This window comes from Schistocerca americana, chromosome 1 (assembly GCF_021461395.2).
Source record: "Schistocerca americana isolate TAMUIC-IGC-003095 chromosome 1, iqSchAmer2.1, whole genome shotgun sequence".
In the NCBI taxonomy this organism is placed as follows: Eukaryota; Metazoa; Arthropoda; class Insecta; order Orthoptera; family Acrididae; genus Schistocerca; species Schistocerca americana.
Genome location: NC_060119.1, coordinates 1,089,998,557 through 1,090,104,234, shown reverse-complemented (window position 1 = coordinate 1,090,104,234; position 105,678 = coordinate 1,089,998,557). Strand labels below are relative to the sequence as shown.

Here is a 105,678-nt window from a genome sequence, read left to right as displayed (position 1 = left end):
TCTCTCTCTCTCTCTCTCTCTCTCTCTCTCTCTCACACACACACACACACACACACACACACACCATCGGTGGGTATGTAAATGTTCAGAGCTGCGATTGTCTGTGAAAAGTGGAATGCCCATCAGAGTGCATTAGTGTTGTTTATGTTAAGTATTGTTACAAGTTTTTGTAGACCACGTAACGGGCGTGAATTGCATTAGATGTTGAGTGATTATTGTGAGGGGACATGGTGATGCCATATACTCATGTGATAAAGCATTATCAGCACCAGACAGAGTTTGAAAAGTGCGTCATTGTGCATCTTTATTTGGCCAGCTGGTCGAATCATGCAATTTCTTCATTTGCAGAGCGTTGGGATGTGACAGCTTCCCGATGTTGGCCTGCATGGAAACGCGATGGCAGGTGCACTCGTTAACAAGGTTCCACACCTGGTCACCGCAAATGAGGATCGCCGTATTGTGTACCAAGCACGTTGTGCCCACTTTAGATCTGTGCCTTCCATCTGAGAATCAATAATGAACTCCCTACCAACATGCTGTGTCATACTCCGCCACTGGTAGGAGACAAATAGCCGCTGGACTAGTGAGTTACCATCCCATGCATAGACTGCCTGCCATTAACATTACAACAAAAATGGCTGCCTTTGAAGTGCCATTACTGAAAAGTATGGCCTGGCGCTGTTCAGTGGTGAATCACTGTTCTGTACTGCCCTGGATGCCCGTTGTCAGCGAGGATGGTAGCACCAGGGAAGATCTTCCATTCTTCCAAAATTTGGTAGAGGCTCTGCGGTGTTAATTCTGGCATCATGGTGTGGACAACAATTGGGTTACTTCAAATCATGGCTGGTAATGATTAATGGATGGGTATTACATCAAATCATGGCTGGTAATATTAATGGGTGGACATCATGCAGCATAATGTGTTACTTCTTAAGGTATAGTATTGTGGTGCCTTTTTCAACAGGACAGTGCTTGTCCATATATGGAATGCGTCTCTGTGAAAGTGTCTGCATGATCCTGAGGTACTCCTGTAGCCAGCAAAATCCCCAGATCTGTCCTTCATACAACATGTGTAGAAACAGTTCGGATGTCAATTTCGTCTTAGTATCAGTATCCATGATATCAAGGACCGTTTGTGGGTCAGCTTGCCTCAGAAGAGGATACAATAGCTTGCTGACACCCTTCTCACCAAAATCAGTACGTATAGTCAGGCCATAGTGGGATGCAATGCCATACCGATAAATGGACTCACACTGCCAAATTCCTTGTAAATTTGAGTCGATTTTGAAATCACTGAAATAACACCACATACCCCCTTAAACCATGACTTTTCATTTCGTTTCTTCCTCTACTTCTGGGAGCTTCACTTTTTTTCAGACATTGTAGCTTAATAATGTGATAGGCTCCGAATGTTTCCACATACTGCTCCAGCAGACAAACTTTCCATGTCTCCTCGAGTGCCTGGAACATCTTATACAGTCCTGTGTCACCTGCAACACGATTCCAAACTCTCCACTGTACCCCAAATCTTTGAGAACCCTAACCGACTGTCGCACTTCTATTACCATGTGTCACCTTATGACATCTCCACAAACTCAGTGTCCTTTCCCAGGACAATTTCAAAGATTATCCTCTACCAGATCTTGAAATCATTCCTAAAATCTACTCAGCATATAAAGTACGAGGGCGTGCTGAAAAATAATGACTCAGGATTTTTTATTCTGTCCTCAATATCAGCTGAGGTATTACATCTACTTTCCCACTTCGCTGACGCAAGTTGCAACCCTCTGCTCCTAGACTGCTCTGAACTGTAGTGCGTAACATGTCGGTATGTTAAGTAACTATGTAAGTGCTTGAGAGACACTCAGAAAACTAAAAGCATGACTTCGAAGAGATCGTTCGCAAACGGAGCACTCTCTCCTTCAGCATAACAATACCAACCACACATGAGCACTGTGACATCTGCAACAATCCGACGTTTTGGCTCCACATTCATCGCTCACCCTCCATAGAGTCCAAACTTGCTCCCATCCGATTTTCATTTGTTTCCAAAATTTAAAGAACTATGATGGTGGTGAAGCAGTGTAAGTAGAACAGAGGTTGTGGCTTCGTCAAAAAAGCGTAACATTCTATACTGATGGTATCAACAAATTCTTCTCTTGCTGAGAGAAATGTGTTCGTCACCAGGGTGACTATGTCGGGAAATAAATGTGTAGAGACGAAGAATAAAGATGTAGAATGTTAATAAAGCTTGTCAGAGCTTTAAGAGTCGTCACATAAAAAATTCGGAGACATTACTTTTCACCAGACACTTGTGCAAGCTATCCTATCATTTCATCCTTCCCAATACTCATTCTACATCCTTTTATCATATCACTTCTTCTGAAATCGTGTACGAAATTCATATTCCTTAGCTAGAAAATAGTCAGATGCCCACAGCAGCATCATCTTCACGGGATTCAAAACTATATGCATCACCAATATCCCATCAAGCTTCGGATCATGGTTTTTACCTTAATAAAACTATTTTAAGTATTACTATTTTTTTCCAGAATGTAATTTTCACTCTGCAGCGGAGTGTGCGCTGATATGAAACTTCCTGGCATATTAAAACTGAGTGCCGCACCGAGACTCGAAATCGGGACATTTACTTTTCGCGTGTAAGTGCTCTACCAACTGAGGTACCCAAGCACGACTCACGACGCGTCCTCACAGTTTCAGTTCTGCCAGAGGCTCGTCTCCTACCTTCCAAATTTCACAGAAGCTCTCCTGCGAACTCTGCAGAACTTCTCCCAGGAGTGCTAGTTCTGCAAGTTTCGCAGGAGAGCTTCTGCGAGGCTTGGAAGGTAGGAGACGAGGCACTGGCTGAAGTAGAGCTGTGAGAACGTCGTAAATCTTACTAATTCTTTATTTAGGAGCTTAAGAACGAAAATATAGTCGCTGTTAGTCCCCCCACCCCACTGAGTGTGTGAATTGCTAAGGGACCAAACTGCGGAGGTCATCGGTCCCTAGACTTACACACTACTTAAACTAACTTATGTTAAGAACAACACACACATCCATGCCAGAGGGAGGACTCGAACCTCGAGCGGGCGGGGTCCCGCAATCCGTGACATGGTGCCTCAAACCGCACGGCCAGTCCACGCGGCCCCCCACCCCACTGGGCGAATATCAGTTTACTTGCTTATTTAGCCTGGAAAAATACGGTCATCTAATCAAGCATTATAAATATTTTATTTAAGATATTTTGTCATAAGCATGTTGTAAGCTACACCTAGTATAGAATAAAATATTTAGAAATTATTATAGTGAAGACAAAACAACACAGCATACACTCGTCCATAAGGAAAATAACAACAAATACACGAAGGTAGATTTTTAAACTATCAGTGGTAGCAGTGCTGGACTTGCGAGACAGGACTGAAGTGAGAGAGAAAAACGAACGTGGTAAAACAGTATTAATGGGCATAGGGGAAAATAAGCCGATATGATTGACTGCGAAATGAAAAGAGAATGAACTGTTAGTGGGAAAGAGTGGAGATTTGCTTTACTGTTTATCAGCGAGAAAATTGGCTATATACGTTAGGTTTCGGGGGAAAGTTATGGGAGTGACGCGAAGAAAGTGTTTCTTCTTCTTAAAAGCAACAGGGCACTGAATTGTGCGCAGAGTGCAGCGTAGATTCTTGCCGAGGCAAACAGCACCAACAGAAGGGTTTGCGAATGTTTCTGTTTTATGGACGACCAGAGCTAGGATACTATAAGCGGTGATCAAAAAGTTACCTTTTGGGGGCGTTGCTGCAGTTTATATGCAATATAGTGCGACTCGAATGCGGGTATATAAGCACCGATATGTACACAAGCGGCTAATGTGGCATTCGTGTCTTTCCGATATGCGTGCGGTAAATGCGAAAGTTTGAACTATGACGACGCTATTACCAAATGCATTTAGACAGAATCACAATCTGTTCTTCTCCCTGCTATCATTCTTTTCTTGGTTGCCGAAGAACAAACACCAGCAGACATCCATAGGAGAATGAAGAATGTGTATGGGGTAGCAAGTCAGTTGAAAACCACCGTTGTGGAACGATGCTCCATGGGCTGCTGCCACTACATGATAACAATCGTCCCCATATCGCAAATGTCGTAAAGCAGAAGTTACCCGAACTCAAGTAGGAGACTGTCGAGCACACGCCCTCAGTACTGATCTCTTCTCATGCGATGATCATGCCTTCGGTTCCTTCAAAAGAAGCCTTGAATGGTCGAAGATTCCAATCGGACGAGGATGTGCAGCAGGCAGTTACCGGTTTCTTCACGCAGCAGGACACAAGTGTTTTACCAAATGGGTATCTTCAACCTGGTGGATCGGTAGGATGATTTTCTCAGTGCTTGCGGCGATTTTACCTAATTGGATAGCGATTCTGGGGTGTACAGTCTTCGTACATAGACTTTTTGATTGCCCCTTATAGAATCTGAGCCCTCGTGTTTCGATTATGATGAGAGGACAAAAGCGTAATGTTCGACATTAGGAGCTGGGTTTCATGTGCACCGAGGACCCGATGAAGAATATCAGGGTATGGAAGTCACTTAACTTGTCTAGCCGCCACGAACCAAGCTGGGCCTACGATGACAGATGCTGCAAATATAAGGCGCACTGGCATTCATGGTTAGTTCTAACGATGTAGGTGTTCTCATTATTCGTGCCGTATTGGATTAAATCGCTGTAGTGTCGGCTCAATAGCACGAATGACTGCACAGGTTTTCGTTTCATATCATATGGAAATATGTTCCGAAAATTTTGAAGACATACAGGCAAGCAGAAGTCTTCCTCCAAGTTGCGACAGTATTTTCTGCCCAGCTGAGATGCTCATCTAAGGCTACACCAAAATCTGCACTGTCTTCAGACGTGATGTTGAAATACCGTCGAGATGAATAGGAGACAAATCCACAAAATAAATTCCATAAGTATACCACTAACTTTTTAGTCTGATACTGTCAAATACTTTTGTTGTGGGAATATCTTGCATTTATCCACATTAAAATAGAAGTGCTTGGCTGTACACTAGGTGGAAGTACTAATTCATTCTGTGTGTTTCGATGATGAGTCAGAGACGATAATTTTCCATAGAGAACAACATCCTCAGCAAACAATCAGAATACTGCTGACCCTGACCTTTAATGAGGACATTAAGAATGGCAGTTGCAGAGGTACTATTCGACGGAAATTGGTTATGTGTAGCCAACGAGTTTTAATCAATCACTTGTGTCCAACTCCATAACCAATTACAAAAAACAAACGCAATACTGCGTTGTACAATCACTCATTATGGTCTCTAACGCAACTTTTCAATTCAAGAACAACCGGCGCTAGCACGGACGCTATAACTCACCAGATGATAAAAGTACGGATTTCATGAAACTAGTGAATGAAACAACGGTCGCAACAAAACCCTATTCATAGCAAGTCCTTTTAGACCTCAGACTGAAGACAGATGCCCTAAGACAGGGAACCGTAACGTCCATTAAGTATTAACATAGGTTACGATGGGATTAAAGTATAAATACCTTGGCAAATATCCGATAGTCAGTATGAAGTGAATACGATAAAGTCAACACAATATTCGCGGAAAAAAATGGAAATGAGCGTTTAGCGTCATGGGCCGGGAGGCCCCTCGCGGGGCAGGTCCTGCCGCCTTGGTGCAGGTCTTACTATAGTCAACGCCACATTGGGCGACCTGGGCGACGGATGGGGATGAAATGATGATAAAAACAACACAACACCCAGTCCCTGAACTGAGAAAATCTCCGATCCAGCCGGGAATCGAATCCGGGCCCGTAGGACGGCAATCCGTCACTCTAACCACTTTTTTTTAAATTCTTTGTTGATCTCATTTTGTTCTATTTTGTTCGTTGTATATATGATCGGGGCGGACGTCTCACGACAACCGTTCAGGTTGTTCGTTGAACAGTTCACTCAGTTTTTTTATTACAGAGGCTAGCTAAACCCTCTGACCGAACACGCTGAGCTACCGTGCCGGCTACCACTCAGCTATCGGGGCGGACAATGTTTGCGGAAATAACCTGTATCACAGAAGTCGCGCAGTGACTGACGAATGTTAATCAGAGAGGAGAGAAAGGACTACTGAAATAGTCATGCATCCACCCACTATCTTCATTGAGCACATGTTAAGCTCACTATTGCTAATAAATGTAATTTAATTAAAAATGTGGTAGTCCTAACGTCAATCTGAAATCTTTGCATACATGCTACAGCTCACTTTACTGATCGTACATAGCATTACCGTTGCCCACGAGTGGCTGCTGCGGTGGCAGCCAAGTTCTAAGTCATCTGGCCTGCACGGAAGGTTACTTCCCCACAGAGCCCGGAATCGAAGATCCTCTTTCGGCTTCTCGGATGGAAGTGAGTGCTACCGAGTGCTCCCAGGAAGGAGATGAATTTTTACTCTGTCTTACTGATTCTGAGCATTGTGCTTGATCTTGATCACCACTGGCGGTCATTCTTCCGAGTGCCAACCAGTCCGTCCTAATAACGCAGTCTCCCGCCCACACTCAATTTTCATGTAATTAAGTAACCGCGGGGGTTTTCAGTGCTGGAGGTAAGAAACAGACAACCTCTGTCTTCCGCTACCTGTCCTATTTCGCGGTTCAGTCAATGCGGTCCTCTCCACGGATATACAATTGAGTTGTGTTCCCACTTCACAATATATTTATACAAACTGATTCAAATAATCGTTTACAAACTGACATGGCACATCGGGCATACAATAAGGATCAGTAATCATGTACGAACCGGGGTTCGCAAACGCCACAAAAGGACGCTACGGGCACGTGTGGGCCGGTATCGTCAGAGAGTGTTTAATTGGGCCGTACATTCTCCTGGACCGACTTGATGGTCGCACGTATCTCGTATTCCTGTGAGAGGTTCTGCTGGACACGCTGATTCCCGGGTTCGATTCCCGGCGGGGTCAGGGATTTTCTCTGCCTCGTGACGGCTGGGTGTTGTGTGCTGTCCTTAGATTAGTTACGTTTAAGTAGTTCTAAGTTCTAGGGGACTGATGACCATAGATGTTAAGTCCCATAGTGCTCAGAGCCATTTGGACACGCTGAGTGACGTTCCCATGGCTATTCGTCGTCGCATTCGATTTCAGCACGACGGAGCCGCCTCGCATTCTAGCAGACAAGTGAGTGCACATCTGCAGGCAACCTTTTCCGGCCGCGGGATTGGTCGCGGAGGACCATCGCATGACTATGATCACCCGGTCTGTATCCAATCTACTTTTCTTGTGGGTGTATCTGAAGGGCTTTGTGTATGAAACACATGTTACATCGCCTGAGAACGTAGTAGGAAGGATTGTTGCGGCGGTAGGTTGCCTTCGAGATATGCCAGGTATCTTTTAGAGGGTGCGCTGTTCAATGCAGTGTCGATGTCAGGCGTGCATTTGGACAAAACTCTGCGCGTCTTCTGTAGTGGGCGTCCATGTGTAGCATGTGGCTAATAACTGCAACGCCATTTAGTAGCCTCAGATGGCCTATGCGAACCCCGCTTCCTATGTAGTTGCTGATGCTTGCTGGATGCCCGATTTGCAATGTCAGTTTTTAATCGTTTCTTAATCACCATGTATTATCCAATGGTAGCTGCCCTTATTCTTTCTTAGCAGAGTCAACAAGAATTCAGTTAACATGGCGCCAGGCTGACAGGTGTGGGTGCCGTGCTCTTATGCACAAAAGAGTTGGATGGCGTCTCCTCTCACCCCACTGTACAGATCTCATCTTTGAACCGTCCTGGGCCCAGTGTTTCCCAGAATACCGGCTTCCTGCAGGGCACAGACCATTATGATATTGCACGATCCGCCCCTGTTGGCTTGTGACACTTCTCCTTGGAGCTGGTGAACACGTCACGTTGAAAACTAACACACAGCAGCTTTCCTTCATTTAGGACGAAAGCGAAGCTGGAGCCTCTCTGGCGGAGCTTAGGCTACATGTAATACACTGGGCCCACCTACCACCTGCTTGTTCTCCTCCCCTCGTTGTGGCGGTGCCAAACTTTTGAAGCGGACTGCGGCCTCCCTAATGGCCCTACATCGTCTCGCTCACACCTCTTGCACTGACCTCTGTTCAACGTGTATTCAGTAGGATTCCCAACTACGTTATTAAACAGTGCTCCAGAATAAGAAATTAATGCGGAATTTTATTTGTTAGGTATGGCAATCAAGCCAACGGCCTTGCCGCAGTGGCAATACCGGTTCCCGCCAGATCACCGAAGTTAAGCGCTTTTGGTCTTGGCTAGCTCTTGGATGGGTCACGCCTGGTTCTGCCGAGCACTCTTGGCAAGCGGGATCCACTTAGCCCTTGAGAGGCCAATTGAGGAGTTACTTGAGTGATAAGTAGCGGCTCTGGTCAGTGGGGCGCTTATGTGCGCGGTCATCAGCGTCTGTACAAAGTCCCAATTTTTACACAGTCAAATTTTTTTTACCCATTCCAATCCAGCCACTGTCACGAATGACAATGATGATGAAGAAATGATGAGAACAACACAAACACCCAGTCCGCTGGCGGAGAAAATCCCCAAACCGGCCGGGAATCGAACTCGGGACCCGGTGATCCAGAGGCAGCAACACTCGCCGCTAGACCACGAGCTGCGGACACTGGTCATTTTGAACACAATCTGTGATGGTCAGTTGTCTTGTTACTGGTCAAAATCCACATAACTAGCAGATGCACTTGTGTTGTTCTTTAATGTGTGCTACCACAACCATTGTACAAATGTCGGTGTGGGAACTTTTCAAAACGCAATATCTCGTTAACGAATAGCACTAGAATCCTGAAACAAGCACCATTGACATTCCAGTTTACCCAACTTTTAGTCTGTTAATGTCAAGAGGCATTGTTCTATTTAAAAGACGTGTATGTTTGCACAAAAAATACGCTTTTTAAGTATTACTACGATCTGTTTATTAGGTAACACTACGTGCCCCGTCTACCAATCCATTCTGTGAAAATCGCACATCGATAGGACTTCCCATTTCCGCAATATTTGCGGAAATTGAAATCGCATGTATTTGCGGTACAAGTTTTACGTGATTCACTCTGCGTAGTGAAGTACGAATACCGATAATTCACCGCACCAACAGCTTGTACACCTTGTCAGCTTGAAACTGTTTGTATATCAACTACTGGCACAAATTGTACATCTATCTGCACATTTTATAGCATTAACCAATGTATTACTCCAACCTTTAGGCAGCTAATATATGTAACATGTAATCTTAAGACCCCTTGCCATGTAAATGTTTGCTCTCATATAATCACTCTTTCCACCCTCTCTCTCTCTCTCTCTCTCTCTCTCTCTTCCTCTCCTTCTGCCTCCAGCCTCTCACATCTATCTAATAATCCCAATCAAATAGTGTCATCTATGTATGATTTTACTGCTGTAGCCAATATGATTGTTGTACTTCAAGTCTGTAACATTTCAAAATGGCTCTGAACACTATGGGACTTAAATTCTGAGGTCATCAGTCCCCTAGAACTTTGAACTACTTAAACCTAACGAACCTAAGGACATTACACACATCCATGCCCGAGGCAGGATTCGAACCTGCGACCGTAGCAGTCGCGCGGTTCCAGACTGAAGCGCCTAGAACCGCTCGGCCACACCGGCCGGCTGTAACATTTCACCTGATTGTTATTAACAAGTATGAGGTTTAAGCCATTTTAACATTTCACCTGATTGTATAAACGAGTACGAATGTTAAGCTGTTTTAATTTGTCAAATGTGATTTATATGCCACCTGCAGTACACACGTATACATTCGACACCTCAAAACAAACATCTCCAAATTGTTTACACAATTATTCTGTAATAATGTTGGTATGATGTATATTCTTTGCACTTTGCGATTATGTCTTCTCTTCTGCTATACGAACCTTGCACTCAGCAGATTCCAGACGCCATATTTGTTTACAAATGTGACAGTATACATCTGATGTGTTACGTCGGCGAAAGGAACCTGTGACCACTGGAGGTACTCTAGTTTACTTATTTTATGTTTACCATTAGATATCAGTTGAAATTTTTTGTCAGTAGAAATCCAAAATCATGTTCTGAAATAGTGTCTTGTTTCTCCACTAGGCAGTGCCACAAATTTCGCCAAAAAATCGTAAAACAACACACACACACAAATGTCATACTAACTAATGTAAATACACCTGATGATGGAGGTTTAAACCTTTGAAACGCGTCGTGGAAATAAATAAAACGGTGACTGATAACAGTAAACTTGTTGTTTCACTTAATGTCAATAACAGTCACGGTAAAGCCTAACCTAAAAATGTTCGTATTTAAAGTTAAACTGGTCCGCAGCTCGTGGTCGTGCGGTAGCGTTCTCGCTTCCCGCGCCCGGGTTCCCGGGTTCGATTCCCGGCGGGGTCAGGGATTTTCTCAGCCTCGTGGTGACTGGGTGTTGTGTGCTGTCCTTAGCTTAGTTAGGTTTAAGTAGTTATAAGTTCTAGGGGACTGATGACCATGGATGTTAAGTCCCATAGTGCTCAGAGCCATTAGAACCAAAGTTAAACTGGAAGTGGGGTTATCATATTTGTGGTGTGTGTACTGTAAGACCTTCGGTACACACAGCATCAGATTATTTGACTTGTCGCTCTAACGAAGTAGGCGAGTGTCAGCAATATGTCTCGTGGTCTTATCGTGGCGTGTTTATCTTCTGCCGTTAGGTCAGACGATAGAAATGCTACTTGCACGCTTAGAGTAGCAGATTGACGGTGACCAACTTTAAACAGAACTTGATTAATTTTCACACACATTTATTAAAATAATAAAAAGCATAGACATTACGTAACTTGATTCTGGATGCTGTTTACAATGGACAATCTGAAGTTCATTTGGTCTTGGCACGTTAATCTTGTTCTCACATATCTCTGATACTTGACAAAGTGTCTATACATTTATCTTCATGGCTATGCACAGGAATATGGTAATCTTATTAGGTGCAGACTGAAACTTGACTATAGACTGGTACAGACTAATGCAGACTGGTACAGACTGGTGCACACAAATGCAGACTGACTAATCGGAGGTCTGTACACACGTTATAATACCTCGCGCGTTCATGTATCACTGCGCGAGTGTGATCCGCGAGGAGAAAAGGTTCTACGTTAGCAGCAACCTCATTGGCTGCGTTACATATTAATACGCGGATCGGCGGAAGCAGAATTTGGTCTGTCTCTAAGGCAGCGCCATCTCGTAGTGCGGAGACGGACGAGCGCTGCGCCTGCGCTGTTGTGCTTAGCGGGGTGCGCTTTAGTGGGAAAGTTGTGTACGCGCTGACTACGCGGAACTATGTACACAACAATATTTTAGTCTGCTAATAATGGGATCCAGTTTTGCGGATACTAACTTTCTTCGAGCGTTACAGAACCAGCTGGAAAATATTTTGCGATCAAATTTGTTGTACGAGAAACTTCCCCCGTCACGAATTCGTTTGTCACACACATCTCCCGCCCAAGTGCGTCAGGGGACAGGAATCCAGTTTATCAGACAGGCAATCCGGTGGCCTGTCTCCGCTGATTAGGCGGCGGGGAGGGTGTGCGCCGAGGGTCTGTGTCGCATGACGTCACGTGTCGGGCCACATGCGTCCCGGCGCCCACTCATGACCGGCGTGGTCGCCACGTTCTCGCCCGAAATGAACGCCGTTGTGCTGCCGACTTATTAACTTTGCAAGCGTGCTGCTCCACAGCGCCACACAGGCTCGTTAATGAGACTGTCCATCATCTGCAGCGTCGCTCCCCTACCAGCGTGTAATTGATCCGCCTTCTCATGCTATTGGGGGCTTTCACTTCTCATTACTGCCCAGATGGTGATGTCGTTAGCTGTGCCGCTAATAAACGCCGGTGATCACGCATCACACGTTCTTTAACTTCAACGTGAGATCTACATAGGATTGTCGCCCGCTTTTCAGATAATAACTTGTACAAGCATCCGTTTATATAAATAAGTAGCTCATCGAATCCATAACATTGATGTCCTTAGAATACTAACATTTTGCTGTTCAGCATCTTGTATCGTCTAGAGGTGCAGGTCCTCTAGTTCTTTTCATGTCTGTGTCTTGTTTCCTTGTACATCCAACTATTTAAAAAAAATGACAAATATTAGTCATCCTCTTAAAAGAACGTTCTGGTCGCTTTTGAGCGCTGCAAGTTGCGTACAACTGATACGAGGGCGTGCTGAAGAGGAATGCTCCCGAATTTTTCATGTGAAAATTCGTAAGTCTTTTTAAATAAAAAACTTTCAAAAGCTTTTATTCTTCATGTCTACATATTTGCAGCCTTTGTCGCTAGAAGCCTCCAAATTGCAGCGTGTAGCATGGCGATGTGTAACGAACTATACTACCGGAAAGAAGTTAGTAGACCTTATGAATTAATTGTATTGTATGACTTACGCGTCAGTAATTTTGTGTCCAATGGGCCCGCAGCTCGATATAAGCCGTGTAAGACTTATCGGGCTGCGGGCCCATTGGAAACAAAATTCCTGATGTTTACGTCACACAATATAATGGGTTAATTCATAATGTCTCCACACGACTTATATCGAGCTGTGGGCCCATTGTAAACAAAAAAGTTAGTATACCGTTTTACAAACTTTCAATTCAAACAGTATTTATTGTTGCAACAGTGCGTATGGAGTTCATGAAATTATTACATTTACAGATCTATGGCTTAGGTGGTTCTGAGGCACGAGGCATCGACCCATGCTGAAACACTCATAGTAGTACGTGTGTGTAGCCTCCATGGGAGGCAATGCAAACGCTGGCTCTATCATCCAGTCAATCGTACAGATGGCGAACATTGTCCTGAGATACGTTATGCCACGCGTGTTCGACCTGTTCATGTACTTCGGTAAGAGTTGCTGGTTGACGAGTCACTTCTCGTCCCATCATACAACACACGTGCTCGATTGGGGACAAGGACAGAGATGGTGCTGGCCAGGATAATTGCCGCACATTTTGTGGAAGACGTCGAGTTTTATGGGCAGTGTGTGGGCGAGCGTTATCCTGTTAGAAAAACACATATCTTTCCTGTTTTCAAAAATGGTAGAAGAACAGGTCTGACAACATTCTGCACCGACCGAGCACTCGTTAGCGCCCCCTCCAGAAACACCAAAGGAGAACGGGAATTGCAAAAAATGGCTCTGAGCACTATGGGACTTAACTGCTGTGGTCATCAGTCCCCTAAAAATTAGAACTACTTAAACCTAACTAACCTAAGGACGTCACACACATCCATGCCCGAGGCAGGATTCGAACCTGCGACCGTAGCGGTCGCACGGTTCCAGACTGTTGCGCCTAGAACCGCTCGACCGCCCCGGCCGGCCGAGAATTGCAGCTTATCGCACACCAGACCATAAGCCCCGGGTCGGGGCCAGTGTGTCTTGGACGAATGCACTCTACGAGACAGCTATCAACACGACCTGTGCACGTCGATGCTGTGGCGTAAATAGAAGATGGGCTAGAGGTGTGTGTGCCCGTAGTCCCACTGATAATAACTGGTTCACAACAGTTCGTGTTGACACGCCTGGGCTCACAGGCTGTTCGATCTACCACTGGTGCCCTTACAATTGACGATCCTGGCGGTGAGCCTGGCTGTGAGCATTCCCCATAAAAGGATAGACACTGATGATGCTATGGTAGGTATGCCATTACGCCATCCGTTGGCGGACGACGTTGAAACCATTGTCAGTACAACTACAATCGCCCAGATAGCATATGCCGTCATCAAATCAAAATCGTCGTCATCTTTCCAAGTGTACTATTTTTTTCCAGCAATGTACGTCAATGCGTGGTAACATGATGCTACAATCGAGTTCCGAATCCAAAGAGTTTATCCACAGATTGAGAACCCTCTCTTGCAGCACGACAATACCAGACAATACACGATCACTGCGACATCTGCAACAATCCGACCCCTTGGATTCACTGTCATCGATCATCCTCCATGCAGTCCTGACTTGGCCCCATCAGATTTTCGTCTGTTTCCAAAACACCTTCGAGGATTTCACTTTCATTGTGATGAAGCGGTGCAAGCAGAGGTGAGGGTGTGGATCCGTCAACAATGTCAGATATTATACAGGACGGTATCAGCAAACTGACCTCTCGTTGGGGGAAATGTGATCGTCTCCAGGCTGACTATGTTGAGAAATAGATATGTACACATCAAGAACAAACGTGTAGAATGTTAATAACTTTGTTTTTATTGAAAAAGCTTTAAGAGTTTTCTCACAAAAAATTCGGAGGCATTACTTTTCATCAGGTTCTCGTACAACGCAGTGGTGTAACGCTTCACAGCTGATGTAAGTCATGGCACTAAAGTTCTGTGTATGCGCGGGTCGCGTGTATAGAATCAGCGCTGTAAGAAAGGGTGACGTGAGGACGTGACGCAATGGCGGAAACGAGCTATCGTGAGTGAACGTACTCATGACTGTACAGTGAATGAACGTGCACGATTTGCTGGTGTATCAACGTTAAGGGTCCATTGTTTCTGCAAGGAATGGTGTTCCACTCACAGCCACGTGAAACGGTGTAAGAAGACTGGAGACGAGTCTTGCGCCTTGTCAATGATGGTGGGTCTCAAACCCGACGGGAATTGCTGTTGATAGTGAATGCAGGCCCATCTTATCCAGTTTCCGAGCGAACATTGCGAAAGGAACTGTATGCAATGGACTTTTAGAGCCATTTGTTCATACCAGCAGATAAAGTTGCACGTCTTCAATGGCCCAAACATTACAGGTACGTGACAGCAAGTTAACGTCGTCCGACAAGATGCGATTTTACCAGTTTCCAAATGGAACAAGACCCCGAGAGCACTGACGGCCCAATAAAGCGTATAACCTGCAGCGCGTGTGTGTGGAGCATGTGGTTCAGGCCACAGGTGGTTCTCTGATGTTTTGGGGGCGTTTCTCGTACCATGACTTGGGCCCCAACACTCACGTTACCCTGAACATGAACCAAGACGTTTATTTCAACATTCTCGGTGATCTAGCGTGCCCATTCTTCTATATCTTCATGATAAATTTGCTGTGCTCACGTGCATCTTCCAAGTTGACAACAGCCACTTTCATAGGGCTGGACATACACCTCCTTGTTTGATCAGCACTCAGGCTCTCTACTGCACCTTGAGCATTTCTCTAAATCACCCAGTCTTAATCTCAAATATGCGCCAGGACCATTTGCAAGGGCAGGCGTAACATAGCAATCAGCATCTCCGTTATTTGGTAGCTTTACGAAATCCCTAATAATCTTAGCGTCGACGGGACATTGAAATCCGTATTTTCTTTCCTTCATGTCGAAAACCAATTCTCCCACCTACGTATTTTCATTTCTCTAATTCTTCAGTCGATTAAGCGTTATTTATTTATTGGCTTCGTATCAATCGAATTTTGCACTGTACAAACACTGAAGAAAACCCATTTGACTTTATTACTCTGTATGAAAAGAGACACCCAAATATTATATATTGTGTTATACTAGAGCTGTTCTGAGCATTGTCACTGAAATGGCTCTTGACGCTGATATAACCACCAGTATGCGACTCAACCATGTCGACTGATCTATCGTTGAAAGGGCGTGTGTGTAAATTTTCGTAGGAATTTTTCTTGTTTAGGATGTCTGGTATCATACCCGTAAGATTTGAAGTGTTTAGACATGCGCGCGCTGCCTCGGTAGAGAAACTGCGCTGCGTAAAGATGATTTGGAGGTGATCTCCGCTCTGTGAAGACGCGCTGGAGTTATCTGTTGATCGTGAGGAGAGAAGAGGAGGCAGAAAGTCGAGCTTCGGTGTTAGACCTGAACAGTCGAGATTTCATTCGGTAGCAGTAAGTAGCAAACAATGGAGATTTTTGGGAATTTTGTTACGGGCTAATGGAAAATTTATTGTGGAGAGAAAAAGAATTGATTTTTACGTTGGTACGATTATATTCTTTGTGAATATTGGATTACGGTAAAGATTAAGTTTGTTTTATTTGCTGCAGCGGTTTGTTGATTCAGCTTTCTATGTTTGTCAGGTATACCCACATCAGGAATCTTATTGCCTTTCTTTACGAAGGAAATGGATTAAATAAGTAGATTTTGGAATTTTGGTGAAGGTAAGTTTATAAATATGAAGTTTAATTTTTGTAATTCTTGGATTATAATTCCACAATTCAAGAGAAAGCGTAACCATTATTGAAGTTTCATTAAGTCAAGTGATACAAGATTTCTATTGAGTTGATTTAACCCAGTCATTGTCTGCATCCCAAGCGTCAATTAATTTTCAATTTATTTAAAAACATTATGAAAAATTATGAACCGAGAATGATAGCAATTTTTAGAGAACGCATTGCGCGTTTGTGTTCCTCAGTTCAGTAGTTAGATTTTACACCCTGTTATCGAGACGCGTTGTAGCTACGAGAGCAGTTTGCAAGGCGTTATCCAGTGCGACCCAGGTAACTCAAATAGCGTAGAAAACAAATTCATTAATTATATTTCAACGGGGACCAATTTTAATTTCAAAACAAATCAGGTTTTTATCAAAGTTCGTAGTCTGATTTTGTGATTACAATAAGTTTCAGATAGGGCATGATTTTCTCAGGATTCTCGTAGTTAGATTTTTCTATGCATTCTCCTTGTTGAATTTTGCCACTAAGAGGTAGCGTTAGGCAAGCTATCAGCCTTAAGGTCTGGTATGCGTACACTGCAGAACAAGAAGGCCAAAGTTTAGCATCTGACATACAATTTAACATTACAAACACAATCAGCACTACAGATTCACTTTCACTAAAATAAATTGAAACAGGTAACTTTCACCGTCAAACTAGCGGAGGGCGTGGGTCTATCATTAATCTAAAGTATATGGAAACAAAATAACAAAATCATCAGTAGCACTGCAAAAGATAGAGCACTTGAACGAAAGCTGGTAACTTCGTCATAAGAATTTACTACACGTAAACCACAGTCATTGCTTGTGTATGCCTGTTCACTGCATGACACAGGACACAGAGATTAGCATGGGAGCAGTAGAAACACCGTCTCTAGGGGGCTCGAAGCGTGGTAAAAGGTCTCCTGGCCTGATGTGTCACGGCACACGATGGAACACGCCGATAGCAGCGTGCGTGCTGCTTGCTAGCAGAACACTACTCGTGCAGATGGGGAAGATATTATCATCACGACAATGCTTACATGGGATGAAATAGGGCATCTGATAAATCTGCTACCGTTTCACACCAGTGAACACTATACGAACCTTCTGTCCGTAATATACACTTCCACTAACAGACATGGGAAGTGTTAGACCGTAAACACCGTCTAATATTTATTGAACTATATGAAGATGTTCATCACATAACACGTATTAACTTACTAAACTTTCTTTCCGTTCGGAACTGATGGCCATTATCAACATCATTATGAGATGGCACGCCCACGGACACGAATACAATTTTGTATTTGTAGTGGCATGGAAGCAAACAGCCTCTGAATCTCACCTTGAGGGATTTCTTGCCGTGCCTGACACTCTAAGTTAGTCCATGAAGAATGCCTGCTGGAGGCTGGTACGAGAGTATCCATCTTCCCCTAACATCCCATACATACTCTATAGGTGAAGAATCAGGGGACTGGGCCAGCTATTCGAGGATTCGTACATGTTCTAAGGCGTTCGTAGTGTGAAGTGTAGGGTCTTGCATTATCCTCCTGGAATATGCCATTTGTTGTCGTGCTCGTGAAGGGTGTAACAAGTGGATGTATCTGCTGTTACAATGCTCGTGAAGGGTATGACAAAGGGATGTATCTGTTGTTTCTGGTATGGAGTCGGCAGTGAACAACGTATTTCAACCTAACTTCCAATTATCTGCGCCCTCTACATGTAACCTCTTTCCGGACTTCAGTTGTCGTAATTTGTCTACTTGTCAGAACCAGCCTAACAATTCTACCACCTTCTTGTGGTGTAGTCCTTCTGATAGGACCTCCACCTACACTTGGTTCCACCTACAATTGGTTCCACAATGTTGCTCCGAGTCCATCCTGCCACCACTCGTTCTGCAGTCATTGCAACGCAGCAAACTGTCTGTATAATCTGTTTGTTATGATGCTCCCATATTCCTCAAGCCAGTGATTCGCCTTTCCCAAACTCTGAAAGATGGCAAAAGATACACGTGCATATCTTGTAAGCTCGCTGTGTCATCAAACGTAAAAATTTAAATACAGCCAGTACCCACATATACTTACACCATCCTTCATCTATAGGAATGGCTTTCTTGTGTACTGAAAATAAGCTCGCACAGGGCTCAAATGTAAGTCAACATACCCACGGGAATGTCAATAATAAAGTATCACACATGTTCAGTAATTGCACCTACAAAAAGATGATGTTCCAATGCACAGCTCCAATATTAAAGGCGTGAAAACGTCTGTTCGCTCGCCGCTCGAACTTTCGGGTGTGACTAAGTGACTTAAATCGCTAATATCTATGAGACTGATAACGTATAAACAATGTCTGGGTTTGCAACGGATAGATCATGTATGTACGTGTTCGTCCCTCAGTATGTGTTTGGCCTATGACATAACAGTACCAGCTTAGGTGCATGTGCGAGACGATTACGAATTAGCTTTGTGATAAGCTATAAACTGGTGTAGCATGGAAGCGCGTTTAGCTAGGACACTGATTCGGTTGTCGTTGTAAAGGTCTCGTGGAGCCCTACGTAGATCCAAAGCGAGACAGTGAAAATAATCACAGGAATGCAGTTGAAAACCGGTTTAAAACTGAAAATTACGAAGTAATGAAACATGAGATCGCACATGATTGGTACATTAATACACTCGGAATTATAGAAAACGCAAATAAGAGTAAAGTTCTCGTCGAAGGGAATCCAAAAGCCTAAAGAGTCCATTTCGTCCGAACGCGAGAGCTACGGTAGCGTCGAATAGGGAATGAAAAATCTGCGCAAAGAAATTTACGCGTAGCTGGCCTATCGGACATGCAGCGGCCAGCTACAGTCAAAATTTGTGATTTATCTTCTCTGTGGCCATTATACTATTCTGTTTAACCATTCGAATAAAGAGATTGGCAAAAAATTACATGTTAATACGAGGCACTTCTTATGATTTTATTCCGACGTTTCGCAAAGAGTCTACGGCGAATTGCACACACAGAAATTTTTTTGATCTTGTTGACGAACTGTCTATAAATACGAAGGCGCTTGTGTAGCATCCATGTCATCTGACATCGCTCTTAGTAAGTACAAATCTCGTGGAACGCAGACCGACCAATTTCATAACGCCGTGGGTGACGGCTGAACAATGATGTATTAGGTAGCCCCCTACTTATAATGTCTTGTGGAATGTAGTTAGTTAGTTAGTGCTCCATTGATCAATCCCACGGTGACCGTTATGATGTGGAACGTGTCAAGCGCAAAAGAAATACTCACATGAATTAAGGTTTTTTTAAATTTTTTTAAAAAGAGTTGCCAGGGAGATATGGTTCAATTTATTTTTGAAACTATTACTGCTGTCTGTCAGACATTGTGTTTCATCCCGTAACTTATCGAAAAGTTTTACAGCAGCATATTTGACCCCTTTCTGGGCCAAAGATAGGTTAAGCACAGGACAGTGTAAGTCTTCCTTCCTTCTGGTCTTATAATCATGAGTGGCACTGTCGTTTTTAAACTGGTCCATGTCGTTGAGAGCAAATTTTCTTTACTGAGTAAATGTACTGTGAGGCTGTTGTGAGAATTCCCAACCTTCTAAACAGATGACTACAAGATGTGCGACTATGAGCCCCCACATTATTCTAACCACTTTCTTTTGAGCAGTGAATACTTTCTGCCTAAGCGTTGAGTTACCCCAAAATATTATTCCGTATGACATTAGTGAGTGAAAGTATGCAAAGTATGTTAGCTTACTAATTTCTACATCCTCAAAATTGGCAATTATTCTGACTGCAAAAGTTGCTGAACGTAGTCGCTTTAGGAGATGCAAAATACGAATTTTCCAATTAAGATTCTCATCTACATGCACATGCAAAAACTAGTATGCTCTACCCTGTCTACTGACGTCTGTTGGTGTGTTATATTTATTGAAGAAACTGTACTCGTTGTAGTACAAAATTGAATGTACTGTGTTTTTTTCAAAGTTCAGAGCAAGTCCATTCGCAGAAAACCAATCAATAACGTTTCCAAAGACATAATTTGTATCATTTTCTATTCGAGTTTCTTTTACTGGATTAATAATAATGCTTGCATCGTGACCAAACAGTGTCAGTTTTTCTTGTTTCAGATAAGAAGGGAGCTCATTCACATATATCAAGAACAGAAGGAGACCCATGACTGAACACTATGGAACACCTAACGTAATTTCACTCTAGTTTCATAAGGTGGGAAACTTCCTTAAATCATTTAAACCATATAAAGAAACTTTTTCCTTCCTCTTCTGTAGATATGACTTAAATCACTCACATGCTGTTCCATTTATACCATAGAAATGAACACTATGTCACAATGAACAGTCACCATTATCATTGCAAAAGTGGAAGCTGTATCTCAACTGCACATTAACTGTATGTACCTGTGCCCTGTAATGTGTAAAATTTACCTTGGGAACTGTAGCTCAAGAACATTCATTATAAATGTTCCTTTCCTTCTTTGTAAGTCTATATGCTGCTATTGATAACACACTTATTTTGTAATTTCCGTAAAAGTACTGATCAGGAATAGCCTGATACTGTGTACTGCGTGAACTATTGAGCTTTGAAATTTAGTTTAGCGATGACTTGGCTTCTAATGTGAGCCGACCGGAAATTTGAATGGATGTTATCTTTGTTGATCTATTTGCTCATGAATTACACACTGAAGGTGGACGAATATGATACCGTCTTACTTGATCTATTGCGCATAAATAAATATTAATATTCAGATACCTTCCAACGCCTTTACATTGTGGGTTGGATACTATTTAATATCTATTTGAAAATTATATATTATGTAATCACATTATCAGAACTGCTACTTTTCTTGCGGTTCAGTATACAATAACTGTTCACCTAATGTAGTGACATCTCGCCCTATCCTGTCAGAATAAAGCTGTGCAATAAAAAAACAGTTTTACAACTTATAGTTCTTAACACTTAAACGTGAATAAGTGAGAAGATACTAAGTAAAATCTGCTTAGAAAGAACAGGATAACCTGTGTATCTGAGTTACAAATAAATTTCGTACAGTAACGTCTTGTACCATTGTTACATCTATCAAAGCTTTCATTATAGTGTCATGTCTGAATATCATTTGCAACTTCTGAAATTTGTCATCAAAATTGACAGCGGAATCGCATGCTATAAGCCTGTATTAAATGGTTGCAATATTGTGATGTAAACTGTTCAGTGAAAGAAATGTCCCTCAGTAGAGAAGATGAACAAGTGCTCATGGCTCTTACGGCACGCACTTCAGAGCCCATATTTACCGCACTTTTTTTTTTCCTCTTGGTCTATACTAGTACCTTCAGAATAGAGAAGCAAAGGACTTCATTAGCACACATGTGTCACACATGTCAAGATCAACAATTTTGTCATCCCTCGCAAGGTATGCATTTTATAGTGCATGTTTACTAAATTTTTTTTCCAGCTTTTAGTCCACATTACCACTTATGAAAAGTATGTCGATGGAGTGCTGCTTCACCCTTCTATATGATTGTTTTTAAAGCACTATTATCCTCCATTCGGATGGAGAGCCACTGTGTCGGCTAGAATGAAAATGGTCCTCCAGAGGATATGTGAGTTGCTGATACCTGCAAGAGCTGAAGACGACGACATACTCTATTTCCTACTTTTACACACAGTTACATGTACATCCTATTTCCATCGTACTAGCGCTGCCTTTTGTCTGTCACGCCTGTTACGTCAGCTGCCACTTAAATTCAAATGCCTAAAGCCCCCGCAAAGCAACTTGAAGGCGAGTCTAGGAACACCCCATTGTTTGGATCTTTCAATCCCTGTTCTGACTCCTTTTTGTCTTTCACATATGACGTAAGTAATGAACGGCATAAAATTAGCGTATCTGGTAAACACTTCTCTTAAATACACGGAAGAGTCAGAGAAACTGGTATATTTGCCTAATATCGTGTAAGGCCTACGTGAGCATGCAGAAGTGCTGCAGCCCAATGTGGCATGGACTCGACTAATGTCTGAAGTAGGGCTGGAGGGAATTGACAGCATCAATCCCGCAAGGCTGTCCATAAATCCGTAAGAGTATGAGAGGGGAGGGTGGGATGGAGATCTTTTCTGAACAACACGTTGTAAGGCATCCCCTCATATACGCTCAATAATGTTCGTGTCTGGGTAGTTTGGTGGCCAGCGGAAATGTTTAAACTCAGAAGAGTGTTCTTGGAACCACTCTGTAGCAATTCTGGACGTGTGGGGTGTTGCATTGTCCTGCTGGAATTGCCCAAGTCCGTCAGAATGCACAATGGACTTGAATGGATGCAGGTGATCAGACAGGATGCTTACGAACGGGTCACCTATCAGAATCGTATCTAGGCGTATCAGGGGTCCCGTGTCACTCCAACTACACGCGCCCCACACTATTACAAAGCCTCTGCAGCTTGAACAGTCCCCTGCTGACATGCAGAGTCATGGATTCATGAGGTTGTCTCCATAACCGTACACTCCATCTGCTCAATACGAAAATTTGAAATGAGACTCGTCCGACAAGGCAACATGATTCCAGTCATCAACAGTCCAATGCCGGTGTTAACAGGTCCAGGCGAGACGTGAAGATTCGTGTCGTCCAGTCATAAAGGGTACACGAGTGTGTCTTGAGCTCCGAAAGCCCAGATCGATAATGATTCGCACGCGGACACTTGTTGATGACCCAGCATTGAAACCTGCCGCAAACTGCGGAAGGGCTGCACTTCTGTCACACTGAACGATTCTCTTCAGTCGTCGTTGGTCCCGTTCTTGCAGGATCTTTTTCCGGTTGCAGCGGTATCGGAGATTTGCTGTTTTAGCGGATTTCTTATATTCACGATACAATCGTGAAATGGTCGTACGTGAAAACCCCACTTCATCGCTACCTCGGAGAAGCTGTGTCTCATGCGCCGACTGTAACACAACTTTCAAAAACTCACTTAAATCGTCCTGGTTCTGGAGAGTAAGGGCATGAGGCGTCAAACCTCGACCACCAGTTCGGACCAGCAGCTATTCGTGACCGCACGGCGACCGCATCACAGATTAAGATTAGTGTTGCGTCCTGAATGTCAGCCTGGACTGTCAATCTATTGCATGCTGGACCACAAGCAAAGGTGTCTCTCGTATCCACTTTAATAGTGCAATAAAAGATGCGACTTAATATACAGGTGGCATAAAGTAGTGGTCAGTGGTGAGAGCACATTCTGCCTTGACGTCGGTGATAGCCAGCTGTGAGTCTGGTGTTGGCCAGAGGAGCAGAACTGCTAGAGTGTACAGAGCCGAAACCAAACTTCTTTGTGTGGATAACCACAACCTGCACTGACGTAGGATTTGAGTGGGACATTGAAAAGAGCAGGATATGCCCACCTACGACTTAAGAGGGTATACGTTGACAGGCCACATCCTGAGCCCTCAATGAATGGTTAATTTTATAATGGAGGAATGTGTGGGGAACAACAATTACAGAGCGAGGCCAAGGCTTGAAAACAGATAACAGGTTCAGATGGACGCAGGCTGTAGTTCTAAGGAAAAACTTGTACAGTAAACAAGCCTTCGGACAGAGGTCTATAACACACCCAGAACACCAAGCAGCCTATTTTGGCTTTCAAAGTAAAAATTATCCAATTTTAAAAAAACCCCAAAGTAATTTTTACTTCATGTAAAGCTAGTCCTCGTTCAAATTTGTTGTTTTAGTTGACTGTCGAAGATACCGACACCGAAATGGAAAATGATGTACCAATAGAGTGTATCCTAGAATGTTCTCCAAAATCCTCGAGATGTTGTAGAGGATGTATGATGGAAAAATTTGGAGGAGAAATCTATTAAGCGACGATGCAAAGTTTCGAAAATTCAAAAATATGCTGGACGCCGTATCAACAGTGCTTATGTGCATCTTCGCCACTTAACACTGAAGCAATATATTGAGGGTGGGAGTGAGACACGTACGTTGTTCTTAAGAAATTCCTACGTCAGTTATGCAGTTTTTCATATAGTGCTGTTTGTTTATTGAGTTTAATGTTCGTTTATTAAATAACTGAGGCCATTATTACGGAATTTAGATGGACACACGTGAGTGAGTTTCTATAAGTGACAACACAGTAGCAGTCACTGACTAGGGCGACAATTTTAGGAAAGACCAATCTCATTTCAGTGTTCAGTCGATATCGAAATCTTGGCAGATGGGATATCAGCTCAGTGGAAAAGCATGGGGAAATAAACTCAGTGTCGCCTTGTTGAAGGAACAGTCGAGGCGTTCACCTGGAACAAATTTAGGTAAATCATGGAAAATCTAAATAATAATTACCATGCGGTGTTTTAACCTTGCTCGTACCCAATGCATCACCTAGTACGAATGGAGGCAATTCGTTCCGGGAAAGGCTCACTTCTCTATCTTACAAACTGGTACTATATTCGTTGTACTTATGTGCAGGTCTTTCGTGACAAAAACAGCATTTATTTTTGCTTATTTAGCCTGAATAGATTAAGCATTAAGGCCCTCTCTTACATCTATCCAGAAGCAACATACAAAAGACACTACAAAACTTCCCATTAATAATAACAATAAAATGAAACTACACGCGTCCAGAGACCTTTCAAGTTTCAAAAGATCTGTGATATATATATATATATATATATATATATATATATATATATATATATATATATATATATATATATATATATATATATATATACGAGGGCCGTTCAGAAAGTAACCTCCGGTTGATTTAAAAAAATACACCAAGTTAAATAAAAATATTTTAATATATACATCTTACAACTACATCTTTGCACTATTTTTCTACATAGTCTCCCTAGCGATTGAGGCACTTATCGTATCTCTTCACAAGCTTTGAAATTCCTTCTGCATAAAAATCACCCGCTTGTGCCTGGAGCCAGCCTGTGACCGCATCTTTGAGCTCTTCGTCGTCATCAAACCGCTGTGACCCGAACCATTTCTTCAAATGCATCAAGAGGTGATAATCACTTGGCGCCAGGTCTGGGCTGTAAGGTGGATGGTTGATAACGTCCCACTTGAAGGACTCAAGAAGGGCCGTAGTTCTGCGAGCAGAGTGAGGACGGGCGTTATCGTGCAAAAAAACGATACCGGAAGTCAGCATACCACGGCGTTTGTTCTGTATAGCCCGTCGTAACTTTTTTATTGTTTCACAGTACACGTCTTGATTAATGGTTGTACCACGTTCCATGAATTCAACCAACAACACCCCTTTGGCATCCCAAAACACCGTTGCCATCAGTTTTCTGGCAGAAAAATCTTGCGAGGCTTTTCTTGGTTTGGTAGGCGAATTTGAATGTGCCCACATCTTTGATTGTTCTTTTGTCTCAGGGTTCACATACTTAATCCAGGTTTCGTCACCGGTCACGATTCTGTTTAACAATGGTTCTCTTTCGTCCTCATAATGTGACAGAAAGTCTAATGCAGAGGCCATTCTTTGAGTTTTGTGGTGGTCGGTAAGAATTTTGGGCACCCATTGTGCACAGAACTTACAGTAACACTGTAAAAGAAAGTGAGGATCTGTCTTGCTTTTGAAGACTCGTGATTTAAAAATGTTTTCGTCATACATAGTACATGAGAACTTCCTAGTTTTTATTGATTAGGAATATGTAGCGATAAAATATTCAGACCATAGTGTTCAACATATTGCCGAAGGAGAATTTAACCTTTTCCCAGCGTGTTGTATGTGTATATTTCGACACGTAAATACCTGTCATTTTGAAGGCACATATTGGAAATTACCTTAAAATGAAAGGGAAGTTTACCTGTCGAGATATTGGTGGCTTTCGACCTGATCGGTTAGCATCCCGTCGAGTTATTGACAAAAAATGGTTAATTATTAGCTTGTTCAATGGATCATAAATGAGTTCTCCGCCTGTAATGTCGAAAGAATTGGTTTAAGTTCATAATTCCTGTTCATACAGGAAAATATGATAACATACTGACAGTTTTGACGGTAGTCTTTTGCTGTAGTCTTTGCTACCAGTAATTCTTTTTTATACACAGCGATTTACAATGAACTGCAGTGAAACAAACGCACATATGCGAATTATACACACTTAAAAAATTATATGGAGTAGCTGCAGTTGTCAAAGAAATATAATGATTTCGGTTTGGGTTTGTAGTTTATTTTGTTGAGTATTACATTTTTACACATAATACAGTCCATATCGCGGTGAACGACAATTATTACAACCATTTCCGATGATCTTGTCGTTAGACACCGGTCGTTTTGAGAAAAATTTTACTTAAAATTTTCACAAAGCTGTGTCAGCTGTTCTTGCATTATGACATCACACAGGCAACTGCTGTGGAACAGTGGACACAAGCTCAAGACGTGAAGTAAGATTTCTCTCATATAAACGACCGCTCTAAATCAGTTTTAAAATGTATTATTTCCTCATAGATTTGAACGTATTATACAATGTATTGAAAGCAGGTGAACCTGATTGTTGTCTGCAGCAACACGGTTCAGCAACATGGACTTCTCCCACCCTCCACTGCCATGCATGTGAAAAACTCATCCCTTCCACGCTCACCTATCGCTCCACATCTATGGGCAGAAGTTCCGTCCTACATGACACGGCCTATGGATACACAATTTTTCAGTTTGAAAATTCTCACTTAATATTCTGTATTGAGAATTCCATTTTAAATTTTTCTTGCTGTACATGGCTATGTAGAGAATTGTGTCTTTTGGTACCTTATTGGTAAATGTACCCACCAATTTCATCGTTGACTTTTGACTTGTAACTATAATTTTTCTGCATGTCATGTTAAGCACAGTATACGATAATTTGTCACGAAATTGTAGGGCTTTGTATCAACACCTTCTTTCAGTTGACTAACTCGTTTTAAATCGAGAAAAGCATTATAAGCTTTCAGATAATTATCAACTGGTTCTAAACTCCATACTTCTTGAGGAAATGTTTTGTTTCATCTGTTTTTCAAATATGGATTACATAGCTTTATGTGATGATATAGTGATGAATCAGCCAGTTGGTTATTTTTTCGATTACTTTGAAACACAATAAAAACAAAATAAAGAAAATCAAATTCTATTGAGTCATACCAGTTCATGAGATCTAGCTCAAGGCTTTTCTTCCCACTTAATCCTGCTATCTCAACTGTTGACAGTTCATAGAAAGATGTTGGTATTTTAGTATTTTTCAGTATGTTTTGTAATTGTGCAAACTCATAATTGGGTTCATATTTAACAATAAATCATGAATTTCCATAGATTTTTCTACAATTTTACATTCTTTTGGAAGTGTACCTTTTAGTTCAACTCCAGTTTCACTGTAGTCAGCCCATCTAAGAAGAGCATCTCCAGCACTCGAACTCGAAACAAAAATTACAGCAAGATCCAGTTGACATAAAATTTGTTTACAGTCCCTAAAGAAACAACCAAGCATATTCAGTGGATAAAGTACTTCATTTTACTCACTCTTTACTTTACCATTATTAACTAAATGTCCTATGATACTTATTTTGTCATTAAGAGATGAAGTCAAATACAACAAACCTGATGCTGAAATAAAAGGATACACTGTTCTGGACATAAAATTATTCCCTTTCTTAAGGGTTATAAAATCAAATGGCTTTGCCACATAATTATCAATTAATTTTTTGTTAGATTTTCCATCATAAATTGGATAATCTGTACTATCACGACCAGTAATACTGAAGCTCATGTAAAACAGAGAATGATTAGGATGAAGCAATCTGTCTCCTATACTTATGTTAATTTCTGTAACCTTGTTAGGAATATTTAGATTTAAAAAAAATCTCAATCACAGGGACTGTGCAGAATTAATAGCTCTCCATTTTTTCATTATTTAATAAAGATAAGCATTTATTAAGACATTCCAAAAAAACTGTTATAATAGCACCATTGAATTCAATAAAATTATCATTTTCATCAGTTAGAAAATATGTCTAATTCCTGCACAGTATCAAAAATTGAAATATTTAGAGGATAATGTGGTTCATGAGTTACTGGTCCACCAAGTTTAGCATAGGCTTGATGAAGCAATAACACTAGTTTCTGGATGACAGTGATCAATATATTCATGAACATTCCATCAGGTAGATTAAAATTTCATAGATTAATTCAAAGAGAATAAATTTTAGGAGCATCGTTAGCTACTGTTTGTTATCAGCTCTAATAATTTGTTTCCTAATTCGAAGCCCACATCCAATAATATACTTTACAACCATACATAATTTAACATCATTCTATTAAAAATTTCATATGCTTTAATGTGAATATTAAGAATAAACTTTTCCAAGCTTTTAAAACTATATTGGCCAACAGGAATTTCTATCATTTCTATAATTTTTTGTGTAATACTAGGAATTAGAAATTCTGTATAAAACCAACTAGTGCAACATTATTAAAACTTTCTTGTATAGTTAAAGTCAATCTATTTTTGAGAGCAGATGACTTACCACTCAATTGAAATAGGTGAATCATCATATTTATAAAATTTTATTTAATTAAATGCCAACAGATTGGTAATAAAAAATAAGAATTCCAGAAAAGCAATCAAAAAATAAACATATTATGCCTTTACATAAATCTATTTGATGTGATATAATAGGTCCAACTGGTTATGGAAAGACAACATTAATTATTGGTAATTATATTCTAGCTACATCATGTTTAAATTGGAAAAGATAATTCACTTTTATGTTTATTCAAAACACTTAGATCAATTGAAATATTAATAATTTATAAAACTGTGTAAAAAAGTTGAAAATAAAGAGAAGAATACTATATTTACCGAAAGAAATGATGAAATTAAACCACCAGACCAACGCCAAGACTGTTCTGGACATTAAATTATTCCCTTTCTTAAGGGTTATAAAATCAAATGGCTTTGCCACATAATTATCAATTAATTTTTTGTTAGATTTTCCATCATAAATTGGATAATCTGTACTATCACGACCAGTAATACTGAAGCTCATGTAAAACAGAGAATTTGTAGTATTTGATGATCCCATTCTTCAAAATCAATATGTAGAGTTTTCTAGAGGAAGACTTAAAGGAACAGATTTTTCAAATTCAGCTCAGATGTTTACAGAAATACCAAATAAAGTAGTAAGGGTGATCTAAATTTTTAAATATTTTTGGGCAAGATGAGACCAATGTAAACCACATTTATCATGAGTTAGATGGTGGTGATAAAATTTGATGAATAGAAAGAAATGTGTGGTAAATATTTGAATGACCAGTTCGAATTTTTTACGATAGACATGGCTACCTAATGAAGGGAAATACAGACATCATATGTAGGATTTGCTTCTTAAATAAGGTCTTTAAAAGATGATATTGCTTGTCTATTAGACCATGATGGTGGTATTTGACTTGAACACATAAAGAAGCTCTTCACTAATAAAATATGAAAAATTGGAAAAAAATTGATCAACGTCATATTAATTGTTCATGAACTAGTAAAGAAGCTAAATTTGGGCCAGATAGATATGGTTGCTACTTTTTTTTGATAAGTGTAAAAGCAGAATACATTATCATATTAATTTTTATAAATCAGTACATGAAAATAGATATCATGTTTTTCTATACTTAGTAAATGTTTAAGTAATATTACCTAGAGATTGTTAAAAAACCAAAGCAAATAATTAAAGAATTGAAACAAGGATTCAAGTTTTAGAAAAAACAAGATAAAAATATAAAAATAAGAAAAACATGGTATTGATGCAATAGAAAAAGTTAAAGTAGGAATCAAAAGCTTAGATGATAATATACTGAAAGCTATTGAAGACAATAGAGAGGTTGAAAAACAAATGGTTCCATATTGAGATAGACATTCAGAAGAATTTGGGGAGGTACCAAGTAATTCAAATCTGAAGTAGTAATAGTCTGATGATCATCCTACTAAGTATGACCATTCTTTAAGTGAATCAGAAATCCAGAATGTGTTGAGTCAATATGATGAAGACATTAAAAACAGAAAGAAGGTAGCTCAAGCTGAAGATGAAAGCAGAAAAATAAATGTAAGTGAAATAATGTTAAACTATATTAATCACAGTGAAGATAGAGTTTTTGATTTGCAACATGTTAGTATGCTAAAATATGTTGGTAATTTACCAGTAAAATTTCACAGAGATATATTGACTATTAGTGGAAAAGAATATGAAGACACAAATGGCTTAATGAATTTGTTAACTAAAACACGGATTACTATGGATTGATGCTGTTGATTTATCAAATTATACAGATATATTATTCAACTCAGGAGCATTATATTCTGATAATATGTCAAATAAAATATAACCAAAGAAGGTTAATAAATCTAAATATTTGGTTAAAGAAATGGTCGATGTTTCTTTTTCAAAAAAATTGCCAGTAAATTGTAATTCAAGGGAAGATGGAAAAAATGATGAGGGCTCAATTAAAAGATATACTGAAAAATCAATTGAATATATTAGAATGAATGAGATTTAATCCATAGAATAGCAGGTACTAGTGAAGAGGAATTAGGTGGAAATGAAAATAATCATTATGAAAAAGTGGGAATATACAAATATTAACAAATAAATTTAGTGAATTCACTATCAACAGTCCGTAAGGAGTCCCATATCTGAATAAAATTTTGGATAACTTGCCACACACGATTTGAAAAAATGAAAAGTATGGAAAAGGATTAGTTAACCCATTAATTTATAAATTAATATAATGCTAACCATCAGGGTACTGGTTTAGTAGTCCAGGAACCAAATTAGCTGAAGATTAGCTATAGGAGATCAAGAAATAAATGCACTGGATGAAGCTTGCAAAAAAGAATGGTACCGCATATAGAGATACTAAAGAATTATGAAAAAGACCCATAGCACATAAAGAACTTCAACTAGATGCAAAAGAAAGAATGTTTGATTCTGATGCTCCAATTGAAGCTAAATTAGCAGCAACTGCAGTTAGAGAAATAAAGTACGGAAAGAGAAAATTAGGTATGAGCCTGCATCTTGATGATAATGGGTGGGGACTATAAGAATATTAATCCTTATGAAAGTTTCTATCTAAATAAATGAATAACTTCAGCATTGATTATAATTTACTACCTAGTGGCAGAGCCAAAGCAAAATTAATTAAAATTAAACTCCATAAAGATAAGTTAAAACTGTACTGATAACTTTTAACTGATGCACAAAAAAGAAAGAGAGATAAAAAACTGGTTGTAATTTGCTCATAACATTAGGTATACCTGTTGTCAAAAAAATATTAACGAATACCTAACAAAAAAGAAAGAAGGTTCATGCCTAACAAAACATGGAGGGGGATTTCTTCCTTTATAATTGGTAGCAATTCCATATCACTAGTGGTTCACTAGCAGGTGGAGCAGCTGGTACTGAAAAAGCAGTAATGGATGAAAAAGTAATACAGAATTAGGAGAACAAAAGAGAGATAGTTTAGCAATGGAGAAGAAACGTGGTCCACAATAAAAAAACTGCATAAAGTAATTCATATGTATCCTAATGCATTTAGTTATTTTCATACACAAGAACATCCTAAACAATTAGAAATCAAATACTTTCATGGTGTTTTTATGACTGATGAATAACCTATTCATCCGAGAGAATATGAATCTGGAATAGTTAATTTAGTTACATCTAATCATGCTCACTCACATTGCACCTGTTCTTATAAGAAAAAAACAAAAAATTGATTAGATAAATAATTTGATTCATTTGATAGAAATAGTGGTTAAATATCTTGGCTCAAATGAGATGTACTATAACAGACAACAAATACAAATTTTAATGAAATAACTTGTGGCCATTTGTGTATATATTTTTTAAAATTGTTGTTAGATAATTATAAGTTTATGATATTTTGAATCTAATAAAAAGACATATTTGGAGCTCAAGTGCTGTCTAAAGGCTAAAATCAATGAGCAAACAAACTTAGAAAAAATAAAAAAAGGACTGGAATCAAAAACTGAATTTTTTCAATCAAACATTAAAAAAGAAATAAATTCAAAAACAAAAAATTAATCAAACACTTCAAGAACAATCTGTGTGTTGTTTATAATATGTATGCAGAATTAAAATCATCAGTAGATGTATAAATAGACTGTAATTAAACTGTTTTATAATGAATTAAGAATCTTTTTAAAACATCTAAAAGTCATATTGATTTTAAAGATGGAAGCTGGTAGATATAAAGGATCCTGTAATGGTTATGATGGAGTTATTAAACGATATTTGGAAAATCAGTCTGCAACAGCTAAAGCAGACTTTGCATCTGCTTCCACTGCCTAATCAGCAGCTTATTCTGTGACTAAAGAATTTTGGTATAAAAGCGTAATACAAAATTATTCTAACACAATTCAATATAAGAAATACAATTTATGATAGTGGTATAAAAGATACTCATAAAAGATGAAAACAGCAATAAAACTCTTAATTATTATTTATGTAGGTGTTGTGTACTGGAAAGAAAGGTATATGATTAACAAACAATTGAATTCACTTTCATGACTGCTGGAGAACAAAAAACACATCATTTTGAGTATGTGTTTATCCTTAAAGTTGTTGTTATTGGTAAAAAACATAAAAAACTTTTATCATTTAATGATTTTGAAAATTCATGAAGTCTATTCGATAATCTCTATCAAATATTACTGCTATCCAGTCAATAAAAGTATTTCAAAAATCAAATTTTATACATGTAAAATTGAAAGATAAATTTAAAACTGTTCCAGGTAATGTAAAAATAATTTTATTCCGCGAAATTTAATCTTATATAAATGAATAACCTTTCAGATAATCATATTTTGTTACTAAAATGTAAAAAATTTGCTGAGACATCGTCGAAATAGAACAACAACAAAAAATGGAAGACAAAGAATTGAAGGAATTTGTGCAATGTATAAAACTAAAAGGAGCAATTCGTTAAAACATTTTGTGGATGAATGTGTGGGTAATTCACCCAGACCATAAATTAGTAATGAATTACTTGAATCAGTGACAAAAAATTGTGAAGAAGAAATGTAATCTCTCTAAGTACAAATGATTTATGAATAACAGACCTAGTAGAAATGGATTCTGGTAAATTGAGTGGAATTTTAAAAATAAATAAAAGATATAAATATTTACTAACTGTAACTGATTTTTTTCAGAATATGCTTGATCTTTTCCTGCTAAAAATAAAAGTAGTGAAAATGTTGAAGATTGTTTTGAAAAGATTTAAAACCAAGGATGCAGTCTGCAGACTACTTTAGCTGTTGCAAGATGTCCACGAAATTTACAAATAGATAAAGGTAAAGAATACTATGACAAAGATTTTCAAGAACTTATGAAAAAATATAATATTTATCACTATTCAACTTTTATTGAATTACAATCATGTGTTGGAGCAAGATTAAATAGAACACTTAAGGAAATTATGTTAGAAAAATTGGCTCTTCAAGGTCATTATAAATGGATTGAATGAGTTGAAAAATTGGTTGCTGAAAAGAATAATACAAAAACATTGAAGAATAAAAATGAATCCAACTGAAGTTCATGAAAAAAAATATAGCCAGTTATCTTTATAACGAATGATAAACTTATATACAAATTTGGTGATGAAATAAGATTTAGTAAACTTAAAGGAATTTTCTGATAAGGTTATATAGCCCATTAGCCAACAGAAATTTTCGAAATTGAAGATGTTATTCATTCTAATCGAATCTCATATAAGTTAAAGGCACTGGATGGAGAAAAAATAAAAAGAAGGTTTTATGATTATGAACTACAGAAGACAAGACATTATGGTGGTTATCGTCTTGAGAAGGTATCAAGACAGAAAGGAAGGAACGTATATCTTAAATGGTTGGTATTTGATAATTCTTATAAAAGGTGAGTTAGTAAAGATAATGCTATTTTATGTGTAAATGATTTGGTTTTGAGGCCAAATATTATATTACGAGGTGAACTATTCATTCACCCAGATATCACTCTATATTGTAGGGTGTATTTTTATTATAAAGTTCCCCAGCCAAATTTAGGGTCTCAATATATTTTAATTACACCTTAGAGGTGGTCACTCCTTAGCCATTCTTCTTCACTAGTTTTAAAATATTGTTACATATCTGAAGGACGACGATTCGGCCCTCTTGACGAATCTCACAGTTAAAAAAGTAGTTGTTCAATATGTCCATTATGTGAAAAAATTATTGTTAAACATTTTATAAAAAATTATTACATCTTGTAAATGCTGTTGCTCAATATACCCAAAGTCTCGTGTAAAGTAATTTCTGTAAAAATTAAGATTCTGATTCAGTTCTTCTTTCATTTTATCATACAAGTTGATTTAATGAGGATTATATACAATTATTATTATTTCTTCACAATCTGGATGTCTACCTCAAGTACACATAATCAAGTTTATAGCTTTCTTCTTTGGTATCTAATCGCATAGTAAGCATACTCAGATTCATTATCAAATAATGGTAGAATAACAAGCATCTTTCTCAAATGAGTATTTTCGGTTGGTACAATGACATGTGGCAGCATTTCGATCATTTGTTCTGCAAGAAATGCTTTTTGTCTTTTCAAGTTTTGAATTTCTTCTCTTCTACTCTTCACCAGACAAACAGCCATTTCTATATCAATTTCTAAATCGTCAATTTGTTCTTGTGAGTGTTCAATTGCTGATTGATGCTAAAACTTTGTATGTAACCCAATTTTTTAAAAATTTCACTTCCTCTTTTTGTCATTCAAAAATTAATGTATTCAAACTTGGTTCATTAATAAATATAGTTCTTGTTTCGTTTATGCTAGACCTGCCTCAGTGGCAGGTCCAAAAATTTTTCCCTAGTTTGTTTTATCTTCTTCATCAACATTATTTCTTATTGTTTTATCTATATCTGTATAGTCTACTATTTCAGTGACATCCTTTCCTTTAGACAAAGGGTTATTCTCTTTATCAATTTCAAAAGGATTTCTTTACTGTTATAAACAATTCTGTTGTTTTTCTGGAATATATTCATTAATGGTGTGACAGTTGAAACAGGTGTGCTTGGATTTGGTTCCTTTTAAACGAAATAACTTTTACTAAAATTTTTACTCTTAGTAATAAAAATGTTTATGTATAAATGTGTACGCTGAGAATGAGAAATTTAACACTTTCATATTTTCGAACTATATGGTATCCTGATGATAAATGTAATGTCTCCACAGTCATAAATAAATTAGCTAAAGAGAACATGAATTATTTCTACACACTAAATGGATAAGAAGTTTGTATTGCTTTTCAATAGCTTAAAAAAAGGTAAGGTTCATCAATCGTTCACTTGTAGTTTTTCTTGACTGTTACATTTTGCAGAGGGAGGCCTTCCCACTCTGAATTAACAACATAAAATATCATTTAGGAATCCAATATCTTTTAATTTTTCAGTGGGGAAATTATTCCCCTCTGGAAGTCCGTAAAATATCATTCTGTTTTATAGGCCATTTTGTATTTTTCTAATAAAGAATATTTCTTATAAATGAATACCCTAAAAGTAGGCAAATTAAAAAGCTAGAGCAAAACGATCAGTAATGAGAGATTATCGTGAACTTAGAAAACAACAACTTATTGATCTTAATAACATCAGTATCAACAACAACAATAAACATAATAATAATAATGAGGTAAATGAACTAAAAGGTGAAGAACAACAACTTACTCAAATGACTCATTTTATGTGAATGACTGACTCAATTAAAAAAATTATTAGAAATATATATTTTTAATTTTATATCTTAAGCCTGTATAAGTGAACGAATTTCTACAATTGTTGTTTGTGAAATTAGTAGTTTCGGATGAAAAGAGTAAAGCAATGAAATAGTTCAGTGATTATGGTTACTTAGATATTCAGGATGATACAAAACATACACAATGAGTAATGTTGTACTTACAGAAGCATTAATGATATTTCAAGACACACACAGTCTTGAAATAACGATGAACTGAATGAAGAAACTTTAAGTATTATGAATAAAGCTAGATGTGGTGAAAAAAATATAAATACTGACTATAGAACTACCATGTATAGATGTATAGATTATAGATTCAATAGTTACATTTATACGCATTCATCTTCAACAACGATCAGTCTTCAATTCGCTGCAAATAGCTATAGCTTACTGGTGTCACAACCCTATTATCGATAGGTGCTGACATCTAAATATGTATTCCGCAAATCACTGAGTGTGGACTATGTCAAAGCAGTATTATCGATTTCTTCATTCCTTTTCCAGTCACATGCGCAATGATCGAGAAATATGAATGTCTGTATGCCTCTGTATACACATAATCTCCTCTATGATCGCTTCACAAGATATGGGTTTTCAGTGGCCAAGGACACCTTACTGCTGGAGCTTACTATATGAGGACTACACAGAGAAAATCTGATCCATTTGCAGTTCATCAATGTCACATATAAATATGTCCCTGTAAATGTAATCTTTTTCAACGTAGTCCAGTGATCGCTATGCTAGATATGCAGTGGGATAATGCTATTTTCGTTGGCGGCATAACGTTTCATGAGAAATACATCACCAGTTTTCCAATTGGAATGTTCCTCCACAATGCAATTCTAACAAAATCACAGAACTTCTGATATGCAAACTACCCACTGAATTATTTACATTGGTGCAACAGCCTCACAGCTTTATGCAAACTTTACAGCCTCTGCAAGAGTAGGAAAAGTTTCTGGGTGTAACAATAGCACAGTTCATTTTTCCCCATGCGCTCTTTGGGAGTGGACCTATGATGATACCATATTCTATCTACAACAGAGTATACCCACACTGTAGAATTCACATGCGTGTAGTTATTTATTCAGAAGCAAACCCAGTACCTACACACTTATCTGACTGTTGTACATTGAGTATCAATCAGCGAACAAGTATAAAATGGTTCAAATGGCTCTGAGCACTATGGGATTTACATCTGAGGTCATCAGTCCCCTAGAACTTAGAACTACTTAAACCTAACAACCTAAGGACATTACACATAGCCATGCCCAAGGCAGAATTCGAACCTGCGACCATAGCAGCAGCGCGGTTCCGGACTGAAGCGCCTAGAACTGTTCGCCCACTACGGCCGGCTGAACACGTATAAGCTGTGCCAGATTAACGTCGATGTTTCCTCCAGCAATAGCAGTCATCTTATTGTCTCTTACACCTTGATCTGAATTGTAATGCCACAGTCTACAAGTAGAGATGCCACACGAATTGCGGCCACTCGCCTCCTGTACTGCTACTTCTTGGTGGGTGGATTACACCATCTTAAAAATCTAGTAAATAATTGTTTATATACTTCTATACATATCTCAATCCACCCTTATGATTCCGAGAAAAATAGGTCATCTTCCCCCAATATCTTTTTTTCGTTACATATTAGAATAGCTTATGCTAACTTGTATGATCCCAGCAACGTCCAAATGATGTTTTTGCTTCACAGATAACCCACATAACACAAACTGATGTGGGCTCACATGGTTGGTAGATAGTGACCATGTAGTGTTGAGCTGTCAAATCGAGTTACTATTCACAGTACGTATTATTTGACCACAAATGGGTCTATGCATTTTAAAGTTGCGATAGCAGTTGACAGTGATATCAGAGTAATAATGTAAGTTGTGAATGTATGGTGAGGTATGAAGGTGAAGTTCGTTCAAATACGAAAGTGGGAAAAGCTGTGCAGTAAAGTGACCTTGTACATCACAGAATAGTTGACGGTTAAGTACAACACATTCTGTCTTGGCATTTCCGAGTTGACAGCAACAGTGTTAGTGCATCATCACTCATTGTGCTTTGTGTTGCTATGTTCGAATTAAAAGTACGAGAGGCGTCGCAGAATGAATTCCTTAAGTATCAAAGTGTCATACACATACGTGGTCTGCAGGAAGAAGCATGTGCTGCAGTGGAGCGAGAGAAGATCTGTGGTATTGTATTGCTTAAAACAATGGGAGCATTGAGATGGAGCAGGGCTATTTGTGATTTAGGTCACTCAGTCATTCTAAGATAAACTACAGGTTTATGGTATGCCCACACCAACAGGTTTTGCATGCAATACATCTAGGGTACAAAAATATTTATTTGGGAAATACCGTAGCATAGTCTCCAAACATAAGTCAGTACTATTTAAGTACAGCGACGCTGTGTGTGGACTCCCACCATCAACAAATGTTCCATCAATACTATAGTCTTATGAACTATATACGTGCGGAATGCTCCTGATTCGAAATGTAGCTCGCTTAGGAAGAAAAGATTTCCCAGTAATCCAGTGGCGCAATGGGATGAGATGCATGTAACATAGGCCCCAAACCACTGTCAGGCTATTTAAGGAGAGTGATGTTGTGTGTGGTACTCCCTTCCATAATCAACAAATGTTCCATTAAAACTACTGTCTTCTATGCCATATACATAGCATACTGATTTTTAAAATATACTTCCATATTGCTAGCATTTGGACAGCATAAAATTCGAACAGTCTATTTCCATAGTTATTAACCAGAACTTAAAAACCAAGAGTGTAGAAAGATGTAAAAATATCTGCCAAACATTATGTAGTCGAACATATCCTCTCTGTTTATCCGAAACCATAAGCAAGTAGTTATCTATAGAAGTCCATTGCAATATTACAGTTTGATGTTCCATTTCAACATCGACCATTTTTGCTTTAGATGGATACTTTTATATTCCCGCTGCATCCATACCAATTGCTCCTAATATACACCATGATCCTCACTATGGAAGCGGAAAAACATCGCTAGAGTGCATAGGGTTCCTCCTATCACAGTACAGTGCAACCTTTCTTAACGAGCACCCTCCTAACGCAAATTTGCATAACGAGCAAAACAAATTGTAAAAAAAAAGTGATTCGCTTAACGAGCGACGTTTCGCACAACGAGTGACGGCGATTTAGTGTCACCAGTCGCTCGTGAGCGTTGGGGGAAACGTTCAACAATCTGAACATATTTCATTGACGGCAGTGGCATACAAAAAATGGCTTGAGTACGTATTGCAGTCAGGGTTTAGCAGTCTTCCTACTACCATCTTAGTGCAACTTGTGAGGATATATTTCTCTAAAATTGTGTTCACAGAGTGTGTTTTTATGTGCAAATTGAAATTACCTTCGTAGAGATATCCCCAAAGATAAAGCCTCAAGAAGAGGAAGAAAATGACCTTAGAAATGAATAGTAAAATCACTGAAAATCGCGAATGTGGTGTGAGCGTTACTGGTACATACAATCGGTCTACATCTGCACCATCCTCAAGAACAAGGACAAGATTAAGGGGTTGAATGCTTCAAAGGGAGTGACAAGAGTATCTCAACAAGGATTTCGTATTCTGGACGATGTCGGAAAGTTGCTCCTTAAATGGATAAATGAGAAGCAGTTGCAAGGCGACACTATTAACGAGAACATCATTTGTGAGAAGGCGAGAACGATTTTCGCCGACCTAGTCAGGAAGACGACAGGATCATCAGCGGCCGAAGAAGCCGTGGGCGGTTCGGGAAGTTGAATGAGAAGAATGGGCATCCACAGCACAGCACAGCACAACGAAGCAGCCAGTTCAGACACAAAGACAACTTCATCAGCAACTTCAAGATGCTCTTAGATTCTGAGGGTTATCTGCTGCAACAGTTTTTTAATTGTGATGAAATGGATCTATTCTGGAAAAAGATGACGAAGCGTATCTTTGTCATTCTGTGCCAGTGCAAGCGGCGATTTGAAAATCAAACCGCTGCTGTTCACCATTCAGAAACTCCACGAGCCTTCGAGTAGGATAACGTCCAGAAGAGCATGTGCAGTGTGATGTGGAGGTCAAACAACCAGACTTGGGTGACACATGATCTTTTTTGTGATTGTATCAATGAAATGTTTGGTCTTTCGGTGAAAAAATATTTGTTTGAGATGAATCTGCTGCTCCATGTCTTGCTAAAGTATACATTTTAAAAGATCATACATAATAAAGGAATACATTTTATACATAAAGATATCCCACGTAACTAAAGTGTGCATTTTAAAGAATGTGCACAATAAAAGAATACATTTCATACATAAGGATTTCTCCACATGTTTAACAGTTAAATGTGGAACTACAGAGACAAAAAAAGCTTAGGAAGAGGTACAAACAGAGTTGCAAGTTGTTTCGTATGTCAGGTCTATTTTTGAAGAGTTTTCAAATTCTTAAACACTGTAAAAAGCTTTCTCTTTCAGCCATTTTTAGTCTTGCTTTTAAATATATTAAGAGAGACACAATGTGCCTGCACAGGTAATGGGTTGAAAAGCCTTTTCCCATGTATTCATAACTGTCTTGTGTTTTCTTGAGTCGAGTTGTTGGTATGTCTATCTTAAATGTTTGATGAGTGTTATGATTATGAACGGACTGCCTAAGGTTGTAACTGTTAAAGTTTTCTTTTATGTACAAAAGGTAGCTGTATGTAAAAAGTGATGGGACTGTCATTATATGTAATTCTTTGAAGTATGACCTACATGATATGTTATTTTTGGTAATCCCAGAGATGCTCCTGATGGCTTTCTTTTATTTAGCAGAAGAAAGCCATCAGGAGCATCTCTTGGATTGTGTCTCTCTTAATATATTTAAAAGTAAGACTAAAAAATGGCTGAAAAAGAAAGCTTTTTACAGCGTTAAAGAATTTGAAAACTCTTCAAAAATAGACTTGATGTACGAAACAACTTGCAACTCTGTTTGTACCTCTTCCTAAGCTTTTTTGTCTCTGTAGTTCCACATTTAACTGTCAAACATGTGGAGAAATCCTTATGTATGAAATGTATTCTTTTATTGTGCACATTCTTTAAAATGCACACTCTAGTTATGTGGGATATCTTTATGTATAAAATGTATTCCTCTATTATGTATGTTCTTTTAAAATGTGTACTTTAGCTTTGTGTGATACCTCACAATAGTTATATTTCTTAATATGTAAATTGTACATTACTCATGACGACATCGATTGCATTTAAATGCTTAAAGATGGATAAATAAATAAATAAATAAAATAAATAAAAAGATTTCTTACTCCATATTTCGTGTGTTCGTCTGCGATAACGTCGACCAAAGAAAACAAACTCATTTGAATTCCCCCGATTGTCGTCTGAAGTCTTTACGTTCAGGAGATAGGATCGGCTATAGTGTGACCGCTGTACTGATTTGAAAAGATCGGCCGTCTCTGGTCGATGTCGGTCGTTGGCGAAATCCACCGACATGAGAGTCACTGTGACCGCATCCTAACCGGCGATTTTTGGCAAGTTAGCGAACTTCACCAGGGAATAAATTTTCAAGATGGCAGGAATAGTGACAGACGCAGTTGCAGACGGCAATTACGAGATTTTGTGCGAACTGTTTATGAGAATGAGGAAGGAAAACAAAGTGAGACCACGCCGATTGGGAATTTATATCCTGATTTCACTTATGAAGCCGTGCTTCATCTTTTTGGTCTCGTACGTGAGAAACTGTTGCATATGACGGTCAGGTGAGACTATTCTCTGTTTTCTAAAATAATACTGTTTATTTGTAGTAGTATGCATTTGATTTCAGTACTGTTTGGATTCCATTGTGCTATTTATGTAAATCAGGCTCATTAAAATGATGATTCACACCAAAATATTCTTATTTATCTGGTGCATCTTATAAACGTTGCAGTAGTGGAAAGGACTGTTTTGTTTTATGTAGCACCTCTTTAATAGACTAAACCGAAGTGAAGAATCACACCAGTTATGGGCACTATTTGTATTAACAGCTGTTTCAGTTTTACGCAAAAACATTGATTTTCCATGTAGCAAAACGTTTTGATAAAACAGTAACCTTCCTGTTTCAGTCACCCACATTACCCCAAAAGCAAAAAAAAAAAAAAAAAAAAAAAGAGGTTCCACTCATTTTTCTATTAAGAATGACCCTTTTAGTAAACATCACAGCAGTAGCTGAACGACTACCACCTTTTAGTCAAAATATTAGGAATACAGGCCCATTAATGCTTCAGAGCAACAACATTGTCTCCTACCTATGATTATTCACTGAAGCCTGTGAACTATATGTGCTTACTCAAGCTAAGTTTAACACAGTAAGATTAACAGGAAAGTTAGTATTTGAAAAAAAAAATGCTGGTGCCTGCTCAGCTACAGTATTATCCACATAAGCCCATCAATATTTATCACAAAATAATAGTTATATATGTATGTTATAGGAACAGAACAGGGATCAAGTTAAGGATTCTATATAGTTCTAGCACGTGGAAGGATTGCCTGGGTGCTATGTTTTTATATTTTCTTGAATATCGTGTTATTTTCAGTGTTCTCCTTTATTTCAGATTGTAGCTAACTGAAGGTAACTTAAACTGAAATATCTTATATTACACTTCTTTGAAGTACCATTTTACTGCAATTGATGGCTTACTATGCCTATTTAATGTAACAAAAATTTTGATAGTATACTAATGTCCAGAGTTCACTCAGCCACATATATAGCAGAAAATATTGTTCGCTCTTATCTCCCACTGGGCCAACAATTTTCCACATTTTAGTGTATTCTTCAGAACAAAAAGAAAATTATACTCCACATAAAATTATTCCTATAAACATATAAATTATTTATGCCTACTCAGGCTACATTTAACACAGCAGTTAACAGGAATGTCAGTCTTTTTAAGAAACTTATAGGATATGGCTGTTATGTTTCTCAGTCATTAGTATTATCAAAATAGCTGCATACATATTTATCATAAAGTAATTTTTATCTGTGTGTCATAAGAATATAGGTACCTGTCATTCAGCTAACAGGCGATCTTTAGTTATTAATCTCCATAATGATAACAGTGGAAGGAGTGTCTAGCAAGTTATGTTTTTAAATTTATCTTGAATTGGTAAACAAATTGTCTCATGCAATGCTTTCTCTTTCTTTCAGAGATGACTCTGCTCCACCAATGAATTGGCACTCAAATATTTTGCCTCTGGTGATTTTTTTCTGTCCATTAGAGACTTCATTGGTATTGACAAAGGGAAAGGCAGTAGGATTATTAAAGGAATGTGTATAACACTGGACAACATATACAAAAGACACATCTGTTAATTATTTCAGTTCTTTGATGTAATTAAGTGATAATAAAATAAACACATGTATATGGAATAATATACTTTTATTCTGAACCCCTTTGTTTAATTTGTATTTTCTGATCCTAATTTTGAACTTTACACTCTTTTTTTTTCTTTCTAACCAATACAGTTCTTCCTCTCTGCTCTGGTTCTTGTCATGCTACTTTTGAAGCAGAGCCATCTCCAACTCTGCTAGTTCTTCCACATTTGAGAACAGGTATTTTTAATCTGAAAAGAAAACTGATGGTCTTAAGCTGACATTAAAAAAGGAACATGGTGAAAGTGTCATGCCTCCAGTTATTTCCCCTTCCCCCTAGGTTACATACAGCTGCTGAAGATGATTGCAAAAGCAAAAATTATGTATGTTCCTCAAACATGACAGTGAAATATATCAGCTTCCAGTTTGGATATGTGCCATAGGTACATTTCTACCCCAGGATTATAAAAAAGGTTATGGTTGTTTATTGAAATGTTGACATCTTATTCTTCATTTATACACTTGATATAATTATTAATAATCAGATCTTAGAAACAGCATTTATATAAGACCAGTCACTGCAAAAGTGGGTGAACAGTGGTCTGTAATCCAGCAAAGTTATTTTCTGTAGACAACCCTTGCTGCTGTAATGAATTAATTATTCTAAGACATAAATACAACAGTAATTTAGCCAGTAAGACCCCTCAGAATTGTCAGTCATACCAGTCTCAATGATGTCTGTGTTGTCACAGTAGGAGACTTGGAAAAGACCAACTGTTTCACAAAGCAGACCCCATTTCACAATTTCTTTAATGCTACATCCCTACTTGGACTGTGGCATGCTTCCCTTGACAACTTTATCAAATCGTAATTTAATTGTACACAACTTCCAACTGGCATTCCACCTATGGGGTGCCGCTACCACATTTTCTAGACACATTTGCGCGTTTCTTTCTTGGAGAAAAAAATCTTTGCATGTTGAATGTGCTCTGTCGATCTGTGTGAAGATGTTTGTGAATGGAAACTGTTGTATGTTTTTTCTCGTACTTTATTTGGAAATCTAGAAAGATGCCTTACTGCTCAAACAACAAATACCTGACCCTTAACTAATTTTACTATAGATCGTCGTACTGTTATACATCCAACTATTCTACAACTTAGTCAAATATTTTGAACTAATGCTTTCACTGAATGAAACCACAGAAGTTTTCGTGTTTTCTACTACTCTCTTGACATCGTCTACATATCTATCAGCCTCAAAATAACCTCAAACGCACAATTTTACCTTTTTGCGTGCTTATTGCTCACTTTAGAAGCGCTACTTCTGCAGATGACTCCTACAGTAATATGAATAAAAATATAAATAAAAATAATAAATATGAAATAACGTACATGAAAATACTCAGTGTGCTCTTCAGTTGTTGCCAGCTTACTTCGACGGGAATGCTATTCCGGGAATAACTAACCGGGGAATAAAGTGGTGTCAACAACGCACGCTCCAAGTTAGCTAGTGTTCAGCCTTTTCCACGGTTAGCTATTCCTGGATTTAACCAGAGATTGTGCAACTGACCATTTTCTTGTAAAAACGCGTTGTAGACTAACAATTTTTGTCAATGTTATTGAGAGTGAGATGTCGCTTCAATATATCGAAGGTTTAACAAACTAGTATTGGCAATAAATATCTGAACGTGTGCAGGCCCCTTTTGAAAGGGTGTGTTGGATGCCAAAGAGATTAGAATTTTAAACTTCTTGTGGGATGCAGTGAGCTCAATACTGAAGTACCAAACATCTTCCTATAGCATTGTCATTGGTCCAAGGAGCTTAGGTGCGTAACTTCTTTGCGTCAACAAACAAAACAGAAGAACTAAGAGATCTGTGGCAAAGTACCTGGAAATGGCGTGGGTTACGACGAGAATTATTTTTAGTCCAAGTGAGTTGGTAAATGGTGTAGTATGAAAAGTCTTTTTCATGACTGAAATCGAGAAACACAGACAAATCGTGCTGTGTGTGTAACAACACACAAAATCCAACAATCACAACACAATTTTAGGTTATGTTCGTGGATATATACCGTTTAAATTAAGTAACTACGAAATATTTATGTAGTAAAGAGAGGTGTGGGACATGCACTTAATTGAGTATACCAGGGCAGTCCCATTCTTCATTTGTTTCTCCGAAATCATGTTTGGCTACAGTGGCTCTGCCGGTGTCTATACAATGCAAAATATCTTAAACGGTTCTGGTCATTGACTTGTTATATATTGATTCAATAAACACGGGAACAGTATTACTTCATATTTCGTCGTTAGATATTTGATCAGTATGACGGACAGTATCAAATTTCAAATTCGTTTTTATGTTCCACTAATCTATTTTTCTTATCAAGTGGAATGAAGATATTGGATACCGGTAACAGTTACATCATGGACCCTCTTTGCAATTTTCGAAGATTATGTACGAAATTTGTACATAAAATCCATCGAAATACTCGTCGGAGACCTGCCCATTATGTAACATAGTTTTCCTGAATTTATCTTAATGTATCACTTGCACGAAGTTTGGTGCGACCATAGACGTCAGTTTACGCCGCAGGTCAGTTAGTTTGAACAGCAAAGAGGAATGTGTCCACCATTACACACAATATACAGATGTCGATTTCCTTTAGTTGAATGAAGCGTATACTGTGTGTCATTTAGTATTGTGCTGCCGTGTCAGTATTCAAAATTTATAATAGTAAAAATTTTCAGAAATTCCTGCTTGACTACCGCATTAGTAATACATCCTGCTAATGGTGCAAGGGTAGAATGTATTCTTTCATGATTGTTGATTAATTTTATGGAATAAACACCACATCATTTCTCAGTTGTGGGTGCATTAGGAATAGAAAAACATCAGTTCATTTAGTTATGCTCAGAGGTATAATACATCAACAAACCACAATCCTGGTCACTACTTTGTGCACTGGTATTGACGAGTAATACGCCAGAACAACTCACTAAATTGCTGACTGCATGTTATTGGACATAGTAATGTATACTGTCCCACACGTATTGCACACACTTGATATACAAATAATGGTCATATCAGCAGATGTAGTAAACATTGTGGTGACAGTGATTAAGACACTGGACTGCTCCATACCAACAAGGAAATGAATCTCAGAGCAACATACTGATGTTTCTGTGTGGTTTCTTAAGTTAGACAGATGTTTGGATAATTTTTACATGGCTGTGACTGATTTCATAACATGTGAAATAGTTCACTTTCTCAGATGACTTTGTCTGTGAGTCAGACTGGTCTTCCCCCCGCCCCCCTCCTTATGCAAAAAAGTAAAATCTGCCTTTGATACATAGTGTAAGTTGCCACACTTTCATGTGTAGTCTAAAGATTGACTAGTTAAAGTTTTTCAACTTTTGGTTAGAGACTTCATTTACAACATGATCAGATTTCCTTTTTAACTTTTTTGTTGCCTTTGAAAGTGCAAATTGTATCTCTTAATTTTTTTTATAAATAGCTATGTGATTGTACTATATTTAATATTTTACTATTTTATGATTTCAGTTCTACGACAGACAGTCAAGAAAGTTCTATTTGCAGCAGAAGCACGTCAGTTGGTATGTGAATTTTATAAACCACGATTAGTATGACTCAACTGTATCTGTAATGTATTGTTATATATACCTTATTTTCATTGTGAAAGATTCAGTAGCCTATTGAGTACCACGAGTTTGTATCCATTTATGTGGCAGTTTTAAGCTGAAAGTTATCTGAGTTACGTGAGGGCATTACAGGCAAATAATTATTCAGCCAGAGTGGGAGGAAGGAATGTAAATATAATTGTGACTCACACTGTATAAAGTGGTTATTTTTGGTCTTCAGTGCAAATACTGGTTTAATCAGTTTGGCCATGCTAGTCCATGATATGCTGTGTTGTTAATATCTGCATAACTACTGAAACATATCCATTTGGATCTGCTTACTGTTGTTAGGTTGCTGTCTCTCTCGACAATTTTTTGCACCCCTCCCTCTGCACTTCCTTTTATTACCAAGTTAACTAATCCCTGATATGCCATATCAACCCCTCTTCCTTTAGTCAGGTTGTAACATAGAACTCTTTTCTCCTCAATCTGATTCTATACCTGTTCATTAGATACTTGATTTATAGACCTATATCTAATATGCATTTTCCTGTAGCGCCATGTGAAAAATCTTCCCTTTTCCTGTTGTGTCTGCTGTTTATAATCAATAATTCACTTCCATATCAGACTGCACTCTGTCAAATACTTTCAGCAAAGACACCTTAAGCCTTAACTGTAGTCTATGTTTGATATTAACACATGTCTGCCTGTTGCTATAATTATTCTTTTTACTGCCAGTCTTTGTTTAATATACTTTGTTTCTGCCACTGACAGCTATTTTTCTCCCTAAATAACAACTCATTCAATTTGATTTGTGTGTGTGTGTGTGTGTGTTCGTTCGTTCGTTCGTTTGTTCTAAGAAATATTAAAAATAAAAACTCCTTTTAATATTTATACAGTTGCAAATTGTTGAAGCTTTGTTGGTCATTACTTGACATTTGTCTTGGGATCTTCAGTTGATGTTTGATGATTCTTCTGGTATTTTGTCAGGATGAGCAGTAGGTTCAATATCCTCAGCTGGCGGTGAACTGTAGTTAAGCCTGCGGCCAGAGATGATGTGTACTTCTGCCAATTTTTTTAGGACCTTGCCTGGTCATTACTGCTGTGGTTCCCCCCCCAATCTCCCTGTCCCCTATTACTTTCAGTGGTTGCTTACTGCAGCACAGCAATTTAGTACCCTTTAACCTTGAGACTTTCTTCTTTATTATTTAATCTTTTATATTTATTATTTAGTCTTTTATAAATTTGTTAATTTCTATGGCTTCTTTAATAAGTTGGCTCGGTAGCTCTTCACCACAGCGAAAACTGTCATGTTGGTAAGTTGTATAATATGGTCAGTCTCCCACAGCACGTACTCTGTCAATGGCAATTTCTCAACCTGGAAGGCCATTTATGTTTGATGATCTTGGTCTTGATGGACTGTCCAGTCATTCCAACATAGATCTTTCTACATGTATTAAGGTATGCAGTATATTCCGGACATTGCGATTGGCTCCTTTCTGCACTTTCAAAGTCTGCGACACAGTTTGATCCCCCCCCCGTATACAGCCAATCCTGTCTGTCACCCTGGAGATGTACAGCAGGAAGGCTGTATCCAACATTTCTTCATCCCACATGTCACTTCACCACGTGTTGTGTGTGTGTGTTTTTTTTTCCGGAAGTGGTGGAGTGCACATGCTCCTGAAATCACGATACAGGTGTTCCATCTTGCAACCAAGATACTACTGTTGACATATTTCTCTTTCATGCATTACAAGCATATTAATTCTCCAACCGCAGGTAATTTTCATTCAATAATTAAAATAGGTATAAAGATTGTATGGAAGGAATGTAGCAAGAAAATTAAAATCTGAATTTAGAACTGATTTTTAATTGACATTTAACAACATATATAATGTGGGAAATGTGCAAATTTTGTTAATCATCATAAGCACAAGAGAAACTTGCTGATAGTTTCTCTGAGTGTGGTATATCTTGAAGCAAAATACACAAGTTCATGTTTCATCCTTGCACCAGGTTTTCGTTTCTTTCTGCATTTTTTTCGCATCAGCATTTTTTCTGCAACAGCACACATTATATGAGGTTCCTTTTTTATTGGATCCAGAGGTATTAGGGATATTAACGTGTTTTTCTATCAGTCTTGTTGCACTTGTATCTCCTTGTACATGTTAAGATAATGCATGTACGTATTTCTCGAAAATCACTTCAGTTACTTCCTTTATAAATTCCGAAAATATTTTCTTTATGTTTGAATTTTTTTTATTATAATAAATGTGTTGAACAGAAATTAATCAATAAGATGTTGAAATAATATACTTTCTTGTGATATTTCTTCTGCTGTTTCCACATGGTCTCATAGTAAGAAAGTTCTCAATCCGCTTTGTCAGTGCTACCCACTGTATTGTTATAGTCACATATCATCCTAATTTCATTATTTGTCACTTCTTTTTGCTTTGTCTTTGTCTGATTGTCCATCACTACCACGGAAGATTTTCTCAGAATGTTACTCTCTCTTTCCAAACTTATAGAATCTTCAGTGGCTTCTCTATATTCAGTATTGTCAGTCTCATCACCAGAATCTATTGCACGTTTTGACATATTGAGAATATAGGCTCACTGTCAACACCGATGCTGCACTGTTGAAAATAAATTATTCTTTTCCATTGTTGAGATTATGCAGCTGTTGAGTGATAATTGAAGGAACATGTGAACACAGTTGCATTAATTTGTCATTTGCAGTTTGTCGACTACATTCATTTTCAAGTGACATCCAGTAGATGAAAATAACATCATTAGTTATACAGCAAGTGAAGTAATTTGATGCAATGTGCATGCAAATACGCTCTTACTAATGAGATGACTGACCGTGGTTTAGTGAGAAATCGTGTTCAGACTTTTCTTGCTGCTTTGCTGTAAATTTCATATTGTTAGCAACAGTTTGTTGCTTAAAACTGCGTGGTGCCTGGTATATATACTACAATGTGATCAGACATATCATAAATTGTCCATTTCCATCGGCCGTGAATCCTGAGAATGTTAAAATGCAACTCCTGATGCTCCAGAACAACAGAACAATATTCGATGGATTATAGTTACTTCTGACATTCAGATATCCCAGAAATTGTACCTGACATAACAGCATGCCACACAGATTCATGCAGAAAGAGTTGAATGCACATTGCATGCTGCTCATAGGTGAAGGTTTAATCATGCCCATTTCCTGGCTTAGGTAATGATTCAGGAGTTTGTAAAGATATGGCTCCATATGTGTCGGATTTTGATAAATGCTGTGGCCCAGATTCTCACAATTCCTGGTAATGAGCACATGTAGAAAAGGGTATTTGTTAATTCTTTTCTACCCCCATAATAATCTTGATTGTTGGCATGGAGGCTGTTCAGCTGTCTTAGGAAGTCTCCAACCATCAAAGCTGACAATGATTTCATCAATCCAAGTTTTAGATTCTCCAGCTTCTCGAGTCTAGAGTCTTTTGTGGATATGACGATCTTTCTCTTGTGTGGCTGAAACGAACTGACCAAGTTTGTCATCATCAACACTTCTCGCTCTCTTATGTATAAATTGGCAAGATACTTCACCACTCCTTTTCAGCCATACGTTAATTTAATGTACGGTACTGGTACAGTGAAATCACTTTGGTCATGGGAAAAACTCAGTGACTCCCTAAGGCATTTGAACAGTCTCTACGCCGACAGCAGACTTTCTATGGCACTAAGAATGGATCAACAGCTACCCCTTCTAAATGAACACATCGTGTATCGAAAACTAACACACATCGACCAATGTCTGCACAAATTCTCAAATTGCTCCTGGCGCCAGAAAAGAGGAATGATTAATATTCCCAAAACCCGTGGAAGACAAATGTATTAGCTGCAGCATCTCAAAAGCGAGATGCAGCATCTGGGCCGTGTTCTGAGGACCAGCGGGTACTACATCAGTGCTACAAAGCCTACAGAGTGACACATATGAAGACTACATGTTGGTTACAGGCGCTCTGCCTTACATCCCTAGGGTGATATACAAAATCAGTGGTATGTTCAGCAAACATGGCATAAAGACTATTTACAAATGGACCAAAACAATCAAAATGTGTCTCAGGCTGGCAAAGGACAAAAGGGCCCACTGGCAGTGTTTGAAATATACTGCATACCTGAGTACATGTAGAAAGCTGTGTTGAAATGACTGGACAGTCTATCGACACCAGGACCATTGAACATAAGCCGCATTGCAGGTTGGGACAGGTGGAAAAATCTGCCATGCTAGAGCACCCTCTGTGTGAGACTAACCACATAACACAATTTCTCAGCCATTTGTACAGGGAAGCCATAGAAATTGACAAACATGACAACAGTTTCAACAAGAAAGAAGAAATCTCAACCTAAATAATCATGGATTTCTCGTGCTACAATAAATGAGCATTTTATGTAACAAGTAACAGTATCAAACGTATGGAAAAGCTCTTGGAGATAGGTAAGACAGGTTCATTTCATCTTTGGCTGCACAGTGGACTAGTCTGTCACCTGCAATGGAGGTAGAATCTTCAGTTAACCATTCATGTTGGCACAACACAGGAAAAATTATTAAACAATTTGGCCAAAGTTCCCGAGACAAAAGTCAACAGGTGTGTGTGTGTGTGTGTGTGTGTGTGTGTGTGTGTGTGAGAGAGAGAGAGAGAGAGAGAGAGAGAGAGAGAGAGAGAGAGAGATGCTGAACAAAGAGCATCAGGAAAGTTGTCAGTAAGACTACTGCACAAATCTTACTTCTAAAGTGTTACATTATTTCAAAATCTGAATCAGTGTTTTTATTTTTCAGCATTGCCAAGTCAGTGTCAAGAAACTTTTCTTACCATCAGCACAGTTTACTAGGTCATATGCTGAGAAGAAAGTATTTACACGTGACAAACCACATTGTAATGTGGGAACTATTGGACATGTTGATCATGGAAAAACTACACTAACAGCAGCTATTACAAAAGGTTAATGTGGATCTTGAAATTTTCGATTTACTTCAGTACAAATATTGTTATATACTCATGTGATATTATTGCTCTCTCTTCTAGTCCTCGCTGACAAGAAATTGGCTCAAGCGAAAGGTTATGCAGAAATTGATAATGCCCCAGAAGAACGTGCGCGTGGTATCACCATCAATGTTGCTCATATTGAATACCAGACCGACAGTCGCCATTACAGTCATACAGATTGTCCTGGTCATGCTGACTATATCAAGGTATAGTGATAATAGTTGGATTACTCACCTCACAGATATTATTAACAAGCAGAAGACACTGGACATGCCCAACTGATTTGGTACGTGGGTAAACGTTACATAGTTTACACCCATCGCATTTTTCATATATTATGCATGATATTTATACATAATATGCATCAAAATATTTGTCTAAGACTTCTCTATTACCTAATGTAGATGTCCTGACTTTACCTGCAGTTTCAACTTTCATTTTGAAAAGAATGTTAAATATGGTATTGGTGTAGACTATACGCTATGCTACAGATTAATCTTTATCACTACCTTTATTTTGCACACATTTTCAATTCCAAATTAAGCTAGACCATGGTTGGTAAGTTCCTTTTGTACTACCTACACTGAAATTCTGTCATGATGTTCAATCAACTCAAAATTAACCGGACAGATAGATAAATGAAAACATTTACACCATCATGTATATGCGGTGTGCAAACCCATATTTCTAAGAAATCGAGAAAAGAGTCTTACAACTGTCCCTTAATATTCATAAGATTAGTGCTCCAGTCATAGATGCGTTCTGCAGTTCTTCCTTCATATTGACATAGATGAGAATAAGAGGGATAATAAGTTAAACAAATCAACAAGTAATACTAACGAGGTAGGCAAATAAATTCTGTAAACAAACAAGAAAAATCCAGGATGGAATAATGACAGTGTTAGGAAAGGGATAGACAGCTACTCGCCATATAGAGGAGATGAGTCGCAGACAAGCATAACAAAAGACTGCTAAACATGCTAGCTTTTGGCCAAAACGCCTTCTTGTAAAATAGACAAAACACACACTCACACAAGCACAACTCTCATGCACATGACCACTGTGTCTGGCTGCTGAAGCCAGACTGCAAGCAGCTGCACATGATGGGAGAAGTAACCTGGGTGCTGGGAGTAAGGTGGAGGCTGAAGCAGGAAAGGTTAGGAGTGGGGGTCAGTAAATTGCTGCATGTAGGTGTATGCACGGAAATATTGCAGGGAGAATTCCCATCTGCACAATTCAGAAAAGCTGGTGTTCATATTATGAAGGATCGACAGGGTGCAGGCTGTGAAGCAGTCATTGAAGTGAAGAACATTGTGATGGGCAGTATGTTGAGCAACAGGGTGGTCCAGCTGTCTCTTGGACACAATTTGTCGGTGGCCATCCATGCATACAGGCAGCTTGTTGGCTGTCATGCCAACATAGAATGCAGCACAGCGGCTGCAGCTCAGTTTGTAGATCACATGACTGTTTTCACAGGTATCCCTACCTTTGGTGCGATAAGTGATGCTTGTGACCAAACTAGAGTAAGTGGTGGTGGGAGGCTGTATGGGACATGGGTATGAGTCTTGAGGCAAGGGGTTTGGGACATGGGTATGAGTCTTGAGGCAAGGGGTTTGGGAGTAGGGATGGACGAGGATATTGCTTGGATTTTGGTGGGCGGCAGGATATAGAGTGATAGTGAGTAGTATATTCCTCATTTCAAGGTACAACGAGATGTAGTTCAAACCCTGGTGGAGAATGTGATTCAGTTGCTCCAGTCCTGGGTGGAACTGAATCACTAGGGGAATGCTCCTTTGTGACCATACAGAGGGACTCTGGGAAGTGGTGGGTGACTTGAAGGATACAGTACAGGACACTTGCTTTTTACAAGGTTGGGAGGATTATTTCAGTGAGGTTCTGGAGGAATGTGGATAGGGTGACCTCATCTTCAATCCAGATCACAAAGATGTCATCAATGAACCTAAACCAGGTGAGGAGTTCTTGATTCTGGGTGGTTAGGAAAGATCCCTCGAGATGGCCCATGAATAGGTTGGTGTAGGATGGTGCCATACGGATGCTCATTGGCAAACCATGGATTTGGTGCCTTGAAGACATCACTTACAAACAAGGGCTACTTTTGAAAGCAGTCAAGTGAATTACAAACGAAGCTGCAACCACTGTGCTGCATTCTATGTGGGAATGACAACCAACAAGCTGTCTGTCCGCATGAGTGGCCACCAACAAACTGTAGCCAAGAAACAGCTGGATCAACCAGTTTCTGAGCATGTTGCACAACACAATGCTCTGCATAGCCTGTGCCATGTGGATCCTTACTACTAACACCAGCCTTTTTGAATTGCACTGGGAACTCCCCCTGCAATATGTCCTACATTCCTGTACCACTCTCCCCCTGTGTCAATGTTCCTTAATTCCTGTCCTTCCCCTTCCCTGCCCCCATTCCAGCACTACACATTTTGCCAACTCGCCCACAACCTTTTTTCCCTCCTCTAGTTCTCTTCTGGTCCCTTTTGCCCCTCTCCTCGAACCTCGTGACTGCACCTAGCTGTCTTATCCCAGCCCCACCGCATCCCTACATCCTCCCGTAAGCAGCACTTTACTGTCCCTCCAACCCTACCCTTCTTGTCCCTCCCCTTCTCCAGTCCAGCCTTTCCCCTCACATGCAGTTGCTCATAGTCTGGCCTCAGTGGCCAGAGACAGTGGTCATGTATGTGTGAGCTGTGCTTGCATGAATGTGTGTCAGAGTTACCTACTTTAGAACAAGACAATTGGGTTGAAAGCTTACATGTTTAGCTCTCTTTTTTGTTGTGCCTGTTGTGGCCGAGTGGTTCTAGGCGCTTCAGTCCGGAACCGCGCTGCTGCTACGATCACAGGTTCGAGTCCTGCCGTAGAGGCATGGATGTGTGTGTGTGAAGTCCTTAGGTTAGTTAGGTTTAAGTAGTTCAAAGTCTAGGGGACTGATGACCTCTGATGTTAAGTCCCATAGTGCTTAGAGCCCTTTGAACCTTTGTTGAGACTCAACTTTTCTATATGATGAGTAGGAATCTATCCTTTTCATAATATGAATTCATGAATCGACTTGGATTAGTGGAGAAAATTATAATTTTAGTCCTGCTTGTTTACACTTGCTCTTTTACTCTGTTACACATCCTTACATTTCTTTGTGTGACTAGCTGGATGACACTTACCGTATAAACACTTGAAGCAAATACAGGGTGCCCATAGTTAAATTTACAGTTTCAAATCACTTTAGAAAGAGAACCACTGTTCAAAATGACATCAAGTTTGAACAGATGGACACAAAGCAGAATGTTTCTTAGGATTTTATGCCGATGCAGAGGGAAACGTCTTTGGGGGGGGTGGGGGGGGGGGTGCAACAAGAATTTGATGAATAGATGGGGCTGTATGTGTCGGAATATGAACACCAACAGTGTGTCTGAGATGCCCAACATGGCTTGTCTCCATGAAGAATCATGCACTACTAGTAAAGCTTCTTTACGAGAAGGATAACTGTGTGCCAGTAGCCCTGCACAAGTTTTGGACACAGGAGGGCATGAAAAAAGGCATTGGTCCAGAATCTGCAAAGAATCTGGAGAAAATTATTACAACATTCGAAAAGACAGGTTCTTTTGAAGTGCAGTGTGCCTAGGAAGGAAAGCAATTGATCCGTCTGTAGATGATGTGGCCGCAGTATAGCAGGAGGGGTCAAGTTATTGTGTACAAAAAAGCACTGCGAGCATGGTGCATAAAATCCTAAGAAACATTCTGCTTTGTGTCCATACAAGATCACATATGTTCAGGAATTGCTTCCTTTTATCTGTCAGCAACACAAACATTCCCACTTCAATTCCTTGTTCACTTGGAAGTGGGCAACGAATGGCCATGGAACATTCTGTGGGCAGACAAAGCCCATTTCCATCTCTAAGAACATGTTAATATACAGAAGTGCAGAATGTGGACAACAGAAAATCCACATGCACGTCTGCTGGTACCACTTCATTTTCTGAATGTGAATGTGTGGTTCAGGTTGATGGCATAGTTTATTGTAGGGCTGTAGTTTTTTGAGGAGATGAGTCATGCAGTTCCTGTTACCTGTACCATCACTGGTAAATATGATGAGTGTCTTGTGTGCACCACCATCATCCCAACCCTTCAGCAGTGTGGATGTGTGGGATCATTTGTATGCAAAATGGCACTCTTCCACACATTGCACAGCCAGTGAAGCAGCTGCCATAGAGCCATTTTGGAAACGCTAGAATTGTCAGCCGTCATTTCCCTACAGCCTCGTTGTCCCGATCACATGATCTTAATCCGTGTGACTTCTATCTGTGGGTGTATCTGAAAGATGTGTTCAGTGCTCCAGTTAAGAATATAGCTGAACTGAAGGCATGCATTGCATTATATCTTCTGAATCTGACCACCCAGACACTTCGATCTGTAGTGGGACAAGCTGTTTCCCAGTTTAAACATGTGGCAGAAAACTGTGGGCAGCGTATAGGCAGCGTATTTAATGTGCCTTGCACCAATCTCATGACAACTAGAAGCCAATGTCATTTTGCTTTTTATGCAAGTTTTGACCCCAGGACAATTAAAAACAAATTTTTCCCATCCCAATATGTTATGACCTTGCCATAAATGTTGGTTGCTGAACTTGTGCAGTCATGCACATTTAACAGTACAGATGGTGTAACGTGCAACTCAAACCATAACTGCTGTCTTGTGATTCATCTGTTTATTTGTAATGCCACACTGTTTAGGTTAAGACACTTACAGTGCCATCTTTTGGTAAAATTTTTGTTAAATATTTTTGTTATGTGACATTTCCTCCTGTGTCAACAATATGCTTTTCATATTTGACGTCATTCTGAGCAGTGGTTCATTTCCTACAGCAGTTTTGAAACGGGAACTTTAATTACGGACACCCTGTATATTTGTGACACTCAGAACATGCAGTGATATTGTTTCTACCTAGGTTTCAGCCAAAAGCAAACTTGCTTTACATTTTGAAACAAAATCTCCTTCAGTAACAAATTTTGATGCATAACATATGTACAGAAACATCCCTGAAAACACTGGTTCTGAAAGTTAATCATGAATGATGCTGTGGACCATTATTGTGTCCATGTTGTTGTGCAATACCGGCTGCATTCCAAAAGCAAATTGCAGTTATGAAACCCTCCTTTTCCCAGCAGTTTCAGTATGGAGAAAAGTACAGGGTGTGTCACGAAAGACGCCCAGAAGGGGTCCACGAGTTGCGCAGCATGTTTGTCAGCTGTTGCCACTGCGTCTGCCAATGGCCACTATGCATGGTTTTGGGACACCAATACTTTGCGTGTGTCCCCTACACTGTGCCACATAGTGGACCAGTATTTTCTTTTGAGTTTTTTGTCAAGTTTAATCGCTTCAAATATTGTTGCTAGACATTATTATTGCAACTGCGCCAATTCCGGAGCTTCCCTGCAAGTATGTCACTGGGTCCAGTCCTCAGACACAAATATCATGCGTGTTTTGTCTGTACTTTGTGACTGAGTGTTTAGGTGTTAAAACAAGAGTTTCCTGTAAAGTTTGCATTCAGTATGTTGTACAAAAATGGAGAATTTCTTGTATTGAACTATGCAAAAACAGAATCATATGTGGAATATCAGCTTGAGTTCATATAAAAATTTCCCAGTGTGCATGTTCCCAATTACTTGATGATACACAGATTAGTGAAGAAATTTCAAGAGACTGGATCTGTTAAACAAAGGCCCAGAGAACGTACTGTCATAACCGACAATAAATTAGACAGAATAGGGAGGCATTGGAGAGAAGTCTGAGAAAATCTCTGCGCCATTTGGCACTTAAGACTGGTGTTGAGCATCTGCTCATAGAGCTGTGCACAATTTAAAATTGAAACCATAAAAAGTAATGGTGGTGCATCAACTGAGGAATTCAGGTACTGTTGCTCAACATCATTATTGCAACTGGCTGTTACAGTCTGCTCAATGGGGAAGTTCGTAGAACAATAGGTGCTCTGAAAATCGTCATGAATTACATTGACAACCTCTGCATGATGTGAAAACAGGTGTATGGTGTGCAATGAGTGCAAGATGAATTATTGGACCAATGTTTATCCACAAAACAATGTTTCTTTATCCCCAAAGCAATACATTACAACAGGTATGTAAACAATATACTGAATCCCCCCCCCCCTTTTTCCTTTTCTTTCTTTGCAATGCGAGACCAAACATCAACAATGCTTTTGTGATAGCAATATGAAATGTTTTTGGTGATGGGATAGATGTATGGGCTCCTCCTCCTCCTCCTGGTCTAAAACCGTGTGATTTTTATATTTGGAGAATGTTAAAAAAGCAAGGTGCACACAACCAATCCCCCCGCATGCTTGAAGAGTTGGAAGACAGGTTTGGCTTGTCATTTCCCAGATTTTGGCAGCCGAAATTCGTCAAGTGCTCGCTAATGTGTTCAGGAGATGTCAGGCTGCTCATGCTGTAGAGGGACATCATTTTGAGCACCTACTGTAAATATAAGTGAGCTTAAGTTAATCATATGGCAACGTTGTTAATGCTTGACTCTGGGGGGAGGGTGGGTAAGCGCGCTTGCAGCCGACTACCGCCAGGTTAGTGTCGGAGAATAGAGTGCAGCAGCGACCGGTGGATGCAGTGGAAGGTAGAATCATCATCATCATCATCATCATTTAAGACTGATTATGCCTTTCAGCGTTCAGTCTGGAGCATAGCCCCCCTTATACAGTTCCTCCATGATCCCCTATTCAGTGCTAACATTGGTGCCTCTTCTGATGTTAAACCTATTACTTCAAAATCATTCTTAACCAAATCCAGGTACCTTCTCCTTGGTCTGCCCCGACTCCTCCTACCCTCTAGTGCTGAACCCATGAGTCTCTTGGGTACCCTTGCTTCACCCCTGCGTGTAACATGACCCCACCATCGAAGCCTGTTCGCCCTGACTGCTACATCTATAGAGTTCATTCCCAGTTTTTCTTTGATTTCCTCATTGTGGACACCATCCTGCCATTGTTCCCATCTACTAGTACCTGCAATCACCCTAGTTACTTTCATATCCGTAACCTCAACCTTGTTGATAAGGTAACCTGAATCCACCCAGCTTTCGCTCCCATACAACAAAGTTGGTCGAAAGATTGAACGGTGCACAGATAACTTAGTCTTGGTACTGACTTCCTTCTTGCAGAAGAGAGTAGATTGTAGCTGAGCGCTCACTGCATTAGCTTTGCTACACCTCGCTTCCAGTTCTTTCCCTATGTTGCCATCCTGTGAGAATATGCATCCTAAGTACTTGAAACCATCCACCTGTTCTAACTTTGTTCCTCCTATTTGGCACTCAATCCGTTTATGTTTCTTTCCCACTGACATTACTTTCATTTTGGAGATGCTAATCTTCATACCATAGTCCCTACATTTCTGATCTAGCTCTGAAATATTACTTTGCAAACTTTCAATCGAATCTGCCATCACAACTAAGTCATCCGCATATGCAAGACTGCTTATTTTGTGTTCACATATCTTAATCTCACCCCGCCAGTCTATTGTTTTCAACATATGATCCATAAATAATATGAACAACAGTGGAGACAGGTTGCAGCCTTGTCTTACCCCTGAAACTACTCTGAACCATGAACTCAATTTACCGTCAACTCTAACTGCTGCCTGACTATCCATGTAAAGACCTTTAATTGCTTGCAAAAGTTTGCCTCCTATTCCATAATCTCATAGAACAGACAATAACTTCCTCCCAGGAACCCGGTCATATGCCTTTTCTAAATCTATAAAGCATAGATACGGTTCCCTGTTCCACTCATAACACTTCTCCATTATTTGCCGTAAGCTAAAGATCTGGCCCTGACAACCTCTAAGAGGCCTAAACCCACACTGATTTTCATCCAATTGGTCCTCAACTAATACTCGCACTTTCCTTTCAACAATACCTGAGAAGATTTTACCCACAACGCTGATTAAAGAGATACCTCTGTAGTTGTTACAATCTTTTCTGTTTCCATGTTTAAAGATTGGTTTGATTACTGCTTTTGTCCAGTCTGATGGAACCTGTCCCGACTCCCAGGCCATTTCAATTATCCTGTGTAGCCATTTAAGACCTGACATTCCACTGTATTTGATGAGTTTCGACTTAATTTCATCCACCCCAGCTGCTTTATTGCACTGCAATCTATTGACCATTTTCTCCACTTCCTCAAATGTGATCCTATTTCCATCATCATTCCTATCCCATTCTACCTCGAAATCTGAAACATTACTGATCGTATTTTCACCTACATTGAGCAACTCTTCAAAATATTCCCTCCATCTGCCCAAGGCATCCACAGGATTCACCAGCAGTTTTCCTGACCTGTCCAAAATACTTGTCATTTCCTTCTTACCTCCCTTTTGAAGACTGCTAATTACACTCCAGAATGGTTTTCCAGCAGCTTGACACATAGTCTCCAACCTGTTTCCAAAGTCTTCCCAAGATTTCTTCTTGGATGCTGCAATTATCTGTTTGGCTTTGTTTCTTTCTTCAACATAACTTTCTCTGTCTACCTGAGTTCTAGTATGTAGCCATTTTTGATAAGCCTTCTTTTTCCTTTTACAGGCTGCCTTGACTGTCATTCCACCAAGCTGTTTGCTTCATCCTACTTTTACACACTACTGTTCCAAGACGTTCTTTAGCCACTTCTAGTATTGCGTCCCTGTACCTTGTCCATTCCTTTTCCAATGACTATAATTGACTACATTCAACTAACTGGTAACCTTCTGAGATCGCTGTTATGTACTTGTGCCTGATTTCCTTATCCTGAAGTTTCTCCACTCTTATCCTCCTACATATGGACCTGACCTCCTGCACTTTCGGCCTCACAATCCCAATTTCACTGCAGATTAAATAATGATCAGTGTCATCAAAGAATCCCCTGAATACACGTGTGTCCCTCACAGCATTCCTGAATTCCTGATCTGTTATTATATAGTCAACGACAGATCTGGTTCCCCTGCCTTCCCAAGTATACCGGTGAATGTTCTTACGTTTAAAAAAGGAGTTTGTGATTACTAAGCCCATACTGCCACAGAAATCCAAGAGTTGTTTCCCATTCCTGTTAGCCTCCATATCCTCTCCAAATTTACCCATAACCTTTTCATACCTTTCTGTTCGATTTCCAATCCTGGCGTTAAAATCACCCGTGAGCAGAACACTGTCCTTGTCCTTTACTCTAACAACTACATCACTGAGTGCCTCATAAAAACTATCCATCTTATCTTGATCTGTCCCTTCACAATGTGAATATACTGACACAATCCTAATTTTCTTGCTAGACACTGTCAAATCTATCCACATCAGTCATTCATTTACATACCCTATTGCAACTACGTTGGGTTCAATTTCTTTCCTGATGTAAAGCCCTACACCCCATTGTGCTATTCCTGCTTTGACTCCTGACAGGTAGACCTTGTATTCTCCCACTTCCTCCTCTTTCTCACCCCTTACCCGAATGTCACTAACAGCTAAAATGTCCAGCCCCATCTTACTTGCAGCCTCTGCCAGCTCTACCTTCTTCCCAGAGTAGCCCCCATTGATACTAATAGCTCCCCATTTCATTACCATTTGTTTGCCAAGTCATATCTTAGGAGTCCCTGGTTTGTCAGTTAGAGGAGGGACTCCGTCACCTCCAAAGGTCCGAGCCATTTTGCCCTGATTGTTGACAGCATCATATTTAAAGTACCAGGGAAGCACGTTGCCAGCCTTACTTGCCCCGAGTCCCATTGGGTTTTACCCCTAACGGTTGAGGTACTAACCGGTGGATTTGGTAGTCTTTGCTGTATGAGCATAAAGGTGACCACGACTCAGAATATGTCCGAGATGCCCAGCCTTATTCCAAAGTAACTGGTATCCCAACTGTCGGGACCACTTACTTGGCCACTCATACGTTGCCCGTGGCTCATGAACTAGGACATGACTACAGGAACCCACACCATGAAGGTAGAATACATGTAAAAAGGTCTTTCGCTCTCCAACCAGGTGATTCCGTCAAAGAGCCAGCACTGCTTTCAGTGTAAAGGATTAATCTTATGCGTATGTAAGTGGCAGTTGTATAATTTTTTTTCTATAATTCTCAAATAATATGTTGGAGGACTCTCTGTATGGCCATTAAAAATGCTTAATTTTCAATTATCTATCATCCCACTAACTTTTGAGCTGATTGCGTGTCATGAACATTAGAGGTGGTTTCCTTGAAATAAGGGGTGGTGGGCCAAAATATCCCGGAGAACTTCACTTAGTCACCTGCCAAACACAAATTGAATCAGCTGGCTGCTTCTAAGGCCTTCCTCTTGTAATAATTATGCTAATGTATTTACTATGCCAACATATTTATGAATGACCTCTTTTGATAACTGTTGTTACACAGGTCTAAACATGTTACAAAATGCATGTGTTATGTTGAAGTACTAAATGGAACAGAATGAAAATTTAAAATGTATGTACAGTGATTGGCACAAAAAATGCAGCACCCAATAAGGATGTGTAATTATCTATTTAGTCAATGTGAAGCACTTATCAACTTTTTGAGGTGGGGTTATTGGCGTTGCTTTGCGATCAAACAACGAAGTGTTGATTGTTTATTGCACTAGCTTCACTTAGTTTCCCATGCAACCTGGAAAACACATCGCTGAATGTGAGCAAATAACCTTTTTTTTCCCACTCTTGTAGAGCTTATTCTTATAGTGTGAATTGTTCCTCTTTCAATCAAACATGTTTGTAAGATCTTTCTGTAATTGTTGTAATCAGCTCTTTGGAGGAAACATGCCATTAAGCTGAACAAGCTGTGAAAGCTGTTGCTTTGGTGGAAGATGGTTGCAGCATGCATTACATTGCAGAAGTGTTGAGGACTATACCTTCCAAGATTTCCAGAATCATATGAAGGTACACAGAAACTGGAGGCTTTGCAAGTAGACCAGGAACAGGTCAGAGAAGAGCAACATTGGAGAGAGATGACTGCTTCTTACGACTTCAAGTTCTTTGCAACTGTCACCCCACCGAACTGTCACCCCAACGCTGCTGAAGCACGAAACAAACTCCACCAGGTTAGAGGGGTGAATGTTAGCGAGAAAACCATTCAACAAAAGCTGGAATAAGATAATATTTAGTCCAGGAAACATTCTACAGGTTTGGAACTCATCAGAGAGCATTGCACAACTCGACTACATTTCATGAGGGAACATCTTGGCTGCACAGTAAAACAGTGGGATCAAGTGGTGTTCACCGATGAGTCACAATTTGGCCTCCTGTCACCAGACGGAAGAGAGAGGAGCTGGAGAAGGCCAGGCAAAAGGTATTCCACCTTGCACATTCTCATCAGGGCCCTTTTCAGGGTGGTTCTTTGATGGTGTGGGCAGGAATCAGTGCAGGTGCGTGGATGGATTTGGTCTTCGTGGATTGTAGGTATGTGGAGGAAATCCTTCTGTAGCATGTTGTACCTTTTTGTTTCATTTATTGGTGGTGATTTTATACTATTGCATGACAATTGATCCCAACATGTTGTGAGAATTGTGCAAGGATTCTAGGATGAAACAGGGATTCATACTAGGGGTTGGCCTGCTCGAAGCCATGATTTGAATCCTATTAAGCATGTTTGGGGCTGGCTGGGTAGAAGATCCCATCAGCACTATTCATAGACCATACAGGACCTACAGAATGTCTGCCTGGAAGATGGGATATGATTCATCAACAGGACATGACTGCATTAATCAGGATCATGCCTGAAGGTTGAATGCTGTCATTGGTGCAAGAGGTGGCAATACCAGCTTTTGAAGATGCGAACAGAGGTCTCAGAGATCGTCTCAAAGGTTTGTGAAGTAAAGTGTGAAGTGTATAGTGCCAAAATAGACAGACATTACCTTCATGAGCATAGTCATAATTTCCTAGAAGTGTGTGTCATGGGCGTAATTTGCTACATTTGTATATAATCGCCTTTCTTTTTTCATTTTTTGGACACTTCAGTGGGACCATACCACAATATTCTGTCATAAGATAGTGGATTAGTGCCTTAAGAATGTTATAGATTTAAAATAAATTTCAGTTTCTGTAAGAAATTGAAGTGTTGCATCTTTTGTGTGGAAAGCTTTGCAAATACTGTTCTTTGAGCTTCAAGGACTAATTGTTTCTTTCTCCCTACATTGATTCACAGAGTTGGGCACCCATTTTAGATCAAACAGAAAATACTGCACACTAAATATGAGAGAATGCAAACAGAATGTTCCAGCTCATTTTCTGTTCTCGTCCTTACTTTCTTTAGACCGTATCATGCCAGCCTTATACCTTGCGTATTACTTTACATATTTTACTTCTAGGCCAGTATTCTTTTCTCATCTTTACCTCCCCATATGTAGTTTCATTCTGACTCTTGGTTTATCTTAGCTAGTATTTGTATATCCTCAAACCATGTGAACAGAAAGGAGAAAGGGTGCATTGTCAAGTCATTCAGTTTACAAGGTAAGTTTAGTTAATCTGGCAGCTGAAAAAATCTATTGAGCCCCTTCAACATTTTCTTTCCACTATGTAGAATTCCGTATGCCATGTAAATCTTTTGTCAATAATGGCCTTTCTCAATCAGGATTTCATTTAGAAGTAATTTCTGTTGGCCACAATATTGATTGATTGCAGCCAGTTCAGATTAATCAGAATTGTGTGGAAGAGGCCTAAAGTTGTACATTATTTAGCTTCAGATGCTTACTGCATCTTTGCATCACAGAAGTCATTAGGTCCTGATACATGTATTATGCTCAAGACCAAATATTTTTCAGGGTAAATTAAATATTTTTCAGGGTAAATTATTATGGAATAATTTTATTGTCAGTCATTTTGCTCTTTTTAAAAAACCCCTTTGCTCAGACCTGATGTTGAATATGTAGTCAGGTAAGTAGTGTGTGTACCTTATTTTTGATTAAATTCAGTTGTCTCCTAAGATAGGCCACAACATTTTTAATGGTTGAATCATTCTATGAAAGAAATTATGCTGGTTTTAAGATGAGCTTTTGAAGATTTGCACCATTTTATACAGGACATGACTATCTGCTGGAACCAGTGTGTGACTAATACATAACTGGTGGGCCTTGAATCAGGAGAGTGATATCTTCTGAGAGGCAAGTTTTGCACACGCAAACATGGGAAATTGTTGGGACTGAAGTAATACTTACACGTAGCCCCTCCCAGTCCCTCCAAGACTAGAATTACATAAAGGAAGGACTGAGTCCTTACCTCAGCACCCAACACTCTCCCCTGATATAAAGTTCTTAATTTTTGTTTCTGTTTGAATACTCCATATGTGGATCAGTCCATGTCAGCTCACCTAGGCCTCCCTGCTGGACCATTACGGATTTGGATGAAATTTTATGTGAACATTCATCCATGTCCCCAGTGAACACTGGTAAAGTTTAAAATTTGTTGAAGCAATACTGGCAGAGATATAGCCAATTACATGACTGCGTGACTTCGCACAGGGTGATGTGGATTTCTGGAAACTTTGAGCTGTTATATCTCGGGCAATACTTCGTTGAAAGGAATTAAATGTGCTCATCTTGTACAACTTTATGCATTCTCTAAAGAATAACGAGAAGAGTTTTACAGGCTATCACCAAAAAAAAAAATCGACATCTAAAAAATGTTCAGTGTTTGGCTTCTCATATTTGGGGGACTGAAAATATGAGTAACGGTGGAACTTGATATGTAGTAGATTAACAACACAAGGCTCTCAAATATAAATTTTCATTTATTTACTGCTTTCAGATACTGTGTAAATGAAATGCAAAGTTGAAGTTTTTGTAAAAAGATAAAAAAAAGTGGTATTTTTGACCTGATATTACAAAAAAACTGTTGTATAAAATCAAATTCTATTCAATTGGCATGTTAGATCGCCAGAGTCCCAATGTGGTTGGAAGGCCCTGCACATAATGCTCCAATCATATGTAATTGGTACATTCCCCAGAATTTCTGAATGCTTGAAAACATGCTCTTTCCAACTGTAATAGATTTGATATCAATTATGGAAACCAGATTTTCTAAAAGTAAGTTGAATGTGATGTAGTTTTGCCATTTTTACAGAAAAATCAAGTTTGAACTGATTTTGTAAAAATTTAGAAAGCAATAAGGGAATGATACTTTATATTGTAAAACCTTATGTTGCTAATTTGTTGTTGTCCAAAGATTTTAAGTTTATTGTGCCTTTAATCAATGAGATGTAAGAAACAACGGTCAAAACTTTATTCACAGTGAGATTTGTCCCAATGATTTGCTTAAATTTATGTAGTATTGTTTGCTCATGTTGGAAATTACACGTACTGTTTGGGGGGGTGGGTTGGGGTGGGGGGAGGACCTTAAAACAAGTTTTAAATTAGTCTGTTTTTGAAGGTTTTGCTTATAAAAGAAGTGTCGAATAATTTGTATTTTCATCTTTTCACAAAAATCTTCATCTTTTGATGAATTGGTAGATTACTGGAAAATAGTTGGTGAATGAAATTTTGTATTCTACAACCTAGTGCTATTGACCTGTTGCATAGTTAGTTTCATGTTCAGTATGCATTTACTCTGTGATATATAAGAATCCAAAGTTTACATTTTTTCAGGCTGCTGCTTTCGTGCTTAACATTTTCAAATTATCTAATCTTGTTATAGCCTGTGTTTGATGGTCAAATACCTCTTTTTAGTGGTTAAAGCCATGGTATTCCTAATGAGTGCAGTTTGGAAAGTTTTCTAGAACATAGTTTTTTGCAAAATCAGGGCAAAAGTACCGCATTTATCTTCTTAGAATATCTTCAATTTTGCACTTCATTTTTTTTTTTTTTGCATGGGAAAGTGCTATATAAATGGTTAATTTGTTTGTCATACCTTTGCTCCCCAAGATATAGGAAGCCAAATTTTGAAATTTTTTTGGGCGCCAATTTGTTTGTGCAATTCCGTCTAAAAGTTTCTGGGTGAATATAGCTTGTAAAATTCTTTTCGTTGTTATTCTTAAGGAAACACACAAAGTTGTACAAGATGGCCAAATTTTATTTCTTTCAGCAACCTGTTGCCTGAGGTACAATAGCTCAAACTCACCAGAAATTTATGCTCTTTGTGCAAAGTCGCATGTTGAGTAAAACAAGTCACTACATCGAGCCATTATTTCTTGGTGAACTTTAAACTTTACCAATGTTCATCAGGGACATGGACAAATGTTCACATAAAATTTCATCGAAATCCATGATGGTAGAGCAAGGATGTGTTCCGAAATTAGGCGATTTGACAGGGAATGACCCATGTGTTACCTACCTCTGGCTTTTCTAAGATTACAGTTACTTTCTTTGTGAAGTGTGCTGTAGCCCATGTTAATTTCTACTGCTTCTTTTACTTACATTATCCCTATACACTGGATTGTGGAATAGGACCTTCTTATCTTCAAAACTCATCTTAAAAACCTTACTGGTGCAAAATTTTTCCACATCTCATCTTGTATTCTGTCAAATCATGTGCACATGCCACTGAATGCACCATTTTCATTTTCTGAAGAGTTGGAGCACTGATCTAATGTATTGTTTGCCTAGTTTATGTGCTGTTTTGCTTGAGGTAGAGTCACGGGGTGGAAGGAGAGCTGTAGATCTCTTTTCTTTAGCTGAATGGGTCTACACTTTGATTTACCAGTAAACAGATGTCTAATACAATTATCAATTATATTTGTATCTGTTCTTCCTGAACACAAGCTCAAGTATTTTCACTGAGATTGTTGTGATCTGGAATAGTCTGAGCTTTGTCTACTAAAATCCTTAGCAAGGAATTATTCTGACTTAAAGGTGGCAACCTGCTAATACCAACTTTCTGCTTTGACTCGTGATGTTATCAAAAGGTACATTCACCACAGCTAAGTTTTCACATTAATATTTGCTGGCTTTGCCAACTTGTAATAAAACTACTGTTACTTGTTAACATAACCTAGATCTTGGGCTACTCTGCAGACCATTCTATCAGTACAGCTGACATTCCAAAATTAATATAAATAAAGTGTTCTGTCATATTTCTGAGCAAGAGCGACCTCATAGACCCCAACATCATTATGTAACAGGTGAAAACTGACATCTGGTATTGGGAGATTCAACCCACCCACTGCATTCATTTGTCTAAAGATTGGTGGATGTTGACCTCTTGTGCGCTTAATGGCTTAACCCACTGCCTAGTTTGCATTCAGTCATAAAGGGAAACTTAGTTACTTTATCTATTTCCTTTTAAAACTTCATGAATGGATGTGTAGCATACACGTAGTCCGAAAATTAGTGCAGCATATCTATTCCATTATGCCACATTGACATCTGTATGTAGGCAGACACTGGCTGGACAGAGGGGAGCAGACTTTTAAAGCTTGCTTCTTAAAGTCAGGTGTGAAGTAGCCATCAGTGGCTGTAGATAATGCAGAAATCGTGGCTGTTATAGTAAGTCATTGTGTAATAAGCAATTTCCGCTGCACAAAAAATAGTCACCAGAACATGTTAAATGGGTTTGGTGAATCCAGATGTTAAGTGGTTCACTGATAGGTTCCCACTTGCTAATGACATCTTAGTAAATAAAGACACAATATCTAGGCTTATGGTATGTAGTTCAGAGCTTAATGTACATCTTAAAGCTATGGATATGATGGTTACAAAGGCCAGTCTTAAGCATCATTACCTTAATAAAATACATCGCCACTCAGAAAGTAAGCAACCCATAGCACTGATGGAGGGTCTTGGTAGTATGACATAAATATGTAATTTTGGCAAGCAATAGTCTTGTTGGCATGGGCAGTGGGAGCATGAGGCTGTGTATCGGGCAGGGCCAAAGATCTTAAGCTGTTCTGTAATTCTGAACATTTGCTGGACAATAGACACCATGCCTGAGTGCTGTGTTGAACAGACACAGCACGTAAAGTTCAGATACTTCAGAAAGTCCACAGTAGTGAAACATGAGGCTATGAAATCTGGTCAGGGATGGTGTGGCATGTTGTGCTACCTTCATTCTGATTTTCCATTATTGTGCTTGTCAATCACACGACTCTAGGTGATGGCATTCCATCTGCAGTAAGCTGGACTTGCTTGTGTACAGAGTGAGGTATTCGTGAGTCCAATCTTTTGACAATAAAATTGGGTAAATCCTTGAAAGCTTGTACTCAGATGTATGTTATCTTGTACATACATGGGGTTTTGCACATAAAAAATACATCTTCAGTCAAAAGCTGCTATTGTACAATATTCTTTGTTGACCACTAGTTTTGATCTTTGGGATCATTTTCTTCTCAACATAATATAAATTTAATCATTGCCTGTATGGAAAGTTCTTCCATGTGAGATACATAAATAGGTGGTGGGTTGCCATCATACTGAAACTGTGGATTTGATACACAAAGGCATACAGTAAATAACAGCGGAAAAGTTTTATAATAATGAAATGTCAACCGGTCATGTATTCATATTAATTGGAGATGTCAATCAAATGAGCCCACATTGGATACAACAGATATAAATGAAGTGAGGAAATGTTTCACATTGTATCCAAATTATGCTAAAACCGAACCAAGCAGTTATGAGACCAATATGGTTTATGTACTGATACTGTGCTTGAGTTGCGTAGCTGTTGCTGGTACCCAATTACAGTAGTGTCAGTTAGCGAAAGTGTGGCCTGATAATGTGAGTCTCAAAAGAATGTTGTGACATTGAATGAGGTGCTTAACTGCAAATGCGGTAGCTTCCCTCTCCATTAGTTGTGGCAAGTCTAAAAATGATCACAGAAGCCATGTTATTGATATCACAGGTCACCAAAATAATAGTGTGCAATTTGGCAGTTAACTTTTATAGAAATTATCATGCCAGAGAGGTATAAAATACAGACATTTTTGTCAATTTGATGAGTGTTCCTTCCAGTACCCATTTTGCTCTGTACATCTACATCTGTAGTTGTAGGTCCCTGTACAGTGTTTAATATATGTTATGTAGTGCACTAGAATAATTTTTTTCCTTGACATATTCACTTCATGTAATTTAACCAGCTCTTTTTTGAACTCTCTCTCTCTCTCTCTCTCTCTCTCTCTCTCTCTCTCTCTCTCTCTCTCTCTCTCTCTCTCTCTCTTTCCCCCCCCCCCCCCCCCTCGAGGAGGAAGGCTAACTTCCAAGAGGGAGAGGCAGCAAGAGAATGCTAAAGAAATGTGTCACTGGTGATTCCATTCTGGTGCAGACATGGGAAGTACTTTGTGTTACCCAGTGAAATGAAGTTATGTGAATTGTGAGAGAGTTGGGTTGAACAGAGGAAGAGGGAGATTGCAGAGAGAACACTGTGAGTGTAGATAAATGGAATGAAGTGAGAGGCATGGGGACGAGCTAGTGCACCTTGAGATCAAGGAGAATGCAGGATCGAACAATATGCTTTAAGACAATTCCCACTTATGTATTCAGAGAAGCAAATACTGGACTGGGGAAATACAGACATCATATGATGAACATGTGCTGAGTCACTTGTTCTGCCATTGGGTTGTTAAGACACTCTTGACCACGGTTTGGTAATGGCCATTTAATCAGCTTAGCAGCTGTTTGGGTATCACACCCACAAAGAAAGCTCTGCAGAGGTTGGGTTGCAGCAGGGTTGGTATATGACATGCCTCTGATATGATCCGATTGGGAGAGGTGGGAAGGATGTTCTTCACCTTCGGGGCTTAATAAAAAGTTATCAAAGTGCTGGTGCTGGTGGACAAAGTTTTGCCCGAGTGTGTGTGTGTGTGTGTGTGTGTGTGTGTGTGTGTGTGTGTGTGTGTGTGTGTGTGTGTGTTTTTTGTGTGTGTGTGGGGGGGGGGGGGGAGGAGGAGGAGTGGGTGATACCGAATAATGAGTCCCAATCTCATACTATTACTCAGCAATTTGACAAATAAAGGTTTTGTAACCAACTTCCCTTATGGGTAAAATACATGCTTTGGAGGATTGTTCTGAGAAATTTGTCTAGTAACAAGTTTCCCCAAGGTTGATTTTTTTGTGTTAGCAGAAGAGCCAACACCGTGTTAAGAGTGGAGGCCGAAATGCACGCATTTTGGCTCATGCAGGCTGGCGTGAGGAAGGAAGAACTATACTGACGTGAGGTCAGGAATGTGACAAGGAATGAGAATTCAGAAAGCGGACGTACTTAGTTTGATACTTAACTATAATCCATTAATGATGAATGTTGCTCTTGATGGTACATGATTCACAATATTATCTGTTCAGAATACATTCTTGAAGATAGTAATTATAGTAACTGAATATGGCGCCTTGCTAGGTCGTAGCAAATGACGTAGCTAAAGGCCATGCTAAACTGTCGTCTCTGCAAATGAGAGCGTATGTAGACAGTGAACCATCGCTAGCAAAGTCTGCTGTACAACTGGGCGAGGGCTAGGGAGTGTCTAGACTAGACCTGCTGTGTGGCGGCACTCGGTCTGTAATCACTGATAGTGGCGACACGCGGGTCCGATGTATACTAATGGGCCGCGGCCGATTTAAAGGCTACCACCTAGCAAGTGTGGTGTCTGGCGGTGACACCACAGATTTATGTATTGCTTTCACTTCTAATTACTGTGAACAGATATTAGTAGATATTTATAACTGATCACACATTGTGTAGACAAATGAAAAGGCACATTCATATTTTAATCTACTTGGTATTTGTTTATCTTGAAGGTGAGCAGTCAATCTGTTTACCAAACACTGAACATCTGCAAGTCTTCCTGCATTTCTTAACATTCCCATAACAGTGTGACCTCACTCTACACAACTGCTCAAAGGAAAATAATGTGCTTAATAGAGCTAGGTCTTTGCTGAACGAACAAGTCCAAGGAAACAGTTCACAAAAGTGAACAGGAGGACTGCGGAACGAATTCCAAAGAATGCTGATGCACCATATTTGGAAGGTCAGGGCAGCAGAAAAAGGGGGCAGGAACCATAAATGATACTTTGGTTTTCGTAAAGTCACATGTGGGCGATCACTGTTGGCAACCTGATATAGACATATGGAGTTTTGAAAGGATTCTGAAATCCAGATACAGAGTTTTGGCTTCTGAAGTTACACAGGATCAGGCTTCAACATAAGGAAAATGCAAACATAACAAATTACAGTCTGTTCTTGTGGTTGCAATTCAGCTTCATCGAGAAACATTTAAGTTTTTGAATACATAAATGGTTTTCGCTATCCACATTGCATGAGGAAACATGGTAATGTACTGCATGAGGTGATTCTTCAAGAAGAGAATTCAGTTAATTTAAAAAAATTCAAAATAATGATCTCTCATATCTTTTGCCTGCAAGCTAAATACAAGAGATCTTTTTCTAAAATGTCTTCAACCAGCACGCGCACATGCACACGCCTCTAAAAGTGGTAATATTTTATGCCCTTGTGACAGAGACTAATGATTTAACAGAAAACCATTCAGTGCAAGTTCCATGGACAACTTTTCCTGCCCTTTTCTGTAGTAAGTTAAATGATCGAAATGTTCATAAAATTGGCGGGATTGGACCAGTAGTGGATGAGGGTGTAGACGCTCTGGGACAACCAGGAAACACCCGGAAATTTTTCATTGTTATAGTTTTCAGGTAAATTTTTTGTGATTTTGACTGGTAAGAACTGATGCTCTAACAAAGAACATTACTGCAGCAAGGAAACATAAACGAGGAAAACAAATAAAACTTTAGTTGTGAATGAAAGGCACCATTTACAACAACAGAGCACACTGCACACACAAGTGTCTGCCAACAGCAAATTGTGTCAAAGGCTGTAAGGTGAAGACTACGTAGTACTTTATAACAACAAACTGCTTCTGATGAGTGTGACATCATAACTGTTTACATTAGATTCGTTTGAGCAGTTACCAGTGGGCTCATGCACATGCATAGTTGACTTGCAAATGAGCAGCACCTTCTCCCGCTTCTGGCTTCTTGAGCGTGGCTGTTAGCTTTATCAGCAGTAGCAACAAGAAGCCAGATGCTACCCAAAAAAAATTTCTGACAAGCATGAGCTGCCAGATTCGCTTATGCACAGAGCAATCTGGTTTGTAATGGGAGGGTGGCACACACTGAGAGACCCATGTTAATGTTTAGTGATTTTCCTGTTTCCCATTTGACACCACAGAAGCAGAATGCAGAAGATAACATGACCCAGCTAGCATGAATGTTGAACGACTACTATGGAATCGGACAGGAATACTGCTGGTCGCCTGTGGATATCCACAGGAACACAGGTAGCAGAACCGGCTGACTGTAAAAACTGTCATTAGGACTCGGGCACCGGCCAGGCTGTGATGGTGAATGCCATCTGCAGTGCCCATGCAAAATGCCACTGTAGAGGCTGACGACGTCCATAGCCCCTGTGGAAAGCTGAAGCACGGTGGGATTTCATGTCTGCAGTGCTCAAGGGGTTAATATGAGGTTGGGGCCTACTTCTTTGTGAATCTGGACATACTAATGTGCACTTTAAGCAAAATTGTGCATTTTTAATATGGTTTACGAAGTTCCGATGCTCGTGAAGTATCCTATGATGTCCCGTTTCTTTCATGATGTAATGCAAGATCTCTTAATGCTTCTCTTAAAGCTTTGCACATACCAACATATGGGCTTCCCACTTCATCGTAGCTGCACACGTACAGTGACTGACGCTTGTTTTCTGGCACACTCTAGCAACTGCTTAAATGAACCTTTTCTAACTGGTCGCGGGAAAATATTGTGGATTGAAAAGTGTTACTTTCAAAGGAAATTTCTTTTTAAGTAAAATGAATTACGTTACATGTGAGAACATGCGATGACACTCTTAAATCACAGTGTGTTTTGACTCTCATTTAAAACTTGAACACTTTGAGGACCAGCCACTTACAAGAATTTCAAGCCCAGAAGGCTATAAATTTGTCATTATTTAAAATTTTATTGGCACATTTGTGTGATGTATCTTAAAATGTTACCCATGTAAGAAAGACCAATTTAAATGTGAAAGCTTAGCTTTACTTTAGCTTATTAATCTTAGTGACCAGTATTACCGTATACGTGAAAGTCAAGCTTTCCTTGCAGCTACACTGTACATATTAATTTAAACCATTAACATTTCCTATTTGTGTGTTAGTGCTACTTAACAGTGATATTGCTATTGGATGACTACATCACGTGTCCTATGGTCTGAACATGTGTTGTCATTGGCTTGCGAGATCATGTGACATGACCCATGATTGGATTACAAAGGCACATCGCAATTTGATGTCAGTGCTTCAAAAATTAACGTGCTGCTGTGTTTGGTGGAATTCGAATGTAGACATTTGTAGTATGAAAATATGCACCATACTTAATGCTGCACATGGAAGATATTTCTAAAAACGCCCTCCCCCCCCCAAAAGTGCTGGGGAGCTCTATGCCAGTCATTGAAACAATACTGAATCTTTTTGTGAGGACACTGTGGCACTAAAATCAACCAAAACTGATCTTCTCTCATTAATTTTCCATTGTATATAATAGAGGAAACCTTCCACGTGGGAAAAATATATCTAAAAACAATGATGATGAGACTTACCAAACAAAAGCGGTGGCAGGTTGATAGACACACAAACAAACACAAACGTACACACAAAATTCTAGCTTTCGCAACAAATGGTTGCTTTGTCATGAAAGAGGGAAGGAGAGGGAAAGACGAAAGGATGTGGGTTTTAAGGGAGAGGGTAAGGAGTGATTCCAATCCCGGGAGCGGAAAGACTTACCCTAGGGGGAAAAAAGGACGGGTATACACTCGCTCGCTCGCTCGCTCGCTCGCTCGCGCGCGCGCGCCCACACACACACACACACACACACACACACACACACACACACATCCATCCGCACATACACAGACACAAGCAGACATTTTGTGTGTGTGTGTGTGTGTGTGTGTGTGTGTGTGTGTGTGTGTGTGTGTGTGTGTGTATACCCGTCCTTTTTCCCCCCTAAGGTAAGTCTTTCCGCTCCCGGGATTGGAATGACTCCTTACCCTCTCCCTTAAAACCCACATCCTTTTGTCTTTCCCTCTCCTTCCCTCTTTCCTGATGAAGCAACCGTTGGTTGCGAAAGCTAGAATTTTGTGTGTACGTTTGTGTTTGTTTGTGTGTCTATCGACCTGCCAGCACTTTTGTTTGGTAAGTCTCATCATCTTTGTTTTTAGATATAATTTTCCATTGTGATTTATTGGTTTGACTGCATATAAGATGGTATAATGGTTTATCATTTTCTCTTCCCAGTTAAAACTTCCTCTCTCTGCCATGGTCACTTCTTAAGATCAGTACTGCAACTTATGTTAAGTCTAATCTCTGTGTGTTGTGCGTGATGTTTTATGTTGCTAGTGTACTGTGTGCTATGGACACAGGTGGGAAACCATGTTGGGCGGCCCACAGTGATGCAGCTCAGACTTTCTTAGGGGACAAGTATTACTTCATTATACTTTATGGGCACATACTAGGAATTAATTTGTCATCTCAGGTTTTGTCAGTGTTATTGATAAATAGTGTGCTTCCAGGTATACACTGTTCCCATTTTATGCACAATTTCGACGACCAACCCAGCTGTCTACTTCTGGTGCTGTGACTTTGTTGTTACATGTACTTGCTGCCTGAACTCCAACAAGATCATGAAGTTCTGTTGCCATTGCACCACTATTTATAGCTGAGTGTGATTCCCAATGTCTACTACTCCCTTTCATGCTCCTTTGTTTTCCAGAACCTGCACTGACAATCTGTGAAGCACAAATCATCTCAATGTTTTCCAGCTTTGGTGAATGTGATGGCTAGCAAGATTGTAATAAACTGAGTGCTGAACCCCAAGTCTTGTTTAAATGGAAACCTCTGCTCCTATTTATTGGGTTTTCTGATGTGCTGACCTCTATAGGCTCCTTAATTCTCTGTCTCAAAAACTTGGCATTTGCACCTTAATACTGGTGTTGTCATATTTCAGTTTATGATTATATTCATGGTATTGCTTGGAAATAGCTTATTTGCTTAGTCAAGTTTGTCACTGATGTTCCTTGCATCTCTCGACCGCTCTGATAGCGTGCCCCATGTAAGACAAGTCAAATTGTCATGGAGTGGAACTCACACAGCTGTTGGATACCTCGGTAATCTTTAACATTACAAAGAAAACTTTACTTCTCAGTTGAAGTGAGTGAAAGGCACTGGAGTCTTCTGATCTTTCTAAATTCTGGGCTAGCAACCAGGAGATTTTTTGTGATTTTTGACTTGTCTTCCTTGCTCTTAGTTTCAACCTCTTTCTCAAGCAGTTCTTGATTTTTGACTGCAATGCATGTTCAATTTGACAATTTAAGTACTCACTCCTTCAGAATACTATTCATAGGTCTTGTAATTCTTCAGTGGCTCTTCTTGAGTGAAAGTATTGGGGCTCTGTAGACTGGGGTCTTTTGCACCAAATTTTTTTTGTGGGGTGTGGTGATGCCTTGAGGCATCACTGTGCATAGGTCTTCTGTATACATTGTGATTCAATAACACATCAAGGAAAGGTAGTTAGCCCTCTTTCTCAAGTTCTGTTTTGAATTTATCATGATGAATGAAGTTTATATGGAAACAGTAACTCAGCTGTATGCTTGGAAGTTCACCATTAATTAATTAATCATACATTACCCAAACAGTGAATAAGTTCAGAGGACACTGGAAAAACAAACCCTCTGTTACAGATAACTTGCTGATTGCGGAAGTTTAAATAGGACTGTTTATAGTTGAAAAGGGATTCCAATTAAAAAAGTTGCAAAATATTTTGTTGCCTTTGAGAGAAATATCTCTGGTACACATTTCATATTTTGCATTTCAGGCCAATGCACAGAGAAACCATCAAATTTTGTTTAATTAGTGTTTTACACTCTTTCATACTGAAATTTCTTCTTACAATATTACAGAACATGATCACAGGTACAGCACAGATGGATGGAGCAATACTGGTAGTTGCTGCAACTGATGGAGCCATGCCACAGACAAGGGAGCACCTTCTTTTAGCAAAGCAGATTGGTGTAAATCACATAGTGGTCTTTATAAATAAGGTGAGTTCTACGCAAATATGCCAGAAACATCATTGAGAGAAGAAAACTTTCCTTTCAGGTGCTTGTATAATTTCTGTCTTAAATAAATAAAATTGTAAAAGTGCGGATGTTTTACAACATTAATTTATGTAGGCAGTTAGTTTTTGTCTTGTAAAGCCACAGTCAGGTTATAACTGTAGTAACAAGTAACTTTTTGAGAACATTTCTCGTGGCAAACAGCATTTTTCTTAGTACTTTAAAATGAACATAAACAGTTTCGACCACAAGAAATCTTTATTTTTGTTTTACTGGTTTTGGTCAGCTACTGACCATCTTCAGACCTTATACCATGATGAGAGGTGATGACAGAGAACGGCACAGGCGTTAGGAACTCCATGAACGTCAGCAGTAGACACTCGTGGAGTTCATAGTGCCTGCTCCATTCTCTGCCACTGCCTACCATCAGGATATGAGGTCTGAAGATGGTCAGTAACTGATTGAAACAGTAACCGCAAAAATAAAGGTTTCTTGCAATCAAGACTGTTTTATGTTACTTTTAAACTGCAGTAATAGTTTGATAGTGAGCTTGCAAGCCCATAATCACATTATTATTATTATTATTATTATTATTGTTATTATGGTGATAGTTTGAAAAAAGTATTTTGTTTTGGAATTCTTGTTTATGTATTATTATATGGGATGTTCAAAAAGTCTCTCCGCAGTGCCATATGATTAGATTAATTGAATTGTGTATTGAACAACAGGGGGGATACTTTCAACATTTAATGTGAAAATTTGTAAGTAAAAATGAATATTCAATAAATTAATAACTTTTATTTCACTGAGTTTCATTTCAGTGTATTCACTGCGGCTTACGGCAGGCATGGCTAACATCCATACGGCACGGCAGAGAGACTTTTTGAACACCCCGTAGTAACATAGAAAAACAGTTTTTGCAATTGGATACACACTGTACATCTTGTGGAATGTTTCAATTTCAGGTAGTAGTAGCCTGGAGAAATTCAAATTAAAAATTTCATGTAAAGATTTGTTCAATTTTCGGCAAATTTTTCCCAGCTTGCAACTGAGACTGTTAAGATAACTATTTATAAATGCCTTTATGTATTGAATATAATAGAGGGAAACTCTTTGCCTTTACAAATGTCTGCTTGTGTCTGTGTATGTGCGGATGGATGTGTGTGTGTGTGTGTGTGTGTGTGTGTGTGTGTGTGTGAGTGAGTGAGTGTATTCCTGTCCTTTTTTCCCCCTAAGGTAAGTCTTTCCGCTCCCGGGATTGGAACCACTCCTTACCCTCTCCCTTAAAACCCACATCCTTTCGTCTTTCCCTCTCCTTCCCTCTTTCCTGATGAAGCAACTGTTAGTTGCGAGAGCTTGAATTTTGTGTGTATGTTTGTGTTTGTTTGTGTGTCTATCGACCTGCCAGCGCTTTTGTTTGGTAAGTCTCATCATCTTTGTTTTTAGATATGCCTTTATGTATTGATACACATGTCTGGCGTTTTGGAAAAATAAGCTTTTAAAATATTTTAGGTTGATGCTGCAGACAAGGAGATGGTAGAATTAGTTGAAATGGAAATGAGAGAGCTCTTGACTGAAATGGGATATGATGGTGATAACATACCAGTGATAAAGGGTTCTGCCCTCTGTGCACTTGAGGGCAGAAATCCTGAAATGGGTAGGTAAATGCTAATTGTTATAGGAAGCTTTTTGTATGAAACTCTCCATGCTTCAGTTTGTTGTTAAATCATAAGAACTGAATATTGAATTGTAATTCAATAGGTGCCGAGCCAATTTTGCAGCTTCTGGATGAAATTGATAAGCACATACCTACACCCATAAGAGAACTGGATAAACCATTCATGCTTCCAGTGGAGAATGTTTACTCTATACCTGGTACAGAATTTGCTTAGTTTCATACAGTTTGCTTTAATTATTCAAATTGCACTTTTTACTTTTGTCAGTAATTCTCATTTTCTTTTCTAAGGCCGTGGCACTGTAGTCACAGGACGGTTAGAAAGAGGAACTCTCAAGAAAGGCGCTGATGTAGAATTCATAGGCCACAACAAAAGTGTCAAAACTACTGTTACTGGTATGTAATTGAACAAAAACGTATTACACCATTAGATTTCTAATGTCAGTAGTGCTGCATTTGTGCTGGACTGAAGCCTATGCAAGGTGACAGTGAAAATTCATAATTATCTTTTGGGCTGTTGCAATTGGAAATATTTGCAGTATGTAATCACAAGTCCGTGTGTGTGTGTGTGTGTGTGTGTGTGTGTGTGTGTGTGTGTGTGTGTGTAAGCTCTTTACCATTTCAGCATTTCAGTTGCACTCATATTTCATTGTTTTATTGGGCACCAAAGACCGAGAGAATTTATGTTGTCATAATCGATATTAAATAATAGTCATGTTGTTTCATTGTCGTACACCTGTGATTGGGTGACTCAAGATTAAGCTTTTGCGTGTACGCGAATCACTTTAAGGTGGCTTGCCTCTGAAAGCCTGTAAAAGTACCAACAATTTTTACAAAGTTTACACGGCTCTAACAGAAGAATATAAATCCTTAGGAGGATGCAAATTATAGTACAACATGAGTGTTCCTTGCTGAACATTTTGGTACGCAGTTAATCACATTAGTTCACATATCAAATTCACTTTCTGTAAAGAACAGTGAATTCATTTTTCATTTGGTGGTCCCTACTTGAAATCCATGCACTGAATATTTATCTCATTTAAATGAATAAACTTTTAAGTACACATTAACTACTTGATTGTCTAAAAAGTAGACTACAATCACGCCATTTCGGTCACGAGTTTCTATTCTAGAAGTATTTACATCAGATAATCAAAATTAATGTTAGTTTTTTTAATTAATCAGTATGTATTTTTCTTCCTGTTGATAGTACATTAATGTCTGAAGTCTGCTTTCATCCAAAAAGTATCCTAAAACATCCCAAAAAGTTTCAGAACTCTAACTCAAATAAATTTTTTATGCATAAAATAAAAAAGAATTACATTTTTTTATTTAATTCTTGGGATATTCAATTCAGAGTTATACTCTTGCAACTACGTACGTTTCACATTCATTGCACACCACAGTGTTTTCATAGACAGATATCACTTGACTAAAGCTGTCAAAAAGTAACTGTGTATACTTCATAAGTCTTGGAGGTGATGGCAAATATGTGATAGCACAAAATGTTTGAGCTGCTCTTTCATCCTTCCCAGTGTACTTCATTCCATATACTAGTCTAATGTTTGTATTATTGACTCTTCCTTTGCACAACCCAGAATAATACCCAGTTTTAGTTACTCCACAGAAATTGCAAAACATGTGAAGTTTACTGGCCACATCTTTCGTGGCTCATGATCTTGTAAATTTTAATGGCACCTTTTCCACAGAGTGCACACACAGTAACATCTTTTGGTAGCCTATACAAAGCATTGAGTTAAGCAATCATGGTACCACATTCTGTTGCATTATCTTGATCATTTCTCTTGGCTTATCTCTAAATATTTCAGCTTCTGTCTTGAGGCACTCGATGGTGTCACTTCACGTCCATTCGGTTTGTAGATGTACCTACACAATCTCTACTTCCTGGTAAAATAAACTAATTCCCATAAAGTGTAAGTTTTCCATTACCGAAAATACTTTTTTGAAGCCCTAATAACTTTCAAGGATGACAGAGTGTAGCAAGAAATTTGAGGATGATAAAATATAGCAACAAGTTAAACTACAGGAAAGCTTATAACCAGAAAATGCTGAAGAACCGAAGATATATAAGGGAAGAAATAAGGTCATCACAAGTTGGATCTTCTAACAGGACTGCCAACTCTAAATACAGTAACAACTATACCTAATGTAATAACAAAAATGACAACATGTGACATGTGAAAGCAATGGAAACATGGATGTGGCAGCACATCAAGAGATCTTTAAGTTGTTTTTCAAACTACTTTACAATGCCCAAAACAATTGTTTTAACTACCATTTTGTTAAAAAAACTCTAAACATCAATTTAAGGTGAAAGACGAATGAAATTGGTTTTTGAAGTGCATTGCCATTTTCTTACTACCAATCAATTCCTCATTCTCATACATTTATAAAATTTGATCATTCATATTTTACTTTTAGTCAGTACTTGTTTGTTTGCAGGCATTGAAATGTTTCATCAAATACTGGAAGAAGCTCAAGCTGGAGACAATCTTGGTGCATTGGTAAGAGGTGTGAAGAGGGATGAACTTCGCCGTGGGATGATAATGTGTAAACCTGGTACTATGAAAGCTGAGGATCATGTGGAAGCTCAGGTACAGTAGCTGATGTCAGAAAAATGCAATGATAATTTCAAGATAATAGTCATCATCAGTGTCATGCTTATCAGTACAGCTAGACCACATACACACAGATACGTTATCTGCATTTTTTAATTTTTATTTTTATTTTGATTTTGATTTTTTTTTTCCCATCTATGCGAATTGTCAACAGTACACAAAAGCTGTAAGTAAGCCCTAATGTGTTAGTGCAATTTGTGTTTGTCAATATGTAAATACTCAGCTCAAGTTAATAGTGTTGTGAAGTTTCACATGACAGGGTTTGTATTTAAAGTATCAGGTGAAAGGAAGGAAGGTGTCCCTGTCAAGGGAAAGAAGCATATACAAAGTCTTACTCATTAGAAATAAAGTCAAAAGTTCTGGATTGCTGTGAGAAAGGAGAGCATATTATTGACATTAAGCTTGCTTTTGGACTAAGTGAATCCACAGTGAGAAATATTCATTACTATGCAGAATGTGTTTAAATAGTGATCAATCTTCAACTAACATAAGTGCATCTCGAGTGCCCAAATCTCACCCAGATGTGATAGAAAGACTAGGAAAAATGCTAAGCCATTTATTTGAGCATCACGTCCAACAGCACATGCCTCTGCTTGGAACTGCTACTCAAATTACAGCCAAGGGTCTGTGTGTGGATTTAACGCAAGAAGAGGAAGATCCAGCACCTGTCGTGGCCAGCTCATGTTGATTTGATTGTTTCCAGCAGTGTTTGGCTTTCACAGCATTAAAATAATAGGACAGGCCACTATAGTGATGAAGTTGGTGCTAAGGATTTTAAAGAGGCTAAACTGTGAGGCATGGTTTAAACCTTGATGAAATGGGTGTATTTGGGAAGTAATGCCTAGCTGCACATTCGTTTCTATTGAAGAAAAACATCACCTGGATTTAAGGCTGCCAAGGACTGATGCAACCTTGTTTTTGGAGGAACTGTTGAAGGGATTACAAAGTCAAGCCCTTCATGGTCTTCTACTGTCAGAATCCTAAGATTGTGTTGGGCAAGCTGGGATGGAGTAAAATAGTTTGAATGATTTCTGCTATTTTCGGTGGCTGTTTTGTTAATAAACTGAAGAGAGAATTGAGAAAGAAAAAATCTTCTTCAAAATTCTTCTCATTTTTGATAATGTTCTCAGTCACTCACTTTCCAATATTGGTAGAAATCAAAACACTGAAGTCCATTTCTGCCACAAACACTACATATGTACTGCAACCCATGGATCAGGGATTTATTTCTGCATTAAAGACATACTATCTGAATAAAACTTTCTCCAGTCTTGTAGAAGGATGTGATCTTAACGTTAAACCTACTGTTGAGATTTTCTGGTGATAGTTTAATATTAAGATGGCAACTGATGCCATTATAAACATATGAACTAATACCACTCCAAAACTTGTGAATGTGAAGGAATCTATGGCCTGATGCTGTATCAGACCTAGAAGATGAAGTGATCCCACTATTTCAATGAGAGAAATTGCAGACACGACACAGCAGATTGGATCACTGATGATGACGAAGAGAATGTCTGTGACCTCAGCCTAAATGCTCATTCCGAGGATCAGGGCAACTAAGATAGCCATGTAAGGAAATCCATTATGGAGAATGAATTGTCCACAGCACTATCAGATTCTTTGAATGTAGATGATCCAGAGGCTATTTAGGTTGCAGATGGACTTAACGGAAATGAATTACTGCGTGTTTGTGTCATATTTTTAAGTGTGTTAACTTTTAATTAAAATGGGTTGCAGAAAGTGTAATGGTTATTGTGAGTAAATGCGAATCAAACCCCTTAATATATGTGTATAATTACTCTAGATTCACGTGAACTCGATATGAGTGGTGATTCTGCGAAACATAGCTGGTGCATATAACAAGATTTACCTGTACCACCAAATAAAGTGGTGCATTGTTAAAGCTCCATACTTGTAATTTGAGGCTCAAAATCTCAATCTGGATCCCATATTTTATTCTTTTTGTTTGTTTTTTTATTTCTGTAAGTCTGTTGAGCAGCTGTTCAGATGATTTATTTTGTATAGGGCAAAGCTAGTTGCTTTCCACATCATGGCCTGTTGAAGCTTTCTAAGTATTGGGATTAAATGTATGGATTCCTCATAACTTCACATACAATTTTCCTACTTGAAAGTTTCTGTAAACAGTTAAAAGTATTGTATTTCTACTGTTTGCCCCCCCCCTCCCCCCCCTCCCCCCCCCTCCCCCCCCCCCCTCCCCCCCTCCCCCCCTCCCCCCCCTCCCCTCTCCCCTCTCTCTCTCTCTCTCTCTCTCTCTCTCTCTCTCTCTCTCTCTCTCTCTCTCTCTCTCTCTCTGTGTGTGTGTGTGTGTGTGTGTGTGTGTGTGTGTGTGTGTGTGTGTGTGGGAGGGAGGGAAATGTTTCTTACAATTAGTACAACTTACTAATTTGTTCTTGGTATCCACATGAAAGCTGGAGGAGACATAAAAGAATAAAATAAGTTATTGAATTAAAAGAAGTTTCAAAAGACTTCGTATGGCACAGTTTGCAAGGGAAAGAAGAAAATAACAGCTAACATTGTTTTGTAAATTCCAAAGATAGTGTTTGCTTATTGCTATAGCAATTAAATACTGCATAGATAAAACATAATAAGCTGTTCTCAAGATGTGTGGTCAAGTTTCCAAAGACTTTGCATTACTGAAAAGGTCCCCCAATAATTACCAGAGACCAACACTCTGTAGCAGGGCCTTTGCTGAAGTCACAAAAATTCTGGAAGGAAATAAGTTAAGTTACTTGTAGAACTTCTAACTTGTGACCATTTTCTGAAAGCAAAATCTGTAACCTTTAACAATTCTAATTTATACAAGGTGTGATTCAGAAGTTTCAAGACTGATTCATTTCTGTGTAGGGGAGTGCGTGTGGACCGGTTCCGCCAGGTGGGGGAAGTAGTAGGGGGTCTCAGGGAATGAACTGATGCTGCGGCAGTTGCTTCGGGAACCCTGGAGATTGCGCATCACTTGGCAGCATGAGTGCGTGTCATTGACCTCGGTCGAAAAGTGGGAGAGACGGAAATGGAGCAGCATTATGCGATTAAGTTTTGTGTGCGACTGAACAAAACCGCCACAGAGACTCTCAGTATGATTAAAGAGACCTATAAAGAAGAAGCCATGTCCCGTGCAATGGTTTTCATGTGGCACAAACGTTTCAGAGGTGACTGTGGGAATGTTGAAAACGATGACCACTCTGGGAGACCATCGTCAAGCTGAACAGATCAAAATGTGGAGAGAGTGCAAGAACTTTCAAACAATGAGCGTTGTCTTAGTGTGAGTGCTCTGCCCGCTTGAGGGATCAAGTTCGCTGCATCCGCCCGGTGATCAAGGGCGATTGGATTCTCCATCACGACAACGCGCCCGCTCACACGTTGTGCGCCGCTGCTGAAGTTTTGGTCAAGTTCAACGTTACGACACTGCTGCCGCCACCCTACAACCTCGACTTGGCTCCAAGTGAGTTTTTCCTTATCCCCGAATCAAGACAGTCCTAAAAGAGAAGTGATTAAACTCCATTGACGCCATCCAGCAGGCTTTGACCAGAGCCCTAGACAGCATGACATCCGAGGCCTTCCAGAAGGGCTACGAACAGTGGAAGACGTGCTGGCAGCGCTATGTTGATGCTGAAGGATCATATTTTGAAGAATTTTAGTCTGCTGTACTTAAATGTCCAATAAATTTCTTGTTCTGAGTTAAGTCTTGAAACTTTTGAATCACACCCTGTATAACTTTCCAAAAGTAAAAAGATCTCATGACAGAAGTTCTTCAAAGGAGCTAGCTTTTATTTGCATCAGCTTTTTATGACAGCTCATTTCTGCAGGAGATTGTGAAATGTATGATTGGATTGTAACCACTTTTTATGTTTGATGCTTGGCCAGTTGTTCATCAGTTATCTATCAAATACCTACATTTAGTATGGATATTTGTTTCTTTCTAATATAGTCCAGTTGGTAATCGAATGAACTTTGATGTCCAGGTTTACATTCTGAGTAAAGAGGAAGGAGGAAGACATAAGCCATTTATGTCATATATTCAACTGCAGATGTTCTCAAAAACATGGGACATTGCATCACAAATTGTAATACCCGAAAAGGAAATGGTAATGCCAGGAGAGGACGCAAAGTAAGTAATATGTGAGAATGTTTGTTCAGTGTTTTCTACTTTAGTCTTTTGATGGTAATGGTGCACATATTCTGACAGTGATGAGAAAAATGTCTTTCTACAGCATTATATAAAGTCATCGTTTTTATCCGTAGAGGTCTGATAGCCTGTGAGAATTTAAGGAATGATGAAAAGTAAGCAATTAATCACGAACGATTTTGTTTATTCTCATGTTATGACAGCACGTAGCAAATTTGTAGTCTAATTTCTCAAGCTGTTACCAGACAGATTCGGTCACATTCACTCATGAAGGAACTGCACGGGTTCCATAGATGAGTAATGTTTAGACCATATGTCAGAATTCTGCAGCTACAAGATTTACCAAGACTTTGTCAGTTCTTGATGGTTCTGGAGCATAGATGATCGAAGATAAAGGAAATGAAAGCATTAGAAGACAGCAAAACTTGGTTTTGATGATCAGCTGGATTGGTTGGATAAGGAATGAAGACAATGAGAAAAAAGCATAATAAAGAATATAATTAAAGAAATGAAATGTTTGTGCACATATTTGTGTGTTGCTGTTGAAAACTGTAAATGAGGGAATGATGGAAGGAAAGAATTGTAGGAATAAATTTAGAAATGAGTACATAAGGCTTGTAATTCATCATGAAGGATGCAGCAGTTATGCTGAAATGTAGAGAATATCTAGCAGGTGGGAGGTCTTGAATTCATTGTTGCATATAGACGTCTTATAAAGAGAACACTGTTTTGCTGTCTAATTAAAGTTAAATTTACTGTTACTTTGTAATGTAAATATCGTTTACATACAAATTTGCATATTAGCAGAATTTTGTTTCAGTTATATGGGAAAAGGTGGAACAGTTTTTTATTTCAGATGTGATGTAGTAATGAAATTAGTATGGAGGTAGACTTAGAGGAATTGAAGGGATGGTAATTGATTCTTTTAAAGTTCTTTACTATTGAATAGTTTTTGCAAGATGTTCAGTGACATGGAAACTGTGCAGTCATTAAACGAAGGCAGTAGGTTCACACAATCTCAAACAATTGTTGACCCAACACCATTGTATTACGTCTCAGTAATAGTAACTCAGCTGTTTAAGCTGGTTCGTCTAAGCTGTGTGGGTTGAGCACCTAATTACATCTTAGCGAGGACTGAGGGAAACAACTAGATAGAACCCAATATACAGTCTGGACAATCAGACCATGTATCCTTTAGAACTGCAGTGGGTTGAGAGGCTGCAGGGACTGCTATGGAGGGATGGAAGAGACTTTTCTTCTAGTGGTCGGGATACTGATGGTATCCCATCTGGGCATTGAGGATTTGAAGGTTATCAAGGGCTACAGGAGGCCAATATGAGAAGAAGGTGATGGCAGCAAGGCAGATGGTGTGCATGTAAATGCTTTATTAATCCAGTAAGTTAGAGCAGTTAAAAGTGCTTGCCCTCGTCCCATGGCTGCAGGGCAGCGTAGATCCTGACATCCATGTTCCATAGTTTTGATTTGTGATCAGGCATCGATCACACAGCACAAGGGAAGCGATGCTGCATGGCAGTTTGTTGTCTGGGGGCAGTATGATGACCCGGTGATGTTGATGCATCAGGAGCTTAGTTGGCTGCTGGTAACTAAGTGCATCCTCCCTGAGGAGGACTGGCGGTGGCTAGCGAAGCCCGTAGTGCCATGCGGTGTAGAGACAGAGTGGTACAGCGCCTGAACTCAGGACCTCAGCATACATATGGTGGGCAGATAACAGCTGTCCAGAGGATGCTGGAGCAGTCCAGCAGTACAGTGGCTGTTGGTTAGTCACCAGCTTTAACTTCAGCCTGGTCGCTCCAGTGGTGACTATCATTAACTCTCCGGTGACTGTTTGGCTGTCTGGGGGGGGTGAAGGAATGCAACACCAGTTGGTACATAGCCGTGTCAATGTCTTGTTATGAGAGACTCGTCACGCATTGACATAATGTGTGGCGCATTCTTCGTGTTGATTGTGTCATCAGCTGTGCACCTTTGGGACTGTAATTGGAACACCAAGTCCCAAATTTCGTTGATGTTGCAGTGTGCCACAACACATCTTTCCTCTTCAGAGAAATCGATCCTCAAATTTAGTTCGGCTTCACTGGCTCATTCTGAAAACCATGCACAATTCCTGTAAGGTGACACTAGGATAGTTAATGTATGCTACTACACATTGCGTCCAATGCTTACTTTTGACCACACCATCTATGCTTTGGTTTACTTTTCAAAGTCTGCTCACTGCTTTATGCAATGTTTCCTTTGCTGTCCCACTGCATCTCTAGGCGAAGCTAGTACATAAAGCAGTTACAATCCTTGACAATTACATGTCCATTTGGCAAAGTGGTAAACAATATCATAAGGGCAGCAGTGGTGAGCTCTGGTAGGCATCATACAACATTATGAAGCTACGTCCCACTCTTTGCCGTGTGCTACAGTTTTTGACTCTTATACTTCCTGCAAAAATGTATCACTTAAGCTAACCTAGTTATCACACAGCAAAATGATTGACTTGTTGCAAAATGTAACATCAGTACTTCCCTACCAGACAAAATTAAGCATGCCAAGTTTACACTACACATATTGCAGTACTATGCATTCCCCATAACTGGACGTCACACCAAGCATTTAGTTTAACGTACTTTAACTGTAGGAAAAGTCCCCTTTAAGCTCCTAGGCAGGCTTCTTGCGTTAATGCAACACAATCTACAGTTTGAATCTCATCATTCTTAAATGCATCCATAGACCTACCCATAACGTATACACACACGTTCAGAAGAGCAGCTTAATCTAAACTAGTTACAAGATTTAAGCGAGCTGTAACAAAGTCACTACAGTCACGTTACATTGCCCATAAGAACAGAGAACTATCAATTAAACCTTAAAATGTACCTCACATCTCGAATGACTAATCCAATGCATCGCATTGCAAAAGCTCTTTGATATCATAGACTTACAGATCTACAGCCATTCACCCAGCTACCGCCTGTCTCTCTTAGAACACCTGTCATACTCCATAAAATTCCCTAGTACATGGTCTGTTCTTCTTATACTGTTTCTGACAGTTATCCTAGGCAGATTTTCTGTTATCATGGGCACTGTTTCTCGACAGACCTGGAGCGGTTCAAATGGTGAAGTCCGGGCCAGAGACTCATTTCGGATCCGCATGGTGCCTTCAGTGTCTTTGCTGCTTTCGAGTCAGTGTCACATGACACAAAGACAAAAAACCCAAACCATAAGGTAATGTTGTAATACTGATGTACATTGCACTTTCAGTGCTGTCCTACAGTTTGCAACTGCCTTACAAGAAAGTAGTATAAGTTGCAGGAGTACAGAGCAGAAACAAAAAGGAAAAATGAAACTTTAGACACAACTCGGGCACTCTGTGGACATCAAACCATATGCCTGCTAAAGACCATAGGAGAGCTCTTAAACTAAGAACTTACATGACAGCATTAAGTTAGGTCTACAGCTGCTGGAATGGTTCTGCAGCTCACTGGGCACTGATCAGTTGCCAGCTTGACATAAGCAGTGCCCCATTGACTATATGTTTGACTGTTTGAGGCTGAAGGAATGCAGCACTGGTTGGTGGGTTGCTACATCGATGGTTTGTTATGGGAGACTTGCCACACATTGACATATTGTTTGGCTTAATCCACGTGTTGACTGGGTCATAGCTGCCTGCCTTCAAGATGTTAATTGGAACACTTTGTACCAAATTTCCTTGTCATCATAGTGTGCTGCAGCAGAATGATGGGCAGCTATATGGAGAACAGATACGGATGTGCTTCTCACCTGTTCATGTTACTTACAAACCATGTATCAGTCTGATAGCTATATCGCAGGTGACAGAAATACTGAGTTACTGTTGAATGACATTATTTATTGGAGGCTTGGCTCATGATCAGCATGTGAACTGGTTGCGTTGATTCAAATGAGATTTAGGACCCCCTCAGACCAGCACAAAGACAGCTGTGAGTGTAGCTCTGTCAATGTTTTAACAGTCTCTTTCCATACTCTTTCTGGCTCTAGCAAGGTAGTGTACCATAGATGGGGTTGCCAGAGGCCCTGCAAATTTCTGGGAAATTAGTATTCCAAGCTGGCAAAAAAATACTGGAGTAATGGACTGAGAGAATTGGAAAAATGACTTACGGCCATGGGGCCTGCCAAACTATTATTTGGCTAAATAGAAATTGAGACCTATGGAAATCTGGTGGCTTCTGTTTTAAGGGAAATAAATTGTAGTACTGTAAATACCAAAAATAGGTTAGTGTAGTTGAAAGAGAAGTTAAAATAAGATTGAATAGAGTGGAGTTATCAGAAGTGCAGTAAACTTTCGTTCCAGATGTAATTAAAATTGTGACATGTTCTACAGCAGAGGAATAAGGTAATTGATGTTAATCACACTAAAACATAATGATCAATTTTTATGCAAGAGCTGGACAAAAGGTAATGGAAGCTTTTTCAGTGGAAAACTTGAGATATAATACCAGAAATGTCACATGACATGACATGTCAGAAGAATCTTATGAGAGGAAAAAAAAAAAACAAAAAAAAAAAGATTGGCCTTAACACATTTCTCCTTACAAAAACAAATAGGTGGATGAGGCAAGGAACAAATGGAAATGGAAAATTAAGTTGACTGCATTTTATCGGTCAGTAAAAAACAATTAGGGTACCTAATTCATTTTTTAATTTAAAATGATCATAAACTTATAAGATACAAAGCTAGCAAGAAATAAACTTACTAGACAGGAACAGATGATGAGACTTTCTGTAAGAATAGGAGGGAATAAAAGATTAAATTCAGAAGTTCAGCATCTTAGGGAACACAGTTTATACACATGTAGATAAAAGGAGCAGTTATAAATAAAAAAGGTGCTTATGCAAACAGAAAAATCTGGAAGGAACAACAGACTAGAAAGTCTCAAATTGAACAATGTAGGTATTAAAGAGGAAAGCTTCAAGCAAATAAAATGGAAATATGATAAAATATACTGAATTTATAAATATCTTAAAAAATATGTGAGAAGATCCATTAAAATTTGGGAGGAACAATAATTGAAAGCAATAAAATTATGAACACAGTTATGCTGACTGGACATCACTGTTAACCATGTAAGAAGGCAAATGTCACAGCAACTAAGAATACTGTCAACAGTGTACAAACATGCAACACTTTATTTAAAGTTGTGTGGTTGAAGATATGAATCAGAAAGCACAGATAGTGAATAATCAGAATAACACAATTCCAGAAATTTCATAAAAATCTATTTGCAGTTCAAAGATAGTGAATACACCTGAAGGTGATAGTGTTTTAACAGAAAAGATTAAAGCTGAAGACAAAGTAATATAAAAAGAACAAAATTTCCAATAACTCAAATGATGCTGTAATTATTCTAGTTCATAATACAAAGGAGACAAACAATTTTAATGTAAGAGATACTGTATAATTTTATCACCATCTGCATACAAAAATGGGATTATCAGGTTGTAACAGGCAAAGGGGGCAAGCCAGCTTTAGAACAGTTACAGCGTCATGGAGTATTTGCAAATAACTACCATAGTTACGAGTATACATCACCATTTTGTCTGAGATTCATATATTTTGAAAAAGGCTTGCAGCTCAATTCAGACTGTGCTAACAGGCCTTGAGAAACAAGACACTGACTGAGCACAGACCAGTATATTAAAGACTTGTTTAAGAAAGTGAGAGAATAAAAAGTGAAAATGGATTCAGACAAACACATTCCATACCACCAAATCCTTCTGAGCAGTCCTTGTGGATTTCAAATCCCTAAACTGGGAAAATTAAGAAGGAAAATGTGTTAATGGAACATATCTGAATTGTCTTCACCATGCAGATAATGCTGTACTGTTTAATTTTATTTTAGGTAAATTTCACGAATGAATAGAAAAATTCAGTAAAAGAAAAGTATGAAAGTAGGCCTGAAAATAAGTTACAGTTAGATTAAAATGTACAGTAAGCACATTGAAAAGAAAATACAGTAGTACAGATTAACACTGTGAGATCACTAGGGGACACAGGAAAACCAATATACACTCAGGGACATTGAAAATAACACACCCCGAGGGAAGAAAGTTACAAACACGAAACTTTGCAAATAAGTACTGTGAGATACAATTTGCAATTTATCCAAGTTTGGTGCCAGTGTGCATGCCCACAGATCCTGCAGTGATACTGCAATTGAGCAGGGGCCCTATTGAAATGGCACATAGTGGACAAGTCATACATGTGACAATCGCACCCAACTTGAGGAGGATGTTAGTGGTGCACAATGCCAGGTAAACATGGTAGATTATATTTCTCACAGATAAGCCAATTTGAGAAGGGTCTAATCATTGGCCTGAAACAGGATCTACATCTACATTTATACTCCGCAAGCCACCCAACGGTGTGTGGTGGAGGACACTTTACGTGCCACTGTCATTACCTCGCTTTCCTGTTCCAGTCGCGTATGGTTCGCGGGAAGAACGACTGTCTGAAAGCCTCCGTGCGCGCTCTAATCTCTCTAATTTTACATTCGTGATCTCCTCGGGAGGTATAAGTAGGGGGAAGCAATATATTCGATACCTCATCCAGAAACGCACCCTCTCGAAACCTGGCGAGCAAGCTACACCGCGATGCAGAGCGCCTCTCTTGCAGAGTCTGCCACTTGAGTTTATTAAACACCTCCGTAACGCTATCACGGTTACCAAATAACCCTGTGACGAAACGCGCCGCTCTTCTTTGGATCTTCTCTATCTCCTCCGTCAACCCGATCTGGTACGGATCCCACACTGATGAGCAATACTCAAGTATAGGTCGAACGAGTGTTTTGTAAGCCACCTCCTTTGTTGATGGACTACATTTTCTAAGGACGCTCCCAATGAATCTCAACCTGGTACCCGCCTCACCAACAATTAATTTTATATGATCATTCCACTTCAAATCGTTCCGCACGCATACTCCCAGATATTTTACAGAAGTAACTGCTACCAGTGTTTGTTCCGCTATCATATAATCATACAATAAATGATCTTTCTTTCTATGTATTCGCAATACATTACATTTGTCTATGTTAAGGGTCAGTTGCCTCTCCCTGCACCAAGTGCCTATCCGCTGCAGATCTTCCTGCATTCCGCTACAATTTTCTAATGCTGCAACTTCTCTGTATACTACAGCATCATCCGCGAAAAGCCGCATGGAACTTCCAACACTATCTACTAGGTCATTTACATATATTGTGAAAAGCAATGGTCCCATAACACTCCCCTGTGGCACGCCAGAGGTTACTTTAACGTCTGTAGACGTCTCTCCATTGATAACAACATGCTGTGTTCTGTTTGCTAAAAACTCTTCAATCCAGCCACACAGCTGGTCTGATATTCTGTAGACTCTTACTTTATCAGGCGACAGTGCAGAACTGTATCGAACGCCTTCCGGAAGTCAAGGAAAATAGCATCTACCTGGGAGCCTGTATCTAATATTTTCTGGGTCTCATGAACAAATAAAGCGAGTTGGGTCTCACACGAACGCTGTTTCCGGAATCCATGTTGATTCCTACATAGTAGATTCTGGGTTTCCAAAAACGACATGATACTCGAGCAAAAAACATGTTCTAAAATTCTACAACAGATTTACATCAGAGATATGGGTCTATAGTTATGCGCATCTGCTCGACGACCCTTTTTGAAGACTGGGACTACCTGTGCTCTTTTCCAATCATTTGGAACCTTTAGTTCCTCTAGAGACTTGCGGTACACGGCTGTTAGAAGGGGGGCAAGTTCTTTCGCGTACTCCGTGTAGAATCGAATTGGTATCCCGTCAGGTCCAGTGGACTTTCCTCTGTTGAGTGATTCCATTTGCTTTTCTATTCCTTGGACACTTATTTCGATGTCAGCCATTTTTTCGTTTGTGCGAGGATTTAGAGAAGGAACTGCAGTGCGGTCTTCCTCTGTGAAACAGCTTTGGAAAAAGGTGTTTAGTATTTCAGCTTTACGCGTGTCACCCTTTGTTTCAATGCCATCATCATCCCGGAGTGTCTGGATATGCTGTTTCGAGCCACTTACTGATTTAACGTGAGACCAGAACTTCCGAGGATTTTCTGTCAAGTCGGTACATAGAATTTTACTTTCGAATTCACTGAACGCTTCACGCATAGCCCTCCTTACGCTAACTTTGACATCGTTTAGCTTCTGTTTGTCTGAGAGGTTTTGGCTGAGTTTAAACTTGGAGTGAAGCTCTCTTTGCTTTCGCAGTAGTTTCCTAACTTTGTTGTTGAACCACGGTGGGTTTTTCCCGTCCCTCACAGTTTTACTCGGCACGTACCTGTCTAAAATGCATTTTACGATTCCCTTGAACTTTTCCATAAACACTCAACATCGTCAGTGTCGGAACAGAAATTTTCGTTTTGATCTGTTAGGTAGTCTGAAATCTGCCTTCTATTACTCTTGCTAAACAGATAAACCTTCCTCCCTTTTTTTATATTCCTATTAACTTCCATATTCAGGGATGCTGCAACGGCTTTATGATCACTGATTCCCTATTCTGCACTTACAGAGTTGAAAAGTTCGGGTCTGTTTGTTATCAGTAGGTCCAAGATGTTATCTCCACGAGTCGGTTCTCTGTTTAATTGCTCGAGGTAATTTTCGGATAGTGCACTCGGTATAATGTCACTCGATGCTCTGTCCCTACCACCCGTCCTAAACATCTGAGTGTCCCAGTCTATATCTGGTAAATTGAAATCTCCACCTAAGACTATAACATGCTGAGAAAATGTATGTGAAATGTATTCCAAATTTTCTCTCAGTTGTTCTGCCACTAATGCTGCAGAGTCGGGAGGTCGGTAAAAGGAGCCAATTAGTAACCTAGCTCGGTTGTTGAGTGTAACCTCCACACATAATAATTCACAGGAACTATCCACTTCTACTTCACTACAGGATAAACTACTACTAACAGCGATGAACACTCCACCACCGGTTGCATGCAATCTATCCTTTCTAAACACTGTCTGTACCTTTGTAAAAATTTCGGCAGAATTTATCTCTGGCTTCAGCCAGCTTTCTGTACCTATAACGATTTCAGCTTCGGTGCTTTCTATCAGCGCTTGAAGTTCCGGTACTTTACCAACGCAGCTTCGATAGTTTACAATTACAATACCGATTGCTGCTTGGTCCCCGCATGTCCTGACTTTGCCCCGCACCCGTTGAGGCTGTTGCCCTTTCTGTACTTGCCCAAGGCCATCTAACCTAAAAAACCGCCCAGCCCACGCCACACAACCCCTGCTACCTGTGTAGCCGCTTGTTGCGTGTAGTGGACTCCTGACCTATCCAGCGGAACCCGAAACCCCACCACCCTATGGCGCAAGTCGAGGAATCTGCAGCCCACACGGTCGCAGAGCCGTCTCAGCCTCTGATTCAGACCCTAAGCATGCTGCTTGACAAGTTATGTGGCTCACCAGGTCGATCATTCAGAGTGTTTCTTCAGACAAGTTGGTGATGGAAGGATTGTGCAGCAAGTGATCAGGAATCCTACGGACATGCTCCACAATATAGGCAGCTGTACGGGTGCCAGTTGTTCCACATACCATTTCCAGACACTTGAAGATGCAAATTGGCAATCCAGGTGCCCTTGTCGTATACTGCTGTTAACATTGAGACATCAACAACTGCCGTCTAGTAGTACCACAGCAGAATGACTTGGGCAGCCACAGATTGGTAATACGTGGTGTTAAGTGATTAATCCTGATTTGTTTTGGGATGGATAATGACTGCATATGGATGTGAATGCAACCTAGTGAACAGTACAGTTCCACTCATGCTGTCGCACATCACATGATCTACACAGCTTGAGTAATGGTCTGGAGGGCCACAGCCTACAGTAGCCGGTCCCGTCTAATTGGGGTATGTGGAGCCTTAACAGGCCAGCATTATGGTGACGATATTCTTCAACCCGATGTGGGACTTTCCCACACAGTCTTTCAGCGGCACTTTTCCTGCAAGACAATGCTCGTCCTCATATAGTTAGAATTGCTGAAGACTTACTTTCAAACTCGTTTTCTGTAGATTCTTGGTTTGAAATTGCCATATTCCAACTCTTCCATGCTCCCTGGACATGTCCCCTATAGAGCATGTGCGGGACCAGCTCAAATGCCAGATGAAGCATGTTGCGACATGTATTGCAACAAAAGATGGTGCAGCCAGTTATTCATGTTGTGCTGTACCTGTCTACTTGTATGTACTGTATGTTTTCATGTCTTGATTTTGGGACCAAGTCAATGTTTCATCTGTATCATTATATGTAACAAATTTAATTTTAATTTGATGCTCCCCTCTCTGTGTGCTGTTTTTGATGTTAAGGGTATAAAGAAACAAAGTGCATTGGAAGACCTAATTATGATTGTAATGAAAATTAAATGGAAGCAAGCATGACGTAGCCATATAAATGTATGGAAGGCGTTGCAAACAAGTAATCTGCTGTGTTACCAGAGATAAGAAAAAACTATTGTCATTGTAATGGGTGGTGGGCAGAAGACAATAAATATTCAGTGTGCAGGAGCAAATGGATACATATTGTTAAAGACCATAATGCATGGTGAAGGCTAAAAGAGGTCTTCATCCAGCAGTGGATATCAAGTGAATTACAGTTAACTTTGTCTGTCAGAATTGTAGACAACCTTAAATTTTCCAGTAAATGGTAATTATAGTGCAGTGTACAGAGCCTCACAGAATATACAGACCGTCAGTACTACCCCATGTGATAACCCTCTCTTCGACCTGTCCCGCTCTTGCAACTAGTTCCTGTTTTGAAACTGGTAGTGATTTGTTAGACATGTTTGCCTTGGTTCTCCAACATCAAAGGAAGGTGCTTAGGGTAACTGGTAAAGTACCTGCCTGTTACTTATTTTGAAAGTACAGTTGATTCCGTTTATAGCAACATCGCTTTTAACCATGAGTTAACATAACAGTGAAATCCAAAAGTCCCGTCTAAATCCTTTGTAAATACTATATTTAGAAGAATCATTTAGTACACCAACAACTTATTGCAACTTCTTGTATAAAATCTTTTTTACTACATAGTCAAAAACGTATATCGGCTATAACATCCACTGTTCATTTTTGTTCGTTACGTATTTGGGGATTACTAACAATAATATAAAACTTACTTTCAAACTCGTTTTCTGTAGATTCTTGGTTTGAAATTGATGTGTGTTAAATAGTCACTCCAAGTACCACCTTCAAGATGTCGCAAAAAAGAGGAAAGTATATAATATTGAAGAAAAGTCACATACTGTAATATGACGATTAGAAAATGGGGAAATATATGTCAGTATCGTAAAGGAAATGGGTGGCTCACTCTCAACAATTTCTACAATTTGGAAGGACAGAGAGGAAATCCAATCTTTTTTGAACACAGTTCTTTAAAAATAAAGTAAGCGATATCACCTGAGCACAAAGATACTGATGAAACTTTACTTAATGGTTTAAGAAGCAAAGATCAAATAACACACCATCAGTGGACCTATTCTTCAAGCAAAATCCAGTGAATTTGAGTGTCTGTGGGGAATTCGAAATTCAGTTGTTCTTTATCTTGCAATACATTTCCGAGCTCACTGTGATAATATCGCTGGGAAAATTTATAGCAAAGCTGCCAGTGTACAAGATGGCATAACAGATTAGTGGCTATCTAAGAAGTGGGCTGCTTTGTGAGAAGGTTACTAGACAAATGATACATTCATTGCTGATGAAACTGGCTTGTTTTGCAACATGGCACCAGATAAGGTATTGAAATTTAAAGGTGGACAAGTCTAAATGTCTAAAGGCAGAGAGTCACAGTTATGGTTGCCCCATAACATGACAATCGTGTAAAGAAAAGCTTTTGGTGATTCGAAAAGCAAGAAAACCTCAGTGTTTAAAAACATTCACACCCTAGTTGTAGTTGATGGAAACAATGTAAAACCTGGAATGACATGTAAAATTTTTGAAAAGTGCTTGTGTAAGTGGGACTCTCAGCTGAAATCAAAGAAACTAAAAATTATCTTGTGGTTGATGACTGCACGGGAGCCTAGCTTGAACCTTTGTCTGCATGCGTGAATTTTTTGCCGTATGTCATTAGGTCAATTGCTGGCAAGCAGCAGTTGAGTTAGGTAATGTGTAGTGCTCATGTTGGTCTTCCATTGCAAGGGAAATGACGAAATGACTAGAGCAGCGCTACTGCATCCCTTTTTGCCAGAAACTGGGCAACAGCCAGTTGGAAACCATTCGGAAGATGGAAGATTGAAACATCTTTCAGTGGTGATGTTATGGGCAAGGTATGGTACAACCGGTTTTAAAGATAGCTGTATATAGGTGGAGTGGAGAACAAGCCACATTCTAGTCGGCCATCAACATGTGGAAATGACCATGTCATTGCCAAAGTGAATCCTGTGGATGCAGGACCATCGTGATTATCAGAGAGGTGAGCAGCAACACTTTTTCGACACATTCAATTGTGACTGGAGATTTGGCCGTGAAAAGTGTGTTGGCAAAATTCCTGCCAAAGCTGCTTACGGCGGAGCAAAAGTAGCTTCATGTTGAAATCTCACAGGACGTGCTGAACTCCACAAACAATGACCTCAACTTTGTGAACACCATAATGGGTATGACCTAGAAGCCAAATCCCAGTCGTCACAGTGGAAGCATTCCTCGTCACCAGGAACAAAGAAGGCCTGCTAAGTGCGTAGCAACATCAGTGTGATACTGACTGCTTTCTTTGACTCCTGCAGTGTGGTACACCACAGGGTAAAAAAAATCACCAGAGATTACTACAGGGATATCCTTTGTCACCTATGTGAAGCTGTTGGCGCTAGTGACTGGACTTGCAGTCAACAGGAAATTGGTGCCTCCATTACGAACATGTTCCAGCACATTCCTCCCACTTGATTCAGATTTTTTTTGGTAATAAAACAGATCCCTGTGCTTCAACAGGCTCCTTACTCGTGATACGTGCAACTTCTGGCTGTTCCTCAGACTCAAGAGGCCATTGAAAGAAATGCGATATTGGACAATAGAGGACAATGTGGCAGCAGCGAGAGCCAAGGTAATGTTCATTCCAAAAGAGTCTTTTTCGGCACTGCTGGGTAAAATGTGTGGAGTCCCAAGGGAACAACTTTGAGGGTAGTTAGGTGCCCAGTGCCCCAGGTAAGCCAACTTTTTTTCCACAGCCAAAGGTCAGTACTTTCCTAACAGACCTCATAAAACCTATGGACCAAAGAGTTACAAAATCTCCAACAAATCACTAAAGGAAATTTCAAGTGGTGATGACCATGTTACAAAAAGTCAGAGAAGGTAAAGAAGCAGTTTTCAACACCTTCGTGCAATTTTAATGATATTGGAAGCACGGGAAAATACCACTCAAAAGACAAGTGCCAATTGTTTTAAATAAATAGGATTCTGAGATCTTTTTTTCTCTATAACACAGTGAGGGTGACACATTCAGCAACAGCTGATGGTGCAGATGGGGACGAAATTGCCACAGCAGAATTAGTGCAAGAACTTTGTCCATATTTGTCAGCTTGTGAAATAGAGGACTTCACCTAGATAGACAACAATTTTATCATGTATGCCTCATCGAGTGAAGAAGAAATTTTAGCCGTCATCAAAGTAAATGAATGATTGACGAACATGAAAATGCTCAACAGCAGTGTGTTGGCTATCACTTAACGAAAAGCTCTCAGTGCAGTGAAAACCTTAGAAAAAGTTCTTATTTTCAAATAAGATTTTAATACAAGTGACAATAATGAGATATTAAAATGAATGCATCATCAAATGCTAAATGCATACACACATCTTAAATTGAATAACTATCTTAGGATGTGTAACTGTACAATACAAAAGGAGAGTTGCTACTCTCTTTCAGCTCTCTGCCATAGGTCATTGTTATTGTTGTGTGTGTGTGTGTGTGTGTGTGCGTGCGTGCGTGCGTGCGTGCGTGCGTGCGTCTACTACTGACAAAGGCTTTAATTGCTGAAAGCTATGATTGTGTGAATCTTTTTATTGTACCTATCGCGACTCAGCACCTCCGCTATATGATGAGTAGCAACTTTCCTTCTCTTGTATTATTCGTAATATCTTTGCTGTGATTGTAGAAAACTAGAAAATTAAAGTTCAATACATATGGCATGTTTTTTCCAAAGTACAGAAGTGGAATAATAGTGTACTTGTTATTGTTGTATTGTGGTTGTATTAGATATTTTCATTGTGTTAGGTACAGTATATCACATTTGTACAACATTATAAAGTGAAACGTAGGAGAAAGCATAGACTTTCATGTTATTTTATACATAAATATTGGCTTCTCATTTTTATTAGTGTTAATTGATTTTTGTAATACAGTAATTGGAACAAAGTTGTCATGAATGAGTACTGTACTATACAGTACTTACAGTAAGTTTTGAAAGATGCTCAACATTGTATCTCATCCATTATCCAAGGCTGTATTTGACGATGTTGAACAATTTACATGGTGGCTACTGCTTTCTTCACTTATTGAAGGTTTTTACATTTTTTCTTCCGTCTCTCTCCACATATACTGTAAGTGTACTGTATTTCTGCTACTATTTGAAGTCAATGACAGTTTAAATTTGGAAATGATGAAATTCCTATTTAAAAAAAATGGGGAAAAAAGAAACGGTTTGTGAGACTGTTGACTGTAACGACTGTAAACAGTTCATCTCTTTGATGTTTTTATCATCGGTTTCGACCGTATAACTATTCTTATCGTTAGTTATAATATTAATGTTTTGAGTCTCCTACCCTGCTGAAGGTATTTGACACCATTTTGGTAGCTTGTGTTATTTACACTGCATGTTTCACGAGGCAACTTCTCACGTATCCGCAGGAGCGTGAAAAGGTAGGAGAGAGAGAGTGTGTGTGTGTGTGTGTGTGTGTGTGTGTGTGTGTGTGTGTGTGTGAGAGAGAGAGAGAGAGAGAGAGAGAGAGAGAGAGAGAGAGAGAGGGGGGTGTGGTGGACAGATTCAACTGACTATATTGCATTACATATATTATTGATTTCTTCTTCAGGTTGGAGCTGAAAATGTTCAGGCCAATGGCATTAGAACAAGGGCAGAGGTTCACACTCAGAGATGGAACTGCGACACTGGGAACAGGTGTTATCACAAAAGTACTGAGTCGGCTTTCAGAAAAAGAAAGGATGGCATTAACAGGAGGAAAGAAGGCACGTGATAAGCTTGCAGAAGAAAGCAAATAAATAACACAGACATTAATAAAATTAATGTAGATTCAAAATAGACTGATTCTGCTGAAACATACAGTCTCCAGTGGCCATTGTACATATGAATTACTACATAATTCTCCAGTCACTGTAAAATGTTCCAGAAAGAATTGCAAAAGACAGTGAATGTTCTGAACAGTGCATATATTGTGAATTGTTTTGTGTTTTACCTGTTGCTTCTTTTGTGAATTGTTCACGAATCATAGTTGTGTACTGACAGTTTTTTACATGTAATGTTTGTTTAAAAGTGCATTAGCATCTCTGATTCTGAGCTACACATTAAGATGATATGAGCCTGGAAATTCGAAGTCTTGTGAGGAATGGTTTAGCTACCATTTCTTTCATGTATTGTGTTAACCTATCACATCAGGAAAAACTTCAGTATTTTGTGTTTTCAATTAAAACAGTTGATGTATTAGCTACACATTGATGACGACAAACTTTCATCTCTGAATAACATGCATCATTGTGAAAATCTGTTGTTTTGATCAAGTAATGTGAACTCATAATAATATTCTTATAATGAAATTTATTACTTTCTGTGGTAGTTATTGCACTTAAATTTAAGTTGTGTCACAGTAAATGGACCTTGTTTCACCTTTTCCAAGTCTATAAATGTTACAACTGGCATGTGTACTGTTTGACAGAGTATATAAAAATTTCCACTTTATTATTAATAAGCTGTTTTCTGAGCTATCTATCTCTGCCCTTTCCTATTTTGCCTGGGACTTCGATTATATTTAGTAATAGAATTATATTTGTCCTTGTGTGCTACTATGTGGCTTTTGAGACCTGAATGTTAAATTCTGCCTGTTAAAAAAAATAATTCTTCTGCAGACTGAAAGTTGTTGAGATTTTTTATGCCATTTTTTCTCTCTCTCTCTCTTACACACACACACACACACACACACACACACACACAGTGTCCCTAATTGGTGTGCTGGTTAAACAATCTCAAGATTGTTATTTAGAATAGAATATGTAGTGGTTCAAACAATAGAAACTCCTGGTTGGAATATCAATGATATTAGGAAAAGGACAGATTACTAATCATCATATAGATGTTCTGTTGAAATGCAGACAGGCACAACAACAAAATGTTGCACATTATAGCTTTTGCCAAAGCCTTTTTCAGCAAAGAAAACACACAAACAAGCACAACACTTCCACATCACTTCCACATCACTTCCACATATACCACTACCTCCAGCAGCTCCAACAGCTTATGTTACACAACACTATTTGTTTATGAAATTAAAATAGAAATGATCAAACTCATCAGAAAAATGTGTTTGTGCTATGGTACATCTGTATTTTTGGACATAGACATTGCCATGGCCAAAGTGCACGAGCTTTGAACAAATTCCCATCTAAACAGTTCCCCAGATTTAGCCTCGTTGACATTTACATTCTAAGAAATCAACTAGTGGCTTGGAGGGAAGGATTTATCATGTTTAAGAGGTCATCATTACTGTAATTAAGTCTGTGCATAGATTGAGCTTGATTGCTTTTCTAAATGATTGAAGAAATTGAAATAGTGGACCAGATGCATTGAACTAAATGGATATTATTTTGAGAAATAGCTGTGGTGACTTTTCTATTAGAATTACTAATCTGCAATTGTACTGTTAAAAGGAAATGACTATTTGCATTGTAATGTGTTTGGTTAGGTCACAAAATAAAGAAGTCATCATAAAGAAATCATCATAAGAATAAACCTGGTGTAAACATTTCACTATGTATTCGTCTGCATATGCTGGAACCTCATTGGATTTCCATTTCACTTGGGACTGCAGCCAAGCTGTCTCGAGTAGTCAAGTATGATAAAAAGGGTACGTTTTGTGCTGTGCATTATGTGCACATTGACTTAGCGATAATACAGGACAACAGATTTACTGGTGAATTTAACTTGGACAGCACTGGCCAGTCAGCTGGTACAGCTAGCATGCAGTGACGTGGCCCGTTGCAGTTCACACATAAAGAGAGACAAGCAGAGGAGCAATACAGCTTGAATGAAATCTCCCACAATACGTTCCTTTGACAACTAGACGAAAACCACAACACATTATCATTTTTAGCTAACGTACTATTGCAATTAAAAACAAGAATGATGAAAATTCCTGACTTAACCACAGGGTAATCTTTCTGCATAAGCTGTGTGTAATGTAAGAAAGTATTGAAGGGTTTCACAGTACAGTTAAATATTGAAGCCACCGAAGGTATTACTTAGTCAGTCGTCTGGTAATCTCTTAGCTGCTTCCTTATTCGAATCCAAGAAATACATTTCAGTTCTGGAAGTGTCACCTGCTACTTTGATAATGAGCCTACCAACAACAGAATCCACAAAGCCAACCACGCGCAGCATTTTCTCTTCTTTTATGACGAGCCGTTCTGTATCTCGCCAGCGTTCAGCAGTGGTGTGTGAAAAAGCTGCATGCTTTAGTTCCAGTATGTCTGGCAGCTTAACAGTCTTGGTACTTCTCGGGCCAAATCCCGCAGTTTGGCTCCAGATCAGTTCTGTTGGGTTCATACTGTAATAGTACAGTAGCAAATGTAAAAATGCAGCATTTGTATGGTGTACTCGATGCTGTGAAAATGATTGTTCTTCGTGTTTCTACGGTACTTATCTACCACTATGGTATGAAACTGTGGACACAGTACAAATAAAGAGGATTAGGTTTTTCATTTTTGCCTTAAAATATTAAATTGTTTTCTTAATTTAAACAACTTTTATGAGCAGTCTTTCATAAAACATTGATAATTAAGAATTTGTCATGAAATGGAAACTGGAATTTTTGCATCCAGTATGTAATTAGAAATAAGATGATGTGCATTATTCATAAAAAAAGATGAGTTTTATAATAACGAGATGTAGGTATTTCAAATTGAACGAGAAGATATAATTATGTAAGAGATTTGAACCAACGCATGAATTACCGCATTTGGCTGACATTCCATTACGCTACCGAATGCGCTCCATGTTCACTGTACGTTTGTTAATCACCTGCATTACTTACAATCGTAGGATAGCATCAAAGCCGATTATCTCTGTAAATTTATGAAAAACATTAAGAACGGCCTATTTCTCAGCACTTTTTAACAGTGTTCCACCTGTGTGTTTCACTACAGAACAGAAAGCAGCCTCAACCATTTTCATACTGTGCATTAACAGTGCGACAATCTGAACACAATGCTGCAGAGGTTGTGACTGTTCACAATTTTTGAAATAAAAACTACACAGCTAAAGTGCGACTAAGAAAAATGTTGATGGCTGTTAATACATTTGAATATCTTAGTTTTATTTAACGTAACATAGTAATAAGATATCTTATACATAAGTAGGACTTACTTTCAAGAGCGAAACGACACCAGTGTATGTGCGCCACGGCTTCAGACCAATCGTCATGGTTGTGTTTGTTTTCATCAGGTTTATGCTTATGGTGAACGGATTATAGTGTGGTTAGACCAGGTTATGAAGCTGAAAATGTTTACACAAGATTACCTATCACTAACTGCTGCATCAGAGTCGTCCTGAAACTGCAACAAAGACATATGCCAGTTTTCAATGCCCCTGGAACTGGTGATGTGCAATGCACCCGCAACAGCAGCCAACCCACTGTGTGTGCTGAACATCCAGTAACATGCAAGCTTTCCATAATAAAAAGGTTTTACTGTCAGTTCTTTGACAGTTTATCTTCCAGGGCTTATTCAGATAAAAACTATCCAGCTGAATCTACTCGTGGCCCACTTTCTCATCTCAGTTTTAAAGTTATTGATGCAGACATGGGGATACCTTTCCACTTTGGTTCTTACCTCTTTATTGTACATATTTTTTAGTTAATTTGTGAGCTGTGTCCCAACAAATGGTATTGTCATATGTACAAGACAGTGGTGATGAGAGAATTTACAGATATAAGTGAACTGTGAAGTCTCACCAAGTTCATTACAACGAAAGACAACTACAGGTATCTCCAGTTTCAAACCTCATTCCCACTTCTTTGAGAGGCAACAGAAGAATGATATTACCTTTCATCTGCAGCAGCATCTCTCTGCTTGCTGGAAAAGATACCTTGGTTTTCACTAGATATTATAGATCTACATAAAAACTTATTCCTCTTTGGGATTTCAGTGTATAATATGTCCGAGGTATTTGCGTGCTTCCATTTTTGCATTATGAGCAGAAACGTCAGATTGTGTCCAGTCACCTATAATATAATCATTGTAAGAAATTAACTGCTGAAGTCTGTCATGAATGAACAACAGATTTAGGCAGATTAAATAGAAAGTGTAATTTAAGCTCTATAAAACACAATTGCAATCAGACCAATGCAGATGTTCGTATTTGCTTTGTTCAAACAGAGAATTGCACTCGTAACGCAGTTCTGGAATTTCTCATGGTTTTGAAAATTGTCCAAGTGACAAAATGATACTGTCACACACTGGAAGACAACTCAGTGTTTTGGACCACATCCTCAACAATACTTAACATCTGCCAGCTCATCTTGCACATTCAACCCGGCCATTGCAGTGTAGGTTGTGCAGTGTGTCGGAAACACCTTGTGTAGTAACCAACACCCGCCAAACTATTTTTTTTTTTTTTTTTTTTTTTTTTTTTTTTTTTTTTGCCACAAATCAAAATTTTTATGTAAGAAGCAATTACCACTCAATGCACTAACCATTTCAAGAAGCAACTAAGATTGATGTGTATCTGCAGCCATCTTTGTAAATCACTTTCAAATGCCTGGACAAGTGTGCTTCCTATTATATCACACCTTAGGGTTTCTAGCAGTGGTGCATGAATTTAACTGGTGCAGTACTCCTGAATCTTCCTTTGTCAAGGAACG

General features: G+C 39.1%; 1 protein-coding gene across 1 annotated transcript; it reads left to right on the top strand.

The window, feature by feature from the left end:
• Positions 1-45,139: 45,139 nt before the first annotated feature.
• Positions 45,140-101,514, top strand: LOC124550528 (elongation factor Tu, mitochondrial). The gene is made up of 11 exons (XM_047125319.1): positions 45,140-45,266; positions 46,898-46,950; positions 51,803-51,965; positions 52,050-52,216; positions 76,950-77,090; positions 78,618-78,762; positions 78,867-78,980; positions 79,072-79,176; positions 81,244-81,395; positions 85,406-85,551; positions 100,624-101,514. Exons 1-11 carry the CDS (start codon positions 45,230-45,232, stop codon positions 100,808-100,810), a joined length of 1,410 nt encoding a protein of 469 aa, XP_046981275.1. The 5' UTR covers positions 45,140-45,229; the 3' UTR covers positions 100,811-101,514.
• The last annotated feature ends 4,164 nt before the right edge of the window (positions 101,515-105,678 follow it).

What these genes read in the sequence shown, in the direction of transcription:
- LOC124550528 (XM_047125319.1), top strand. Translation starts at nt 45,230, where the DNA reads ATGGCGTGGGTTACGACGAGAATTATTTTTAGTCCAA. An exon ending in TAGTGGTCTTTATAAATAAG is followed by an intron (nt 77,091 to 78,617) that starts GTGAGTTCTACG and finishes AAAATATTTTAG; the next exon opens with GTTGATGCTGCAGACAAGGA. An exon ending in TGTCAAAACTACTGTTACTG is followed by an intron (nt 79,177 to 81,243) that starts GTATGTAATTGA and finishes GTTTGTTTGCAG; the next exon opens with GCATTGAAATGTTTCATCAA.